At 44.5% G+C, this 144,179-nt stretch overlaps 1 protein-coding gene across 1 annotated transcript; it reads right to left on the reverse strand.

Annotated features, from left to right (window-relative positions):
• Nucleotides 1-35,217: 35,217 nt before the first annotated feature.
• On the reverse strand, nucleotides 35,218-118,104 carry ETFA (electron transfer flavoprotein subunit alpha). The gene is made up of 12 exons (XM_075342647.1): nucleotides 117,989-118,104; nucleotides 117,740-117,889; nucleotides 113,615-113,696; nucleotides 113,390-113,472; nucleotides 111,846-111,945; nucleotides 92,205-92,315; nucleotides 88,024-88,125; nucleotides 75,193-75,261; nucleotides 45,340-45,422; nucleotides 39,667-39,732; nucleotides 37,140-37,220; nucleotides 35,218-35,424 (listed from the first exon to the last, which is right to left on the reverse strand). The coding sequence occupies exons 1-12, from the start codon at nucleotides 118,022-118,024 to the stop codon at nucleotides 35,386-35,388; spliced, it is 1,002 nt and encodes a 333-aa protein (XP_075198762.1). The 5' UTR covers nucleotides 118,025-118,104; the 3' UTR covers nucleotides 35,218-35,385.
• Nucleotides 118,105-144,179: the final 26,075 nt, after the last annotated feature.

Below are 144,179 nucleotides of genomic sequence, written 5' to 3' on the forward strand. Positions count from 1 at the left end.
TGCTTACTCCATCCCTAGGATTTTCTATTAGGGTTTTTTTCACTGTGTGTTTTTTTGGGCACTAACATTGTCTTTTGGAATAGAGAGGTTGCACAACATGGTTTTTGGGGCCAAACTACGTTGAGCAGGTGTGCCATTTCATCCATATAGGGTGCCAACCTTCACGGTAAGTCAGGGACAACTTAGGAATATTTAGTTTTCATTTATCCCACCCCAACATTGTCCCTTTAGATATATGCATTCCTCTTTTGTTTTTATTCTATATACATTGGGGGAAATAAGTATTGAACATGTCACCAATTTTCTATGAAAATATATTTTTAAAATACAGGCAAAGACATCAAACCATAATTGTCTATAAATTTAAGTTTTGTAATAATGAGAATTGACGCAGGGAAAAGTATTCAACACTAGAGTTGAGCGCGGTTCGCGGTTTGAGGTTCTACAGTTCTAGGCTCGAGTGATTTTGGGGCCTGTTCTAGATCGAACTAGAACTCGAGCTTTTTGCAAAAGCTCGATAGTTCTAGAAACGTTCGAGAACGGTTCTAGCAGCAAAAAAACAGCTAATTCCTAGCTGGCTTTCCGCTGTAAGGGTATGTGCGCACGTTGCTTTTTACCTGCTTTTTACCTGCTTTTTTGCTGCTTTTTCTTCTGCGCTGTTTAATGCCAAAATAGATGTGTTCTTCTATTCAAGCAAAGTCTATGGGAATTTGGGTTTCTTGTTCACACTATGTTGTTCAAAATGCTGCCTTTTTGTGGCAGAACTTTGGTCAAAAACTCAGCTTTTCAAAGAAGCAACATGTCAATTGTTTTTGCCATTTGGGTTTTGCACTGCAAAGCTGAGTTTTTGACCAAAGTTCTGCCACAAAAAGGCTGCATTTTGAACAACATAGTGTGAACAAGAAACCCAAATTCCCATAGACTTTGCTTGAATAGAAGAACACATCCATTTTGGCATTAAACAGCGCAGAAGAAAAAGCAGCAAAAAAGCAGGTAAAAAGCAGGTAAAAAGCAACATGCGCACATACCCTAATAGTGTAAGTCACTCTGTGACTCACACTATTATGACATTTCAGTGTATAGTGTGCGTGAACAGCGCCTTCAGATCACTGCTGTTTGTATAATGGCGATCGCCATTTTTTTTTTTTTTTCCTTGTCTTCCTTCCCTAAGCGCGCGCGTCTTGTGGGGCGGGCCAGCATGTCAGCCAATCCCAGACACACACACAGCTAAGTGGACTTTTAGCCAGAGAAGCAACGGCATGTGTGATAGGATGTCCATGTCACATGTCCCTGCATTATAAAACCGGACATTTTCCTCCAGCACGCCATTATCTGCCTTCTGCATCCTTGGTGTCAGACATCACTGGCGCAGCTCCGTCCTGAGTCCTATCAGAGTCAAAGTTGTGGTCCAGGATTCAGTTGTTGACGTGCTTCCAGTACTTTGTCTCTGGCCAGGAAGACGCAACGTAACCTCGTCGTCAGTAGCATCCTCCTCCACCTCCTCTGCTGACCTCATCGACTGGCTGACTTTGGTTTGACAGTAAGTGTTGTCTCCAACCTCATCAATAACCCTGTGTGTTTTCATTCCCCTCGTCCTGAGTCCTCCGAGACAACCTCTTCCTGCCCTGACCCAATAGTAAAGTTGTTCTTCCAATCAGGTATCTGTGCTCCTCATCATGTTCCCCATTGTCTCCACCAGGAGGATTTACTATTTGGAAATGAGGGTGTAGATTAGGCTCAGCACCTTCTTCATCGGGGCCTGGATCCCAGTCACAAAGCTTCAGGCTATCTGCGCAGATCATTTCCCCTGTCTCATGGAACTCACTACCTCAACACGTTAGATTATCTGCTACACACGCAAGCTTCAAACTGAATCTGAAAACTCATCTGTTCAGAAATGACTATAACCTTCAATGACACCACCACCATACGTACTTGACGCTCAACCTAAACAACTCCTACTGTCTCCTCCCAAAAATCCTTTAGAATGTAATCCCGCAAGGGCAGGGCCCTCTTCCCTCTGTACCAGTCTGTCTATAGTTACTTGTATATGTATACCCCCTTCTCATGTACAGCACCATGGAATCAATGGTGCTCTATAAATCAATAATGATAAAAATAATAATAACTTCCTTGTCTGTACTCATTGCAGCTTTGGAGCAGACCTCTGATTCCCAGGCTATAGTGCGACTGAACAGCTATGCAAACTCAACCATCTCTGTCACCCCATACTCAGCAGGGCTGGTGGAAACTTGAGAGCTGTTAGGAAGCAAGTGCGATTGGATTGACACCACAGAGGAATGGAGTATTTGGGATCTTGAAATTGGGGTGGAGGAGAGGCCACTTTATGGAGCAATTCAGATCCATTGAAGCAGCTGCTGATTTGGCCTCATCTACATTTGTTAGCGATGGTCGTGTCCATGAAAAAAGGGATCATATCAGATTATCCATGGGAAGAAGTACACCTGTTCTTTTGGATGTTATTTGTTGTTACAAAACGGTGACGCCTTAAACGCAAGCAGCCTGCTGCGGTTTCAGTTGCGCCCAGGCATCAGCTGCCATTTAGGCCTGTGCCTCAGGTTGTCCAGCTGGCTGCTTTCTCCTCCACGTGTAAGTGTGGAGAGGCAGCTAGTGCGCATGCGTGTGACGAATTACCCCAGCCGCAGCCTAACTCCAGTGTTTCACCTAGTGAGTATGCTCAGCCTGACTGTGCCATTCCTGAGGCTCAGTCTTCATTTCGGGCTACAGCGCATGCTCCCACACTTAGTGCGAAAAGCCTTTTTGCACAGGTACTTGCACTCCGTGACGGGTCTAAGTCCTGTGTTGTGCATAGACACCATGCTAAAGCTGATAGTCTTTTTTCAGAGACTGTATTTCATGCAACTGACTATGGTCAGGCACTTACTGCATCAGAAACTAGGTCCGGTAATGAACTCTTTGGCCCTGCCCGTGATGTGGGGGGCCCATTTAGACCACAGGGCATCAGGTGTCCTGACGATGTGGCCAGGCCACTCCCAAATGGCTTGCAGAGGCCCGCCCCTATGACTTGTCACCTCATTATTGATGGTCAGACGATGACTGGTGAGGTGTTTGGGTCATGACAGCCATGAGGTCATCATTGAAGTTGCGGTTCCAAATAGGACGCTAGTTATGCCACTCATGACGTGTCACTCTGCTTTTGTCTCCAGGAGGTGCATTGTGGTCCACCCTGGTTTTGGGCGGACCCAGGTTATAGAAGGTGCTGGAGACAACAAGGAGGTGCGCAGTCTTCTATTATGCTCCGAAAGAGCACACCTCCATGTGTTGAACCCATTGTGGCTTTAGGCCAGAGGTAGGCAGGGATAGGGCGTTGATGCAGGCCGCCACCACAGTTGGTAACGCAGAACGGTTAAGACCAGCTCCTGTCCTACAAGTCCTGCTTGTGCAGCCCAGTGGCATTAACAGGCCTGCTGCTGCTGATGCGCCTGCTGTTCACAGGTGTGGCCCCAATGCACACGGTCAGCGTACTGAATGGCCCCTGTGATGTTAACAGGGAGTTCCTGGGCTGGGTGGGCGTGTGGACCCTGTGACGCTAACAGGGCTCCCAGTCTCAAGATCCGAGTGGCGTCTAACTTGGTTCAGGCTACTATTAGTTTCATAGCCACACAGCTCTGTATCCTCCACCGAACCTTCCAGTTGCCAACCTCTCCTTTTCCATCTGGGAGCACGGTGGACACTGACTGCTGATGGGGATATATACCTTTATCTTTCTTTTCTTATTAATTTTCGTTATATAGCGGTAACATAGTATATACCACCTTATCCAAATCTGCCAGTCCCACCGTAACAGATGGTGTTTCTTCATCAAATGTTACTTTTGCTTAACCACCAAACCCACGGACCAAAACTTTTTTCCCCTTTCCAACACACCTGTTCCCCTTTTCACCCGCATCTGTCCTTTTTCAACTCATTTTGTATATGACCAAAAGTGCAACTCTGCAGGGACACCGTACTCAATGGCATCTCAGCACAACAGCCACCCCTCGGTCCCTCAGATGTGGACAAGTAAAAGACCATTTCCTCCTATCCATGACAAACCATTGAGATTCACTCTGTGCAGCACTGGTGTTTAGTGGAAAAGCAGATCGAAGATTGCGTAACACCTTCTGAAGATACTCCTGTACACGTGCGTCCCTTTATATGGCAGGAATTATTTCGACAAATTTTGTCTTGTACCGGGGATCTAACAGTGTGGCAACCCAGTAGTTAGCATTACTTCGAATTCCTACAATCCGAGGGTCATGTTGTAGGTAGTGCAGCAAGAAGACGCTCATGTGTCTTGTGCATCCAGGAGGACCAAGTCCTTGGTGTGTTGGTGGCAGAGAGGTGAGAATCGTGCCTCCTTCCTCTGCCCTCTCCCCCCAACCTCGCACAACCGAAATGTGAGCAAGCTCTCACTCATCTGCTGAGTCTTCCATGCCCATCGCAAGTTCGTCCTCCATTTCTTCATGGCTCCTGCACCTTCCTCAACAATTTTTGCTGATACTATGTGCCCTTGTTAATCCCTATCCCCCACCATAACTGCTGCCTAGGTGCCGCTTACCGTATGGACCTTCTAGATCTTATTATCCCTTCTGCATATGACTCCTCCTGTACTTCCTCACCTTCCTCTTGGACCAATACCTGACTCCGAATAATGCTTACAGTGTGCTCCATCATGTAGGTGACCAGAATTGTCACGCTGAGAATGGCATTGCCAGTGCTAAACATCTTCGTCGACATTTGGAAACTGTGTAGAAGGGTGCATAGGTCCTTGATCTGACACCACTCCAGCAGCGTGATCTGCACCACCTCTAGATCAAGTTAGCCCAGGGTATACGTCATACCGTATTTCAGCAGGGCTCTGTGGTGCTGCCACAAACGCTGCAACATGTGCAGATTACAATTCCTGCGTGTCGGAACATCGCATTTCCGGCGTTTAACTGCCAGACCCTAAGACTTCCGGAGCGATGAAAGTTGTTGAGCTGCTGGGTGCGAAGGATGAAAGTGACCACATAGCAGCGTGCCCGCTGCACAAGGCCATGTAGGCCGGGATGGTATTTTAAAAATTGCTGGAGAATCAGATTCAACACGTGAGCCATACAAGGCCCGTGTGTCACATTGCCCTGACGAAGGGCCGCAGACAGGTTTGCATCATTGCCGCACACGGCTTTTAAGTCACCAACGTAGTCCACTCAATCAATTTGTACTCTGGTCCCAATGGGAAGACACCACACCCTTTTTTAGGCCCCTCCTGTCTGCAGACCACTGCCAGACAAAGCTATGAACCTCTTGTTACTGTTACTGTTACCCCCAGTTCAGTTTTATGAGTTTGTGTGCTTGTTACCTGACTACGTTTCCTGCTTGCTGTTTATGTACCTCGTTGGCCGATCCGCATTTCACCTCTGCTTGTTTTCTCATTAAGTCCTGGCCATCCCATTCTGTTCCTCTTCCTCAATTAATGTTTTTGAACCTGCATGACTACTATTCTCTGGAACTGCAGCCTTCCACAGGTATTGATCAACGTGGGCCCTGTGTAATTCCAAATCACTGTATAGGGGTTAAAGGGTTTCAGGGTTCTGGGTGTCCAGCTTGGTGAGTGGCTTGCCTCTAGCCTATCCTTTACAGCCCATCTGAGTGTGTCGATCCAGGCAGGCGTTACACCGTGCCCTCTGCAGAATGCCATGTAGGCAGGGATAGTGTTTTAAAAATTGCTGGACAACCAGGTTCAACACGTGAGCCATACAAGGCACGTGTGTCACATTGCCCTGAAGAAGGGTCGCAGACTGGTTTGCATCATTGTCGCACCCGACCTTCCCTGACTGCTGGTTGACTGTAGACAACCATTGATGAAACTCGGTCTCACTCTCCAGAGCTAACCGTCCACAATTCCTCAGCGGTGTCTCACATTTCCCCTACATTTCAAAGTAAACATTTGACCGCATGATGGCCTTGAGCTCTGCTGCCAGCATAGTAAGGAGGTGTGTGGGATTCCTTGGGCGCAGTTACAAGGAAGGGTGGCCTGACCACACAGGGTTTGGGCCGAGGTGGAGGACCCACACGAGGTTGAGGAGGCAGAAGCAGTGGAGGAACTTGTACATACAGAGGCAGGATTGACACACAAGTCGTGGGGACGGCAAGACTTGTACAGCAAACCCTTCTCCATCTCTCACCATAGTTACCCAGTGCCCAGTCAGCAACATGTAACTCCCCTGTCCATGCTTACTGGTCCAAGTATCTGTGTTGAAATGCACCCTGTCACACACAGAGTTTCTCAAGGAATCGGTGAGGTTGTGTGGGACCTACTGTGGTAGCGCGGGCACGCCTTTCTTGGAGAAGGAGTGACGACTGGCCATCGGCTCTTGGGGCACTGCAATGGGCATAAGGTCTCGAAAATCCTCGGTCTCAAAAGGGTGTAAAGGCAGCCTTTCTGTTGCCAACAAGTTGCAGATGATGAAACTCAACCTCTTAGGCATGTCATGCCCTTCGAAAATCATGTAAAACATAGCGAGGGGACTCCAACCACAGTCTCCCTCGTTTCCACTAATTGGGCCACACACCCCCCACTTGACTGGCATCAGTTGACCCCCATTTTCAAGATGAAAAAGATGCTTTGCATGAAGCACTCTCAAAAATACGCGTGCCTTTGCCGTCCCCTGGCTGACCCAGGGGAAGAAAAGTCCTCTGAAAGCCATGACTTGTTCATCTTGGATCTTTTTCAAAAGCGAGGGGACTCCAACCACAGTCTCCCTCGTTTCCACTAATTGGGCCACACACACCCCACTTGACTGGCATCAGTTGACCCCCATTTTCAAGATGAAAAAGATGCTTTGCATGAAGCACTCTAAAAAATACGCGTGCCTTTGCCGTCCCCTGGCTGAGCCAGGGGAAGAAAAGTCCTCTGAGAGCCATGACTTGTTCATCTTGGTTCTTTTAGAAACACAGCGAGGGGACTCCAACCACAGTCTCCCTTGTTTCCACTAATTGGGCCACACACACCCCACTTGACCGGCATCAGTTGACCCCCATTTTCAAGATGAAAAAGATGCTTTGCATGAAGCACTCTCAAAAATACGCGTGCCTTTGCCGTCCCCTGGCTGAGCCAGGGGAAGAAAAGTCCTCTGAGAGCCATGACTTGTTCATCTTGGTTCTTTTAGAAACACAGCGAGGGGACTCCAACCACAGTCTCCCTCGTTTCCACTAATTGGGCCACACACACCCCACTTGACTGGCATCAGTTGACCCCCATTTTCAAGATGAAAAAGATGCTTTGCATGAAGCATTCTCAAAAATACGCGTGCCTTTGCCGTCCCCTGGCTGAGCCAGGGGAAGAAAAGTCCTCTGAGAGCCATGACTTGTTCATCTTGGTTCTTTTAGAAACACAGCGAGGGGACTCCAACCACAGTCTCCCTCGTTTCCACTAATTGGGCCATACACACCCCACTTGACTGGCATCAGTTGACCCCCATTTTCAAGATGAAAAAGATGCTTTGCATGAAGCACTCTCAAAAATACGCGTGCCTTTGCCGTCCCCTGGCTGAGCCAGGGGAAGAAAAGTCCTCTGAGAGCCATGACTTGTTCATCTTGGTTCTTTTAGAAACACAGCGAGGGGACTCCAACCACAGTCTCCCTCGTTTCCACTAATTGGGCCATACACACCCCACTTGACTGGCATCAGTTGACCCCCATTTTCAAGATGAAAAAGATGCTTTGCATGAAGCACTCTCAAAAATACGCGTGCCTTTGCCGTCCCCTGGCTGACCCAGGGGAAGAAAAGTCCTCTGAAAGCCATGACTTGTTCATCTTGGATCTTTTTTCAAAAGCGAGGGGACTCCAACCACAGTCTCCCTCGTTTCCACTAATTGGGCCACACACACCCCACTTGACTGGCATCAGTTGACCCCCATTTTCAAGATGAAAAAGATGCTTTGCATGAAGCACTCTCAAAAATACGCGTGCCTTTGCCGTCCCCTGGCTGAGCCAGGGGAAGAAAAGTCCTCTGAGAGCCATGACTTGTTCATCTTGGTTCTTTTAGAAACACAGCGAGGGGACTCCAACCACAGTCTCCCTCGTTTCCACTAATTGGGCCACACAACTCCACTTGACTGGCATCAGTTGACCCCCATTTTCAAGATGAAAAAGATGCTTTGCATGAAGCACTCTCAAAAATACGCGTGCCTTTGCCGTCCCCTGGCTGAGCCAGGGGAAGAAAAGTCCTCTGAGAGCCATGTCCACATTGTCAGTGGACAGACGCGTGTGCTTATCTGCCAGCAGACCCCCAGCAGCACTGAAGACAGGTTACGAGAGAACGCAGGCTGCAGGACACGACAAGATCCCCAAGGCATACGTGGCAAGCTCAGGCAATTTATCCAGATTGGAAGCCTAAAATGAGCAGGGCTCAAGTTGCACAGTAATGGCATCGACGTTTCCTTGCATATACTCATATATCTGTGTGTCCTCCTCTTTTTCCTTGTCCAGCTGTTTTGTTTTCGCATGAGTATATGTCCTTGTCACTTTCCCATGTGTTTGTGTTGTGTTGTGAGTTGTTTGTCACCTTTTTGACACCTTTGAGGGTGTTTTCTAGGTGTTTTTATGTGTTTGTGATTGCCTGCCATTGTTTCCTATGCAGTTCGAGTTCGGTTCGTCGAACGTTCGACGAGCCGAACTCGAACGGGACCTCCGTTCGGCGAACTGACCTCGAGCCGAATCGGGACCGGTTCGCTCATCTCTATTCAACACATGAAGAGGTAAAAGATAAAATGGAAAGTCATGATACCAGCTGAAATCTATCAGTAATTTAGAAAGCAATCCTACCACTTAGTAAAAAATATCAGGTGGTTGAACTGTTGGCCTATAAAAAGGTCCAACAAAGTAAGGAGAGTCCAGCTCTTCAGGTGAGAAAGACTTCAGGTTTATTTCAACATGCAGGCAAAACAGATAGCATGACCAGCGTTTCAGGTGAAAAGAATCACCCTTAATCATGATTAATTTCGGGACTCTCCTATAAAAAGGTGTCTCATTTGCAAGGAGCCACACAAGAAACCTCTCATGACTGGTAAAACCAGGAAGCAGTCTTAAGATCGTATCAACCTTATTGTTGCTAAACAAAAACTGATGGCATCGGACAGAAATTCTAAACTACTGGAGGTTCCAGTAACCACTGTTGGGGCCATAATCTGGAAGTGGAAAGAACATAATTTCACCATAAACTGGCCACAACCAGATGCTCTCCACACAATTTCAGAAAGAGGAGTGAAAAGAATTATCAGAAGAGTTGTCCAAGAGCCAAGAAACACCTGTGGAGAGCTACAGAGAGACCTGGAATCAGCAGGCACAATTATTTCAAAGAAAACATTAAGTAATGCACTCAACCTCCATGGCCTGTATGCACTCTCGTCACGTAAGACTATTACTGAGTAAAAAGCACGTTCAAGCATGTTTAAAGTTTGCTCAACAACATTTACACAAGCCTGCAAAATACTGGAAGAATATAGTCTGGTCAGATGAGACCAAAATTGAACTCTTAGGATGCCATAATAGAAACCATATTTGGAGGCCAAAAGGCACTGCATATCACACCATAAACACTATATCAACAGTGACGTTTGGAGGTGGGAACATCACGATGTGCGGCTGTTTTTCAGCATACAGAACTGACAGACTTCATATTACTGAAGGAAGGATGAATGGACAAATATACCTAAACATTCTTAACAAAAATCTGCTAACAGGATTATGAAGATGAACCAAGGGTGGACATTTCAGCAAGACAATGATCCCAAACACACATCCAAGGAAACTCTCAATTGGTTTCAGAGAATAAAAATGCTAGAATGTCGCAGCCAATCACCTGACCTGAATACGATAGAAAATGTATGGAAGGAACTAAAGCCCAGAGTTCATAGGAGCCCACCGAACCATCAGGATTTGAAGAGTGAGTGTGTAGAAAATTAGGCCAATATCACACTCGAACCATGCATGTGACTAGTTTCTCCATACAGGAGGCGTCTTGAAGCTGTCATCAACAATAAAGGCTTTTGTATGAAGTATTTAATACATTTAAGCAAGCTTGTTCAATACTTTTTCCCTGTGTCATTTCTCATTACTACATTTATAAACATCTATGGTTGGCTTGCGTTGCCTGGATGGCTTGTTACCCACATCTGTTGAGAAATTCATGTCAATAGCACCTTTAGAAATATATTTATTTAGAAAACTAATCACTTATTCAATACTTATTTCACCCACTGTACAGTTATAATATTTAGATATGCTACATACTTAAAAATAAAAGCTGAATATGCCATTAGGTAAAATCAGCAAAAAATACTTGGGTCAGCAGAATTTTTTTTTATTATATAAATGTATACCACTTGATGTAAGGGAAAAAAAGTGTTTTAGTTTCCATTCCTAACCATTCTGTATATTAAATTGCTTTGTTCAGTCATAGAAGTGAACAATAAAATTGACTATAACCGTACCCATCACATGATTTATACTACAAGGAATGCCTGCTTGACCAGGTCCAGTGTTTGTGTCTCATCAGTGATAAGCGGGCTTTACACGCTACGATATGTCAAAAGATATGTCGTCGGGGTCACGTCATTAGTGACACACATCCGGCGCCGTTTGACATATCGTAGCGTGTGTCAGCTACGACCATCTGTTAATGAGCAAAAATACTCACCTTATCGTTGCTCGTTGACACGTCGCTCATTTTCTAAAAATCGCATGTTCTTCTGTGTGCCGGTTGTTCGTCGTTCCCGATGCAGCAGACATCGCTACATGTGACACCCCAGGAACGCTGAACTGCAGCTTACCTGCGGCCGCTGGCAATGCGGAAGGAAGGAGGTGGGCGGGATGTTTACGTCCCGCTCACCTCCACCCCTCCGCTTCTATTGGCTGGCCGCTGTGTGACATCGCTGTGACGCCGAACGTCCCTCCCCCTTCAGGAAGTGGATGTTCGCTGGCCACAGCGAGGTCGTTTGGAAGGTAAGTGCGTGTGACGGGGGTTTACGACTTTGTGCGACACGGGCAACTAATTGCCCATATCGCACAAATGATGGGAGCGGTGCGATCGCAAATGCGATCGCACGAGAAATTGCTACGTGTAAAGCAGGCTATACAGTTTCTGAACCACCAATGCAGGAGTGAACCAAGCCTGGAAACCTGCACATAGCTGCTGCAGCTCACAACTGAGAAGTGATTACACTTGTATCTTGTCTACGCAATGCTCTAAACTAAATACAGCAGCAGCATTGATCTGATAGTTGGTACATAATTTTGAGGATATGTGCCTATGAATTTCACTTGCGTTTTTGATGCTGTGCCAAAACCTGGGTTTTTGAGTGCAAGCAAAGTGGAAGAGATTAATAGAAATCTCATGCCCACTGAGCTTTTTTACACTGCATAAACTCACCAGCGGTGCTTTTTGCCAATCCGCAGCACGCGAGTTTCTCTTGTGGGAATGCAGAGTTTTCTGTGCAGAATTTCCCTATAGATTTGCATTAGATGGAGAAAATTTACAGAAAAAACACATGCATTTTAGTCTATTTTTGCCTCAGAAACGCATCAGAAACGCATGTAATCTGCACCTAACAATGTTAAAACCAGGAAGTTTCAAAAACAAAAGCAGCTGTATTTACGGCATGACACCAAACAGAGACAAAAAACGCAAGTAAACTAATGGAACACAAACAAAAGGATATAGTAACACTGTAAGCGTCAAGACATATGCAAACATAGAATATATGAAATTTAAACTGCATTAATGCTATATAAAATATACCTAGAAAAATGAAGGTTCTTAGTGCAAAATTAGCCCTGTCTTGCATGCCCATGAACTGCAGCAAAGTAACCTTTCTTCTGATGAGACTTTATACTAGTGTCATGCCTCTGCTAGACTAAAAGTCTACAACTATATGGGCAGAAAAAAACAAAAAGCCAGCACTAAATGTGCACTTCAGCACTGTAAATTCCAAACTGTACTTATTATAAAAATTTTGAGATTTTTGGCAAAAAATTGCAATTTCTTGAGCTACCCCGCCACGTCACGGCAAATCTCATTTGGGGCAGTCCTACACTAAAATATTTTTATAAAATGTGCCATACGGCCTTACATATGAATAGTAGAACTGCTCTTAGCAGCACTCACCTGGTCTATTTCAATCCCGTATCCATGACTGAGTCAGACTGAGACTGAGACAGGTCCAAGCAAATGCTGCATAAAGTGCTGCTAAGAGTAGTTCTACTATTTCATATGTGAGGCCGTTTGGCACATTTTATAAAAATATTTTAGTGTTAGGACTGCCCCAAATGAGATTTGCCGTGGAGTGGCGGGGTGGCTCAAGAAATTGCAATTTGTTTGCCAAAAATCTCAAATTTATAATAAGTACAGTTGGAATTTTTAGTGCTGTAGTGCACATTTAGTGCTGGCTTTTTTGTTTTAACTATATGGGCAGATATGATCTGTCACTAACTAAAACCACCCTGTTGCTGATGGGCAGATTAGTTAGAACAGGAGGCTGCCTACACCTCAGATACAGTGCCTTGCGAACGTATTCCATTTCAATATGATCGCTTGCACAGTGCTTCTTGTGATGTTTAAAGTTTTGAAAATCTTTTTTTAACCAAATCTAGCTTTAAACTTTTCCACAACAGCATCACGGACCTGCCTGTTGTGTTCCTTGGTCTTCATGATGCTATCTGCGCTTTAAACAGAACACTGAGACTATCACAGAGCAGGTGCATTTATACGGAGACTTGATTACACACAGGTGGATTATATTTATCATCATCATCAGTCATTTAGGACAACATTGGATCATTCAGAGATCCTCAATGAACGTCTGGAGTGAGTTTGCTGCACTGAAAGTAAAGGGGACGAATAATATTGCACGCCCCAATTTTCAGTTTTTTTATTTTTTAAAAAAGTTTAAAATATGCAATACATTTCGTTCAACTTCACAATTGTGTCCCACTTGTTGTTGATTCATCACCATAAAATTTAAATTATCTTTGTTTGAAGCCTGAAATGTGGGAAAAGGTTGAAAAAAATCAAGGGGGACGAATGCTTTTGCAAGGCACTATATATATACTGCAAAAAACTACATCTCCAGATATAGCAAGTGTGAGCAGGTGCTAGCTGCTAAAACTACACAAAGCCCAAACAAAAGGCTGTAGCAGCACTCTGTAAGGGCCAAGAAATATGCCAACATAGAATATATGAAATTTAAACTGCGTTAATGCTATATGCTATATAAAATATAATTAGAACAATGAAGATCCTTAGTGCAAGATTTGCATACATGTATGCTCAAGAACCCTCATTGTTCTAAATATATTTTATAAAGCATTAATGCAATTTAAATTTAATGTATTCTATGTTTGCATATATCTTGACGCTTACAGAATGCTGCTATAGCCTATTATTTGTGTAGTTTTAGCAGCTAGCGCCCGTTTTTTTGCAGTATATATTTTGAGGTGTAGACAGCCTCCTATTCTGTGGTGTCCGCCCATCAGCCACAGGGTGATATTAATTAATGACAGATCATATCTGCCCATATAGCTGTAGACTTTCCAGTCCAGCAGAGGCATGACACTAGTATAGGGTCCCATATGGTAATTATGTTCAGCAATGAAGTGCGGGGGGGGGGGGGGAAGGTATCGGCTCAGCATGAGCCCACACCAAAGGCAGGGACATGACTGATAACATAAATATGTCATGTGTCGTGATGGGGTTAAAGGGAATTTGTCAGCAGGTTTTTTCAATATAATCTAAGAGTAGCATGATATAGGGCAAGAAAGTTTGATTCCAGAGATGTATCACTTACTGGACTACTTGGTGTTGTGTCAATGGAATACCTGTTTTGTCTGATGAATACAACACAGTCTAGTAAGTGACACATCCCTGGAATCAGGCTCCCTTGCCCCATATTATGCTGCTTTCGGATTATTTTTTGACAAATTCACTTTTAAGCATTATAATACACAGCCATCTTTTCTTATAACTGCCTTGTGTTGATCAGGGGCATAATGACCGTGGTCGCACAGGTCGCCACTGCGACCGGGCCCGCAGGGTTATAGGGGCCCGGCAGCCGCTCTGCAGAGCCGGCTCCTCTCTGTAAGTGTAGTGGCCGACTACCAGGGGGCCGGCCTGTGAGTCAGGGGGGCCCGGTGTCAGCAGGGGGCAGAGGGGCCCCTGATCTGGAGAGGCCCACCAGGCGTTTCTGAACTGTGGCAGAGCAGAAGTGCTCCTGCCCAGAAGACGGAATCCATCCTGCCAGGACCTGCGATGATGTCATGCCCATGTGACTGTGTGGGAGGAGACACAGGTTTGCCGACAGAAAGCACCAGAAGATATCGATTCCTGAAGGAGATTGGGACACATGATGACTGGTAATAAGAAAAGAGGGGACATGAGAGGGAGGGGGGATGCAGGGTGAGTGCATATGAGGGCTGCAGACTGTGACGGAAGGATGTGAAGGGATGCAGAGTTTGAGAAAGGGGTAAGTTGGGATACAGGCAGGGTGAGATATGTGGGGCAGGGTGTGTGACATATGGGGGTGTAGTTTATGTGATATGGGTGGTGCAGGCTGTATGGGGAGCAGGGTGTGTGAAGTATGGGGGCAGGGGCGTAACTACCGTGGTCAGAAGGAGAAGAGAGGTACTTGTTTTTTTTTATTTTGCTGGCTGCATGACACATGGAGGCCCTGGGGGGGGGAGGCTGGCTGCATGACACATGGAGGCCCTGGGGGGGGGGGGCTGGCTGCATGATACATGGAGGCCATGGGGGGGGCTAGCTGCATGATACATGGAGGTCTGTGCGACTGCATAATAAACATGAAGGACACCTTATACATGGACAAGGGGTGCATTATACCTGGAGGAGTATGGGGCTGCATAATACAATATGAAGATTTATGGGGCTGCATTATAATATATATAGGACTATGGGGGCTACATTACAATACAGTGGTACCTTGCTTAACGAGAACAATCCGTTCTGGGACTGTGCTTGTTAATCAAGTTACTCGTTCAGCAGAGCAAGGTTTCCCATAGGAAATCATTGCAATGCAGATAATTCGTTCCACAACTTGTTAAATGTCCCATCCTGGTCCCCTATTCTATCATTCCACACAGGCACAAACACGCACAAACACACATGCACACGCACATATTATATGCTCACCTTACCTTCCGTTCCATCGCTGGTCTCCTGGGACCTGCTGTTCTCCGGTGCGGGCCGTGTATCGGGCAACCATAACGACGAGGGCGGAACTTCCTCTGCCAGAGCGCTGACGTCAAAGGCAGAGCCGCTTGCCTCTGATTGGCCAGCGCGATGCCTTTGAGTAGCGGCGACAGGAACCAGGAAGTTCCTGCTTCGTTGCTATGGATGCTGATGCCTGGAGTGGAGCGGAGCGGCGCACTACAGGACCCAGGAGACTGGCGATGAAACGGAAGGTACACATATTATATGCTCACCTTACCTTCTGTTCCACCGCCGGCCTCATGGTACTAGTAGTTCGCCGCGAGGACGTTGTGATGTATCCGGGAACTACAAGAACCATGAGGCCGGCGATGGAACGGAAGAAGGTAAGGTGAGCATAATACTGTATGTGTGCGCGTGCGTGTGTGTTTGTGCGTACATGTGTGTGTTTGTGTGGACTGCAAGTGCGGGTTAGAGCGCGGTGGATTTACGAAACCGGAAGTGTGTGCAGTGAGGATTTCGCTCGTACAGCAAAGCTTTCTCGTAAAGCGGGTTACAAATTTACAGAAAGCTTTGCTTGTTAAGCGAAATTCTCGTTAAGTGGGTTACTCGTTAAGCGAGGTTCCACTGTATATGGAGGACTATGGAGGCTACCTTATACATGGACTAAGGGGGTGCATTATAAAACATGGAGGACTATGGGGCTGCATTCTAATATATGAAGGGTTATGTGGGACCCTTTATACTATATGGAAGGCAATGTGGGAGCCATTATAGTATTTGGAGAACTTTCCCATGCTCTGCTGTACATCTTCTCTCAGCAGCCAGCTTTCCCATTCTCTGATATGGGAAAGCTGGGTGCTGAGGGAAAGATGTATGGCAGAGCATGGGAAAGCTGGGTGCCGAGGACAAGATGGATATCAGATCATGGGAAACCTGGGTGTTGAGGGTAAGAGCCAAGTGTCAGCGTCATTGTCCCGTACCCTAAGTGTCGATGTATGTGGAGGGGGGCCCCGGTTCAAATTTTGCACCAGGGCCCATCAAACTCTAATTATGCCACTGGTGTTGATCCTTTAATAATCGAACTCAACCTTTATGAATAACTTGATAACTGTGAGTTACTAGTGAGGGTATAACCACTGTCAGCGCCAATTTGTTTGTGAGATTACAGACACATCCCAGCTGGTAACACCCATTTACCAATTTATTTATGCATTTCTATTAAAAAAAAGGGTAAAAAGCTGACAATTTTAATATCCGCTTTGCACAAAGAAAGTTTATGGCAAAATACAGTACAAAAGTGGAAAAACTTTTAATCAATCTGATCCACGTGGAGAAGAACCTTCCAACACAGAATAGACCTTGTTTGTAGATTTGAAAGTGTCAATAACTAAGACATTTTTTCCCCTTGTTAAGCTCTAAGAAACGAGGCTCCAAGATTATTATATAAAAAATACAAGCATTTACTAAAACTGATCTCTCGCTGTCCTGTTTAATAAACACTTAACCCCTAGTATTAGTAAATAACTGTTTAAAGGAATCTGTCAGCAGGTTTTTAATTTGTAATCTAAAAAGCAGCATGATGTAGGAGCTGAGACCCTGATTACAGCGATGTATTACTTACTACAGGTGCATCTCAATAAATTAGAATATCCTCAAAAAGTTAATTTTTTTCAGTAATTCAATGCAAAAAGGGAAACGCATATATTATATAGAGTCATTACACACAGAGTGCTCTATTTCAAGTGTTTATTTCTGTTAATGTTGATGATTATGGCTTACAGCCAATGAAAACCCAAAAGTCATTATCTCAGAAAATTAGAATATTATAAAAGATCAACTGAAAAAAAAATATTTTAAACTCAGAAATGTTGGCGCCAACTCAAACATCTGTATACTTCATGCACTCAATCCTTGGTCGGGGCTTCTTTTGCATGAATTATTGCATCAGTGCGGCGTGGCATGGAGGCGATCAGCCTGTGGCACTGCTGAGGTGTTATGGAAGCCCAGGTTGCTTTGATAGCAGCCTTCAGCTCATCTGCATTGTTAGGTTTGGTGTCTCTCATCTTCCTCTTGACAACATCCATAGATTCTTTATGAGGTTTAGGTCAGGTGAGTTTGCTGGTCAATCAAGCAGTGATACTGTGGTTAGTAAACCAGGTATTGGTACTTTTGGCAGTGTGGACAGGTGCCAAGTTCTGCTGGAAAATGAAATTTCCATCTCCAAAAAGCATGTCGGCGGAGGTAAGCATGAAGTGCTCTATAATTTCCTGGTAGATGGCTGCGCTGACTGTGGTCTTGATAAAACACAGTGGACCTACAGCAGCTGATGACATTGCTCCCCAAACCATTACTGATTGTAGAAACTTCACACTAGAGCTCAAGCAGCTTGGATTGTGGCCTCTCCACTCTTCCTCCAGACTCTGGGGCCTTGATTTCCAAATCAAATGCAAAATTTACTTTCATCTGAAAACAACACCTTCGACCACTGAGCAACAGTCCAGTTCTTTTTTTCCTTGGCTCAGGTAAGACACTTCTGGCATTGTCTATTGGTTATGAGAGGCTTGACACATGGAATGTGACAGTTGTAGCCCATGTCCTGGATACGTCTGTGTGTTATGGCTCTTGAAGCACTGACTCCAGCAGCAGTCCACTCCTTGTGAATCTCCCCCAAATTTTTGAATGGCCTTTTCATAACAATCGTATCAAGGCTACGGTTATGCTGGTTGCTTGTGCACCTTTTTCTACTACACTTTTTCCTTTCACTCAACCTTCCATTAATATGCTTGGATACAGCACTCTGTGAACAGCCAGCTTCTTTAGCAATGACCTTTTGTGGCTTACCCTCCTTGTGGAGTGTGTCAATGACTGCCTTCTGGACATATGTCAAGTCAGCAGTCTTCCCCATGATTGTGTAGCCTACTGAACCAGACTAAGGACCATTTTAAATGCTTAGGAAGCCTTTGCAGGTGTTTTGTGGCAATTATTCTAATTTTCTGAGATAATGACTTTTGGGTTTTCATCGGCTGTAAGCCATAATCCGCAACATTAACAGAAATAAACACTTGAAATGGATCACTCTGTGTAATGACTTTATATAATATATGCGTTTCACTTTTTGTATTGAATTACTGAAATAAATTAACTTTTTGATGATATTCTAATTTCTTGAGATGCACTTGTAGCCTGTTTGTTGCTTTTTTTAATAAAATCAGTGTTTTATCAGCAATAGATCATCACTACAAGACTAGGTGTCTCATGCCTCAGCTGCTCCTGTGCAATCTCTCCCCCACAACTGATTAGAAGCTTTCTGTCACAGAAAACTGCCAATCAGTGTGAGGAGCATGGCTGCACAGGGTTCAGCAAAGTGAGTACTGCTGTATCTGCAGCAGAGAAAACAGTGATTGCATAAAAATGACAACATAAAAAACAGAATCTGAGGACAGAATGCTACAGGGGTGAAAAAAAATATCAAGTATGCCTTTCTTACCAGGCTGTGTCTGCTTTTGTTTACTTAATGGTTAGGTGATAAACTAAAACTTTTATCATTGCTTGGACCACAATGTCATGCACACCTCACTGTCCATGTACAATCTCTAGAGAGCTTGGTGTGGGTGGGACAGAACTCTAATTTGTGTCAGAACAGCTGAACCCAGTAATGTAAGTGATACGGTATTGGATTCATAGTCTTTGCCTACATCATGCTGTTCTGAGATGAGGTAGCAAAACCTGCTGACAGGATCCCTTTAAGAACTGAAATAATTTGGACAAATGTGAGTGACATCTTGTGGTTAGACTGTTATTAGGCCTTGTGCCCACAGGGTGTTTTTATAGCGTTTTTTCTAGCGTTTTTCATTGCTTTTTTTAATCAATAAAAGCAAGGAAAAAGCATCCCAGCAAAGTCTATGAGAATCGGGACTTGCTGTGCCCACGTTGCTTCTTTTTCAGTTGCTTTTTTTCTTGCTGAAAAAAGAAGCAACATGTCAATTGTTTTAGCGTTTTTTCCTGCTTTTTTCCCCAATTGACTTCAATGTAGTAGGGAAAAAACGCATGTGTAATGCCCACGTTACTTTATACTTTATGCCTTTGGGTGTTTTTAGGGAGAAAAGAAAGCTATGGCTATGTTGATTCCTTCATAGAAGAATGCCACATAGCCAGTGTATGCAGCTTTTTCCTTATCTCCCATTGTTTACCGCGACACCTCTGCAGAGACCCCCGCTGACGTCACAAGGTAAAGCGTTCATCCCAGCGGGGGATCTCCAGGAAATCCCACAGTAATCCTCCTGTATGAATTGTATTCACCTTGTGACATCCCCGAACTTGTACAGCGAAAAGTCGCTGTAAACAATGCAGGGACCCCCGCTGACGTCACAAGGTAAAGAGTTCATCCCAGCGGGGATCTCCAGGAATGCGGGGGGCATTGCTCGGTAATCCCCCTGCATGAATTGTATTCACCTTGTGACATCCCCGAACTTCCCTGCAGGGATGTGTCGCGGTAAACAATGCAGGGACCCCCGCTGACGTCACAAGGTGAATAGTTTATCCCAGCGGGAGATCTCCAGGAAAGCCCCTGGTAATTCTCCGGCATGAATTGTATTCACCTCCTGACATCCCCGGACTTACCTGCAAAGAGATGTCGCGGTAAAACACCTCAAGAATACTGAATGCCTGGTGCACAGCCTATGCCACATGAATGCAGGGAACCCCCGCTGATGTCAAGGTGAACCCCGAAAAACCCCGGTGATCCTCCTGCATGAACTGTGTTCACCTTATGCCGTGCACCAGGCATTCAGTATTCTTGCGGTGTTTTACACACCACTCTACAGGAAGGTCCCGGGATGTCACAAGGTGAATACAGTTCATGTAGGAGGATCACCGGCTTTTCCTGGAGATCCGCCGCTGGGATGAACTCTGCACCTTACTCACCTCTCTGCAGTCTCCCGGGTCACGTCCGATGGGCTCCAGGACCTTCCGGTAAGCAGCTGATTGTTTACGTCCAGCGGTGAAAAGCCTGCCGGCTTTTTAACAAGCAGATGATGAATCAGCTGACCTTAAACGATCAGATGATGCTATCAGGTGACAGCGTCAGCTACTTACCAGAGGGTCCTGGAGCCCATGGGACTTTTAAACAATCAGCTGATGTGTAATCTGATTCAGGTCCTTGAACCTGTGTCAGGTTCAAAGACCTGAATCCAATATCATCTGATCAGAAGGCAAACCGGTCAGATGATGTGTCATCATCTGATCAGTTTGCATTCTGATCAGATGATATTGGATCCGGATTGGACATCGCGGAACCCTCGACCCAGGACTACAGCGAAGGGGGGTTCTCTAGTTCAATAAAGATGGAGTCACTAATTGTGTTGTGTTTTATTTCTAATAAAAAATATTTTTCTCTGTGTTGTGTTTTTTATTATCTTTACTAGAAATTCATGGTGGCTATGTCTAATATTGGCGTGACACCATAAATTTCAGGCTTAGGGCCAGCTGATAATACAAAGCTGGCCCTAATCCCATTATTACCCAGCGAGCCACCCGATACCAGGGCCACTGGAAGACTTGGATACAGCGCCAGAAGATGGCGCTTCCTATGAACGCGCCATTTTCTGGGGTGGCTCTGGACTGCAATTTGCAGCAGGGGGGGCCAGATAGCTTGGGACACCCTGTGCTGCGGATTCCAGTCCCCACCTGCCTAGTTGTACCTGGCTGGACACATAAATTGGGTGAAGCCCACGACGGTTTTTATATTTTTAATTATTTTATGAAATTCATGAAATGATTTAAAAGAAGGGCTTCCCTATATTTTTGGTTCCCAGCTGGGTACAAATAGGCAGCTGCGGGTTGGGGGTTGGGGGCAGCCCGTACCTGCCTGCTGTACCTGGCTGGCATACAAAAATATGGCGAAAACCATGTTGATTTTTTGGTTTTATTTTTTTTTTTAAATGTATTAAAAAAAAATAAAAAAAACAAACATAACCCAAAAGGGTTAGGGGTAAAGAAAAAAAATGCGTAGGCTCCAGCTGCATTTTCTATTGCTAGCTAAGGGTAACCCAAACAGCTACTAGCTGCTAACCCTTACTGCTTGGTGTTACCTTCACTGACAATGGAAAATCCAGGGAAGCCCTTTTTCCTTGAGTTTTTTTTCCAAAAATCTAAAAAAAAAAAATGACGTGGGCTTCGCCCAATTTTTGTGTCCAGCCAGGTACAACCAGACAGCTAGGGACTGGAATCCTCAGCGCAGAGTGGCCCAAGCTTTCTGGGACCCCTGCTGCGTATTGCAGTCTGCAGCTGCCCCAGAAAATGGTGCTTTCATAGAAGTGCCATCTTTTGGCCCTGTATCCAACTCTCCCAGCGGACCTGGTGCACGCTGGGTAATAAGGGGTTAATACCAGCTTTGTTTTACCAGCTGGTATTAAGTCCGAGATTCTTAATGTCAGGCCAAGTTTGACCCGGCCATTAAGAATCTCCAATAAAGGGTTAAAAAAAGACACTACACAGAAAAAAATACTTTATTAGAAATAAATACACAGACACACTTAGGGACTCCATCTTTATTACTCCCTCTCACCCCTCCTCGATCCTGGTCTTCTGTCACCGAACTAGCTCTGCTACATCAGAAAGCACGGGGGAGGAAGAACGCTTCTGCTCCTCGTGCTGTCTAATCACTCAATGAGTGAGCAGAGACTGCGGGTTGGTAAGCGGTGACAGCACCGCTGCCACTGTTGCCATAGTAACCTAATGAGCGAGTTACTATAGCAACAGTGATCTCTGAGTACCTGATTCCGGGCGCCGCTATTCACCAGCATGAGCTGGTGAATACCGGCGCTGGTAAACAATCTAATGGATCATCATTTTCCTGTCACTTTTATTCCAAAATGGAGATTGAGGAAAATGGGTTGAAGAAGGAAATGATATCAGAACACGTTTTTTTTTCATATCCAACTTTAATGAGCTGAAACAAGCATTCAATAGTAACAAAACAAGCATGAAAAGAAGCATGAAAAAAACAAGGAAAAAAAGCATGAAAGCATGAAAAAAAGCATGAAAAGAAGCATGAAAAAAACCATGAAAAGAAGCAAGAAAAAAAGCATGAAAGCATGAAAAAAAGCATGAAAGCATGAAAAGAAGCACAGAAAAAAGCAGCTTTTTTTTGTGCTGAAAAAAAAGCACCGTGGGCTATGTGCATACTTTGCGTCGAGGTAGTTGCAGTTCAAAACGCATCCTCTGGCAGAAATGTTTTTTGCCAAAGTTGCTTTTGACCACGAAAATGTGATAAATACGCGTGCGTATTTACCGCGTTTTGGGTGCTTTTTACATGCTTTTCCATTGCATAAAGGACAGATGCATTTTGATTACAAATACACTACTAAATAAAGTTTTAACATACAAACACTATGAAAACAGGAAAATGAAATGAAAACAAATAATTATTTAAATCATAACAAAAATAGTTATGTTTAATATAATTATAGCGGTTTTATACTATTGATGGCTAAAATAAGAATAAATTAATATTTTTCATTAATTTAATTGTCGGACTGTGTGTGTGTAAAGGGACATATCATTCCATTATTTTGATGTCATAAACGCATGTTTTCTGCAGCTAAAAAGTAGGTAAAACGCTGGAATTTTGATATTTCTTGCTTTTTACAACTTCTCATTGACTTCAATGTTCGCAAAACGCAGCCCAAATAGCAAAAACAATTGACATGATACTTCTATAAACGCTGAGTTTTTGCTAAAAATATGCAAATTAAACGCAGCGTTTTGAACAGCAAAGTGCGCACAAGAAATCCCCATTTCCCATAGACTTTGCTTAAAAATCAAAAGGCATGCATTTTGGCATGAAAACGCTGCAGTTCAAAACGCAGCTGAAACGCAGGTAAAAACGCAAAGTGCGCACATAGCCTAATACTTGTGAGGTTACACACAACTTCACCTAAGGCCCGTTTCACACGTCAGTGAAAAACACAGACGTTTTTCACTGGCGTGTAAAACACGCACATGTCCCTGCGTGTGCCGAAAATCACGGCACACGTGGGTTGTCTAAGTGCAATCCGGGCTCCGTTCTCCGTGGCCCGTGATTGCACTTAGAGATTCACTCACCTGCGCCCGCTCCCGCTGTCCATGGTGCTGATCGCTCCCGCGGTGCAGCATCCGGCCGGCGCTGACCTCCGCAGCAGCTGCTTCCGGGTCGGCTGTGTCGTGCATAATGAATATGCGCGACAGTAATCACCCGGCACAGAAGCAGCAGGGAGAACGGGCTGCAGAGGACATTGCTGGACGCCGGGTGAGTTAAAATGTTTTTTATTTTAAAAGCACGTTTTTTTCTGGCACGTGTTTCACGGACCACACCACTGCGTGGTCCGTGGGACATCAGTGATGCCAGAAAAAAATTGACATGTCTCCGTGCGGTAATCACGCACACGCGGGTACGCTGCACAGAGACACGTGCAGTGACAAATCACTGACGTGTGAGCAGACCCATTCATTATAATGGGTCTGTGTATGTCAGTGATTCTGGTACGTTTAAAAAAAAGCACAAACGTACCAGAATCACTGACGTGTGAAAGGGGCCTTATACATATTCCGTATGTCCTCACAATGAAAGAAAGGTTTATGGCAAGAAGATTACACAATTAAAACAGCTATTTAGACCTCTGTGACGATGCATCATCTGGCCATTTGCTGGGTTGAACGATTCTTAAAGGGTACATGTCATGGCCTTTTTTTTTAATAATATATAAAGCTGAATGAGTGTGTGTATTAGGGTGACCGCAAAAAATCGATGTCGGAATTTTGTCCGTCTGGACCCCACAAAACGATTCCCCTTTCCAGATATTGAGATAGCCAAAATTTGAGCTCGATCAAATGACGTTAACCTATGCCGCTCGTTGCTCAAAGTTTGAAAAAATCCAAATTTTTGGCCAAAAAGCTGACATATGGAGCCATAACTCCAGAACAGTAAATAATAAAAACACGCTTAATATCTCAAAAGAAAGCTAATGTTGTTCTTCAAAATTTATATTTTAAACATAATTGTTGTTATTTTAAGTCAAACTGAGTTACAACAGCTTTTAGCCCCAAGAACGTGACCTGGTACCACTAGGAGCATACTTCGTATATTTTGTTATTAAGTGATAAATTTTGGGGTTTTTTGGTATATTTTTGAGTTTAAAGTAGAAATATAACAAAAAAACAAGTAATACTGATAAGTCTAATGACATTTTTTATTTTAAAATATAAAAATGACGTATATAATACATACAAAACAGACACAGAAAAGATACAGAATAACACAATGGATAATTTCATGTTTAAAATCTCTTTAACGCCCCTTGCAAATAAAACTTTCATCCTCTTGCTCTCAGATGGTCCTGGATCTTCTGCAGCTTCTTCAGGGATGTCCATTTCCTCCAAGCTCTAAGTTCCTGGTAGATGCTGTCCTCTTCAGTATCTTCTTCTTCTTTTCCTTCTTCGAGCTTGTCTTCATCGTCCGTCTCTAAGAAGCAACAAAAGAAAGAGAAAAAAAACAAACTATAAAAACTTGTCGTTTTAGCAGAATAGTAATAATAAGTACTAAATTACCTACTTCTAATTATCAATAGGTATTATTTTAAGAAAATAAACTCAATCATAAAGATGCCAAATGATGTTCTCATGTACAATTTTCTTTCAATTATAATGAAACTATTTTATTATTTGTTTATCAACTTTTTAGAATAATAATAAAATAAACTCACCAATATCAAAAGTTTCTTCTTGGATTTGTTGGTTCATTTTTGCAAGTTCCTTTTGCGCCTTGATTTCTTCAGCTCGAGACAACTTGAGATCCACTCCAGCCATGGAACCTGGGCGGCCCTTGTGCCTTTGTTTCACGAGAAACGCCTTATCTTCTTCCGATTTAATCAGAGCCAAGGCATCTTGTTGAGCAATATCAAAGAGATCATTCAACTTTTCAACAAACTGTTTAAATTTGTTCTTGGCCGTTTCCGATGTTTTCTTCCGGTCTTTTTGAAGACTTCTCCACTCGGCGTGAAGTTTTTCCAGCTTAGTAATTGCATCTTGCTCATGTTTAGTCGGGATTCGAGCTTTCCCCCAAAAAATGAACACTTCTCGTATGGTCAGTTTTGCTGATTCTCTTACAGTTAATTTCACAGTACGTAAATTATAAAATAAAGAACATAAGACTTGACGATTTGAGGGTAGTTTACAACCGGTGATCTGGTGAATGGGATAGCCCACAAGAAATATTTTACCCTTGTTCCGGCTTTGTACACCTGATGTGAATGCCATTTCAGAGTCCAATAAGTAAATAACAGTTAACTATAAAAAAGAAACAAAATATATTACAAACTTTAATTTCAATAAAATATTTTCAAATATCTTTTAAAATAATACTATAATAGCTATAAAAACAATAACACACACACTTGGAAAATTTTTAAAAAACGTTAAAATATCTTCACTGGATAATTGTTCAATCTAACCAGCTCAAAGGTACTTTAGAAACTAAACTGAATAAATTAAAGGTCGGTTGTACGCTGAAGTAAAATCACCATCCCTAAAATAGAAATTACATGCACCCTGTGTGTAACATATAAATTTTGAAGAACAACATTAGCTTTCTTTTGAGATATTAAGCGTGTTTTTATTATTTACCGTTCTGGAGTTATGGCTCCATATGTCAGCTTTTTGGCCAAAATTTTGGATTTTTTCAAACTTTGAGCAGCGAGCGGCACGGGTTAACGTCATTTGATCGAGCTCAAATTTTGGCTATCTCAATATCTGGACAGGGGAATCGTTTTATGGGGTCCAGACGAACAAGATTCCGACATTTTTTCCCACCCCCTATGAGACCCGGTCACCACTGTGTATGTATGTATGTCCGGGATTGGCATCTGCACCGTCACAGCTACAGCCACAAAATTTTGTGCAAACTCACACGTCTGGACCCCGAGAGCGTCATAGGCTATGTTGTGAGGCAAAATTTTAACCCCGCGCGTTCCAATTTACCAATCAATTTTGCCCCTATCTACATAATGGGGAAAAAGTGAAACGAAAAGTGTATCCGCACCGTCGCATTTACAATCATAAAATTGTGCACAGGCACCTCATGTGACCCAGGGAACGTTGTAGACTATGTTTTGACAGGAAAATGTAACCCCGTGCTTTACAGTTACTCTCCAAAAAACATGCCTTCATTAAAGTAAATGTAACCTGGGACTACAGGTTATTAGTAGGAGCTGTGATTGGTTGCTATAGGAAAAAAAGACATTCATAATATAAGAAGCTTATATGTGAGGTAATAAGATGTCGGTGGGGAGACGGATAGAAAGAGACAGACAGACAGGGATAGAGACAGAGACAAACGGTGAAAGAGACAGCCGGTGAAAAAGACAGACAGAGACAGATGGGGAAAGAGACAGACCTGGAAAGAGACAGATGGAGAAAGACAGACAGACATGCAGACAGGGACAGAGACAGGCAGACAGGGAAGGAGGAGACAGCCAGAGAGACAGACAAAGAGAGATGGGGAAAGACACAGACCTTGATAGAGACAGACGGGGAAAGAGACAGAGAAATAGAGACAGACAAAGACAGGCAGACAGAAAGAGACAGACAGGAAAAGACACAGACAAAGATGGGGAGACAGACCTGGGAAAGAGACAGACCTGGAAAGAGACAGATGGGGAAGGAAACAGAGATAGAGACAGACAAAGAAAGAGACAGAAAGAGACAGACAGGGAAAGAGACAGACGGGGAAAGAAACAGATGGGGAAAGAGGCAGACGGAGCACATTACTTGGCCAATTTAGTTAAATCTGTGTGGAATATCTGTGGTGTTGAAATATATGTTGTGAAACGCTTCTATTAGCTTAGTTTTTGCCTTTTAATAATTACATGTCTATCTATTTGTTTTGTGGTTTTTATGTGCAGAATAAATTTTTGTTAATACATCCTAGTTTGTTAACAACAGTTATTAACCCGGGCGAAGCCGGGTAGTACAGCTAGTATATATATATATATATATATATATATATACCGTATATATATATAATGTGTGTGTATCTATATTTCACTTTTTCCCCATTATGAAGATAGGGGCAAAATCGATTGGTAAATTGGAACACACGGGGTTAAAATTTCGCCTCACAACATAGCCTATGACGCTCTCGGGGTCCAGACATGTGAGTGTGCAAAATTTTGTGGCTGTAGCTGTGACGGTGCAGATGCCAATCCCGGACATACATACACACATACATACATACACACATTCAGCTTTATATATTAGATATACTAGAAGGTGGCCCGATTGTAACGCATCGGGTATTCTAGAATTTATTGTGTAGTTAATGTATGATTTTTGTTGTATATATAGATGTTGTTGTGTGTAGTTACCAAGTATTTGTGTAGAGCGCTGTAAATGTTCTGGGTGTTGTCTGAGTGTGGGGGTGTGTGAGAGCGGTGTTGTTAGTGTGTTGCGTTGTGTGTGTCTGCAGCATTGTGTGTGTGGTGCTGTGTGTGATGCGCGGTTTGTGTGGGTGTGTGTTTTGGGGAGGTATGTTTTGTGCAGTGTGTATGTGTTAGAGGAGTAGTCCTGGGGAGAGAGGAGTATAATAGGAGGAGTAGTCCTGGGGGGAGAGGTAAAAATAGGAGGAGTAGTCCTAGGGAGAGAGGAGTATAATAGGAGGAGTAGTCTTGGGGAGAGAGGAGGATAATAGGAGTAGTAGTCTTGGGGATAGAGGAGGATAATAGGAGGAGTAGTCTTGGGGAGAGAGGAGGATAATAGGAGGAGTAGTCTTGGGGAGAGAGGAGGATAATAGGAGGAGTAGTCTTGGGGAGAGAAGAGGATAATAGGAGGAGTAGTCCTGGTGGGAGAGGAGTATAATAGGAGGAGTAGTCCTGGAGGTGAGGAGTATAATAGGAGTAGTCCCGGGGACGTGGCCAAGCGGCCACAGTGTGCAGGAGGCGTGGCCGAGCGGGCAATTACGTGCTGGGGCGTGGGGTGTGTGTGGGGGGCGTGGCCAAGAAGCCAATGCATGTGGGGGGTGTGGCTGAGCGGACACAGTGTGCGGGGGCGTGGTCAAGCAGGCACAGTGTGCGGGGGGCATGGCCGAGCGGGCACAGTGTGCGAGGGGTATATATATTATATATATATACATATATATATATACACACACACACACACAGTACAGCCCAACCAACAGTTTGGACACACCTTCTCATTCAAAGAGTTTTCTTGATTTTCATGACTCTGAAAATTGTAGATTTACATTGAAGGCATCAAAGCTATTAATTAACACATGTGGAATGAAATACTTAACAAAAAAGTGTGAAACAACTGAAAATATGACTTATATTCTAGGTTCTTCAAAGTAGCCACCTCTTGCTTTGATTACTGCTTTGCACACTATTGGCATTCTCTTGATGAGCTTCAAGAGGTAGTCACCAGAAATGGTTTTCCAACAGTCTTGAAGGAGTTCCCAGAAATGCTTAGCACTTGTTGGCCCTTTTGCCTTCACTCTGCAGTCCAGCTCACCCCAAACCATCTCAATTGTGTTCAGGTCTGGCACAGATTTCCACTGGTCCTTGTGTTCTTTAGCCCAAACAAGTCTTTTCTGCTTGTTGCCTGTCCTTAGCAGTGGTTTCCTAGCAGCTATTTTACCATGAAGGCCTGCTGCACAAAGTCTCCTTTTAACAGTTGTTCTAGGGATGTGTCTGCTGCTAGAACTCTGTGTGGCATTGACCTGGTCTCTAATATGAGCTGCTGTTAACCTGCGATTTCTGAAGGCTGGTGACTCGGATAAACTTATCCTCCGCAGCAGAGGTGACTCTTGGTCTTCCTTTCCTGGGGCGGTCCTCATCTGAGTCAGTTTCTTTGTAGCGTTTGATGGTTTTTGCCACTGCACTTTGGGACACTTTCAAAGTTTTCCCAATTTTTCAGACTGACTGGCCTTCATTTCTTAAAGTAATGATAGCCACTCATTTTTCTTTACTTAGAATTTGTATTATGGCAAGAAAAAAGCAGCTAACAGTCTATTCAGTAGTACTATCAGCTGTGTATCCACCAGACTTCTGCACAACACAACTGATGGTCCAAACCCCATTTATAAGGCAAGAAATCCCACTTATTAAACCTGAAAGGGCACACCTGTGAAGTGAAAACTATTTCCGGTGACTATGTCTTGAAGCGCATCAAGAGAATGCCAAGAGTGAGCAAAGCAGTAATCAAAGCAAAAGATGGCTACTTTGAAGAACCTAGAATATAAGACATATTTTCAGTTGTTTCACACTTTTTTGTTAAGTATTTCATTCAACATGTGTTAATTCATAGTTTTGATGCCTTCAATGTGAATCTACAATTTTCAGAGTCATGAAAATAAAGAAAACTCTTTGAATGAGAAGGTGTGTCCAAATAATTGGTACGTACTGTAATATATATATATATATATATATATATATATATATATATATACACACACATATAAAAAGCCTTTAATGCGTTTTAAATGATACAGTGTGCAGCACTAATATGATTTAAAAAAAATCCATGTATTTTTCTAAAAAAGAAAAGAAAAAAAAAGACTTTATATGCTTAGGTGAATGCAGTAAATACCTTGAATTTCAGTCAGAGAGGCGGCGCTTTTGCTGGGATCAGGCACTGACACTCAACTTCAGGCATGATTCTCTTTTAACTTAGTCAGCCCCCCCATTTCTAATCCTGTAAGTAAGTAGAACTAAACACAAAATTCCTTTATTAAAAAGAAAAGAAAAAAAAACAACCTCTTTCTCCCATTTATTAACCATCAAAACACCCAGGTCCGATGTAATCTACACAATGACGTCCCATGATGATCCCGGCTCTGCTACATAGTGAAGTCACAGGGCACAGGTACATTAGAGAACATAACAGCCCACTGCAGCTTCAGGTAGACACTGACCGAGCCACAGCTGAGAGTGGTGACGTCACGGAGTTTACCTATGGTCACAGCTGGGTGGCTCCCACCATACTCTACCTGTGACTTTTGTAAACTCACCTCAGGTGAACTCATGGAGTTCAATGAGACCTGCATCTCCGGGCAGAAAATCATGTTTTTTTTCTTTGCTAAGCGATGCAGATTTGGTGGTGTAGATGCTAGACTGTAAGGGCTCCATCCAGGTATGAGTGATTTCTGTCACGTGATAGGGCATATTAGAAATGCAGCCCATACAGTCTAATATTTACAGAGGCCAGGCAGCGGACAGGGGCAGGAGTAGGTAGCAAAACCCGACCCACATATTAGGTATTCGGCAGCTGCTGCCAATCAAAAAGCTGTACATTTCTGTAACTTTACTTGCCTGTATTTTAAAAACTATCCACCCAATCTGACAACTACAGGTATCTAGAGAAGCAGCCTGATAGTGCCAGTATAGCACTGGCTTTCAGTTCTATAGGAAAATCCTGGTGATTAGTGCGCTCCAAAGATTTCTCCTGCTATGGAGGGCATTCTTACTGGCCTGTAATTCCCTGGATCCTCCTTTTTCCCCTTATGTAGATAGGAACCACATTTGCCCTTTTCTAATCTAGAGGGACCACTCCTGTTTCCCATGACTTATTGAAGATTATGGCAAGTGGTACTATTATTTCCTCAGCTATCTCTTTCAGGACTCTAGGGTGTAAATCATCTGGACCTAGGGACTTGGTTTCTTTTAACTTGGGTAAGTGTTCTACTATCAGTCCTTTGTTTATTGTCAACTTGGACTCCTCCTGACCATCCCTTCTATCATGATTATTGTTGATGCTTGCGTTAGTGTTTTGGGAGAAGAGAGATAAATACGAATTTAGTAGCTCCACCTGCTGTTTCACTTTGTTAACTTTCACTTTTTTGATGCTGCAGAACTCCTATGGTCTCCTTCACTTTTCTTTTGCTTTTAACATACCACCAAAAATCCTTTTACATTTTACGTATTAGTTCCGTATAATAAGGATTTCCTTACGGAAGATTTCCCATCCTTCGTGTGCATTTTTGTGCTTAAGAATTATGAGCCATGCAATTCTACAACCCTTGCCTTTAAGCCCTTGAAATCTGCATTTTGTCAGGTTTTCCTGCTATTCCAAAGCCAAATTTAAGGCCAGCATGATCGCTGAGTTCCAGTGTCCCTGCTACCCTTAGGCCGGCGTCACACGGGACGATATATCGCGCGATCATACCCGCCCCCGTCGTTTGTGCGTCACAGGCAATTAGTTGCCCGTGGCGCACAAAGTTGTTAACCCCGTCACACGCACTTACCTCCCAAACGACCTCGCTGTGGGCAGCGAACATCCTCTTCCTGAAGGGGGAGGGACATTTGGCGTCACAGGGACGTCACACAGCCGCCGGCCAATAGTAGCAGAGTGGCGGAGATGAGCGAGACGTAACATCCCAACCCACCTCTTTTCTTCTGCATTGTCAGCGGGACGCAGGTAAGCTGTGTTCGTCGTTCCCGGGGTGTCACACGGAGCGATGTGTGCTGCCTCGGGAACGATGAACAACCGGAGCACAGAAGGAGGACCGACATTTTGAAAATGAACGACGTGTCAACGAGCAACGATAAGGTGAGTATTTTTGCTCGTTCACAGTCGTTCGGAGGTGTCACACGGTACGACATCTCTAACGATGCCGGATGTGCGTCATGAATTCCGTGACCCCGCCGACATATCGCACGATATATCGTACCGTGTAACGCCGACATTAGTCTCTTAATCATATTCTCTTTGTTGGTTAGGACTAGGTCCAAGATGGCTGTTCCCCTCGTAATTTCTTCTACCACCTGGGAGATGAAGTTATCTTCAAGGGAGGATAAAAATTGTATGGGGTCTTTACTAGAGTTGAGCGGACTGCAAATAATCCGGGTCTGGCGGATCCGCGACAGGTTGACAAAGAAGTCCGGATCCAATCCGGAATCTGGCCCCATATATGTTGAGGGGAGGGGAGGGGAGGGGAGGGGGGAGAAAAGAAAAAAAAAAAAAACGGATCCGGATCGTGCATCCGGAATCCCGCGTCCGGGTCTGACTCTGCTCTGCCGCGCAAACCGTGCGGATCCGGATTTTGCCGATCTGGGTCCGCTCAACACTAGTCTTTACTCTTACCTGTGAGGGTTTCCCCTTGAATGTCTGGGTAGTTGAAATCTCCCATGATGACTATTTCATGTTTGAGAACGTGGCCATTTGGTGTGAAAAAAATCTAATCCAATCCATATCCTCTGTTTGACCCAGTGGTCTAAAAATAAATGCCTATTCTGATGTCCTTCCCATTGTTTTCTCCCCCAAATATCTTCTAATAGATTCTCTGAAACTTTAATTTCTGTGATGTGTTGTTTTTTTTTAACATACAATAGAACTCAAACTCTTTAATTAGTTCTATTCTTTTTGAATAAGTTGTATCCTTCCATCTGTATGCTCTAATCGTGCATGTCACTCCACCAGGTTTCTGTGATACCGATGACATAATATTCCTTCTGTATTACTAGCTCTAGATCTCGTTTGTTTCCCATGATATGTGCGTTTGTGTGAAAACATTTTAGTTTGTGCTCTGTTGCTCCCCTTTTCTTACATTCCTTCTGAGTATTCTGTCCTCTTTACCACATCTAGCATCCTTGTTTAGTATGTCCTTTAGCTGCATGTTGACTCTCTTTTTCTTTCCATCCCTCTTCTAGTTTAAAGCCCTACTGATTAGTGTGGCAAGTCTTCTGGCAAATGTGAGTTTCCCAGGTTTTGTGAGGTGTAACCCATCTCCTGCGAGGAGTTCATCGAAGAGTTAATTGACCCGTTAGTCTAAAAATCTGAATACTTGCTGTCTGCACCGCCATCTTAGCCAGCTCTTCACTTCTAGTATCCTATTCCATCTCCTGATGCCATGACCATCATCTGGTAGGATTGATGAGAAAACTACCTGCACATCCAGTTTCTTCCCCAGATTTTGAAAGTCTTTGCAGAGAGTCGGTAGGTCATTTTGTGCAGTGTTTTGTCTACATGTATCAATATGAATGGGTAGTCATCCTTGGAATGGAGGAGGTTTTGTATCACGTCGGTCGCATTTTTGCTCCTGGGATAAATCTGGCCTGCAGACAGCGGCCTCTGTGCTTCTTAGCAGGGAGTCGCCCATAACTACCACTCTTCATTTCTTTATGGGCACACTATTTTTTGATGCTCCTGAGTGTTTCTGGGCGACTTTGATTTTGTTTTTTGTTGGAATCGTCTTGTCTAGAGTTGTGCCATTTTCATTCTTCTGCATGATGGTTTGATAACTGTTTCTTAGATGTGTGGGTGGTGATTATCTTGTCCAGTAGATCCATGAGCATGTAGCATGTGTTGCAGCTCACCATGTGGGTTTTCACCTCTTCCATATTGCTGTTAAATTCACATTTATGTTTCTGTGTGTGTTTTTTTTTTTTTTTACTTTACCTATGTATCCGCCGTCCCAGTGTTGGGTGTACAAATTAGAAATATGCAGATGAACTTCTTGGGGCGCCAATTCAGGGTGCTGCTAGCTGGGATAGTTGGGTCTGAATGCCCCAAAGCCAGCAGAAGGGTAGACTGTTACTTGTAAAATCTTGTGTCTTTGCTGGGAATGTACTACAGTGGTACCTTGCTTAACGAGAACAATCCGTTCTGGGACTGTGCTTGTTAATCAAGGTACTCGTTCAGCAGAGCAAGATTTCCCATAGGAAATCATTGCAATGCTGACGATCCGTTCCACAACTTCTAAAATGTCCCATCCTGGTCCCCTATTCTATCCACACAAACTCACACACGCACATATTATATGCTCACCTTACCTTCCGTTCCATCGCCGGTCTGCTGGGACTTGCTGTTCTCTGGTACGGGGCCGGGCTGTGTAACGCGTTACCATAACGACGAGGCAGGAAGTTCCCGGCCAGAGCGCTGACGTCAAAGGCAGAGCCGCTTGCCTCTGATTGGCCAGCGCTCTGCCTTTCATTAGCGATGACAGGAAGTTCCTCCCTGGTCGCTATGGATGCAGATACACAGCGTGGACTGGAGCGCAGCGGCGCACTACAGCACCCAGGAGGCCGGCGATTAAACGAAAGGTAAACATATTATGTTATATTATATGCTCACCTTACCTTCCGTTCCATCGCATGTCTCCTGGGTCTTGTAGTTCGCCGCAAGGACGTCGCGATGTACCCGGGAACTACAAGAACCATGAGACCGGCGGTGGAACGGAAGGGAAGGTGAGCATAAAACTGTATGTGTGTGCGTGCGTGTGTGTGTTTATGTGTGTTTGTGCGTACATATGTGTGTTTGTGTGGACTGCAAGTGCGAGTCAGGGTGTGGTGGATGGACGAAACCGGAAGTGTATGCGGTGAGAATTTCGCTCGCACAGTAAAAAATTTACAGAAAGCTTTGCTTGTTAAGCGAAATTCTCGTTAAGAGGGTTACTCGTTATGCGAGGTACCACTGTATATGCTATTAACTTTTGGTGAACCAATAAAGTCTTACTGGAGTGTGGAAACGTTAGTGTTCTCCGTGTAGTGTTCTGCCCACGGGGAAAGAGTACAGGCGTTCAGTGAGAGGAGTCCTTGTCCGTGCGGTCTTTGAAGACAGCAAGGGCAGCAAACAAGAGCACCTACTGACCCTCGTGTCTCCACCAACTCCTGCTTGGAGAGTGTCATTCTAGCCCACAGCAGCTAGTTTTAGGTTCATGTATGTTATTACTTGCTATATATGCAGTTCTTAAAAATACAAAATTCAGGTTAACCAAAGGCGAACCTATTGGGAAATTCAATTTAATACATAAAACAGTTATAGGAGAAAATCAGAAAGATAAGCCTGGATTCCGTTCATAGCTATTTATAACCCTCATATGGAATGGCTATACCAAAAAGTCATACATTGGGATTACTAACAAGTTCCTGACTATACTAGAGGATATCACTAATTGTATTAATATGATAATGGTACATGGCAGTTTAATTAAAAAAACAAAAAAAACACATTACTCAGACAGCTTAAATGTTAGCATTGGTTTAATAAAGTTGTGATACGTCATATATTTAATCGCTGCCAATAAAAAAGTATAAGAATTTTATACACAGTGTTCTGTGATGTCATGTGCGTATTTATGTAAAGAATTAAGTACAAATTTCCTAGGAGCAGCAGCTATTCCATTGGACAGACTATTTTTTCTTCAGCAATTCGGTCATTTCTGGGACTGCCTACAAAAAAAAACAACAAAAAACAAAAACATACATAGTTAATGAGAATAAATGATCCCAAAATGCAAGTCATATGGTCTTGTCAAACATCTGAGTTTGGAACATGGCAGACCCTGTGTTTGGGGGAAAGGTCTCTGTCTCTATATGATGCTGCTCGCAGATGGGGTAGCAAAACCTGCTGACCGTTTCCCTTTAAAAAGTTAGGACCGCTAAATCACCACAAAATTGCTAAAATGCATTTGGTCACGTAGGACAAAAACTCTGGTTATATAGAGGTATTCTGATTCTGCTCACCTCCACATTAGAAGACGAGTGAGGTTGGGGATAACACGTATACAGATGTCTGCCAGGTTGTGTGAGTGATCAGCAACGTTTGTGTACTTGTCATTCTAATGACTAGACAGGTGTATAATATGTGACGATTGCCCAGCAGATATCTAGAGAAGTCACCAGTCTGGCTTACCTCTCCATGTGGAAGCGAGTCGAGCCAGAATAAGACTTTAAGAGGTACAATTACCAAATGATCAAATGTAGGTCATATTTATAAATTCTTAGGGACAATTAGGTTTACCATTCCACATACTTTGATAGATGTCAACTAGTTGCATGATCTAACCTTTACTTCAGCCACATGTGTAATTACGAGTATTGTGTAGAAGTGTGGTTCTCAATGAAAAGCCTCTGATGAAGGCAAATCTTCAATTATTTACAATATCTATGTTTCCATCGGGTGGAACTAATGGGCTCCTACAAAATTCATTGAGGAAATAGTCTACATGTTGTACACTTTAAGTGACTGTGGCTTGGACCTTGCCAGCAGGCGACAGTTCAGGAGCAGCATTAAGCACTGGCACTGCCACCTGCTTCTCCCTGTAGAGCACAGATAGATGCATAAGTCAGGCAATGGCCTAACCTGGGAGCAATGTCAAGAAGCTAGTCAAATATTGCCGATGTCAATACAACCAGTTTGTGTATATAATAAGCTATGTACTCGGGTAGTTATAAAAGATAAAATATTTTCTTAGGACCTTTACACCGGTGAGACATCACTTTTTTTCTCAAAGGGTGCTAGTGGTTTAATTTTACGTAAACTAAAATTGCTCTTTAAAAATTGGTCTTTAACTTTGTCTGTGATATGTTAGCACAAAAGGTTGCATGATCCACTAGAATTGTGAAAAAATGTGGGCAAAAAACCCAAAAACAAACAGATGTGCACAAAATTACTACGGGAGGGAGAAATGGAGTATATTTGCACAAAAAATTGCAACTTTTTCTTTTTTTAAAAAAAATAAAATAAAATTAGCAGTTGATAAAGAAAAAAAATTAAAACATTAAAACAGACAGAAAAAAAAAAAGGCGTAAAATAAAGAAAGGTGAAAATCGAAAAAAAAAAACCACCAAAAGCTACATTAAACATGAGAAAAGGTGCAAATGCCATCATCAATTGGGCCCTATGTTTACATGATGGATTTTATGTGCAAAAAAACCCTCAAAAACTGAAAAATGACCTGACGCTCCATTTTTTTCCCAACACAGCTTTAAATCAGTCCTGAAATATATCTTAGTTGTTTGAACAAGGAGGCACATTTGCAATTTACATCTATAGGAGACAAACTTCACATGGATTTTGGCGTAGAACATGAACTATAATCTGTATGGGGTCATACCCTAATTAAACCAATTAAAGACCCTCTATGTGCAAAAACATAGTTTACCTTAAATAAATCAGCCACCAACCCATAATCTGACACCTGGAATATTGGGGCCTCTGGATCTTTGTTTATGGCAACAATGGTCTGAAAGCATAAAAACAAATGAGAGATTCCAATTTAAGAGAAAAGTGATAATGTAAAGCAAGGTCGAGGTTTCAGAGGTGGAAACGACATCTACCGTATTTTAAGAATAGAGATCCCCGATTCCCACGCCCCCCCCCCCAAGCTTTGTACAGTGCCCGCTGTCAGTGGAATGGTAGGAGTGCATATATACACTCAACCCAAACACAAAATACCTCCCCAGAATTTAATGCTGGCAAAGCTCAATTTTTACATATCTATGGAGGTATATTAAATAAACTATGGATATTGGTCCTCCTACTAATACTTAAAGGGGTTCTCTGAGAAATGTAATAAAAAGTACACACATTTAAGTAAACATTCTTCTAAATACCTTTATTTAGCACAAAAGGTATGCTTTATCTACTGCACTCAGTCAAGATTTGTAAAAAACTGTGCAGCCCATCCTAGATGTCAGAGGACATGCTGCATGAAGCATGAGACAAGACGCACTAAAATGGTTAGGCTGACAGCTGGATGTTCATTCTCAGTCAGCTAAATTAAGGTGTTTATCTTATCCTTTAGTCTTCTCTGCTCAGTTTCCAAACAAAATGGGAGAGAAAAGGCGCAATAGGGTCTTACCCGATATATTGCTCAGTTTCCAAACAGGTTGACTGAACAGAGGAATGCAAGTTCACGATGCCTGACAGGATGCTGCACTGACATGACCTCTGTCTCCAGCAGATGTTCTTTACTGCGTCCCAGAAATCTAGGATGGGTTATGATTGATACCAGTTGCCATCTTTAAACTCCTGAGAGTGCAGGAGATAAAGCATACCTTTTTGCAAAATGAGTAATATTTAAATTTGTTTTATTTAATTAAATTTCTCAGAAAACCCCTTTAAGGATTAGCAAGAGGTTCTTGCCCCTCCCAGACTGGCAAAAGATAGAGCTAATTGCTGGAGATGGATAGCGAAAGTACGAATAACTGTCTAGTTTCATTCCTACTTCGCACGCTAAGCCCACATCTTTCCCTGCAGATGAAGGCTGTATCATTCAGCCTTCATCTGCCTTTAACAGCTGTGCGTGAAAAGGAACTCCGCTCATAGCTTGTGTTAACATCTGACAGCGGCATTTAACACCCGCTGGCAGAGGGGCGCCCTCTTCTGAGCCCTCATCGGCATGCCCGTGACGCGATTGCGGGACACTGATTAGTTGTCATGATAGCAATGGGTGAGCCCCTTGTCTATCATCACAATACTCCTGTGAAATTCTGCCTCTTGTCGGCGTTCATGAGACTGCGATTTCTTCTATATGCAGCAAAGCTACATAATTGCTGTATATAGAAGAAGTGATCAGACTATTGAAGGTTCAAGTCCCCTAAAGAGAGTATTAAATACAGTAGAAAGTTGAAAAAAAAAGGTTTTTAGAAAAAAAATGAAAAAAAAATTCTAAACGTTCAAATCACGCCTATTTTACCACATTAAAAATTCAAAGATAAAAAATACACAAAAAACAAGTCCAATCTATCAAAATATAAAAAAAATGTATCTGATCGGTATATAGGCTAACTAAAAAAAAAAAAAATTAAAACCGCCAGTGAGTTGCAGTTTTTCAGCTACCCCAACAATTGAGCGAAATTTTATCAGGCAATCAAAACATGCAAGTCAAAATAATATCAATAACAACAGCTCAGGTGCAAAAAACAAACCCTCATACGACCCTAGATCCCAAAAAACGAAAACGTTACACCTCTCTTTCTTCACTACTTAAATAAAACAAAAACTATAAATTCAAATATAAAAGATTTTGACCTGTGTACATGTATTTAAATAAACCTAGGGCTTCACTTTACAGAGGTTGTCCACTACCCCTTCTTAAATACTATATTCTTACCTTGTAAAATAAAAATAAGAAACTGTACTCACCTCCTGCATGAGCGACTGGCACCAAATCTACCAGGACTCGCGTGGCATTGTTATAACATGTGAGCACTGCAGCCAATCAGCAGCCATTAATGGGATGCTTTGCTCACACTTGTTGGGAAGAAAGTGTAAAGAACTGCAGCCCATCAGCGACTGTTGATTGTTATGCCTCGCGAGCAGTGCAGCCAATATCACTGGAGCCCTGGGAAGCCCGACGCTGACATCACTGGAGCCCTGGGAGACCCGACGCTGACATCACTGGAGCCCTGGGAGACCCGACACTGACATCACTGGAGCCCTGGGAGACCCGACGCTGACATCACTGGAGCCCTGGGAGACCTCATCACTGGAATGACGCTGGTATTTGTGAAGAGGTTTTCAGAGTTGTGGACAACCACTTTAGAGTGGTTACTATAGCTAACCCATGTTTTAGAATAATTCAGTAAAATATTGGCGATGACAGAATGGAACAAATATACGAGGTAGAACCAATAAGTAATTGTAAAATGTCACTACATCTTGTGATGCACCGTAAATTAATTTACCTTACTGTCTTTCATTCCAGCCAAGTGTTGGATGGCTCCAGAGATCCCAACAGCAATATACAGTTCCTAAAAGTACAAAGAACCCATTCACTACTAATGATATCATCATAACTGATACAATCTGCCATTATTAAAGGGAACCTGTCAGGTCCCATATGCCTTCTAACCTAGCAGCAGAGACATGTGTGGGCTAAAAATCCCTGCCTATCCATCCCCTGTCTAATAATATTGTGGAAAAGCAAAGTACAGTGATACCTCGCTTAACGAGTAACCCAGTTAACGAGAATTTCGCTTAACAAGCAAAGCTTTCTGTAAATTTGTAACTCTGTTTACGAGAAAGCTATGCTGTACGAGCAAAATACTCACCGCACACACTTCCGGTTCCGTACTTTCACCGCACTCGCATCCACACAAACGCACACAAGCATGTACAAACACACATAAACACACACACAAACAAACACACACACATAACAGTATTATGCTCATCTTACCTTCCGTTTCATCGCCGTTCTCATGGTACTTGTAGTCCGCCGGTACATCGCGGCGAACTGCAAGATCCAGGAGGCCGGCGATGGAACGATAGGTAAGGTGAGCATAATGTGTACCTTCCGTTCCATCGCCGGCCTCCTGGGTCCTGTAGTTCGCCGGTATAGGCTGTGCATCGGCAACCATTAGCGACGAAGCAGGAACTTCCTCGGTCACCGCTACTCAAAGGCAGCGCGCTGACCAATCAGAGGCAAGCGACTCCTGCCTTTGACGTCAGCGCTCTGGGTGCGGAAGTTTCTCCCTCGTCGTGATGGTAATCCGATACATAGCCTGTACTAGCGAACAGCAAGTCCCAGGAGACCGGCGATGCAACGGAAGGTAAGGTGAGCATAATATGTGAGTGTGCGTGCGTGCTTGTGTGTCTTTGTACGTGTTTATGCATGTGTGGAATGACACAATAGGGATCCAGGATGGGACATTTAACAAGTTGTGGAACGAATTGTCTGCAGTGTATTGTTCTCGTTAACCAAGGTTCCACTGTACAAAAAAAAAAAAAAAAAAGATTTATAACTTACATTTTCCCTGTGGTACTAAGCTCTGGGACTAGTCGCAAGGGTGTTGCTTTGCCCCAACTAGTCTGCCCTCTGCGTACTATGATTTCCATGAGCCGACATCACCGCTGTCTCATGGAAATCTCGCGTGTGCGTGCATCTAATTCTCACAATGGCACTTGGCCTCCTTAGCTTGTCGACTTCACAAGCAAAAGTGTGTTTGAAGCCGGGAATGAGACGTGCAAATGTGTTTTTGGTGCCTTTTTGCCGCGGGTGCGATTTTTGGAGCCAAAAATGCTGCATCTTTGTGGTTAAGATGCAGTGTGTAAACATAGCCTTACAGATGGTTAGGCAGGGAGTTTTATCCCATGCATCCTTGCTGTTCGGATAGAAGGTGTATGGGACCTGACAGGTTCATTTTAACCTTACACAAGTTTTGGATACAAGTATTTATTTCGCTGTCCAGTTGTGCGCGTTTCTTCAGAAGTGTCTTTATTATTTCGCTGTCCAGTTGTGCGCGTTTCTTCAGAAGTGTCTTTATTATTTCGCTGTCCAGTTATTCTATTCTAAGTCCTGTTGTGTATAAATACGTGACTCTTCAGATTTTGTGTTATACCATGCCTGATGAAGAGACCTGAGTAGTCTCGAAAGCTTGCAATTATTACCATCTTTTCAGTTAGCCATTAAAAGGTATCAACCACTGAGAACTCTCTGTTCTTTTAAACAATTTTTTTACAAGTTTTGGATGCATAAAAAGTGAAAATCCTTTGGAATACAAATATATATATATTACTTGACAGTGTTATACAGAACCACATGTGATCCGTAGATAAAGGAGACAAGGAGAGAAGAAGCGTTATAACCACTTTTAGACCATGACTTGTAAAAATTTTAAGCAGACATTTTCTAAAAGCCATTATTGCCTTCCCGCGCTAACAGTTTAATAAATGATAACTCCAACTTTAAAAGGTAAATGATTTCAATAAACTTAGGTTCATCTTATGGCACGGCGCTTAACAATACTGCAAGAAAAAAAAAAAAAAAAAGACATTTTTTTGAAAATTAAAAGTTACCAATACACCTCTACCAAAAAAAAAAAAAAAAAGAAAACCAACAAAAAATAAAAAAACACTCAAAGTGCCGTCCATATGGCATCTCCTTTCTGTATCTTGCCGTCCACTGCTTGTTGTCTAGTAGAACAGTGATGAATGCTTAGACAGATTACATGAAGTGGGAGCAGGTCTTTGTTTTTCTGCTCCTGCTCTCCTGTCAATCAAATTACATGCAGGTACATTAGAGAGACGGGTTGGGGAGGCCAATACATACTGGGGAGTCAAAAGAAGAATTCCAGCTCCTATAGTGCTGGCAGAATACTGATAATTATTAAAATCAGCATAGCTCCAGGACCATTAAAACTGCTTTTGGTGCAAATACCAGTCTAACTTCAGCTTGTGATGTATGAAATGACAAGTACCCTTTAAATAAAAAAATAAAAAAAAATAAAAAAAGTTTAAGGGTATATAGAGTATACAGCATTCGATAAGGTCGCTCATAGTAGTAGATGCAGGCTGTCAGAATTAACAAGCCATGCACACTTCTGCAATCTTTTTAGTATAGACCTATTTGGGCATTAAAAAGTAAAAAGCTATATGACTGAAATCTTTGTTATGAAAATTTGTGCCGTCTGTATCCTTCCCACATTTATCTACCCCATTCTCTACCAATTGGAATGGAAATAACCATGTCAGCATTTATTAATGAATATTCCCACCAGGATATTTTTCTTTAGTCTAATTATATTGAGTGACTAATTTTAAATCGTGAAAAATACAATAAAAAAAAAATGGAAGAAAAAGAAAATCCACCCCCAGAATGCTCATCTGTCACTATAGGTCTTACAATAATGTTACCGGAGTTAACCGGGTAGAATAAAGCATGAAGACACAATAAAAGTTGTATAAAATGGAGCAAGTCATAGGCACGGACCACTTCAGCGCATAAAAGTTTAAGTAGGTGAGAGGAGGAGGATGGATATGGGGTGGGAGTCATTTCTACTTTCTTATTAAGCCCCTTAAAAAGCTCTGGGCTGACAGCCTCTTTCATCCTGAATTATCCAGCTCAGCCTTTAACTGCAGGAGAACAACGTTCGCAAATTGATTTGCAGGTCCTTTGGGGGAGCTCGAAAAAAACATTAAATTGCTGTAAAATATTCATATGTCAGTGCATTTGGCTGAAAGCAGTTGATGTTCTGTTCCCTGGGGGTTAAACATAAAAGCAATTTGGCCGGCATGTTCTGGATCCCCCTTTAATCCGTCTCATTAACTCTTGTACTGACAGAACAGTTTGCGTTCACTTTCACTTAAAGAAAGCCAAGCCGTGAAGTCACCAAAAGCTTCGGCGTGTGGGACATCACTCAAGTGCAGTGGTAATGGTTGGAACATACAATGCCTATTGTCCTCTATTGTTATAGACTTTATTAGAGAAAACAATAGATACTCCAGGTAAAGATTTCAGCACTTACAGAATCTGCACCGGTTTTATTCTTCCATCTTCCATTTTATTCTTCGATCTTACACAATATTCTGGATGCAGTATTCAGTATAGAGATTCATCCAAGGAATCAATAAGCTGAATGATCTAAAGCACTTTCCCCCATCATGCTCACTGTCACATAACAGGTAAGTGTGAGGCCACGAGATGCCAGTCCTGTCAGCATGTAACGGCGCCGATAAGTGACAGACACCAGGAGAGATACTGATGTTGGTTAAAGGGAATCAGTCACCAGGTTTTTAACACCTGGACTGAAAGCAGCATGATGTAGGGGGAAGACCTCGATCCAGTGATGTGTCACTTACCTGGCTATTTTGTGTACTTTTTATAAAATCACTGCAGGAGATCATCACTAGAGGACTAGTAACCTGCTGCCATGTAGTCCTCCATATTGATGAGTTCTGTAAATCCTCCCCATCACTGATTGTCCATAGGCAGAACGTTGCCAAAGAAAGTGGTGTGAATGGGGTTATATAGAGCTCAGCATTTACAGAACTGGTAAGTAATCTTACCAAAGCTGGAGTGAGCAGCCCAGTAATTGATACATTGCTGGAATGAGGGTATCTTCCCCTACTTCATGCTGAGCTCAGAAAGCAAAAACTTGGTGACAAATTCCCTTTAACAATACAATTTCAAAGGGAAACATTACCCCCTTCCCAGAAAATTGGGCAATTTTAAACTGGCCAAAGGAACAGCATTATAGGGAGTGAAGATCTCTAAAGATAACCTGGTAATATGACAGAGATCTTAAAAAAAAAAAAGAGCAACAGTGTGCTGTCCTTATACACATTCTAGAGAGTCATGAGACTAATGGGATTAACCACTTCTCAATCACTATTTTTCCAATCAACTGTAAAAGAATGGCAACTATAGTCCTCTCCATTGAGAGCATCCCAATCCCAGGTCCTCCTCAAAGCAGCAGTGTATGAAGTGGCATGACTATGCCCAACCTCTACCACTCTATTACTGCTTAGAAGACTAAAGGTACCGTCACACTAAGCAACTTACCAGCGATCCCAACAACGATAGGGATCGCTGGTAAGTTGCTAGGAGGTTGCTGGTGAGATGTCACACTGCGACGCTCCAGCGATCCCACCAGCAACCTGACCTGGCAGGGATCGCTGGAGCGTGGCTACACGAGTTGCTGGTGAGCTCACCAGCAACCAGTGACCAGCCCCCAGCGCCGCGTGGAAGATGCTGCGCTTGGTAACTAAGGTAAATATCGGTAACCAAGCCGATATTTACCTTGGTTACCACCGCACGGAGCTACACGTGCAGAGAGCAGGGAGCAGCGCACACTGAGCGCTGGCTCCCTGCTCTCCTAGCTACAGCACACATCGGGTTAATTACCCGATGTGTCCTGCAGCTAAATGTGCACAGAGCAGGGAGCAGCGCACAATGCTTAGTGCTGGCTCCTTGCTCTCCTAGTTACAGCACACATCGGGTTAATTAACCCGATGTGTCCTGCAGCTAGCTACATGTGCACAGAGCAGGAGCCGGCACTGACAGTGAGCGGCGGAGGCTGGTATCGAAGGTAAATATCGGGTAACCAAGGACAGGGCTTCTTGGTTACCCGATGTTTACTGTGGATACCAGCCTCCACAGAAGCCGGCTCCTGCTGCCTGCACATTTAGTTGTTGCTGTCTCGCTGTCACACACAGCGATCTGTGCTTCACAGCGGGACAGCAACAACTAAAAAATGGCCCAGGACATTCAGCAACAACCAACGACCTCACAGCAGGGGCCAGGTTGTTGCTGGATGTCACACACAGCAACATCGCTAGCAACGTCACAAAAGTTGTTCATTAGCAGCGATGTTGATATCGATGTTGCTTAGTGTGACGGGGCCTTTACACAGAAAGCCATCAGTTCCACAGACAATGAATGGAGCAGCAGCGATCATGCACAACCTTGAAACTTCATTCAATCCCAACCACAATGAGGAGGAATGAGGAGATCAGGACCTCTCTTCTCAGAATAGTGAGGATCTCATCATCTATCGTGTTAATACATGATTAATGTCTTATAAGGATACCCCTTTAATAAAAGCTCAGAAGGAAGAACATATGTATGGTATACTTACAGGTGCAACAATTTTCCCAGTCTGTCCGACCTGCATGTCATTAGGCACAAAGCCAGCATCTACAGCTGCACGGGAGGCACCCACTGTACAAGACAAGGAAGGAATTACTTTTAAAGAAATCACATACAAAGATCCATCTCAGCTTTCAATTATTTAAGACATAACATAAGATATCTTTCAGGGGTGTCCCTGGTTTGGCTATTACTAGCACGCTGGGTGATGAAACGCTCGTATGGGGGCACAGATTCAATAAACTCAAAAAGAAGAGCGAAACAGGTATTGGGAGGTGGCTGCCATCGCTGTGTATGACATTGCTTTATTTATTGGTGGTGCTTGGTTTTCCTAAACCCATTCCATGCCTCATATTTTCCTTCTGGGCAGGTAGTATTTAGCACAAATTGTTATACACTTACTACACAGGGATGGTGATTACTCAGGTGCTGAGACAAGGCAATCAGCAGCAGATTTCAGCTGTAACACCCTACTGCAATCACCAGGTCTAAATCTGGCAGCCCATCAGCAATTGTGGGGTTGAAAGGAGTGGTTTTGGAAGCTGGAAAACTCCAGGTTTGCCATGTACGGAACGGTGCAAATGGCAATTGCATTATGGATGTGACCAAAACATTGCATGTACAATTTCTCATATGGGGCTAATAAACACTGTACAGTGGAACCTTAGTCTAAGAATAACTTGGTTTGAGAGCGTTTTGCAAGACAAGCAAAGCTTTTTACAAATTTGTAACTTGGTTTAAGAGCAATGCTTTGCAAGAAGAGCAAATTCCCACCGTGCACACTTCCGGTTCTGTGCTGTCACCGCGCTCTGACCCGCTCTGGAGGTAACTTTCTGTGCATATGTAATGTACACAGTATACCATTGTTTAGTATATACTATATAAGATGTCTATCAATTTGAATTTGTGGATACAGTATTGTACTTTCTTATTGATAACCAGCACATCACATTGCTTATATTGTACCTCATAAACCAACAATTCTATTGTAAGCTAACATGCAGTTTAATTTGCTTTGATTTTTTACTGTACAGTATTGTGTATTAGTGTACTGTAATAATTTTGTATGAATACAGTACATTTTGTATTACTGTAATAAGTTTGTATAAATACAGTAAATATTTTTGGGTTGTGGAATGAATTGTCTGTGTTTCAATTATTTCCTATGGGAATATTCGCTTTGATATAAGAGTAACTTGGTTTAAGAGCACACTCCCGGAACCAATTATGCTTGTAATCCAAAGTTCCACTGTTTAACAAAAATAAAAAAAATGTTTTAAAGTGTCTGCCCATGAAAGGAAAATTTAAATTGTCATGTTAATAAATAATTATGCTAAAACTATGGGAATTTTTTTTTAAACCTATATAAATTCCTATTAAAAAAAAAAATGCATAGCCTTGATCCAAATTATAGACTTGTCAGGATGTTTATCCTACTCAATGAATGCTGTTGGAACAAAAAATGGCAATTTTTCCATTTAAATATCCAGCCTTCCCTCCAAAAATTAATAAAAAGTGCACTACAAAGTTTTAAAACAATGGTACAAATGAAAGCTCTTCCGAACGTGAAGCTAACAACACTTTTGGTGGGTAGAGTGGTCATTTCAGATCTTTAGAAAAAAAAAAAAAAGAAGGCTGTGTGCCAGGATTACTGCTTATGCACAAAGCATAAAAGAAAATTACAAAAATTTTGTTTGACATTAAACAGTCACCAGAAGAATGAAGCCAACTTGACAAATAAAATAAAGATCTAGTCCAAAATTGCTGTATTTTGATTATCCTGGCGCAAAAAGTATCTATTCAAAAAATTATACTAATAAAATTTACATCCTGTCCTAAAAGAGCAAACCCACTAACAACTGCTTTGAAGGAAACTTGTCATCTATTTAATCCAACAGCACAGTCAAGGTATCTCCAGTGTTATGTACATACAGCACGGTCTCAGTGAATCAGCACAATTTCGGTGTTTCCGATGTGATGTGTATACAACAGTCTCGGTGTCTCCAATGTGATTTATATACAGCAGTCTTGAGGTCTCCTATGTGATGTATATACAATAGTCTTTGTCTCCTATGTGATGTATACACAGCAGTCTCGGCGTCTCCTATGTGATTATATACAGCAGTCTCGGCGTCTCCTATGTGATGTAGTTACAGCAGTCTCAAGGTCTCCAATGTGACATACGTGCAGCAGTCTCGGTGTCTCCTATGTGATGTATATACCGCAGTCTCGGTGTCGCCTATGAGATGTTTATACAGCAGGTCTCATACTTCTTGAGTTCTAAAAATATTACATAAGTAGTGATGAATTCACCACTTTCAGGGAACATATATTGAAATATGCACCGATGTTTGCATAAAAACTTACTGCTGCGAGCAGTTCTATACAATTATCGACTGCACTCTCTCTGGACTGACTGACGCAAACATGGAACAGCAGTTGTGACAATCAACATCATTACCAACATCACACATCTTACCAAAGAGAAGCTGTTCCAGCCATCACATTACGGATGAGTTAAACGTTTATCAAATGCAGCAGCTCAATTTTTAAATTTGTTAATTTTGTAAGACCCGCAAATGATAGTATACATTTCCAATAGACCCCAACAGAAAAAAAGGTCCCAACCCTTGTTTAAATAGCCGTTAAAAAAATTATTACAAATTTAGAAAAATATTCAATATTTCCGCATGGAATTTATTAAATTCTAGCCATTATTTAATCAGTACTTTCAATGTTGTAAAAGCAAACAAAAAAAAGGGAAGCATTGTCATTCTTTGGTTGCTGTACCATGCAAAAAAATTTGATAAAAAAAAGGTGAAAAAAAAGTACCAAAACTGCAGTAATAAAAATGTCAGATGTCGCAAAAATAAAAATAAATTAAAAAAAAAAACAAAACAAAAAACACAACAATTTATGGGTGGAATAATAAAAAGGTCTAGGCCTCAGAAAATGGTAACAAGTCGAAATTGTTTTTAGAGAAATCCCTGAATTTTTTTCAACACTATTAAGACGAAAAATTAAAGAAACACCATGTTAATATTGTATTACCATAATCATACTGATTTAAAGAATCATGTTGCCTGGTAATTAGGTAATTTTTCCCCACACAAGACCAGTAAAAACAAAACCCAGAAGATATTGCCTGAATTATGGCACTTTTGCAAATTCAAGGCACCTGGAATATTTTTAGCCATTTTCCGGTACATTTTATGGTAAAATTAATGGTATCATTCAAACTTTCAACTTGCCCAGCAAGAAACTAGTCTGCATATGTTTATATAGAAAGAAAAATAAGAAACTCATAGTTCTTGGAAGAAGGGAAGGAGAAAACAAAAGTGCAAAAATAAAAAATAGCCACAGCAGACAGAGGCTAAATAAACAGTTTAAAAGCTTTTTTATCCCAAAATACTGGCAATGACAGTTACAGCAAATTCTGTAAAAAAAAAAATAACAAAAAACCCCCCAAAACAATAGATGCTTGTACAGCTTAAAAAAAAAAAAAAAAAAAGAGGATGAAGATGTAGCCATATTAGGACTTGCTTTAGTTTCTTAATACAAAATGACAAAAGGTTGGGATTACATGCTGAAAATATACATTTTACACACAAATTAGGGTTAGGACCTGCTTAGATGAGAGCTAGAGGAAATACAGTGGATGAGGACAGAAGCTGAGAGACAATGTAAAATATTGAAATTAAAATATTGGTAAATTTTCAAAAAAAACCTGCTGGCCGACTGACAAACTCTAGAGCGTGCGCAAGTTTCACAAGCGGATACACAATCTTTAATATCATTATGCATGGATGACCACCAAAAGAGTCTACTAATAACTTGCTGGGTAGCTTTGCACAGGGTGACCACTCAAAATGGAATCATGAAATTCCTGCAACAGATTAAATCTCAGGTACAGAGGAAAAAATAAATTTGGACCCTGGAGTAGTGGAAGGAGCCAACAATTGGGCTTAACGGATCTCTGCTTCCAACTTCCTAACTAAAGATACTAAAGAAACCACAATAACCTGAGGAATAATTGAGGAATGGAGGTTGTGGAAGAGAAACAAAATCAAGACTGCGCGACAATACATCAGCCCTGAACGTGATAGAAAAATTGAATCTAGAGAAAAATAGGGACCATGACCGCTGAACAAGGTTCTGGCATAACAGTGCACTGTCAATGGCAATAATTTGATTGGGTATTTCAAACCCAAAAGACCCTATTCATAGTCTCAAAACCAGTGAAGTTTCCTGTAGACCCACAGTCAATGAAAGCAAAAGCCGATGTTTACCGATTTTGGAAAAGTAGTTCCACATTCAGCAGTACTTTACCCGAGGAGTAAGAAGGTACCTAGATGTCTGGGTGACCTCCTTGACAATCACCCAGACTTCGGCTTTTCCTGATGGCCCACATGCTTGAGGGCATGCCAAGCAGTCCTTATGGAAATGTCCAGCGCTGCCACAATAGAGGCAAAGTCCGAGACCACTTTGATATCTCTTCTCAAAGGCCCTTAAGTTGACACCTCCTACCTTCATAGGTTCCACCTCAGGTTACTGGACTGACCCGGGCAAAATGACCAAAACCTTCTGTCGTTCATCACGTTTCTTCCTAATTCTTTGATACATAAAAAATAACCTGAGTTATGGCCTCCCCCAAGGAAAAAGGTGGAGCATGCAGATCCCAAGTGTACTTAAGAGTACCCAAGAGGCCTCTGTAGAACTAGCACCTGAGCACTGAATCATTCCACAGGACTTCAGAAAACCATTGCTGAAACTCAAAACTATAGTCCTCAGCTGTGTGGCTCCCCTATGTCAGGTTCATGATCTTTGCCTTTACCACCTTGACTCTGTCAGGTTCATTATAGATCATCCCTAATGTGTCAAAGAAGGCATCAACAGAAGACTGTTCTGATGCTAATGGAGACAGAAAATGTCCAAACCCGAGGGCCCTCTCACAATAGGGACATGATTATTCCCATCCGCAGGGACACATTCGTTGAAGACCGGGGTGGCAAGGTAAAAAAAATAGTTTACAGCTCTCTCCTGAAACCACTAAACTGGTCTTTCTCCCTCAAACATTTATCATGAATATGCCACCACAGGTTCGGGATAAACCAACTACACATCAAAAGGTTCAAAAGTCATAAATACAGTCAGAAGTTGAGGACTTTGGGACACACCTATAGTACTAGAAAACTAACCCTGCAACTGGGACTGTGAGGATTCTAGCTTCTGGTGTTCCCTGGTCAGATGCTGAACCATCAGGGTCAGATTCACCACCTGAGGACAGTGTATGAACTGGATCCATGGGTGGAGAAAAAAGTATAAGGCCAGTTGTAATGTGACGCTAGTCACTACACAGGCAAGTCTTGAGGCATGGTAGTCCACCGTTCTGGGGTCAGATACCAAGAGAGCACGTCAAGGATTAAGGGGATAGACAAAGGCATAGTCAGGTTAAGGTCCAGAGTCAGAATACGTGGAGGACAGTGGATCAGAAGAAAGGGACAAGGCAAACAGAAGGTCAGATGAGGCCAACAAGCACCACTGAGCAGAATACTATGACTGACAATGTTCAGGGATAAACTGCTCAGCTAAGTAGCTAGGCAAACATAGATAACAGGGAACAAGTGAAGAAACCCAACACCTCCCAGCATCAGATTGGATGACTGAACTGTCACTCATCAAAACTGACAGCTCAGCACACCCTAATTCCATAGTACAGCAAACAGTTACATACCCATTAAATAAATATATCCAAGTAGAGCTTTATTCTACTTACACGGTGCTGTTCTATATAAATACACAATTGGTTGGCTCTTCACAACAAGTTATAGGACCAAAACATTTCCATCTATTTATTTTATGTAAGGGTTTGTGCACATGTGCAATAAGTGCATCAGATCTTTCTGCTGCAAATACTGAAGTATTGGTACTAAAAACGCAGTGTAATGTAAATGAGTTCTTGATGCATTTTTTTCTACATTCATTAAAAAAGTGGGAAAAATTTTGCCAGCACTGAAAGAACTGAAATCATGTACAATTGATACTGCTTCAAATCTGCAAGGAAAAATAAGCACGATGTGCATGAGATTTCTGAAGTCTCATTAACTTTTCTGCTACAGCAAAAAACGGATTTTTGTGTACTCACCGTAAAATCGTTTTCTCTTAGCCATCATTGGGGGACACAGGACCATGGGTGTTATGCTGCCTATCCATAGGAGGACACTAAGTAGATGCAAAAGACATTAGCTCCTCCTCTGCAGTATACACACCCTGGCCGGGCCAGGCAACCTCAGTTTTAGTACACAAGCAGTAGGAGAAAAAAATAGTAAGAACTTATCTCAACGGAGGAACATGTGAAAAAAAAAAAAAAAAAAAAAAGAGTCATAACCAAATAAGGTACTGAGAGAACCAAGGCCCAACAGGGCACCAGGGTGGGTGCTGTGTCCCCCAATGATGGCTAAGAGAAAACAATTTTACGGTGAGTACACAAAAATCCGTTTTTCTCTGACGCATCATTGGGGGACACAGGACCATGGGACGTCCTAAAGCAGTCCATGGGTGGGAAAAATAAAAGAAAGACAACACAACCCAAGGACGAGGAACCAGTCCCAGACTGTCTGGAGCGCCTACTGAGAGAGGTGGTCTACTGCTGTTTGCAGAATTTTCCTACCCAGATTTGCCTCAGCTGAAACCTGGGTATGGACTCTGTAATGCTTTAAAAAAGTATGTAGGCTAGACCAGGTCGCAGCCTTACACACCTGTTCCACTGAAGCCTGATGCCGAATGGCCCACGAAGCGCCAACTGCTCACGTGGAATGAGCCCGCAGCCCACTAGGAATGGGCTTGAGTTGCAAGCGGTAGACTTCCTGGATCGCAGAGTGAATCCAGCGAGCCAGAGTTGCCTTTGAAGCTGCCTGTCCCTTCTTAGGCCCCTCAGGAATGACGAACAAAGAGTCCGTTTTCCTAAAGGGGGCTGTCCTGGATATGTAATATCTGAGAGCTCTGACGAGGTCTAACAAATGCAGAGACCTTTCCACCCTATGAACTGGGTGTGGACAAAAAGAAGGCAGAACAATGTCCTCATTCAAATGAAACGGGGTAGGAACCTTTGGAAGAAAATCCAGAAGGGGGCACAGAACCACCTTGTCCTGGTGAAAGATCAGAAAAGGCTCGCGGCAAGAGAGAGTGCTGCCAGCTCCGAAACCCATCTGATAGACATAATTGCCACCAGGAATGTTACCTTCCAGGACAGAAGAGCAAGGGAGGATTCCTTGAGAGGTTCAAAGGGGGACCTCTAGAGACCGTCCAGAGCGAGATTGAGGTCCCATGGGTCCAGCGGCCGTTTGTACGGGGGAACTAGATGGGAAACGCCCTGGAGGAAGGTCTTGACTTGCGGTTTTTGAGCCAGGTGGCATTGGTAGAAGATTGAGAGCGCTGAGACCTGCCCTTTAAGGGAACTGAGAGCCAACCCCGCTTGCAAGCTAGACTGTAGAAAGCCGAGAATTCTGGGGATGGCCAGAGGCATAGGCTGGACGTTCGTTTCCTTGCACCATGAAAGGAAGATTTTCCACGTACGGTGGTAAATGCGGGATGACGCAGGCTTTTGGGCGCTGATCATGGTGGAGATAACCGCAGAGGAGAATCCCGCTCTTGTTAATACCCAGGTCTCAATGGCCATGCCGTCGGCTTCAGGGCTCTGGAGTTCTAATGGGAAATGGGCCCTTGGGTCAGCAAGTCTGGGATGTCTGGAAGGCGCCACGGTACGTCTGCGAGCATTTGTACTAATTCGGTGTACCAGGCGCGCCTGGGCCAGCCCGGTGCTATCAGTATCACCGGGACTCCCTCTGCCTTGATTTTCCTGATTACCCGCGGCAGCAGGGGTAGAGGAGGAAATATGTAAGGCAGGCGGAAGTGGTGCCAGGAGCAGATTAGAGCACCCGCGCCGATGGATGGCGGGTCGCGTGACCTGGCTATGAACGCGGGTACCTTTGCGTTCAACCTTGAGGCCATTAGATGCACGTCTGGTGTACCCCAGCGAGTGCAGATGTTTAGGAACACTTCTGGGTGGAGAGACCACTCTCCGGCGGCCAGGCCTTGGCAACTTAGAAAGTCTACTGCCCACTTATTTACTCCCGGTATGTGTACCGCTGATATCACTGACCCCGTCGATTCGGCCTAGCTGAGGATCTTGTGGGCCTCGAGATAAGCCGCTTTGCTGCGGGTGCCCCCCTGACGATTGGTATAGGCTACAGCTGTCGCATTGTCTGATTGGACTCGAATCTGACGACCCGCCAGCAGAGGGCAGAACGCCCTGAGCGCGAGGAAGATCGCGCGGATTTCCAGGATGTTTATGGGTAGGGAAGACTCCTGGGGCGTCCAACGCTTTTGAGCAGCGTGGTGCCGGTACACTGCTCCCCAGCCTAGGAGGCTGGCGTCCGTGGTCAGGACCAGCAAGTTCACTGGGAGAAAAGATCTCGCCTTTGATAGGGATGAGGACCGAAGCTACCAGCGGAGAGCATACCTGACTGAAGGCGTCAGGTGAAGATGTTTGTCGAGGGAGAAGGGGCACTTGTCCCGGGCAGCTAGAAGGGCTAGCTGCAGTGAACGGAGGTGCAGTTGAGCAAAGGGTACTGCCTCCATAGCCGCCACCATCCTGCCAAGCACCTTCATGCTGAATCGAATGGAGCGAGACGAAGGACGTAGAAGGCAGTGTACGTCTTGTCGAAGAGCAATCGCCTTGTCCTGAGGGAGATAGATCAAGCCCCGACGGGTGTCCAGAGACATGCCCAGGAAGATGATGGATCGTGATGGGACCGGGGATGATTTGTCTAGATTCAGTAGCCACCCTAAGCGGGATAGGGTGTCCACGGTGATCTGTACGCTGGTTGAGCAGTCGCGGAAGGAGGGGGCCTTGATGAGGAGGTCGTCCAAGTAAGGGAGAACGACTACTCCCCTGGCGTGAAGGACGCTCATGGCGGCCGCCATGACTTTGGTGAAGACCCTTTGTGCGGTGGCAAGGCCGAAGGTTAGGACTACGAATTGAAAATGGGAGTCCTGAACTGCGAAGCGGAGAAACTTTTGGTGATGTGAGGCGATGGGTATGTGCAGGTACGCGTCCTTGATATCTATGGAGGCGAGGAATTCCCCTTCAACCATGGATGCAATAATGGACCTTAGGGACTCCATTCTGAATCTCCGTACGTGCACATGTTTGTTCAGGTGTTTGAGGTCCAGGATGGGTCGAACTGACCCATCCTTTTTGGGGACCACAAAGAGGTTGGAATAAAAACCCCTGATCTTCTCGTCGTCCGGGACAGGTATTATCACTCCTGCTGTTTGGAGCGAGTGGATTGCTGAGAAAAGCGCCTCGCGTCGTTTTCGAGTCTTTGGGGGGTTTGAGAGAAAGAACCGACTCGGGGGTCGGGTCCGAAATTCTATGTGGTAACCGGAAGACACAAGGTCTCGCACCCATTTGTCGTCTGAGGCGGCAGCCCAGATGTGTTGAAAGAGCCGCAGTCGACCTCCTACAATGAGTGTGTCTTCCGGGGCGCCGAAGGACTTATGAGGGAGGAAAACGTCGTGGACGAGTCTCTCTAGTCCTGGACTATTTCGGTCAAGGCTGCCATGACGAAGTGGGTTTCGGGGAGAGCTGAGAAGGTCGGTCCTGGCGTAGTCCGCGGCTAGTGGCGGGGGCAGAGCGGGATGTCGACCAACCAAATGAATTCCGAAAGGAGCGGAACGAGGACTGTGGACGTCTGGTGAAGGTCGTCCTGGACATCAGCTGGGGGAGGGAGGTACTCTTTCCTCCCGTGGCGTTAGAAATGAGCTTGTACAGACGTTCGCCAAACAATCGGTCTGGAAAAAAGAGAAAGCCCGTGAGAGACTTCTTGGAGGCAGAGTCCGCTCGCCATTGTCAGAGCCAGAGAGCTCTACGGATGGCTATGGTATTTGAGGCGGCAAAAGCTGCGCAGGTAGTAGCGTCAATGGAGGCCTGCATCAGGTGCTCCGCCGCAGCGGCAATTTGAGCTGTTACCTCTGTGAAGGTATGAGGGAACTGGGATTCCTCAAGTGAAGTGTTAAGGGATTCTGCCCAGACCGAGATCGCCCCACACAGAGGCAAAGGAGGGCGAGAGGGAGGAACCCGCAGCCTCAAAGGCAGAGCGGGCGAGATGCTCTACCTGTCTGTCTGTCGGGTCCTTGATGGAGGAACCATAGGGTAAAGACAGGAGCGTCTTTGTGGCAAGGCGGGAGACCGGGGGGGGGGGGTCGACAGAGGGCGGATCGGCCCAGCCCTTAGGGGCAGGTGAGGCAAAAGGGTACCGAGACTCCATGAGTTTACGGTTACCGAAGCGCCTGTCTGGCTTCTCTCTTTGCTTTGTGAGGATATCCTGAAACTCTGGGTGATCAGTGAAAACCTTTTGGGGTTTCCTTGCCCTCTTAAAGGAGACCGCATGGTCAGTGGTAGTGGATGGGGGATCCTCCACATGCAGAGTTTGGTTGATTGCTGCTATAAGGGAGTCTATTGCAGTTTGATCATCTGGGGAGGGTGAAACCAAGGAATCATCCTGGTACAAACAGCATTCTCGCTCCGCCAGCTCTTCAGAAGCCGTGGAGCGTGTGGGAGAGCCTGCCCTGTGTGCTCCCGAGGGAGAGCCATGGGGGCCATGAGAGAGTGCTGGAGACACCCGGCCGTGTGCTCTTTTTCTGATCCCTGCAACCGGTGAAGCATGGGCCCGGATTACCTCAGAATGCCCCTCCATAGAGGTATCCTCGGGCTGCGTTCCGTCCAGGGGCCCAGAAGGGTGTGGAGGACGACATTGCATAGCCAGCACCAGGTTCTGTGACAGTTTTTCCATGGATTGGGACATGAACTGTGCCCATTCCGGTGGGCTGGGAGCCCTAGGCTCTGGGCTGACGGTTGCGGCGGTGGTGGCGGGGAGGTCTTGGGGGGCTATAGGGGCACAGGACTCACAGAGAAGAGGTGTGTTTATGTGGTAGCGCAGCGTGGCAGGCAGTGCAGGCTGAATATTAGACTATGCGAGTCTTAGCACTCTTAGAATTCTGCATGTTCCTAATAGGAGTATGCCAGGAGGGGGAGCAATGATATGCAGAGCTACAAGTGAAGCAGTGGGAAGCAAGGATTATATTCGCTTCGGTGTACCTCACCAGAATCAGCCGATGGCCCTGCGTCCTCAGGAAGGAGTAAGCCCGCTCTGTGGAGAACTTTGCGCGCTTTCCTGGGGGGGGGGGCTTAGCGCTAAAAGAGCGCCAAGAAGAAGTCAGTGTGCCCCCCTGCTGTCCCCCGGCCAGGGGGTGTATACTGCAGAGGAGGAGCTAATGTCTTTTGCATCTACTTAGTGTCCTCCTATGGATAGGCAGCATAACACCCATGGTCCTGTGTCCCCCAATGAGGCGTCAGAGAAACATTGCTTTTTTGGCAACAAAATCAAAACAAAAATGCAACGTGTGAACATACCCTAACGTTCAGCGTGGGATACTACACACATTAGGTAACTGGTAACCCCATCATGCAGATATTGATCTGGTAACAGTGGTGCCCCTTAAGGCCGCTCTACACGCTACAATTTATCTGACGATCTCATTAGCGATGTGACACGCCCAAATCGTAGTTACGATTTGCCGAGATCGTTCATAGGTCGTTTATTAGCGGTCACACGTAACGATCTCACAAACGGCGCAACATCGTTCAGCGATATATTGTTTGACCAAGGCGGTTGTATGGATGTTTGTCGTTGGCAGGGTGTCAAACGTACCAATATGTCTGCTGCGTTCCAAACGACGAACAATATTTTGAAACTGAATGATGTGTCAACGATCAACGATTTTCAACCTATTTGCGACCGTTCAGAGTCGCTCGTAGGTCTCACACGCAACAACGTCGCTAACGTGACCCCGACGACATGTCGGCAGATAAATCGTAGCATGTAACACCGCCTTAATACAACTCATCCTAATGTCATGGGTGCTTTACATTCATTTCTATCTGGAATTAGTAGGTAGGTAAATAAATAAAAAATTGTGACCTTTGCTAGTATTTAGTAAATATTTAATCAGGAAGCTAGGGAAAGCACCATCATGTTCAGACTACACATGCATAGATAAGGACATACTGCCCTATTCTGTTAAATGTGGAATCCTTCTCTACAAATCTCCAGAAACTTGCAATTTCCATTCTACTTGTCTGTGAAACTAGTTTAGGGATCTAAGACCCTTTGAACATATCAATGTACAGTACAGACCAAAAGTTTGGACACATCTCATTCAAACAGTTTTCTTTATTTTCAGGACTCTGAAAATTGTAGATTCACATTGAAGGCATCAAAACTATGAATTAACACATGTGGAATGAAATACTTAAACAAGTGTGAAACAAGTGAAAATATGTCATATTCTAGGTTATTCAAAATAGCCACCTTTTGCTTTGATAACTGCTTTGCACACTCTTGGCATTCTCTTGATGAGCTTCAAGAGGTAGTCACCGGAGATGGTTTTCTAACAGTCTTGAAGGAGTTCCCAGAGATGCTTAGCACTTGTTGGCCCTTTTGCCTTCACTCTGCGGTCCAGCTCACCCCAAACCATCTTGATTGGGTTCAGGTCTGGCGACTGTGAAGGCCAGGTCATCTGACGTAGCACCCCATCACTCTCCATCTTAGTCCAATAGCCCTTACACAGCCTGGAGGTGTGTTTGGGGTCATTGTCCTGTTGAAAAATATATCATGGTCCAACTAAAACGCAAACCGGATGGAATAGCATGCCGCTGCAAGATGCTGTGGTAGCCATGCTGGTTCAGCATGCCTTCAATTTTGAACAAATCCCCAACAGTGTCACCAGCAAAGCACCCTCACACCAACACACCTCCTCCTCCATGCTTCACGGTGGGAACCAGGCATGTAGAGTCCATCCGTTCACCTTTTCTGCGTCTCACAAAGACACGGTGGTTGGATCCAAAGATTTCAAATCATACTCATCAGAACAAAGCAAAGATTTCCACTGGTCTAATGTCCATTCCTTGTGTTCTTCAGCCCAAACAAGTCTCTTCTGCTGTTGCCTGTCCTTAACAGTGGTTTCCTAGCAGCTATTTACCATGAAGGCCTGCTGCACAAAGTCTCCTCAGTTGTTCTAGAGATGTGTCTGCTGCTAGAACTCTGTGTGGCATTGACCTGGTCTCTAATCTGAGCTGCTGTTAACCTGCAATTTCTGAGGCTGGTGACTCGGATAAACTTATCCTCCGCAGCAGAGGTGACTTGGTCTTCCTTTCCAGGGGCGGTCCTCATGTGAGCCAGTTTCTTTGTAGCATTTGATGGTTTTTGCCACTGCACTTGGGGACACTTTCAAAGTTTTCCCAATTTTTCAGACTGACTGGCCTTCATTTCTTAAAGTAATGATGGCCACTCATTTTTCTTTGCTTAGAATTTGTATTATGGCAAGAAAAAAGCAGCTAACAGTCTATTCAGTAGGACTATCAGCTGTGTATCCACCAGACTTCTGCACAACACAACTGATGGTCCCAACCCCATTTAAAAGGCAAGAAATCCCACTTATTAAACCTGACAGGGCACACCTGTGAAGTGAAAACCATTTCCGGTGACTACCTCTTGAAGCTAATCAAGAGAATGCCAAGAGTGTGCAAAGCAGTAATCAAAGCAAAAGGTGGCTACTTTGAAGAACCTAAAATATAAGACATATTTTCAGTTGTTTCACACTTTTTTGTTAAGTATTTTATTCCACATATGTTAATTCATAGTTTTAATGCCTTCAATATGAATCTACAATTTTCAAAGTCATGACAAAGAAAACTCTTTGAATGAGAAGGTGTGTCCAAACTTTTGGTCTGTACTGTATATCTATTGTTTATTTTCCTTGAGACAATAAAAGGCATCATAGCTGTATATACATTAATAAACAAAAGTATTCAAAATATTCAAACCCCATTGCAAATTTGGTTTATTAAAAAAAAAATAAAAAAATCTTACAAACTTTATGCTATTTTCAGTAAACCAATAAAATAAGAACACTTTAACCCCTCAGTGACCGGGACAAATTTTTCGATTCTGACATCTGAAAAACTGTAATGTTTCTATATATCCAAGTGATTTTGAGATTGTACTTTATGTTAATGGTAAATTTAGGTTGATAGGTTGTGTGTTTATTTAGAAAAGCATCAGAAATTTGTGAAACAAAATTTGCAATTTTTAAACTTTGTATGATTATCTCTTTAACCCCTTTACCCCGGGCGATTTTTCATTTTTAGTTTTTTGCTCCCCTTTTTCCGAGAGCCGTAACTTTTTTATTTTTCCGTCAATCTGACTATATGAGGGCTTACTTTTTGTAGGAGGAGTGGTCCTTTTGACTAAAACCATTAGTTTTACCATATAGTGTACTGGAAAATGGGAAAAAAAATTCCACGTGTGGTGAAATTGCAAAAAAAGTGCAGTTGCCCGATAGTTTTTGGGATATTATATTTACTGCGTTCACTATATGGTAAAACTGATGTTCAGGTGTGATGCCTCAGGTTGGTATGAGTTTGTAGATACCAAACATGTATAGGTTTACTTTTATCTAAAAGGTAAAAAAAAAAAAAAAAAAAAAAAAAAAAAAAAAAAATCAGAATTTGCCCCCCTAAAAATAAATAAATAAAAAATAGAGCTTGTGTCACCATTTTTGAGACCCGTAGCGTTCTATGGATCTGGGGCTGAGTGATGGCTTATTTTTTGCGTCTTGAGCTGACATTTTTAATTATACCATTTATGTGTAGATGCGCTGTTTTGATTGCCTGTTATTGCATTTTAAAAAAAATGTTTGGAGGGTCAAAAAAACATAATTTTGTAGTTTGGAATTTTTTTTCTCGCCACGTCCTGTACCGATCAGATTATTTGATATTATAATTGGATAGATTGGGCATTTCTGAATACAGCAATACCAAATGTGTATATTTTTAATTTTTTTTAACTATTTTGTTTTTCATTGTGGCAAATGGGGTTGTGATTTGAACTTAGTTTTTTTTTATTTTTAGAAACTTTTTTTTTTTTTACATTTTACTAGTGATACTACTGCTACTCTACTACTTTAGAGATCAGCAGTCTAATCGCTTATGTGTATTTCTGTTGATCAGAGCTCTACAGCTCTGATCAACAAAAATGCACTGTTCCTTTAAGAGCCGTCACTATCGGCTGTTAAAAGAAGTATGTCATGGTTGCGTCAGGAGTCACCACAAGACATCGAGTTACCATAACAACTATCGGCTCCCTGTGATCGGGGAACAGCACTATCCCCACCACAAACATTTAAATTGCGCTGTTACATTTTGACAGCTCGATCTAATTAACAAGCAGGCACAGGTGGAACATGGATTGACCTGCGACTGTTAGCCCCACATCTGCTGTTCAAAAATGAGCAGACATGTGCAGGGATCACCGCCGGCTCACCACAGTAGCCAGCGGTGATTACTGCAACATGACCGATGACGTCAAGAATGTCATCAGTCATAAAGGGGTTAATCCAGATGGTCACAAGACCCAAATTAGTTAATAAATAACATTTGCTGTCTGCTTTACATCAGAACCATCTGAAAAATGTTCTTTTATTTTGTTAGAATGTTAGAAGCTTTAAAATTGTAGCAGTAAGCTTTCATTTTTTCAATTGTTTAAAAGAACAGAGTCCTCAGTGGGTGATACCTTTTAATGGCTAACTGACAAGATGGTAATAATAGCAAGCTTTCGAGACTACTCCGGTCTCTTCATCAGGCTCAGTATAACACAAAATCTGAAAAGTCACATATTTATACACAACAGGACATAACTTGACTTATTTACTGCTACATTCTACTGTATGTGAAGCAGAACTATCAGTAGGGGGGAAGGGGACAAAAAAAGTGTGGCAGTAAATATTGCAGCAGTTCATAGATAAGGATAGTGAAAGTTTTATTGACCTCTGATTGGGGTCTGGTCCAGAGTTGGGATGCCCCCAGATGGTCTGAGGAGCACATTTCTTAATTGATGTAAAAAGACATAAATCCATGTGACACATTCATTCCTGCTCTGAATGTGTCAAAGGTCATCATAAGTTTGTACTCCCATAGTCTCCTGTAACTCTGGGATTTGAAGTTTCCTTTCAATACCAGCAATTTCATGTCCATGATGCTATGGTCTGGGTTACAAAAATGTTTGTCCACACGTAGATCTATTCCTTTTTTCTCTAATTGTGTGGCGATGAGAATTCATCCTTGTCCTGAGCTGTTGTCCGGTCTCCCCTACATACAGACCCCAAGTTGGACATTTGGTACATATAATTAAGTATACCACATTGGTTGTGGTGCAGCTGAAGGTACCTGGGATCTTGTAGTCCTGATATGATCTGGGAATCTTTATCTTGTCCGTTGTCAATATAAATGGGAAGGTCTTACATTTTTTTCTGGTTGCAGGGCAATGTTCCTGTTGTGGAGAGAATAGGGAGTTTCTGACAATGATGCTTCTTAGATTCGGGGGCTGCCTAAAACACAGAAGTGGGGGGTCTGGAAAAATAGATTTTAATCAGGCATCTTTTTGCAGTAATGGTTGTAGTTTCCGTGCAGCTGCTCTTAACACATCCAGATGTGGATTGTAGGTGATTACAAGAGGTACCCGGTTGTTTTCTTCTTTAGTTTTATAATGTAGGAGACAGTGTAGTTTCTTGATATTCTGGTGGCTCTTGCAATCTGGTTTTCAATTGTTCTTGGTTTGTAGCCTTGATTCAAAAAGGTCTTTCTGAGGCCCTCAAGGTGATTGTCTATCTGTAGTGTTGGAACACATCCGATTGTTCCTGATGGCCTGACTGTACATAAGAGTTTGTGTTTTGGATGAAAACTGTCCCATTTCAGGTATGTTGGACGGTCAATTGGCTTCTGGTACAGGGATGTCTCCATTTCATTGTTCCGTAGTTTGATGATGGTGTCCAAAAAGTTGATTTCAGTGCAGGAGTAGTTGAGTGTTAAGTTGAAGGTGGGATAAAACTGATTAAAGTATTCATGAATTATCTCTACTGGCTAATACAGTACAAAGATATATTTTACCTGTATCATTTTTTCAAAGAATTTTACAAAACCTAATTTTTTAGGGACCAATATATTACGATTTCAAGTGACTTGGAAGGACCTACGCTACAGTTCAAAAGTTTGGAATCACCCAGACAATTTTGTCTTTTCCATGAAAAATCATATTTTTATTTATCAAATGCATTGCATAATGAATAGAAAAATATAGTCCAGATGTTTACTAGGTTAGAAGAAGGGAATTTTGTTTACTTACCGTAAATTCCTTTTCTTCTAGCTCCAATTGGGAGACCCAGACAATTGGGTGTATAGGCTATGCCTCCGGAGGCCGCACAAAGTATTACACTAAAAGTGTAACGCCCCTCCCCTTCTGCCTATACACCCCCCGTGCTCCCACGGGCTCCTCAGTTTTGGTGCAAAAGCAAGAAGGAGGAAAAAAAATTATAAACTGGTTTAAAGTAACTTCAATCCGAAGGAATATCGGAGAACTAAAACCATTCAACATGAACAACATGTGTACACAAAAAAACAGGGGCGGGTGCTGGGTCTCCCAATTGGAGCTAGAAGAAAAGGAATTTACGGTAAGTAAACAAAATTCCCTTCTTCTTTGTCGCTCCATTGGGAGACCCAGACAATTGGGACGTCCAAAAGCAGTCCCTGGGTGGGTAAAATAATACCTCGTAATAGAGCCGTCAAACGGCCCCTTCCTACAGGTGGGCAACCTAGGCTGGCATCCGCCGAAGCATAGGTATGCACCTGATAGTGTTTCGTGAAAGTGTGCAGGCTCGACCAGGTAGCCGCCTGACACACCTGCTGAGCCGTAGCCTGGTGCCTCAAAGCCCAGGACGCGCCCACGGCTCTGGTAGAATGGGCTTTCAGCCCTGAGGGAACCGGAAACCCAGCAGAACGGTAAGCTTCGAGAATTGGCTCCTTGATCCACCGAGCCAGGGTTGATTTGGAAGCCTGTGACCCTTTACGCTGGCCAGCGACAAGGACAAAGAGTGCATCCGAGCGGCGCAGGGGCGCCGTACGAGAAATGTAGAGTCTGAGTGCTCTCACCAGATCTAACAAGTGCAAATCCTTTTCACATTGGTGAACTGGATGAGGACAAAAAGAAGGTAAGGAGATATCCTGATTGAGATGAAAGGGGGATACCCCCTTAGGGAGAAATTCCGGAACCGGACGCAGAACCACCTTGTCCTGGTGAAACACCAGGAAAGGGGCTTTGCACGACAACGCTGCTAGCTCAGACACTCTCCGAAGAGAGGTGACTGCTTTAGGAAAAACCACCTTCTGTGAAAGGCGTGAGAGAGAAATATCCCTCATTGGCTCGAATGGTGGTTTCTGAAGAACCATCAGCACCCTGTTCAGATCCCAGGGTTCTAACGGCCGCTTGTAAGGAGGAACGATGTGACAAACCCCCTGCAGGAACGTGCGTACCTGTGGAAGTCTAGCTAGGCGCTTCTGGAAAAACAGAGCGCTTAGACTTGTCCCTTAAGGGAGCCGAGCGACAAACCCTTTTCCAGTCCAGATTGAAGGAAGGACAGAAAAGTGGGCAAGGCAAAAGGCCAGGGAGAAAAACCCTGAGCAGAGCACCACGACAGGAAAATTTTCCACGTCCTGTGGTAGATCTTGGCGGACGTTGGTTTGCTAGCCTGTCTCATAGTGGCAATGACCTCTTGAGATAATCCTGAAGACGCTAGGATCCAGGACTCAATGGCCACACAGTCAGGTTGAGGGCCGCAGAATTCAGATGTAAAAACGGCCCTTGAGACAGCAAGTCTGGTCGGTCTGGTAGTGCCCACGGTTGGCCGACCGTGAGATGCCACAGATCCGGGTACCACGACCTCCTCGGCCAGTCTGGAGCGACGAGGATGACGCGGCGGCAGTCGGCCCTGATCTTGCGTAACACCCTGGGCAACAGTGCCAGCGGAGGAAACACATAAGGGAGCTGAAACTGCGACCAACCCTGAACTAAGGCGTCTGCCGCCCTAGCTCTGGGATCTTGAGACCGTGCCATGAACGTCGGTACCTTGTTGTTGTGCCGGGACGCCATGAGGCCGACGTCCGGCACCCCCCAGCGGCAACAGATCTCCTGAAACACGTCCGGGTGAAGGGACCATTGCCCTGCGTCCATGCCCTGGCGACTGAGATAATCTGCTTCCCAGTTTTCCACGCCTGGGATGTGAACTGCAGAGATGGTGGAGGCCGTGGCTTCCACCCACATCAAAATCCGCCGGACTTCCTGGAAGGCTTGCAGACTGCGTGTGCCGCCTTGGTGGTTGATGTATGCCACTGCTGTGGAATTGTCCGACTGAATTTGGATCTGTTTGCCTTCCAGCCACTGCTGGAACGCTTTCAGGGCAAGATACACTGCCCGTAATTCCAGAACATTGATCTGAAGTGAGGACTCTTGCTGGGTCCACGTACCCTGAGCCCTGTGGTGGAGAAAAACCGCTCCCCACCCTGACAGACTCGCGTCCGTCGTGACCACCTCCCAGGATGGGGGTAGGAAGGATTTCCCCTTCGATAATGAAGTGGGAAGAAGCCACCATCGAAGGGAAGCTTTGGTCGCCTGAGAGAGGGAGACGTTCCTGTCGAGGGACGTCGGTTTCCTGTCCCATTTGCGTAGGATGTCCCATTGAAGAGGACGCAGGTGAAACTGCGCGAAAGGGACTGCCTCCATTGCTGCCACCATCTTCCCCAGGAAGTGCATGAGGCGCCTCAAGGGGTGTGCGTGACCTTGAAGGAGAGATTGCACCCCTTTCTGTAGTGAACGCTGCTTGATCAGCGGAAGCTTCACTATCGCTGAGAGGGTATGAAACTCCATGCCAAGATATGTCAGCGATTGGGCCGGTGTCAGATTTGACTTTGGAAAATTGATGATCCACCCGAAACTCTGGAGAGTGTCCAGAGTAGCGTCGAGGCTGTGTTGGCATGCCTCTTGAGAGGGTGCCTTGATCAGCAGATCGTCCAAGTAAGGGATCACCGAGTGACCCTGAGCGTGGAGGACCGCTACTACAGTAGCCATAACCGTGGTGAAAACCCGTGGGGCTGTTGCCAGGCCGAACGGCAGTGCCACGAACTGCAGGTGTTCGCTTCCTATGGCGAAGCGCAAGAAGCGCTGGTGCTCTGGAGCAATCGGTACGTGGAGATAAGCATCTCTGATATCGATTGATGCAAGGAAATCTCCTTGGGACATTGAGGCGATGACGGAGCGGAGGGATTCCATCCGGAACCGCCTGGTCTTTACGTGTTTGTTGAGCAGTTTCAGGTCCAGGACAGGACGGAAAGACCCGTCCTTCTTTGGGACCACGAACAGGTTGGAGTAAAAACCGTGACCCTGTTGCTGAAGAGGAACAGGGACCACCACTCCTTCTGCCTTCAGAGTGCCCAGCGCCTGCAGAAGAGCCTCGGCTCGCTCGGGAGGCGGGGATGACCTGAAGAATCGAGTCGGGGGACGAGAGGTGAACTCTATCTTGTACCCGTGAGACAGAATGTCTCTCACCCAACGGTCTTTTATCCGTGGCAGCCAGGTGTCGCAAAAGCGGGAAAGCCTGCCACCGACCGAGTATGCGGATTGAGGAGGCCGAAAGTCATGAGGAAGCTGCTTTGGTAGCGGCACCCCCGGTGGTCTTTTTAGGACGTGACTTAGACCGCCATGAATCAGAGTTCCTTTGATCTTTCTGAGGCCTTTTGGACGAGGAGAATTGGGACCTGCCCGCGCCCCGAAAGGACCGAAACCTCGACTGCCCCCTCCTCTGTTGGGGTATGTTCGGTTTGGGCTGGGGTAAGGATGTATCCTTCCCCTTGGATTGTTTGATGATTTCATCCAAACGCTCGCCAAACAATCGGTCGCCAGAAATTGGCAAACTGGTTAAGCGCTTTTTGGAAGCAGAATCTGCCTTCCATTCCCGTAGCCAGAAGGCCCTGCGGAGTACCACCGAATTGGCGGATGCAACCGCCGTACGGCTCGCAGAGTCCAGGACAGCATTAATAGCGTAAGCCGCAAATGCCGACGTCTGAGTGGTTATGGACGCCACCTGCGGCGCGGACGTGCGCGTGGCTGCGTCAATTTTCGCTTGAGCTGCTGTGATAGCTTGTAGCGCCCATACGGCTGCGAATGCTGGGGCAAAAGAAGCGCCGATAGCTTCATAGATGGATTTCAACCAGAGCTCCATCTGCCTGTCAGTGGCATCTTTGAGTGAAGCCCCATCTTCCACTGCAAGTATGGATCTAGCCGCCAGTCTGGAGATTGGAGGATCCACTTTGGGACACTGAGTCCAACCTTTGACCACGTCAGGGGGAAAGAGATAACGTGAATCCTTAAGGCGCTTAGAAAAAACGCTTATCTGGACAATCATGGTGATTCTGGACTGCCTCTCTGAAATCAGAGTGGTCCAGAAACATACTCGGTGTACGCTTGGGAAACCTGAAACGGAATTTCTCCTGCTGAGAAGCCGACTCCTCCACCGGAGGAGCTGAGGGAGAAATATCCAACATTTGATTGATGGACGCAATAAGATCGTTCACTATGGCGTCACCATCAGGAGTATCAAGGTTGAGAGCGGCCTCAGGATCAGAATCCTGATCAGCTGTCTCCGCATCATCCACCAGAGATTCCCCCCGCGGAGACCCTGAACAATATGAAGATGTCGAGGGAATTGCCAAGCGAGCTCGCTTAGTCGGTCTGGGGCTGGGGTCTGTGTCAGAGCCCTCAGCCAGGTATCTATGAGAATCCCCGGGGGGACATTGTTGGTCCAACTGAGGGGGGCCAGGGAACAATGATTCAACAGTGTCCCTGTGCTGAGATACCGGTCTGGACTGCAAGGCTTCTAGTATCTTAGCCATAGTCTCAGAGAGTTTATCCGTAAAGACTGCAAACTCCGTCCCTGTCACCTGGATAGTGTTAGCAGGTGGTTCCCCCTGGGCCCCCCCTAGCAGAGGCTCCAGCTGAGTAAGTGCAGCAGGGGCCGAGCAGTGCCCACAGTGAGGGTCAGTGGAACCTGCCGGTAGTGGCGTCGTACATGCGGCGCAGGCAGCATAGTAATCCTGTGTTTTGGCACCCCTGCCTTTTGTGGGCGCCATGCTATTGTCTTCCCTGAGCACACAATAGGGTATATAGCCAGAAATCAACTGTGCACCATACAGTGTAAATAAACATATAATTTATAATTACACTTCTGCACAATGGGGCTAGCACCACAGGTGCTGCTTACCACCCGCTTAAGCGGTTGTGAGGCCACCAGAATCCCTGCCTGGGTCTCCCAGAAAATGTCCCCCTCTGCAGCGTCCGAGGAGCTGACAGGAATGGCTGCCGGCGTCCTGAGGAGAGGAGGGAGCCGTGGGCGTGACCCAGAAAGTGCGGGAACTGGAGCCCCACTGTGCACAGTGAGGAGGGTGGAGTATGCAAAGCATGCTCCAGCCCTCATTGCTGCTCGTCCCGAACAGCGTCCCGCCCTTCCCCTGCCTGTCAGGGCTGGGGGTGGGAGGAAAAGAGACTAGGCCGCAGAAGCCGGGGACTCGAGTAATAAACGCGGCCGCCGTAAAAGCGCGGCCGCGCGGAAGTCCCCGGCGCACTACAAGTCCCAGCCGCGCCTCAGTGTTAAACATGGCAGCGGCGGTCAGCGCGGTCGTCCCCAAACACAAACACACTCAGCGACGCTGAGTGTGTAATGGCACATTTAACCCGGTCAGCGCCGCGGTCCCCGGTGCACTAGCACACCCAGCAATGCTGGAGTGTTGCTGTGCGCGGTCCCCACGGGGACACAGAGTACCTCCAAGTAGCAGGGCCATGTCCCTGAACGATACCCGGCTCCTATCCAGCAGGCTCCGCATGAGTTGTGGATGAAGCACGGTCTCAGTGCCTGGAGACCGATAGGATCCCACTTCACCCAGAGTAATTCCCAAAAATTGTCATATGCTTCACGATATATATGTAGATACAGCCCAGCACTAATGTAAATTGTGGTAACAATTAAAATATAACCTTTATTGGTTCATAGTTAAAAATATTAAACCACACAACACATACGGTTGTAGAACAACCAAGTAAAAATGGAGCAAATGTAAAACGCTCCTAATATCACCATGGAAGGACAAACCTCACACTGGGGGGGAGGATAGAGTAACCTCCCACCACGGTGATAGAGAAACAAACAACCCCAACCAGGTTGTAAAAATTACTGAATTATACACACAAGACAGTATAGTCCAAAAGACAAAATTCTAAAGATGTATGAAGAAAAATTATTTTAGTTGTCCAATATATAGAGGGGGGGGCCAAACACAACAGCCTCACAATGCCCCTCAATTGGCAACCATCTGACCTGATGTGCTCCTAGACCTCCCAACGCGTTTCATAATATGCTTATTCCTCAGGGGACTATGGTCAAAAGAGAGCTGCAAATAATAAACACAAGGGTCCGGTTGCTATTCAAGTACAGTGTATAGCAAAAAGGACGTATAAAGCAAAAAGCAACGTATTTACCTTCAGTTAGACAGACTTCCAGCATATTATGTCTGGGCCTTGGCATACAGCACCAGACTTTCAAAACTCCCACCCTTAAATATCCTGTGAGTGTGCAGAGGAACGCCCTCCCAATCACAATGAGGCTAATAATAATTATCTACCACATGTATGAAGGTGTTCCTTTACTCGACCCCCTCGCATTTCTCTGACCAAGCAGAGGACTTACGTAGCCGTTTCAGGGAAAGGGGTTATCCCGATCAGGTCCTTTCCCAAGCATTTCAGACGGCACTATCAAGAGATAGGACAAGTCTATTAGTTCCCTCATTAAAGAAGGAAGGGACAATGGATGGGAAGTTCCGCTTTATCACCACTTTCAATAACTGCTCCATGGAAGTACGTAAGATTCTTGAGCGACACTGGGCCATCCTGAAAATGGATTTGGATATTGGTGATGTAGTGGGAACTCTTCCAAAATGTACCTATCGGCGAGGTCGCTCCATTGGTGATAGAGTCGTACACAGCCACTTTGTACGTCCCAAAGAAATCAGTTGGTTACACTCGGACATCAAAGGATGTTACAAATGCAGTGGCTGTGTCGCTTGCCCGCATATTCAGACTGGTAAAAGCTTCTCGAGCTCCGTAACAGGAGAAATTTTTCAGATCAGAGAGTTTATAAACTGTCGCTCGAGAGGCGTAATATATAAGGCAAGATGTAGCTGCGGTCTAGAATATGTGGGCAAAACAAGCAGAGAGTTCAGGAGGCGTGTTGGAGAACACCTTCGGGATATAGCCAATAAAAGAGACTGTCTGAAGGTAAATACGTTGCTTTTTGCTTTATACGTCCTTTTTGCTATACACTGTACTTGAATAGCAACCTGACCCTTGTGTTTATTATTTGCAGCTCTCTTTTGACCATAGTCCCCTGAGGAATAAGCATATTATGAAACGCGTTGGGAGGTCTAGGAGCACATCAGGTCAGATGGTTGCCAATTGAGGGGCATTGTGAGGCTGTTGTGTTTGGCCCCCCCCTCTATATATTGGACAACTAAAATAATTTTTCTTCATACATCTTTAGAATTTTGTCTTTTGGACTATACTGTCTTGTGTGTATAATTCAGTAATTTTTACAACCTGGTTGGGGTTGTTTGTTTCTCTATCACCGTGGTGGGAGGTTACTCTATCCTCCCCCCCAGTGTGAGGTTTGTCCTTCCATGGTGATATTAGGAGCGTTTTACATTTGCTCCATTTTTACTTGGTTGTTCTACAACCGTATGTGTTGTGTGGTTTAATATTTTTAACTATGAACCAATAAAGGTTATATTTTAATTGTTACCACAATTTACATTAGTGCTGGGCTGTATCTACACTTCACCCAGAGCCCTAAGGGGGATGGGGAAGGAAAAACAGCATGTGGGCTCCAGCCTCCGTACCCGCAATGGATACCTCAACCTTAACAACACCGCCGACAAGAGTGAGGTGAGAAGGGAGCATGCTGGGGGCCCTATATGGGCCCACTTTTCTTCCATCCGACATAGTCAGCAGCTGCTGCTGACTAATCTGTGGAGCTGTGCTGTGCATGTCTGCCTCCTTCGCACAAAGCAAAAAACTGAGGAGCCCGTGGGAGCACGGGGGGTGTATAGGCAGAAGGGGAGGGGCGTTACACTTTTAGTGTAATACTTTGTGCGGCCTCCGGAGGCATAGCCTATACACCCAATTGTCTGGGTCTCCCAATGGAGCGACAAAGAAATAATGATTTTTACTTGAAATAATAATATTCTCCTTCAAACTTTGCTTTCGTCAAAGAATGCTCCCTTTGCAGCAATTCCAGCTTTGCAGACCTTTGGCATTCTAGCTGTTAATTTCCTGAGTTAATCTGGAGATATTTCACCCCATGCTTCCAGAAGCCCCTCCCACAAATTGAATTGGCTTGATGGGCACTTTTTGCATACCATACGGTCAAGCTGCTCCCACAACAGCTCAATAGGGTTGAGATCTGGTGACTGGGCTGGCCACTCCATTACAAATAGAATACCAGCTGCCTGCTTCTTCCCTAAATAGTTCATGCATAATTTGGAGGTGTGTTTTGGGTCATTGTCCTTTTGTAGGATAAAATTAGCTCCAATCAAGTGCTGTTCACAGGATACAACATGGCGTTGCAAAATGGAGTGATAGCCTTCCTTATTCAAAATCCCTTTTACATTGTACAAATCTCTCACTTTACCAGCACCAAAGGAACCTCAGACCAGCACAGTACCTCCACCATGCATAACAGATGGTGTCAGGCACTCTTCTAGCATCTTTTGAGTAGTTCTGCACTCACAAACATTCTTCTGTGTGATCCAAACACCTCAAACTTCAATTCATCTGTCCATAACATTTTTTTCCTATGTTCCTCTGTCCAATGTCTGTGTTCTTTTGCCCAAATTAATCTTTTCCTTTTATTAGCCAGTCTCAGATATGGTTTTTTCTTTGCCACTGTACCCTGAAGGCCAGCCTCCCGGAGTCGCCTCTTCACTGTAGACATTGACACTGGCGTTTTGCGGGTACTATTTAATGAAGCTGCCAGTTGAGGACCTGTGAGGTGTCGATTTCTCAAACTAGAGACTCTAATGTACTTGTCTTGTTGCTCAGTTGTGCAGCGAGGCCTTCCGCTTCTCTTTCTACTCTGGTTAGAGCCCGTTTGTGCTCTCCTCTAAAGGGATTAGTAAACACCGTTTGTAGGAAATCTTCAGTTTCTTGGCAATTTCTCGCATGGAATATCCTTCATTTTTAAGAACAAAAATAGACTGTCAAGTTTCACATGAAAGTTCTCACTTTTTCTGGCCATTTTGAGAGTTTAATGGAACCAACAAATGTAATGCTCCAGATTCTGAACTAGGCCAAAGAAAGGTCAGTTTTATAGCTTCTCTATTCAGCAAAAACTGTTTTCAGCTGTGCTAACATACTTACACAAAGGTTTTCAAGGGATTTCTAAACATCCATTAGCCTTCGAACACAGTTAGCAAATACAATAAACACAATGCACCATTAGAACACTGGAGTGGTGGTTGTTGGAAATGGGCATCTATACCCCTATGTAGATATTGCATTCAAAACCAGATGCTTGAAGCTAGAATAGTCATTTACCACATTAGCAATGTGTAGAGTGTATTTCTGTTTAATTTAATGTTAGCTTCATTGAAAAAAATGTGCTTTTCTTTCAAAAATAAGGAAATATCTAAGTGACCCTACACTTTTGAACTGTAGTGTATAGATTGGAAAATCCCCCAAATGAATACCATTTTAAAAACAGGACCTCTCGACATATTTACAACTGCTGTCAGCTAGTTTATTAACCCTTCAGCTGCTTTTCAGGAATTAATGCAAAGTGACATGACAAGAAAGAAAAATGTTATTTTCACCACCTAAGTGTTGCTAACTTGAAAGGTCACCGTAGCCGGCAGACTTTAAAGGCCGTTATTTGACCATCAATTACTATGGCAACCATCAGGACTATACAATCATGATCTCAGGACGCCAAAGAGGTTAAAGAGGAAGCCCCCTCCAACTGTTAACCATCTAAATGGCGTAGTCACTAACACCAGCATTTAAGGGGTTAAGCAGCCATGGTTGGAACCAAAAAGGGATGCAGCAGGGTGTCACCCATCAGGGGATGCTATTCACTTATATCTCAAGTCAGTTAAGTTGTATTGGTGATCACTAAAGGGTTAAAGGTTTATATAATGCCACACAACTAATATAAAACAAGTGGTTTCTCCAAATTCAAACACAAAATGTCGGTTTCAATGACCTGCAGTCTCAAAATTATTCAACCCTTTAAGGACAAGTGCCTGTAGTCCTCAATAGAGCTTCTTTAGCAGCTAACAAGATGTATAGCCAGCCCCCAGCTTCAGGCATCTTTCCTGAGTAATCTTAACTTATTTCTTATTACTCATGGGCAATGGCCTCTACTTTACTAACAATCTTGTGTTGCCAAAAGAATGGTCCAAAAAGTTACATGATGAGATAATAAAGGCCTTGCACAAAGAAAAAAAAATAGCAAAGACATTGGATGTTCCTACAGAAACAGAGGAAAGTTAACAAGGTTAAAAAGCGACACTGGCTACACTATCTGGACAATGCAGACAGAGGAAGCCATTAAAAACTATTCAGATTTTAAATTTTTTTTGAACACCGGTGCTTCACTGACTAAAAGCAATACATGTAATCTTCCATATGGTACGATTGTGTTTTATTTTTTCCTAAATTGTACTAAAAGATTTGTTGCTGAATAAACATCCATGTTTGTGCATACTTTAGACCGTTGTCCTAGTGATTGTAACTAGAAAATAAACATTTAATGAAATCTTGTCATGTCCAAGACTAATTGCATATTACCCAACTGGAGCTCTATGAGGAAATGCTTTTTACTTTATATTCAAAAACAGTTGTGTGCAATTTACCTACCAAGATAAAAATATCAGTTGCCTGGACCTGTGCAAGAATGTGGTCAGATTAATCCCTTTTGTCATATACAGTGTATTGAAAAAGTATTCATTCCTTTGAACTTTTCCACATTTTTTCACATTACATCCAAAACTGTGATAAATCAACACAGAGAACTAATTGTGAACTTGAAAGGAAATGATACATGGCTTTCTAAATATTTTAAAAATATAAATCTGAATATTGTGACTTGCATTTGTATTCAGCCCCCTTAAGTTAGTACTTTGTAGGACCACCTTTCACTGCAAGTCTTTTGGGTTATGTCTCTCCAGCTTAGCACATCTGGAGACTGACATTTTTGCCCATTCTTCTTTGCAAAATGTAGATCAGTGAGATTGGATGGAGGCGTCTGTGAACAGTAGTTTTCAAGTCTTGTCACAGATTCTCAATGGGATTTAGATCTGGACTGTGACTGGGTCATTCACACACATGAATATGCTTTGATCTAAACTATTCTATTGTAGCTCTGGCAGTGTGTTTGGGGTCATTATCCTGTTGGAAGGTGAACCTACGACCCGGTCTAAAGTCTTTGTAACCTCTAACAGATTTTCCTATGGGACTGCCCTATATTTAGCTTCATCCATCTTCCTATCAGCTTTGACTAACTTCGCTGTCCTTGCTAGAACAATGGTGGACGTCCATATCTTGGTAGACTGCAGTTGTGTCATACTCCCTCCATTACTAGATGATGGATTGAACAGTGCTCCATGAAATATTCAGAGCTTGGGCTATTTTTTTATATGCTAACACTGCTTAACTCTTCTCCACAACTTTATCCCTGACCTGTCTGGTGTGTTCCTTGGTTTTAATGATGCTGTTTGATCCCTAATGTTCTCAAACCAACCTCTGAGGCCTTGACAGAACAGTTGTAGTTATACGGAAAAAAAAAATTTACACAAAAGGTGGACTCTATTAATTATGTGACTTCTGGAAGCAATTGGTCACTCCTAATGATTGTATTTAGAGGTATCAAGTCTACAGCGGGCTGAATACAAATGCACGTCACAATTTTCAGATTTATATATTTAAAAAAACACGTATTTTTTACTTTACATGTCACAAATACTTGCTACTTAGTGTTGGTATATCACATAAAATTCCAATAAAATATATTTAGGACTGTGGGTGTAACGTGAAACATTTTTGAAAAGTTAATATGATGAAGGTATGAGGAAGCCAAGATTTGGCGATACCTATAGAGATTGAAATACGACCCTGTGAGCAACAGAACAACTACTTCATCTATAGCCCTATCTACTAGATTGGTATTTATTCATTCACTATCGGTATTCTCCATGTGTACTTTGATGCAATGTTATTTTTTTGATACTTTATGCTTGGATTCCATGTGATTCATTATTTTGATCATAGACCGTGATCTTCCCTGTACACATCGATTTGTGCAGGCTTTTAACTTATTGTAATTAGTGTTTTTGTGTACATCTACGGATTCTTCTTATAAAATCTTTAAAAAATTGCTGATTTTATTTTACTTCCTTGGGATGTGCTTTTTTCAAACATAGTTCTCATTTTCGCTTTTCTTAATTCTGGAGAGAATAAGTCACTTAGGATTTTATTTATGGATCTGTCTACAGGGGGGATGAATAGAAATGCACGTCAATATTTTCAGATTTATATTTGTAAAATAATTAGAAAATCATGTATTATTTCCTTTACACCACAAATACTTGTTACTTAGTGGTGGTGCATCACATAGAATCCCAATAAAATAAATTCAAGTTTGTGGTAGTAATGTGAAAAAAAAAGTGGAAAAGCTCACGGGGTGTGAATACTTTTTGTTTAAAACCCCCCCCCCACCCCAAAAAAGAAAAACTTACCGGCAGCATGCAGCTGATCTGCCAGATCATACAGTAGTTTAAAGTTCTCGCCATTCTTCAGACCTCGACCTAGGATTGAGAATAAAGGGTTTTCTCATAAAGATAAAATAGTTACAATTGGAAAGTCCTTGTAAAAATAAATAACTTTGCAATTTACCTCCTAAAATTTCTCTCCTTTCTTAACTATGGAGGAATTTTTCATTTAATTTTATACCTCGTTGCATAGTTTGCTGGCCACCTCTGCAGTGTATCAAAGGTGAACAGACTGCTAGGCAAGGCACGCATGTTTGCAAGCTCTTTGAAGCTGGGCAACATCACTAAAGTCATAATTTATATAAAGTGAAAGCTGCACACCAAAATTCAGAAAAATATGAATACGCATAACAGCTCTATGATACATAAAGATCTGAAAAATACAAATTAGCCAGTGACTTGTACCCTTCCAAAGCCACCTGTGCCAGCAGCATGGAAAAGCGCACAGTTTGGGCCAGTTGCTCAGCCATACCGCCAGCCTCAACTATCAATCATAAGGAGTGAACCTTTCCCATGATGGAAGACGATGGAGAGGGGAGTGGTGTGCACCTGAGAAAAAAAAACTAGTATAACCCTTTAAAAATGCAAACCATATGCTAGTTATGTTTATCATTTCCATGTACCGTATAGCCATTAAAGGGAACCTGTCACCAGACTTGGTGACCATAAGCTGCGGCCACCACCAAAGAACTCTTATATACAACATTCCAGAATACTGTATATAAGAGTTCAGGCCGCTGTGTAGAGCGTAAAAAATACCTTTATTATACTTGTGACGACACAGACTTTTTCAATGTGTGTCGTGGGTTAAATTTCTTACATTAGCCAGACATATTGTTCTCCTATGTGTTAACTCATGCTTGCTAAACTATTGTTTCTGTCAGACCCTTCTGAGCATTCATTGTAATGTAGTTGTGTATTGCTAATCTAATGTAAATTACCTCAGTGGCCATTGTCTAGTCTGTGTATTGCAGACTACATGTAAATATCCTCAGTCTTTCTGTCCACATCATTTAAATGAACATTATCCATGCAGCTTGAAATTCATCCAATAGGAGAAGCAACCTTGTACAACCAATCCGATAAGGGCACAGTATATCCTAAGGGAAGGCGCGGGCTATGAAAAGGGACTTCTTGGAGTCACCAGTTGTTGATGGATGTTGCATGATCCAGTCTAAGCTCTTAGGAGGTGGCTAGGGGATCAGAACCAGGATGCCTTGTGGACTCGGTCTAGGGACTTAGGCTCCGACTAGAGGATCACTTGGCTACATGGCTTCAATCTAGGGAATCCAATCCCGATTGGAGACCGTACCACAGTCTAGGGATTTCGACTCCGGCTGCCAGGATTATATCACATCATCATACCAGAGATTACTTAAGGAAGAAACCCAGGTTGGGACAATTTGGTCACATGGCTACAGACTTTGCAGACCTCAGCCAGCTTCCTAAATCTGGCTTATTCCATTCTCGGTGGGCGCCCGCCAAAAGCAGGGTGCTCCTGGATTGGAGTAAGTAGCCCTGGAAGCTCTGAGGCACGGACATTCTAAATCCCTGGTGAGCCAGCGGAATGGTGAGAAACTGTTGCCTGTTACATTTGTATGTTTTGCTGGTTATGTGCTGGATATTATCCAATAACACTTGCCCACAAGTAATAGTCAACATAGTATAGCAATATGGGTATTGAGATATTGCAATAAATAGCTCTTAAAACATAACTTGCCGCTTGACACAGAACGCACATGCTGATGTGAGACAGGAGTGCCCAGGACTATTTGCAGTTTCTATGGCTGTATAAAGCAGCAGAAGCCTTACTAATAACTCCCCTGATGAGTAAACAAATACGAAACGCGTCGGGAGTAAGGGAATACAAGGAAAATTATCTGCAAATTATGTATTGCTAAAGGGATGGTTATTTAATCCCACATGAAACTGCTTCCTGAGAAAGACGGACAGGGGATGACAGTGAATATGGAAAGTCAACCCTGATGCAAAAAAAGAGAATTTTGTTTACTTACCGTAAATTCTTTTTCTTATAGTTCCGACATGGGAGACCCAGACCATGGGTGTATAGCTTCTGCCTCCGGAGGACACACAAAGTACTACACTAAAAAGTGTAGCTCCTCCCTCCGAGCATATACACCCCCTGGATGACCACATCTAGCCAGTTTAGTGCAAAAGCTGAAGGAGGACATCCACCCACAAGTAGAGATAGAGTAAAACCCGGAATAACCGGAACCTCTGTCTACAACAACAGCCGGTGAAAACACACGGAACAAGAACTGCCAACAGGCAACAGGGAGGGTGCTGGGTCTCCCATGTCGGAACTATAAGAAAAAGAATTTACGGTAAGTAAACAAAATTCTCTTTTTCTTCATCGTTCCTTATGGGAGACCCAGACCATGGGACGTCTCAAAGCAGTCCATGGGTGGGAAATAAATAGAAACTGAGAAGTAGGCAAAACCTAACTTCACAAATGGGCGACAGCCGCCTGAAGGATGCGTCTGCCCAAGCTCGCATCTACCGAAGCATGAGCATGCACTTGGTAGTGCTTCGAAAAGGTGTGCAGACTAGACCAAGTGGCAGCCTGACATACCTGCTGAGCCGTAGCCTGGTGCCTGAAAGCCCAAGAGGCACCGACAGCTCTGGTCGAGTGCGCCCTAATCCCCGGCGGGGGGGGCACCTGAGAACATTGGTAGGCATCGGATATGGCCGACCTAATCCAACGAGCTAGGGTCGGTTTAAAAGCCGAGAGACCCTTGCGCTGACCTGTGGTCAGCACAAAAAGAGAGGTGCACCGCCTAAGGGCAGTGGTGCGTGACACATAGATCCGGAGCGCCTGCACCAGATCGAAAGTATGCAACGCTTTCTCAAAGCGATGCACAGGGGCCGGACAAAGGAAAGGAAATGAAATGTCCTGGTTAAGGTGGAAAGGAGACACCACCTTAGGAAGAAAGTCCGGAGTCGGACGGAGAACCACCTTGTCTTGGTGAAAAACCAAAAAGGGTGACTCCGAAGAGAGCGCAGCCAAATCAGAGACTCTCCTGAGAGAAGTTATGGCCACCAGAAAGACCACTTTCTGTGAAAGTCGAAACAAAGAAACTTCCCTAAGAGGCTCAAAGGGGGGTTTCTGTAAGGCCGTGAGGACCAAGTTGAGGTCCCAGGGATCCAGAGGCCGCCGGTAAGGCGGAATGATGTGAGATGCGCCTTGCATGAAGGTGCGCACCTGGGCCAGTCGGGCGATACGCCGCTGGAACAACACTGACAGAGCCGAGACCTGTCCCTTGAAGGAATTGAGGGATAGTCCTAGCTGCAGATCGGACTGTAGAAAGGACAGGATGGTCGGCAAGGAAAACGGCCAAGGAGCATGGCCGGAAGAGCGACACCAGGACAGGAAAATTCTCCAAGTCCTGTGGTAAATCCTGGCCGAGGAAGACTTCCGAGCCTGAGTCATAGTGGAGATGACCTCGGAAGGAATGCCTGAAGCCGTCAGGATCCATGACTCAAGAGCCACGCCGTCAATCTGAGAGCCGCAGAATTCTGCGGAAAAACGGACCTTGTGAGAGAAGGTCTGGGCGGTCCGGGAGATGCCACGGCACCTCTACGGACAGACGGAGCAGGTCTGGGTACCAAGCTCGCCTGGGCCAGTCTGGAGCAATGATTATGGCCCGACGGCCCTCCATTCTGATCTTGCGCAGGACTCTGGGCAAGAGAGCTAGAGGGGGAAACACGTAGGCCAGACGGAACTGGGACCAATCCTGAACCAGCGCGTCCGCCGCCAAGGCCTGAGGATCGTGGGAGCGAGCCACGTAAACCGGGACCTTGTTGTTGTGCCGGAATGCCATTAGATCCACTTCCGGAGTGGCCCACTTGCGGCAGATTGACCGGAACACTGCCGGATGCAGGGCCCACTCGCCGCTGTCCACGGTTTGACGGCTGAGATAATCTGCCTCCCAGTTTTCTACGCCTGGGATGTGGACTGCGGATATGGTGGACTTGGAGTCCTCCGTCCACTGAAGGATACGTTGAACTTCCAACATTGCCAGGCGGCTGCGTGTCCCGCCTTGGTGACTGATGTAGGCAACTGCTGTCGCGTTGTCTGACTGGACTCGAATGTGCTTGCCCGCCAACAGGTGGTGAAAGGCTACGAGAGCTAGGAGCACAGCTCTGATTTCCAGCACATTGATCGAGAGGGCTGATTCGGACGGAGTCCAAGTGCCCTGTGCTCGGTGGTGGAGAAACACTGCTCCCCAGCCGGATAGACTGGCGTCCGTGGTGAGAATCACCCAGGACGGGGCCAGAAAGGAGCGTCCCTGGGACAGAGAGAGGGGCCGAAGCCACCACTGAAGAGAGCTCCTGGTCTGTGGCGACAGAGCCACTAGCCTGTGCAAGGAAGAGGTCCGCTTGTCCCAACAGCGGAGGATGTCCAGCTGCAGGGGACGCAGATGGAACTGGGCAAAGGGAACCGCTTCCATTGACGCCACTATCTGACCCAGCACCTGCATGAGGTGCCTGATGGAATGACGGCGGGGCCTCAGCAGAGAGCGTACCGCCAGATGAAGGGACTGCTAATTGACTAAGGGCAGCTTCACAAGTGCCGGCAGAGTCTCGAATTGCATCCCTAGGTACGTAAGTTCCTGGGTCGGGGTCAGAGTGGACTTGGGCAGATTGACAAGCCACCCGAATTGAACAAGCGTGGCGAGAGTGAGCGAGACACTCCGCTGACAGTCTGCACTGGATGAAGCCTTGACTAGAAGGTCGTCCAGGTAAGGAATCACTGCCAACCCCTGGAGGTGCAGAACCGCAACCACTGCTGCCATGACCTTGGTGAATACACGAGGGGCCGTGGCTAACCCGAAGGGGAGAGCCACGAATTGGAAATGTTCCTCTCCGATTGCAAAACGTAGCCATCGCTGGTGTGAAACTGCAATTGGCACATGCAGATAGGCATCTCTGATGTCGATGGATGCTAGAAAATCTCCCTGGGTCATTGAGGCAATGACCGATCGCAGAGATTCCATGCGAAAGTGCCGCACCTGAACATGCTTGTTGAGAAGCTTGAGATCCAGGATGGGCCGGAAGGAACCGTCCTTCTTGGGGACTAGGAAGAGGTTTGAGTAGAAACCTCTGCACCGTTCCCGGGCGGGAACCGGTACAATTACTCCGTTGGCCTGCAGGGAAGCCACGGCCTGAGAGAAGGCGGCGGCTTTGGAGCAGGGGGGAGTGGACAGAAAATTCTTTCCTGTAGCCGTGGGAGATGATATCCCGCACCCACTGATCGGAGACGTGTTTGAACCACACGTCGCCAAAGTGGGAGAGCCTGCCACTGACCAAGGACGTTGCTGGCGCAGCCAGATAGTCAAGAGGAGGCTGCCTTAATGGCAGCGGCTCCTCCGCTCTTCTGAGGACGCGGCTTCGTGCGCCAGCTGGGTTTTCGATCCTTGGCTGAGTTAGTGGACGAGGCTGAGGGCTTAGAGGATGACCAGTTAGAGGAACGAAAGGAACGAAACCTCGACTAGTTCCTGCCCTGGACAGGTTTCCTGGTTTTAGTTTGTGGCAAGGAAGTACTCTTCCCGCCAGTAGCTTCCCTAATAATTTCATCCAGTTGTTCACCAAACAGCCGGGACCCAGCAAAGGGGAGCCCAGCAAGGTACTTCTTAGAAGAAGCGTCTGCTTTCCACTCTCGAAGCCACAAGATCCTGCGGATCGCGAGGGAATTAGCGGAAGCCACCGCCGTGCGGTGAGAAGCCTCCAGAATGGCAGACATGGCATAGGATGAAAAAGCCGAAGCCTGGGAAGTTAAGGCAACCATTTCGGGCATAGAGTCCCTGGTGAGGGAATGCATCTCCTCCAGAGAAGCAGAGACGGCTTTAAGAGCCCACACCGCTGCAAAAGACGGGGAGAACGAGGCCCCTGCTGCCTCATATACAGATTTGGCCAGAAGGTCAACCTGGCGGTCAGTGGGATCCTTAAGTGAGGTGCCATCGGCCACAGATACAACTGTCCGGGCTGAGATTCTAGACACCGGAGGATCTACCTTTGGGGAATGAGCCCACTCCTTGACCACCTCTGGTGGAAAGGGAAAACGTTCATCAGAACTACGCTTTGGGAAGCGTTTGTCAGGACAGGCCCTGGGCTTGGTCACAGTGGCCTGAAAACTGGAGTGGTTAAAAAAACCATACTCCTTGCTCTCTTAGGTGAGGTAAACTGGTGTTTTTCTACCAGAGAGGCTTGTTCCTCTGACACTGGTGGATTGAGGTCCAGTACGGAATTAATGGACGCAATCAAGTCACTAACATCCGCATCCCCTTCAGATAAATCAATGGGGTACATAGAGGTAGCGTCCGAGCCCACAGTAAAGGCATCCTCCTCGCCCTGCACTTCAGCTCGTGAATCAGAGCCGTGGGACGAGGAAGGAGAAGAGTCCCTGCGTCTCCGTTTAGGAGGACGGGGTCCGGGAACAGATGAAAAATCCTCTGTGAGCTCTGCAGAGCGAGTCGGAGCAGCAGAGGCGCCCTGAGAAGGGGGCTGATGCATGGTCAGCAGAGTCCGGGACAGCTGTCCCATGGAGTCGGCAAAGGACTGGGAGATAGCTTTAGAAAACGATGCTACCCAAGCCGGGGGTTCAGCCACCGGGGCTGGAGCAGCCGGAGGAACCCCTGGGGAGACTCCAGGCTGAGGCACCACCATGTTAGAGCAGGCATCACAATGTGGATATGTGCTCGGTTCAGGCAGTATGAGCTGACATGCAGTGCATATAGAGTAAAGCCTTGCAGCCTTGCTCCTAGTGAGAGACATGCTGCTGAGGTGGAGGTTCTGCAGTAAAGAACACACTCCTTCAGAATGACCCCCAGAGAGTACAAGAAAGTCCACAACCAGAGGTTGTGGCCGTTTTGTGTGCCCTCCGGATTCCACAGCTTGGACCCCCAGACAGATGCAGAGCTGCAGCAGCCAGCGCCGATCAGTGTGTGAACGCTGATAAAATGGCGCCGGAATGAGGAGGGGGGGCGGGGGATTAGTCCAAGAGCGGGAACCGGAGGGCCAAGGGGATATACAGGGGAGGGAAACATCTCCTCAGAGAGGAGTGTCCTCCCCTCTGCTGAACGGCCGGTGGGCGGCGCCGCACTGTCCCTCTGCATGACTGACATGCAGGGGCAGTGAAACCGAAAGTAGGCCGCAGCCGAAGCCGGGGCCTAAATTTTACAATGCGGCCGGCGAGCAGGCACCCTCGGCGAGGTTCTCAGGAGAAAACCAGAGAACCGGCCGGAAATCACAGCACAGTGACATAACACACTCTCCCCACAATAAATGCACAAGGGACCCTTCAATAACGTCTCAATACTTAGCTTATGAGACGCAGGGCCAGGTCCCTGAGGGGTGAGCGCTCTGTCCGGCAGGGTCCTGAAAGGGCTGCGGATGGAGACCGATCTCCTGCAAAGCAGTGAGAACCATGATGGCTCCCACTTCAAGCCAGAGCCCGAGGGATGGTGAAGGAGCGCGGCATGTAAGGCTCCAGCCTTGTAAATCAACCTTAACAGCACCGCCGACACAGTGGGGTGTGAAGGGACATGCCGGGAGTCCAGTTTGGACCCGCTTTTCTTCCAACTCTTTGAAATCAAAAATCAAAAATCAGATGAGAATGCATGTGTGTGTGACCTCCTGAACACAAAGCATTGAACTGGCTAGATGTGGTCATCCAGGGGGTGTATATGCTCGGAGGGAGGAGCTACACTTTTTAGTGTAGTACTTTGTGTGTCCTCCGGAAGCAGAAGCTATACACCCATGGTCTGGGTCTCCCATAAGGAACGATGAAGAAAGTCTACGTTGGGAGCGGTTCCTGTATCCATACTGGGTGAGATCTTTCTATGTTATATGTGAGCAGATGGTGTTATATACTATTGATACTTGCTTAAACCATATTGTCTCACTTGAAGTCACCAAGTGATATTGCTACTTATATTCTCACCTTTTTTTTTATCCCCGTACTACAATCCTTAGCATATCCAGAGGGGCGGTTCCCCTTGGACTGGCGTTTGGAAGTGTTTGAGTGCTACTATCAGCTTATGCTGTATTAGAGGCCTCTGGGGATTAAGGTCTATAACTGTGCCTCACAAGAGTTTTGGTCTTGTTTGAGCTTTGAGAGCCAATTCTCTTGTGTTTTTCTATTTTTGTATGTGTGGTTTTATGGGACTAATGGCCTTTTAATTTATTCTAGTAAAAGTTAAGTTTTAAGAGTTATTTATTGCAATATCTCTCAATACCCATAATGCTGTACTATATTATGTGCTATGTGCCATTAATTGTTTGGGGATCCAATAAAGTCTTAATATTGTGATTCCCTCACCCTGTGTTGTCTGAGTAGTGTTCCGCCCACGGTTAAGGAGGTCGGCGTTCAGTTGAGATGAGCCCTGGGCCATGCTGTCTTTCTAAAGGCGGCCTGATCAGCGGACGAGAGCACCCACTGACCCCCATGTCTCCACAATACTCACCTTCGGGGGCGGTCCCGTCCCATGGGTGTCGTTGCTCTCCGGTCCTTTGCTTCCTCTCTGCTGCGATATTGGTCATCCTTCTATCCACACAGGCTGGCATTGCGGTCCAGCATAGGCTCACTTCGATAAGCCCTGCTAAGGGCAGATCAAAGTACTGTAATGTGCAGTCACGAGGAAAGCTTAGAGACCGTCCGCGCATGCGCACTGCAATACTTTGATCTCCCTGAGCACGGCAGATAAAAGTGCATCTGCGCAGGACCTCAATGCCGGCCTGTGTGGATGAAGAGGGACACGTTATGCACACGGGCCTCAGAAGAAGAAGAAGGACGGAGATCACCAAAGAGAGGAGGCGCCGGTCAGGAGAGCAGCGACATCCATCGGACCAGACTGCCCCTTAGGTGAGTATTATAAGGCTATGTGCGCACTAGACCGTTTTTCCCGCGGATTTACCCGCGGATTTGCCCCGGAAATTTCTTGAGAAATGTCTGCAATCTTTGTGCAGACATTTCCCATGAAATTCAATGAGAAAAAAAAATAGCTGTGCGCACTGTGCGGATTTTTCTCAAGAAAATTTCTTGAGAAAATTTTCTCGAGAAACTTTCTTGAGAAAATGTGCATGTCCATTAATTTCCGCAGGTACCGGGGGTATTCCGGGGGTATTCCGCAGGTAGCAATGATGTGCGGTATACCACCGGAATAGCCGCGATTTACCTGCGGTAATGCCCATCGCTGCCTGCGGTTTTGCAGGAAGCGATGTCATTATGCCAGGAAGAGGAGCAGAGTAAACACACGTCGCACTCCCTGGACGCCGCACAGAAGCACTTCCGTGCGACCTCCAGGTGCCCGTGCAGTGTGTGTCCTGCTCCGGCCTCGCGGCTGCCTGCACTGCAGGGTGTCAGTGTGTGCCCGCAGTGTCAGCAGCCTGTCACGCTGCAGCGCAGGCAGACACGGACATCCTGCAGTGCTGGGAGCCGCGGGGATGACGATCGCTGCTGTCAGGAGGTGAGATCATTACCTGCTGTGACGATCTCCTGCCTCCTGACGTCAGCGCTGTCTATGCCCGTCTCGCGAGCGGCCCAAGACTGTCACTAGCGGTGACGTCACGGGCTCTCGCGATAAGTCAGTGACAGCGCTGACGTCAGCAGTACAGGAGATGATCACAGAAGGTAATGATCTCATCTATGCTCCTGATGGCAGCGCTCGTCATCCCCTGCAGTGACCTGAGCTGACCTATTGATGTTAGCTCAGGTCACTGCATTGCTCTCCCAGCCAATGGGGAACATTCTGTTCTTCATTGACTGGGACAGTGACTATGGTATGGATCGCCGTGCCCCCCCCCCCCTTATTGGATTACGCCGGACGTGGAATTGATTGTGCTCTTTTCAATAAATTGGTTAAAGAGGGAATGTTTTGGGGAGTGTTTTTTCAAATAAAACTTTTTTTGTTGTCTATTTTTTAATTATTACTGACTGGGTTGGTGATGTCGGGTATCTGATAGACGCCTGACCTCACCAACCCCAGGGCTTGATGCCAGGTGACATTACACAACTGGCATCAACCCCATATATTACCCCGTTTGCCAACGCACCAGGGCGCGGGATGAGCTGGGGCAAAGCGCCAGGATTGGCACGTCTAATGGATGCGCCACTTCTGGGGCGGCTGCGGCCTGCTATTTTTAGGCTGGGGAGTGTCCAATAACAGTGGACCTCCCTAGTCTGAGAATATCAGACCCCAGCTGTCCGCTTTACCTTGGCTGGTGATCCAATATGGGGGGGACCCCACGTTTTTTGTTTTAAATTATTTATATAATTTAAAATAACAGCGTGGGGTGCCCTCTGTTTTGGATTATCAGCCAAGGTGAAGCTGCCAGCGGTGGTCTGCAGGCTGCAGCCGTCTGCTTTACCCTAGCTGGCTACAAAAAATGGGGGGACCTCACGTCATTTTTTTTTAATTATTTATTTATTTTATGGCTAAATACAAGGCTAAGCACCCTTTAGGCTACTTTCACACATCCGGCTTTAGCTCTGCGGCTCAATCCGGCTGTGCAAGCTATGCAACGGATGCGGTGAAAACACTGCATCCTTTGCATAGGTTTTTCCTTTGCGGCCAGTCCGGTTTTTGCCGCTTGTGGCATGCTACTGAGCATGCGCAGTGGCAAAAACCGCATGCGGCGGCCGGATGCGGTTATTGCCGCATTGCGCCGCATCCGGCTGCCATAGGCATGTATTGAAAAATGTGCCGCATCGGCCGAATGCGGCGCAATGCGGTTTTTTTTGCCGCACGAAAAAACGTGCCAGGCAACGTTCCATCCGGCCGCCGCATTGGCTACATCTGCCGCATGCGGCAAAAAACGGACGGAACGCAAGGCCATGCGGCACAATGCGGCACTAATTAAAGTCTATGCAGGAAAATCGCAACCGGCAGCAAAAAAAAACGGTTGCGATTTTCATGCAAAGTGCCGGATTGTGCCGCATTCCAGAAAGCGGAGGTGTGAAAGCAGCCTAAGTGCCACATGAAAGTCACTAAAGGGTGCCAGCTTAGAAAATGCAGGGAGGTGGAACATTATATAGGTTTTTCTCATCTATCTATCTATCTATCTATCCCTCTATCTATCTATCTATCTATCTATCCCTCTATCTATCTATCTATCTATCTATCCCTCTATCTATCTATCCCTGTATCTATCTATCTATCTATCTATCTATCTATCTATCCCTCTATCTATCCATCTATCCCTCTATCTATCTATCTATCTATCTATCTATCCCTCTATCTATCTATCTATCCCTCTATCTATCTATCTATCTATCTATCTATCCCTCTATCTATCTATCTATCCCTCCCTCTATCTATCTATCTATCTATCTATCCCTCTATCTATCTATCCCTCTATCTATCTATCTATCTATCTATCTATCCCTCTATCTATCCATCTATCCCTCTATCTATCTATCTATCTATCTATCCATCTATCCCTCTATCTATCTATCTATCTATCTATCTATCTATCCCTCTATCTATCTATCTATTCATCTATCTATCCCTCTATCTATCTATTCATCTATCCATCTTTCCCTCTATCCATTATCTGTCTATCGATTATCTTTATTATTTATTGCAGGGACAAACCTGCGGTAAATCCGCGGTAAATCCGCGGCAAATTCGCGGCAAATTCGCGGCAAATCCGCGGCAAATCCGCGGCAAAAACGCATGCGGATTTGGTGCGGATTTTTTCCGCAGGTCCGGAAATCTTTCACTGGCAGAAGTTTCTCAAGAAATTTTCTTGAGAAACTTCACATTTCTAGTGCGCACATAGCCTAAAAGTATTTTTACGTTCTACACAGCGGCCTGGGCTCTTATATACTGCATTTCAGAATGCTATAAATAAGGACTCACTGATGGTGACCGCAGCTCATAAGGGAAAAACCTAGTGAGTTTCCCTTTAAAGACTCAGTAATGATTTTCTCAGCATTACAGATGAGCAGATCAATTTGTGGGACTCTGATCCAGCAGTCAGGTCAGTGATACCTGACAGACATGACGCCCGCTAATTTCTTACCTTCTGGCTTCCCTGGTGCATTATTTCATTTCACACGGCTGGCGTTACATCATCTATGTGACATTATGCAAGTACCACTGACCTGGGTGTTGGATCAATCTGCTCATCTCTACTCAGCATGATAAAAGGCCCCATACTGTGATTGTGGTATATCTGGTGGGTTTGGTCCAGAAGCCCCATAAACTGATAGCCTTAGGAGTTCTATGTGCACATATTCAGCCATTTTTGTTTAACTGCAGAATGTTAACAGGAAAAAATGAAGTGTAAAATACACACTTTTTTATGCATTGAGTGTATTGTTTGATGCATATTTTTTTCTATTCATTTGAAATATGAAAGAAAAGAAAAAAAAACACTTTGGTGGTTAAAATCCCCAAGAAAAAAAATAAGTAGTGTGTGCATGAGACTTCAGAAATGTAATTTATTCTTCTGGTATTGTAAAAAACAGCATGTGCACAAAGCCCTAATGGGAAATGGTGACCGCTCAGTCAGACAGCAAATAGAGTAAAGAAATAGGGGATGTAGGTAGTCGTGCAATGTTCTGCTTTCCAATCTACCTTTTTCAAGAGCAGCAATATCCCAAACACCGGATTGGTAAAGTAATAATACCCTTTTCTCTACTGTGCTTTCTAAAACTGCTATATTCAGTAATGTGACAAAGTCCAAATCTTTTAAACTGGGATTTCGAAGCAACAAATATTCCACCAACTAAAATATTCTGCATACATGTTACACCATCTTCTGTAAACTTACCTCCAGAAACCACAACCTTTGCACTGGTCAGCTCTGGACGATCGCTCTTTGTCAAGCTCTGCTGTAACCACTCAGATTTCCCAACTGGTGCAGGAGGACTTACTACAATATTGAAAAAAAGGACAGTTTTGTTTTATATTTTTATGGCATACGAGTGTTAGGATTTATTCCCAGTCCAATCTTCTAGAATCATTTTTAATGCTGAAATTCTGATCCAACCCAGGTGCCCTATATTGAACAGATTGATCAGAACAGGGGCCCTAAAGTATCCGGTGGTCATGAAGTGTTAGAGTAAGTTCACACAGTGAGTTTTTCGTGGCGTTTTTGCGCAGTTTTCGGGTGCGTTTTTGCTTAGAAAACTGCATGACTTTGCTTCCCCAGCAAAGTCTATGAGTTTTCATTTTTTCTGTCTGCACACAGCGGTTTTTTTCAGCTGCGTTTTTGTGGTGCCACAAAAACGCAGCATGTCAATTATTCCCGCGTTTTTCACTGCACTTTTCATCCATTGAGTGCAATGGGATGTTGAAAGACGCAATGAGAAACGCAAATAGCTGCATTTTGGTGCGTTTCTAAGACCAAAAACGCAGCTATAAACGCAGGGAGGTGGGTAGTAAAGTGACATGTACAGGAAGAGGATTCCTTCTGTCAGTAAACACAGAAGCGTGAATCCTCCCGGTACCATACCGCGTCCACCTCCAGTCCTGTGCATGTATGCTGCCGTGCAGCGCCATGTTCGGGCGGGAGGTGTAAGCGGCTGTGAAAACAAAAGTGAGCAGTAGAAAAAAAAAAAAAAAAAGTCATACTCACCTGTCTGCAGGGTCCCGGTGCCATGCCCGCTCCCATCTCCTCTCACGGTATCGCCGCTCCAGCTGTGTGCAGACGGCCGGGACACCTCCGATAGATGCAGGACCTGGCGATGGATCACCTGATGCAGTCACCTGACGCATCAGCTGATCGTAAGTATCGCGGTGACGCGAGCGCCCGGCCGGTTTAACCTGTCAGCGGATGCGTCAGGAGACTTCATCCCTGATTACCGGCAGCTGCTGCAGCGATCGGACGGGATCAGACTCGCTCCAGGAGCTGCCGGTAATCAGCACATAAGTGAGTATTTTTTTTTTTTGCACCGATGCATCTGATGATTGTATAAACGACTTTTATACAATCAGCTGATGTGTGATGTGATTCAGGCACTTGATCCTGACACATCATCTGATAGCTTTGCCTTCCAGCAAACCGATCAGATGATATTGGATCCGGATTGGACGGCGCGGGACCCTGACCCAGGATTACTACGGAGGGGGGTTTATTTCAATAAAGATGGAGTCACTAATTGTGTTGCGTTTTATTTCTAATAAAAATATTTTTCTGTGTGTTGTGGTTTTTTTTTTTATCTTTACTAGAAATTCATGGTGGCCATGTGTAATATCGGCGTGACACCATGAATTTTCGGGCTTAGGGCCAGCTGATAATATACAGCTAGCCCTAACCCCATTATTACCCAGCGAGCCACCCGGCATCAGGGCAGCTGGAAGAGTTGGATACAGCACCAGAAGATGGCGCTTCTATGAAAGCGCCATTTTCTGGGGTGGCTGCGGGACTGCAATTCACAGTGGGGCTGCCCAGAAAGCATGGGCACCCTGCACTGTGGATTCCAATCCCCAGCTGCCTAGTTGTACCCGGCTGGACACAAAAATTGGGCGAAGCCCACGTCAATTTTTTTTTAAAAATTATTTCATGAAATTCATGAAATATAAAAAAAAAAAAAAAAAAAAAAAGGGCTTCCCTATATTTTTGGTTCCCAGCCGGGTACAAATAGGCAGCTGGGGGTTGGGGGCAGCCTGTACCTGCCTGCTGTACCCGGCTAGCATACAAAAATATGGCGAAGCCCACGTCATTTTTTTGAGGGGCAAAAAACTCCTGCATTCAGTCCTGGATGGAGGATGCTGAGCCTTGTAGTTCTGCAGCTGCTGTCTGCTCTCCTGCATACACTATTGGATGGAGGATGCTGAGCCTTGTAGTTCTGCAGCTGTCTGCTCTATTGCATACACTAGTGGAGAATGAAGAACATATTGAAGAAGGAAATGACATCAGACCTTTTTTTTTTTTTCAACAATCTTTAATGGCATTGTTTACTGATAAAAACCGCATAAAGACGCAGTGAGCAAAAACGCAGCAAAACGCAGCAAAAAAACGCACCAAATCGCGGCAAAACGCGTGCGTTTTTTGACGCGGGTGCGTTTTTTGCCGCACAAAAACACACAAAAACGCAGCGTCAAAAAAACGCAGTGTGTGAACCTAGCCTTAGGGAGCATGTGTGGCCGCTGTTCTGGTAACAGAGGAGCTAGACAGTTAATGAAGCAGTGATTGCACATGCTCACTTAACACTTCATTGCTACAGAGGACTCCTGCCCCCATTCTCCAAATCAGTGGCAGTCTATTTTGTGGATAGGTGGTAAATGTTGTTTATGGGGTACTCTCCTTAAACATGGATGAATGGAGCAAGATAGGTGGAGGACTACTGTGCTGAAAAGAACACACAGCTTATGAGGAAGTGGGATTCAATTGTTTTTATTGATTTTGCAAGTTAAAATAGGGAGGCATGAGTTGGGATGGCATGGGGTAACAGGAGGGAGAAAAAAATGGCCATGGTTATATATGGTTAACCAGCAGTGGGAGGGGGTGAAAGGGGGGGGGGGACGACAAGGCAGTTTACAAACAGAGATCAGAGTTCAGAGTGGTTTTTACACTTTACTAACAGTTCTGTCAATTAGGTGAGTTTTTTGCAGTTACAATACATATATTAAATGTGTTTGGATATATAATGGCATACGTTAGGTTTTTAGTCCTAGTCATCAATGGTTTCTTTGTTGTGTGAATGTTTAAGAGCTTATGAGGAAGGGTAATGGCATCGCCAGGACAGAATTATATCCACTGAAAGTAAACAATAGAGATCCAGAATGAACGATAGGAAGCAACAACTTTAAAAAGGGTACTCTGGGGAGGTAAACAAATATTCTAATGTCCATGCCTTCATAAATTATAAAGATAATATGAATAGTGCAGTTTGTACCCCTGGCAATACCTGCAATTTAATGTGATGGTGGATCTGCTCCTCAGTGCTCCCCCTCTCTTCTGGGACGTCATGTCACAGATCAGGGGGTGTGGCCTCTTCCTGGCTGCTAGTCACAGCCAGCCCCCTGATAACATCTCCTTCACTGCAGACCAAGGTCAGGGAGCATAGTTGCGGAGTGGAGAGCGAAGGGGGAGGGCAAGCAGAGGCTAAATAGACTGCTGCTTGAGAGAGGCTGGCCATGCCCTCACATCTAGGACTGCATGGAAGATGTTGTCAGGGGGTAGGCTAATAGTAGAATTCGGGAGCAGGCCACGCCCCCTGATCTGTGAGGTGACTGAGGAGGGTGGGGGAGCGCCAAGGAGTTGCAGATACCGTCAAGGTTACAAATTGCACTATACATGTTGTTCTCTTTATAGTTTATGAAGGCATGGCTATTAGAATATTTTTATCATCATCCCCGGAGTACCCCTTTAATTATCTCTGCTATAATAAGTTGCAGAAACTGTAACACTCCTATACGAAAGCCTCAAAGAAAATGTTTTTATTACAAATAATATGATCATTGCTTTTTAACCAGCGTCTCAAGCAGTTAATTCTGCTAAAGTGTTTGCTTCTTTTCTAGTGAAATGTAAAAGCTATGCAATCCTTTGACAAGGAAAAAATATTTTTACTAATGATAACCTGGAGCTCAAAGTTTGCACTTGCAATATACGAGGTTTATGAGAGCACAGTGATGGCAGACCTCAGGACATTAGACCATGGGAACTAATCAGAGTCACACAATTAGATTTTGGGGACACCAATGAGGTGACAGAGAACATTATCCCTCTGTGTAAATGTTCTAATGCTGCTTTTTTATTGACTGCGGCTCCTAAGAGGTTAGAGGTTTGGGATGTGAGTTGACACTTGGTACTAAAGGCATAGGATCTGGTAAGTTATATGTACACTGCAGAGCTGAAAGGGGAGATTAGGCCTTTTGATTTGTAAAGGGATATTCTTCAGATAAGGGATTTCATTTTATTTCTCATTCCTCTGTACGTGCTAAAATCATGAAATGCTAGAACATTAGAAGATGGCAATACCTACAGACAGGAGCAGAGATACTTACTATTGTCTAGACTTGCACTGCCTCCTGAGCTTGCAGCCACTTCAAATGACGTGCCTCTGACGGTGAGCACCTTCACGGCTTCTTCACACTTCACAGTGCACAAGGCATTTCCTACAAAATGTCACCATTAACACATTTATATATTACAGCTTCTTGTTTAGGTGCACCTTACAGATAAAGGGTGTTACCTACAGACTGTAACAATACTTTATGTACGAGACGCTTATTTTCCAAGCATGCAACTAATGAAGATCAATAGATGTGGGAAATAGAATTGCATGGAGGTCCGTTTCTAGACACGCAGCAACCATTAGTGTCACAGCTGGAAAAAAATGGATAAAAGCCATGTACCCAGAGCCACAGCTGGCAGAGAAGGAAGTTGCCAATGCACAAACAGCTGGTGGTGGATGCGGTGGTTAGACCCCCGGATCACTAAGAGGACTGGTGGCATCTTCACCAAACAGACGTGACTCTGTTCATGGCACAAGCTGCACAACCACATCTGCTCATTCCCTAGAGAAGAAGATCATTTGGAAAGCGGTCGAGGGTAATCTTCAGGTTTCCATCAAATAGTAAAGCTTGCTGCCCTGTTTCTTTCGGTCTTTGGACCATACGGGACATTATGATATGTATACACACTGGTAGCATACATCTACTATAGCATTAAGGTTGGGAGGACGCTTTCTCTTACTTTAAGAGATTACAGAGCACACAACCCACTTCTCTCCCACACTGGAGTGACAGCCATTTGTGTGACAGCTGCACCAGGCAGCCCAGAGCTTTCCTCCTGGGACAGTGTTATGTCCTCCCTCGGAGATTTCTCATCCCAAGGACACGGATTGTATGTTGTTGTGACGAGCTCTCCGAACAGCAGGATGTATAAATATTTAACAGGACATGTGGGGGGAGGGCACTTGATATTACTTGGTGATGGGGATGTACAGATGGGGTGAATTCGATAACTATATCTTTTTCCAAGCATGAAATGACAGGTCATATCTAAGCAGGAGTATACATATGGTGAGGTAGTTACCGGACATGTAAATAATGGAAACTACCACTTTATATTGCACAGGCAGCATTAGACATTATTGTGGATGAAAGGCAGATGCACACTGTATGTCTGGAGCATCATAGTTTTCTCATCTCATAAAATTATGGCATATCACCATGAGCCCACCGTTCCTTATAATAAAGGGGCGGCAGAACTTCATCCCTCTCGTTTTTTTCTGTACAGCAATGCCCCAGCCATCAGGTTGTGCGGAGAACTAAATAGAGATGTGCTGCAGTTCCCCAACAGCTGGAAGGCTCAGAAAACAAAGATCTGCTACACCAGCTCTCACCTTCATTCTCAAGACTGCTGGGAGCTATAAAAGCCAAACAATACATATTCCCCACCAACAGTATGCGACCAATCCGGATCCTATAGAAATAGTCACAATAGTATGCTACAAAATCTGACAATATAGGCTCAAACATCTTGGGCCACAATCAAGACTGCCATTGTGCTCAGCCGTCTTGATAAAGGGTGCACTGGAAGATAGAGTATGTGCCAAATATCTCATTAGACACATGCTCCTTGTGTATTTTAACAGTGAGATAGAATATCCAAAATAAAATCCAGAAAAATCACATTGTTTAAATTAAATATTTCTCTCTGCAAAATGCAAATAAATTAAGTATTCGATCCCCTACCAACAATTAAGAAGAGTTCTGGCTCCTACAGACCAGTTAGATGCTCCTAATCAGCTCATTACCTCCATTAACAATAGCGGTCTTAAATTGTCACATGTATAAAAGACTTCTGTCTACAGACTCAGTCAGTCAGACTCTAATCTCTACAGCATGGGCAAAATCAAAGAGCTTTCTAAGGATTTCAGGGGCAAGATCATAGACCTGCACAAGGCTGGAATGGGCTACAAAAGCATAAGTAAAGGCCCCGTCACACTAAGCAACATCGCTAGCAACATCGCTGCTAACGAACAACTTTTGTGACGTTGCTGGTGATGTTGCTGTGTGTGACATCCAGCAACAACCTGGCCCCTGCTGTGAGGTCGTTGGTTGTTGCTGAATGTCTTGGGCCATTTTTTAGTTGTTGCTGTCCTGCTGTGAAGCACAGATCGCTGTGTGTGACAGCGAGACAGCAACAACTAAATGTGCAGGCAGCAGGAGCCGGCTTCTGCAGTGGCTGGTAACCAATGTAAACATCGGGTAACCAAGAAGCCCTGTCCTTGGTTACCCGATATTTACCTTTGATACCAGCCTCCCCCGCTCTCACTGCCTGTGCTGCCGGCTCCTGCTCTGTGCACATGTAGCTAGCTGCAGGACACATCGGGTTAATTAACCTGATGTGTGCTGTAAGTAGGAGAGCAGGGAGCCAGCGCTAAGCATTGTGCGCTGCTCCCTGCTCTGTGCACATGTAGCTGCAGCACACATCAGGTAATTAACCCCATGTGTGCTGTAAGTAGGAGAGCAGGGAGCCAGCGCTCAGTGTGCGCTGCTCCCTGCTCTGTGCACATTTAGCTGCAGCATACATCGGGTAATTAACCCGATGTGTGCTGTAGCTAGGAGAGCAAGGAGCCAGCGCTCAGTGTGCGCTGCTCCCTGCTCTCTGCACGTGTAGCTCCGTGCAGTGGTAACCAAGGTAAATATCGGGTTGGTTACCCGATATTTACCTTAGTTACCAAGCGCAGCATCTTCCACGCGGCGCTGGGGGCTGGTCACTGGTTGCTGGTGAGCTCACCAGCAACTTGTGTAGCCACGCTCCAGCGATCCCTGCCAGGTCAGGTTGCTGGTGGGATCGCTGGAGCGTCGCAGTGTGACAGCTCACCAGCAACCTCCTAGCAACTTACCAGCGATCCCTATCGTTGTTGGGATCGCTGGTAAGTTGCTTAGTGTGACGGTACCTTAAGGGTACCGTCTCACTAAACGACGTACCAGCGATTCCGACCACGATGTGACCTGGTCAGGATCGCTGGTGCGTCGCTACATGGTCGCTGGTGAGCTGTCAATCAGGCAGATCTCACCAGCGACCAGCCACCAGCGACTAGTGGAAACGATGCTGCGCTTAGTAAGAAAAAGGTAAATATCGGGTAACTGAGCAAAATGTTTTGCTTGGTTACCCGATATTTACCCTGGTTACCAGCGCACACCGCTTAGCGCTGGCTCTCTGCACTCATAGCCAGGGTACACATCGGTTACTAAGCAAAGCGCTTTGCTTAGTTACCCTATGTGTACTCTGGTTATGAGTGCAGGGAGCCGGCACTGGCAGCTTGAGAGCGGAGTACGCTAGTAACCAAGGTAAATATCAGGTAACCAATCAAAGCGCTTCGCTTAGTTATCCGACATGTACTCTGGCTACGAGTGCAGGGAGCAGGGAGCCAGCACTGGCAGCCTGAGAGCGGCGTACGCTAGTAACCAAGGTAAATATCGGGTAACCAAGCAAAGTGCTTCGCTTAGTTACCCGATGTGTACCTTGGTTACCAGCGTCCGCAGCTTCCAGACGCTGGCTCCCTGCTCCCTGCACATTCAGATCGTTGCTCTCTCGCTGTCAAACATAGAGGTGTGTGCTTCACAGCGGGAGAGCAACGAGCAAAAAAATGAACCAGCACTGTCTGTAACGATCAGCGATTTCACAGCAGGGGCCAGGTCGCTGCTTAGTGTCACACACAGCGAGATCGCTGATGAGGTCACTGGTACGTCACAAAACCTGTGACTTAGCAGCGATCTCGCTATGTGAGAAGTACCCCTAAGACGGAGGGTTGAGAAGGAGACAACTGTCGGTACAATAGTAAGAAAATGGAAGAAATACAAAATGAGTGTCAATGGACATCGATCTGGAGCACCAAGCAAAATCTCACCTCATGGGGTATCCAAGATCATGACGAAGGTGAGAGAATAGCCTAAAATTACATGGCGAGATGTTGTTAATAATCTCAGGGCAGCTGGGATCACTGTCACCAAGAAAAGCATTGGTAACACATTATACCATAATGGATTAAAATCCTGCAGTGCCCGCAATGTCCCACTGCTCAAGAAGGCACATGTGCAGGCACATCGGAAGTTTGCCAATGAACACCTGGATGATACTGAGAGTGATTGGGAGAAGGTGCTGTGGTCAGATGAGACAAAAATTGAGCTCTTTGGCCTGAACTCAACTCGCCATGTTTGGAGGAAAAGAAATGCTGCCTACGACCCAAAGAACACCATCCCTACTGTCAAGCATGGCGGTGAAAACATTATGTTTGGGGGTGTTTTTCTGCTAAGGGCACGGGACTACTTCACACTACATCAATGGGACAATGGATGGAGCCATGTACTGTAAAATCCTGAGTGAAAACCTCCTTCCCTCCACCAGAACATTAAAAATGGGTTGTGGCTGGGTCTTCCAGCACAACAATGACCCAAAACATACAGCCAAGGCAACAAAGGAGTGGCTGAAAAAGAAGCTCATTAAGGCTATGGAGCAGCCTTGCCAGTCTCCATGGAGGGAGCTGAAGCTCTGAGTTGCCAAGTGACAGCCTCAAATTCTTAATGACTTAGAGATGATCTGCAAAGAGGAGTGGACCAAAATTCCTCCTGACATCTGTGCAAACCTCATCATCAACTACAAAAAACGTCTGACTGCTGGCTTGCCAACAAGGGTTTTACCACAAAGTATTAAGTCTTGTTTGCCAGAGGGATTAAATAATTATTTCTCTGTATAAATTATATAAATTTATTTCCATTTTGCAATGTGATTTTCTGGATTTTATTTTGGATATTCTCTGACTGTTAAAATTAACCTACCCTTAAAATTATAGACTGTTCATGTTTTTGTCAGTGGGCAACCTTACAGAATCAGCATGGGATCAAATAATATTTTCCTTCTCTGTATAATCATTAAAATCTTTCCAGCCAATCAGAAGTGACTGGGACAACTTCCCTATGTCTCGCCAGGTCAGACGTGGTTCACATGATAATGTTAATTATTAAGTTATATGAGTGAACAGTGATCATTACAGATATAGGGAAATCCGCCAAACCATGTGAACGACATACAGTTGGATGGAAAGAATTCAGACCCCTTTAAATATTTCACCGTTTCATTGCATCCTTTTGGTAAATTCAAAAAAAGTTCTTTTTCTCATTAATGTACACTCTGCACCCCATCTTGACAGAAAAAAAAAAAATGTAGACATTTTTGCAAATTTATTAAACTAGAAAAACTGAAATATCACATGGTCATAAGTATTCAGACCCTTTGCTCAGACACTCATATTTAAGTCACATGCTGTCCATTTCCTTGTGATCCTCCTTGATATGGTTCTACTCCTTCATTGGAGTCCAGCTGTGTTTAATTAAACTGATAGGACTTGATTTGGAAAGGCACACACCTGTCCATATAAGGCTGCTTTCACACCTCCGGCTTTTACTATGCGGCACAATCCGGCACTTTGCAGGAAAAGCGCAACCGGTTTTTTTTTGCTGCCGGTTGCGTTTTTCCTGCATAGACTTTAATTAGTGCCGCATGGCCTTGCATTCGGTCCGTTTTTGACGCATGCGGCAAATTTAGCCGATGCGGCGGCCGGATGGAACGTTGCCTGGCACGTTTTTTTTGTGCGGCAAAAAAAAACGCATTGCGCTGCATCCGGCCGATGCGGCGCTTTTCTCAATGCATCCCTATGGATGCCGGATGCGGCAAAAACCGCATCTGGCCGCCGCATGCGGTTATTGCCACTGCGCATGCTCAGTAGCGTGCTGCAAGCGACAAAAAACAGACGGGCCGCATGTAAAAAACTTATGCAAAGGATGCGGTGTTTTCACCGCATCCGTTGCATAGGTTTCACAGCCGGATTGAGCCGCACGGCTCAAACCGGATGTGTGAAAGCAGCCTAAGGCTATGTCCGCACGTTGCTTTTTACCTGCTTTTTTGCTGCTTTTTCAACTGCAGCGTTTAATGCCAAAATGGTTGTGTTCTGCTTTTCAAGCAAAGTCTATGGGAATTTGGGTTTCTTGTCCGCACTATGCAGTTCAAACTGCAGCCAAGAAACCCAAATTCCCATAGACTTTGCTTGAAAAGCAGAACACAACCATTTTGGCATTAAACGCTGCAGTTGAAAAAGCAGCAAAAAAGCAACGTGCGGACATAGCCTCAGACATCACAGCTCACAGTGCATGTCAGACCAAATGAAAATCATGAGGTCAAAAGGAAATGCCCAAGGAGCTCAGAGACAGAATTGTGGCAAGGCACAAAAGAATTTCTGCAGTACTCAAGGTTCCTAAAAGCACAGCGGCCTCCATAATCCTTAAATGGAAGAAGTTTGGGACCATCAGAACTCTTCCTAGACCTTGCTGTCCAGCACAACTGAGCAATCGTGGGACAAGAGCCTTGGTGAGAGGTAAAGAGGAACCTCAAAATCACTGTGGCTGAGCTCCAGAGATGCAGTAGGGAAATGGGAGAACGTTCCACAAAGTCAACTCCACCAGTCAGGCCTTTATGGCAGAGTGGCCCGACAAAAGTATCTCCTCAGTGCAAGACATATGAAAACCTACATAGAGTTTGCAAAAAAAAAACAAAAACAAAACACATGAATGATTCCCAGACTATGAGAAATAAGATTCTCTGGTCTGATGAGATGAAGATAGGATGTCTTGGTGATAATTCTAAGTGGTATGTGTGGAGAAAACCAGGCACTGTTCATCACCTGCTCAATACAATCCCAACAATGAAACATGGTGGTAGCAGCATTATGCTATGGGGGTGTTTTTCAGCTGCAGGGACAGGACGAATGGTTGCAATTGAAGGAAAAAAGAATGCGGCCAAGTACAGAGATATCCTGGAAGAAAACCTCTTCCAGAGGGCTCTGGACCTCAGACAATGTCCCCAAGTATACAGCTAAAATAACAAAAGGAGTAGCTTCAGAACAATTCTGTGACCATTCTTGACTGGCCCAGCCAGAGCCCTGACCTAAACCCAATTGAGCATCTCTGGAGAGTCCTGAAAATGGCTGTCCATCAACGTTCACCATCCAACCTGACGGAACTAGAGAGGATCTGCAAGGAAGAATGGCAGAGGATCCCCAAATCCAGGTGTGAAAAACTTGTTGCATCATTCCCAAGAAGACTCATGGCTATACTAGCTCAAAAGGTGCTTCTACTCAATACTGAGCAAAGGGTCTGAATACTTATGACCATGTGATATTTCAGTTTTTCGTGTATAATAAATTTGCAACAATTTCTACATTTCTGGGTTTTTTTCTGTCAAGATGAGGTACAGAGTGTACATTAATGAGAAAATAAATGAGCTTTTTTGAATTTACTAAACCTATTCTGGATACTGAAGTAGATATTTTGCCAAAACCAAATTCTTACTACTTTTATATAAAATCGTATAATTTTATTAATATCAAATTCACGTACATAACACACAATTAAAAGCAAGATGAAACTAGAGGAAGGATTATCTATCCCTATCACTATTCCTTCCTCACTACGGGGGTCGGCGTCCTAATGTAAAGACGCCCCCGTTCAAACGACGGCTATCCCTGGGTTTTGCCCTCCCTAATGGAAACCGTGATCCCTCTCAGATGGAAACAACCCCTACAGTAGTAACACCACAGTGAGGAAGAGGTGCTCAGTCCACAGTGGCTAATTTGTCTGTATCACCACTCAGATGAGTAGGGATACGGGTCATAGGGAAGTCGTCAGATGTTCCATATGTCTATGTGCTCAACTAAGGGTATAGATGAGTCAAACTTCTACATAGGTCAATGTGCTCAGTTAGAGGTAGACAGATGAGTCACACTTAATGAGAAACCAAGAAATGCCCAATAGGAGGTAAGTAACATTTCTTATAGAACTCAATTCAAGAAATGCCCGACGCGTTTCGCCCTTGTCAATATCAGGGGCTCATCAGGGGCTTTTCAACAATTTCTTGAGAGAATTTTCCGTCTTTGGACAGATCTGTGACAAATACAATGAGATAAAACCCACATTAATTATAAGTCCAAGGATCCAATTAGATAGCAAATGTAGGTGTACATCAAAACACCGATACTAACCAATAATCGCTGATTGCCACTTCAAAGAAATATAGGGGGACAACCGTGCTGTCTGTATGGCTGATTTATCATAGAATGTGTCAGGATTACTTTTTCACCTATATGGGTAGACACACTATAAGTAAATTCATCTTCAGATAACAGCCCCATATCCAGGGTTAGGAACCATTATTAAAAGAACAATACCTTTCTGATTAATAATTCCTGAGTTACTCATAACCCACTGGAGTTGGGGTCCTAGTAAATACTGTCAATAAAGGAACAGACAACAAATTGCTCCACAGTTATGGTAATAGAGGACAGATGAGGCAGCCAGATTTAGATACATAATTTCATACTCCATCTCTATGTGATATTGCATGGTCCAGTGTGGGCATCTATAACCAGTCTAGGTAATATGTTCACATGAATCTATAAAAATAGCCTCCCAGAGTGTCAAATAACTCCCATCGGGGGGACCTATTGGGAGAAAAAGTGAAAAGGAACAATATTCAGCCCCAAAGACAATTCAAAGCAGCTTGATAATTATCAAACCACCATAGGGAAATACCTCAGGTTCATCCACAGGACTGAGTGCGTTTTGAACAATCAATCACGTATTCTTGGCAATATACCCGGATATACAGCCTCCAACAGTAAAGGAGAGGGTACATACACTCCAAGTCCTATATATACCGAAACAAATACATTTGTAGTCATATATAGTATGGAGCTTACCCTTCTCACTTATCCCATCAACAATTGCAGTACACAAGCCACATACCTGGTTGCTATCCCACAATGGGGCAGGGGGTAACCACAGGGATCCACAGCAACCAGTATCTACAGTGCAAAAAATACACAATACTAATGAAGCCACCTGAGTCTGATATTGCTCACCGGAAGGTTTGTAAGGGTCCTACCTTAGGGAGGTCTGTGTGGGAGATACCAGGTATGTCGTCCAGCGGTCGCTAACCTCACCAAACATACTGGGCTATTTAAAGCCACTTTTGGCGCCAGTCTGTGATAAACCGGAAATGACGTTACGCATACTCGCGTCATCATCCCAACGTGCTTTCCAGCCGTTCTCGTCACTTCCGGTCACATGATCGGGGGATGTGCACCTCTGAATGAGAACCCCGGAACCAGCAAACTAGGTTCCTAGTTGTTAATTTGCGCACGAAGTATTCGCGCATGCGCAATGAAGCTATTATCATGTTTACATAGATAGATGCCAACGTTTAATGGTGGATAGCTATAGAACCGCCGGGTCCGCACCAAACCGGTATATGGTTTAATTGGTCAGGATATATGTGCTAGGACAACAGCAGTGTACCACTGAAACGGAGTTACACACGCATATCTTCCATGATTGTGCAGAGTTACCAGGTCCCATTAATTATCATACTATTGGGACATTATTAAGTCTGACCAAGGGGAGCTAAATATAATAATTTAGCCTCAATATGTCAATAATTGGATCGTTGGGCATAGTCAATATAAGGTGGAAGGGGAAAGGGGGGGAGGAGGAGTTCTCCTGGGAGAACACATAGAGATATTATGTATGTAAATTGCGATACGGTATAAAGAAACAGCAATATATGATACTGTAACTGAGGACCCGTCTCCAATATTGCGGGTCTATTCACTTAAAGGGGAGGTCCACTACAGACACAATTTTCCCAAATATGATTGCTGGATCCAATTGCTATTGGATGAAGGGCGTGAAACTAATTGTTTCATTTAGGCCATCAGGATGCATAGAGGCCATCCAGAAGATCCACCTTGCCTCTCTTTGTAATAGGAGGACATCCCAGTCTCCTTTCCTCTCAGGTTCTGGTACCGTTTCGATGGATTTGAAACAAGCACCCTCCATTTTGCCTGCATGTTGGTGATTCATATGGCGTGCTATTGGTGTGTCACGTAAATTGCGAACATCTCCAAGGTGTTCGCCAATATGTACCCTGAGCTGCCTTTTGGTTTTGCCAATATAATTTTTTGGACAACCACAACTAAATAGATAGATGACTCCTTGGGTCCTACAGCTGGCGAAATTTCTATTTTGGTACGTTCTTCCTGTTGTGACGCTCTGAAATGTGTTTGATGGAGAAATATATTTGCAAAACTTGCAAGCTCCGCACCGAAATGTGCCATTCTCACGCGTCCTAAGCCACGCACTCCCGGATGTCCCGGGGGACACATAATGGCTTCTCACCACATGATCCCTCAAGTTACGGCCTCTGCGGAAAGTCACCGATGGATAGGGGAGGATACTGTCTTTTATGTCTGGATCCTGTTTAAGAATACCCCAGTACTTCCTGAGGATTTTCATTACTTGACTATTTTGATCGTCATAAGTGCCTACTAACCTCGTTGTCCCTTTGTTTGCTTCCCTAGTCTTACAGTTTAGTAGTTCATGTCTATCTTTCGCCACTGCAGAATTGAAGGCCCTGTGAATGACCTTTTTAGGATAGCCCCTATCGAGGAATCTTTTTGTCAGTTGATCAGCCTGTCTCCCAAACTCCTGATCGTCAGAGCAATTCCTACGTATACGTAGGAATTGACCCTTGGGGATACCCCTTTTTAAACTAACAGGGTGATGACTGTCCCATTGGAGAAAGTTGTTGGTAGCACTAGGTTTCCTATACAAAGTTGTCTGCAGTGTACCGTCCACATCCTTTTTGATGAAAATGTCAAGAAACGCGATCCTGTCAATTCCGATCTCATAAGTGAATTTTAATCCAATTTGATTAATGTTGAGTTCTTCTACAAATTCCTTAAAGGATTGAGCTGTTCCATCCCAGATAACCAGTATGTCATCAATATACCTACCCCAGAAGTAAATCTGGGAGCAGTGGTTATCCCCATCGTCTTTAAAAACGACGGTGTTCTCCCACCAGCCCAGGAGCAAGTTGGCATAGGTGGGGGCACATGGGTTCCCCATTGCTGTGCCCCTGAGCTGATGGTAGAACTTGGAATTGAACAGAAACACGTTTCTGGTGAGGATAAAGTACAAGAGCTCTCCGATGAACCTATTATGGGCCTCCATTTGATTCCCACGCATACTCAAAAAATAGTTGACAGCCTCCATCCCTTTATCATGAGGAATACTTGTGTAAAGGGACTCCACATCTATGGAAGTGAGTATCATGTTTTCCTCTAAGGTGATGTCTTCTATTTTTGCCAGTAAGTCCAGGGTATCACGTATGTAGGACGGTAAGGTGGTAACGAAAGATGAGTATCTGGTCTACATAGGTACTACTGTTCTGAGTAGTAGTAGTAGTAGTAGCTCCCCTTGGTCAAACTTAATAATGTCCCAATAGTATGATAATTAATGGGACCTGGTAACTCTGCACAATCATGGAAGATATGAGTGTGTAACTCCGTTTCAGTGGTACACTGCTGTTGTCCTAGCACATATATCCTGACCAATTAAACCATATACCGGTTTGGTGCGGACCCGGCGGTTCTATAGCTATCCACCATTAAACGTTGGCATCTATGTAAACATGATAATAGCTTCATTGCGCATGCGCGAATACTTCGTGCGCAAATTAACAACTAGGAACCTAGCTTGCTGGTTCCGGGGTTCTCATTCAGAGGTGCACATCCCCCGATCATGTGACCGGAAGTGACGAGAACGGCTGGAAAGCACGTTGGGATGATGACGCGAGTATGTGCAACGTCATATCCGGTTTATCACAGACTGGCGCCAAAAGTGGCTTTAAATAGCCCAGTATGTTTGGTGAGGTTAGCGACCGCTGGACGCCGTACCTGGTATCTCCCACACAGACCTCCCTAAGGTAGGACCCTTACAAACCTTCCGGTGAGCAATATCAGATTCAGGTGGCTTCATTAGTATTGTGTATTTTTTGCACTGTAGATACTGGTTGCTGTGCATCCCTGTGGTTACCCCCTGCCCCATTGTGGGATAGCAACCAGGTATGTGGCTTGTGTACTGCAATTGTTGATGGGATAAGTGAGAAGGGTAAGCTCCATACTATATATGACTACAAATGTATTTGTTTCGGTATATATAGGACTTGGAGTGTATGTACCCCCTCCTTTACTGTTGGAGGCTGTATATCCGGGTATATTGCCAAGAATACGTGATTGATTGTTCAAAACACACTCAGTCCTGTGGATGAACCTGAGGTATTTCCCCATGGTGGTTTGATAATTATAATCAAGCTGCTTTGAATTGTCTTTGGGGCTGAATATTGTTCCTTTTCACTTTTTCTCCCAATAGGTCCCCCCGATGGGAGTTATTTGACACTCTGGGAGGCTATTTTTATAGATTCATGTGAACATATTGCATGGTCCAGTGTGGGCATCTATAACCAGTCTAGGTAATATCACATAGAGATGGAGTATGAAATTATGAATCTAAATCTGGCCGCCTCATCTGTCCTCTATTACCATAACTGTGGAGCAATTTGTTGTCTGTTCCTTTATTGACAGTATTTACTAGGACCCCAACTCCAGTGGGTTATGAGTAACTCAGGAATTATTAATCAGAAAGGTATTGTTCTTTTAATAATGGTTCCTAACCCTGGAAATGGGGCTGTTATCTGAAGATGAATTTACTTATAGTGTGTCTACCCATATAGGTGAAAAAGTCATCCTGACACATTCTATGATAAATCAGCCATACAGACAGCACGGTTGTCCCCCTATATTTCTTTGAAGTAGCAATCAGCGATTATTGGTTAGTATCGGTGTTTTGATGTACACCTCCATTTGCTATCTAATTGGATCCTTGGACTTATAATTAATGTGGGTTTTATCTCATTGTATTTGTCACAGATCTGTCCAAAGACGGAAAATTCTCTCAAGAAATTGTTGAAAAGTCCCTGATGAGCCCCTGATATTGACAAGGGCGAAACGCGTCGGGCATTTCTTGAATTGAGTTCTATAAGAAATGTTACTTACCTCCTATTGGGCATTTCTTGGTTTCTCATTAAGTGTGACTCATCTGTCTACCTCTAACTGAGCACATTGACCTATGTAGAAGTTTGACTCATCTATACCCTTAGTTGAGCACATAGACATATGGAACATCTGACGACTTCCCTATGCCCCGTATCCCTACTCATCTGAGTGGTGATACAGACAAATTAGCCACTGCGGACTGAGCACCTCTTCCTCACTGTGGTGTTACTACTGTAGGGGTTGTTTCCATCTGAGAGGGATCACGGTTTCCATTAGGGAGGGCAAAACCCAGGGATAGCCGTCGTTTGAACGGGGGCGTCTTCACATTAGGACGCCGACCCCCGTAGTGAGGAAGGAATAGTGATAGGGATAGATAATCCTTCCTCTAGTTTCATCTTGCTTTTAATTGTGTGTTATGTACGTGAATTTGATATTAATAAAATTATACGATTTTATATAAAAGTATAAGTCCCCTTACCTGGCAGCCAGACTGGCTTGCAAAGTCTCCTTAAGGATAATAGTGTTCCCCCGTGGAATTTTAGGGGCATTGCAGCTATAAGTCCCCTTACCTGGCAGCCAGACTGGCTTGCAAAGTCTCCTTAAGGAGAATAGTGTTCCCCCGTGGTCCCCACATAGCTTTCTCATGAGCCAGATCAGACACCCCCATACTTTGCACTGACGAGGGGCAAGCACCCCGAAACACCGTGTCTGCAAATTGGGATTCTGATCTGGCTTATATATCCTGAGTCATATTGCAAAGGATTGTCGAAAATCCACTTGTGACTTTTAGGATCGCTACTTCCAATAGGTGGCGCTGTGCTAGAGTTTGTCTCCTTTACTGGAGAGACAATTTGTATATAAAAGTAGTAAGAATTTGCTTTTTTGAATTTACCAAATGGCTGCATTTAGTGGTCATAAATGGCTGCACATCCAGTTGGAAGACTGTCTCAAGTGGGATACCACAGGGCTCTGTCCTGCGCCCCGTGTTGTTCAACATCTTTATCAATGATTTAGATGAAGGTATTAAAGGTAAACTGATTAAATTTGCTGATGACACAAAGCTAGGAGGAATAGCTAACACTAGAGAAGAGAGAGAGAGGATTCAACAAGATCTAAACAAGCTGAAAAAATGGGCAGCAACTAATAGAATTTTTTTTAACAGGGAGAAATGCAAAGTCATACATCTTGGCAAGAATAATGAAAAGAGCATATACATCATGGGAGGAATAGAGCTATCCAAAAGCATGTGTAAAAAATACTTAGGTATACTAATAGATCACAGACTGAACATGAGTCAACAGTGTGACGCAGCAGCAAAAAAAGGCAAATACCATTCTAGGATGTATTAACAGAAGCATACAGTCTAGATAGTCTAGATCACGTGAAGTCATTATCCCCCTTTACTCCTCTTTGGTCAGACCTCATCTGGAATATTGTTTCCAGTTCTGAGCACCATATTTTAAAAAGGACATCAACAAACTGGAGCAAGTTCAGAGAAGAGTGACCAGAATGGTGACTGGTCTGCAAACCATGTCCTACGAGGAACGGTTACAGGATTTAGGATTGTTTAGCTTGCAAAAGAGAAGACTGAGAGGAGACCTAATAACTGTCTACAAATATCTTAAAGGCTGTCACACTGTAGAGGGATCAGTTTTATTCTCATTTTCACAAGGAAAGACTAGAAGCAATGGGATGAAACTGATGGGGAAAGAGACACAGATTAGATATTAGAAAAAACATTTTGACAGTGAGGGTGATCAACGAGTGGAACAGGCTCCCACAAGAGGTGGTGAATTCTCCTTCAATGGAAGTCTTTAAAAAGAGGTTGGACGGACATCTGTCTAGGATGATTTAGTGAATCCTGCTTTGAGCAGGAGGTTGGATCAGATGACCCAGGAGGTCCATTCCAACTCTAATATTCTATGATAAACAAAGAGTGAAAAATTTAAAAGGGGTCTGAATACTTTTCGTACCCACTGTATTCCAACACCACATGATGAACATCCCTTTTCATTGCAGGTTATTGTCTTTTTTAGCAGGAATAACAGAATTTCACGCTTGGTGTTGATGATCAAAGTTTCTGAATATTATTACTGGTCTACAACAACACAAGCCACATAAACTGGACAAGTCAACACCCTGGCATAATACTGCTTTTATACATTCCCTAATCACCATCATTATTATTATTATTTGATATTGAAGTTCCCCTAATTCCCATAGGCTCATGTGTTATTGTAGCGGCAACAGGGCAATGAAGAGGTTTTTAATTGCCTTTGAAGTTTTGTAAAAAGGTGTGGGGACCTGGAGGGTGAATAAGATCAGTTGGGGTAGCCAAGTTCTAGAATAAGGCTATGTGTCCACGGGAGAATGTAGCTGCAGATTTTTCGGCATCAAAATCCGCAGCTTTCCCGCAAAATCCGCACCTCTTCAAAGGTGCGGATTTGCCGCGGATTTTTTTTTTTCCCCCCCAATTTTAAAGCCAAAATCCGGATGAAAATCCGCAACAATAATTGACATGTTGCAGATTTTTCCGGATCAAAATCCGCACGAAATCCGCTGCGGAAAAAACCGCAGCGTGGGCACAGCATTTCCAAAATGCCATAGAAATGGCTGAGAAGTGCCTGAGCTGCAGATTTTAGGGAAATCTGCGGCTTTTCCGCGAGAAATCCGCGCATTTTCCGCAGCGTGGGCACATAGCCTAAAGGAGAAACTCAGGAGAAATCTTGGGAGACAGTTGTCAGAGAAGCAGACAAAAGAAGTGCAAAGAAGGAAGACTTAGGAGGACTGGAAATTACATGTGGGGAAGCAGCGGGAGGGGAAAAAAAAAAAAAAACAGATATGAATGGATATGCTGGACGCAGCATGCCCTCTCCTGCGGGGCCGCGAGAGCTGGCAGTTGTCCGTGCCCATGATCAGGGTTTGGGGAGCTACGGACTTTCTCTCTGTCCCCCCTGCGGAGACACACTGCAGGTCAGTTTTTGCTGTGGGGAAAAAACAAGCACAGTGGGCACGAGATTTCTATAAATCCCATCCACTGTGGTTGTACCGTACAACACAGCGTTTTGAATGCAGTAAAAACATGTTTTGTCCATAACGCTGTGAACACTGATCATGGGCACGTCGCCTAACTGGGCAGCAGATTGGGGAATGGATTTGATGGTTGTAAGAGTGTTAGAAGTGACGCCCTCAAGAAAGAGGTTGCACTAGTCTAGGAGAGAGGTGATGTGGGTATGCATTAGCTATACAGTTTACAATATCCCTCTGAATATTTAATATTTGCTTTACCATAAAGCTGGAAGGAGAGTATTACAATATTGGAAGAAAGGCCATCTATAAACTTAATTGTATTTCCATGTTATGAATTTGAGATTTTCAAAAGAAATTATATGTTTATTCTAGAACAATGACCAAAACCATACAAAACAAAAAACAACTTTTCACCATTGTAACTTAAGGCCGCTTTACACGCTGCAATCTCGCTAGCGAGCGTACCCGCCCCCATCGTTTGTGCGTCACGGGCAAATCGCTGCCCGTGGCGCACAAAATCGCGCGGACCCATCACACTACTTACCTGCCTAGTGACGTCGCTGTGACCGGCGAACCGCCTCCTTTCTAAGGGGGCAGTTCATTCGGCGTCACAGCAACGTCACTAAGCGGCCACCCAATCAAAGCGGAGGGGCGGAGATGAGCAGGACGAACATCCCGCCCACCTCCTTCCTTCCTCATTGCCGGTGGCCGCAGGTAAGGTGATGTTCCTCGTTCCTGCGGTGTCACACATAGTGATGTGTGCTGCCGCAGGAACGACGAACTACATCATACCTGCAGCAGCAACGATAATTGGGAATAGGGGGCCATGTCACCGATTTTGCAACGATTCAAAATCGCTCATAGGTGTCACAGGCAATGACATCGCTAACGCGGCCGGATGTGCGCCACAAATTCCGTGACCCCAACGACATCGCTTTAGCGATGTCGTAGCGTTTAAAGCGGTCTTAACAATGCATCAGAGACACTAATAGAAAGTAATGTGGTTATAGAATCATTTACAGGTATAATGCATCTTGTAGTAAGGCATATATTCAATACTTTACACTTTACTTACAGAATGAACCTCAATAAATGAAGGTATTTTGCATATGCTCTGCTCAAAAAAAATGAAGGGAACATTTGCAGGTCACAGTATAATCTCAAGTCTATCAATCTGTCCAGTTTAGGCTGCTTTCACACATCCGTTTTTTGCAGTGCTGCACAATCCGGCTCAAAAACCTATGCAACGGATGCGGCGAAAAAAACGGATCCGTTGCATAAGTATTTCCATGCGGCCCGTCCGTTTTTTGATGGATGCGGCTTGAAGCCCACTGCCACGTCACGCCGAACCTCTGAGTGGGTCCCTATTCTAAACCTTATAGTGCGGCACTAAGCACTGACCACTGCTGCAGAATGGCAACAAAGAACCTCATGTTCTATTATTTCATTTTTTGCCTAGCGGCTTTAGATCATTGTATATTTGGGATGTGCGATCCATGTCTTTTTCTCCATAGTTTGTTATATAACAGTCTATACCTCTGCTTTTTGCGTGGATCTGCACTCCCCGCATTGGGCACAGGTGATATTAATTAGCAGGAGACTGCTAGAGGGGTCAGCCTTTTAATTGCACACAGTTCACATACAGGAGTCTGTGGAGGGTGAGTGCTCAGCTCCTGTCACACGGTGCTAGTGCTGTGTGGTGGTTTTGTGTCAGTGGGGCCTGGAGCCATGGGGGCTTCGCCTTGCAGCATGGGCGCTGTTAGGCACCAGGTCGCCTGCCCTGCTGGTGCTTTGTCGCTGTGGCGGTGGTTAGTGCACAGTGCCACACTATAAGGTTTAGATTAGGGACCCACTCAGAGGTTCGCCATGACGTGGCAGTGGGCTTAATACACTCTGATCAGAATGGTAACAAAGAACCTCATGTTCTATTTAATTTTTTGCCTAACAGCTTTAGATCGTTTTATTTTTTGGGATGCGCGATCCATGTATTTTTTTCTTTTTAGTGTGTTAAAGCATAAATATAACTGCATGTGGAATTACTAGCCTAAAAAAGGTGATCCAAGCCTAAAACAGGGTCCGCTTTCAGCAAAACAGCAGCGTTCTAGCTCACAGGCTAAGGGCTCAGTCAAGCGTAGTATACGGGCATGTGTTGTCTGTGTGCACTATAGAAAACATACAGAGCACACGTACCCATTGGAGCTAGTGTACATGGGCTAATGTTCTCCGTGCAAAAAAACAAAAACACACACAACATGCACCATTCTGGTATGATTTACAGACCAGATTAGTTCATGTAGATAACGACTAGCCAGAGTTGTAGAGCAGCCATTTGACCCAGACCTAAGTTCGATGTTGTAGTCTGAGGGGTTGCCCAGGCTTTTCAAAAAAGTCTGGAATCGGTCTATGTGATCCTTTGTGCAGCAGATTCTGTAAAGCTAGGGTCACACGTAGCGACGCAGCAGCGATCACGACTGACGACCTGACCTTATCAGGATCGCTGCTGCGTCGTTACATGGTCGCTGGTGAGCTGTCAAACAGGCAGATCTCACCAGCGACCAGCCCCCAGCGACGCGTGGAAGCAATGCTGCGCTTGGTAACTAAAGTAAATATCGGGTAGCCAAGCAAAATGCTTCGCTGGTTACCCGATATTTACCTTGGTTACCATCGCACACCGTTTAGCGCTGGCTCCCTGCACTCCTAGCCAGAGTACACATCAGGTAAAAAAGCCAACCTTTGCTTATTTACCCGATGTGTACTCTGGCTACGCGTGCAGGGAGCCGGCACTGGCAGCCTGAGAGCGGCGGACGCTAGTAACTAAGGTAAATATCGGGTAACCAGCGAAGCACTTCGCTTGGTTACCCGATGTTTACAGTGGTTACAGCTTACCGCAGCTGCCAGACGGCTGCCGGCTCCCTGCTCGCTTCAGTTAGTCGCTCTCTCGCTGTCACACACAGCGATGTGTGCTTCACAGCGGGAGAGCAACGTCCAAAACATGAAGCAGGACATTCAGCAACGACCGGCGACCTCACAGCAGGGGCCAGGTCGTTGCTGGATGTCACACACAGCGACAGCACGTCGTTGCTACGTCACAGAAAATGGTGACTTAGCAGCGCCGTCGTTATGTGTGACACCACCTTAAGGATTCTCCGGGTGACGAGACTGAGCGGTCATGTGACCATAAATGTGTGACTTGCCTACTCCTAGCCACATCCTGACTAGCCAGGCGCAGCCTCGCTCAATTTGCTTTTATACAAAGCCTAGACAACCCCTTTAAGACTCACATACGTAAATTCTGCTAAACCAAACAGACAATGAATAGCAGCACCATTCCCAGAAAAAGTAATAAAGCTTATTTTCAGATTCTGATCAGTTCCATTAAGATGATCACATTTTCATATACACTTTTTTTTTTTTTTAACAGACTTATATTACGCTGGTACCACATTTTTTTGCTCATTACTTTTTTTTCCCCAGAAATGTAGATTAATTCAAAACAATATTACCATTGACCTAAATGACGACACTGAATGAACTGATAAAGATGGCTATCATTTGGCATCTTTGAAAAGATTAGTCACGATTATATACTGCAAACACTGTGTAGACTGGGCTGAAAAACCACACACAACATAATAAGAGAGATGCGTAGATTTCTTACCAGCATATATGGTCCTTACAAATGTGTCAGGGGACTTAATGTCAATTACATCCGACACTGGGGCGACGTCAAGCTTTGCGGCTACTCTGGGCAGGAGACTCTGCAAGGAATCCAGGGTAAAAGACATTATTACATTTCTGCAATCAGTTATAAAAGGTGTATGTTAAACGTTTCTCCTGCTCCTGTGAACCCAAATAAACATAGTCTGACTTACATTTTTCTATTGTCCCACGTCTATAGCTCCTTTTAGTCAGAACCTGCAATCATACTGACTACCGTCTGAGATGTGGATGCATTGGTACAATGGAGAAAAATGCAGTGAAGGTGGACCTTGCCTTTAAAGGGAATCAGTCAGCAGGTTTTTGCTACCTTATCTGAGAGCAGCATGATGTAGGTAAAGAGACTCTGAATCTAATGATGTATCACTTAAGGGTGCTTTACACGAGACGATCTATCGTGCGATGCATCGTCGGGGTCACGGTTTTTGTGACACACATCCGGCATCGCTTGCGACGTCGGGCTGTGTGACACCTCCGAGCGACGCAGTATCGCTCACAAATCGTGAGTCGTGTAGTTGTCGCTTGGTTTCATAATCTCATTTAATTAAAATGGCGCCGGTTGCTCATCGTTCCCGAGGTAGCACACGCCGCTCCGTGTGACACCCCGAGAACGATGAACAGCAACTTACCTCCGTCCTGCGGCACCCGCCGGCTATGCGGAAGGAAGGAGGTGGGAGGGATGTTTACGTCCCGCTCATCTCCGCGCCCCTCCGCTTCTATTGGCCGGCTGCTGTGTGACGTCGCTGTGACGCCAAACGCCCCTCCCCCTTCAGGAAGAGGATGCTCGCCGCCCACAGCGACGTCGCACAGCAGGTAAGTGCGTGTGACGGGGGTTAATGACTTTATGCGCCATGGGCAACTAATTGCCTGTGACGCACAAACGACGGGGGCGGGTACGATCGATCGTAAAATTGCACGATAGATCGTACCGTGTAAAGCAGGCTGTAGTTTAATGGCTGCAGCTGTTCTGATATACTCAGAGGTTTTAGATTTAGCAAAGCAGCAGAGCTGAAAGCTTTCCCCGCCTACATCAGGCTCTCTAAAAGACTGAGCATTGACAGTGAGGTCTCTATCACAGGCGGCGGGGGTGTGCCGGGCAACATGGCACTAATCGCCAAGTGATAAAGCCTTTAGTTTAAGTTAACAACAGCACAGAGCCTGATGAGAGGCATACTTGATTTTTGTATTTTAACCCCTACAGCATGCTGTCCTCAGATTACATAGAAAAAAACCTGCTGATAAATTCCCTATAAGATTTATGTGTATAATAACACATACATTGCTATTTGAGCATACTTCCCATCAGGTTTTTTAATCCTCCGCCTGATCATCATGATGAAAATATACGTTATTGTGCCACAGCAGACAGCCACCCTTGAAGGACATTTATGCCAAGGGCAGATGGTGACTATTGTTATACAGAAAGACAAATTAACCTGGGCTGTGCATCTATATGCTACACACACAAGCAAACAGGCCACTCACTTTTCCAAAGGCGGATGCTCCGGCACAGATGTGAGTGAAACTAAACTGCTTCTGGGCTTCCAAGATCAAGGGAGTCAGTTCCTCTGAAAATAAAAGAATTAAAATCAGATGATTGCAATTTACAGGTCGCAGTGAAAAACAGACGTCTGAGATAGCATAACCAAAAGGGAAGAAATGTGACAAACAAGTGTGGCATCTCCGGGGATAAAAATGAAAACTCCAGACCTGGCAGAAAACCCTTATATGCTTCATGCTGAGCAACAAACAGCTTAGAAACTCCTTCAACTTTGGCCAATTGCTCTGCTACCTGCAAATGTAACCAGAAAACAATTAAGAATAAATAACGATAAATAAGACCATTATTAAGAAATAAAGCAGCGGGCAAACATTGCATGACAGTCTGCATGTCTCAAAAGAGAAAATTCCAATTCATGGCATTTAGTTCTGTATATAGTACATTATTCAAGAGCCCAATGTGTAACTTTTGTAATATAGTAACCTCCTGTTAAAGGGGTTGTTCTGGACATGAAGACATTTGTCTGGGATTCTACTGTAGAATGTACTGTTTCTGCACTCCCTGTGCTCGTCATATGCATACTTGCAATAAAGTAACAGCCACATTTTCTTCCACTTCTGCCATTAGTCTCAATTGAGAGAAGCAGAAGATAAACAAGTCAACGTCTGATGGCAAGTATGTAAGTCAATCATGTTACGATCAGTGAGGGTGCAGATACAACAGAATCCGAACAGTAAATATGTTGCACAGTGTCAGAATCTGAACAGTGAGTATATTACACAGCGTCAGAATCCGAACAGTGAGTATATTACACAGCGTCAGAATCCAAACAGTGAGTATATTACACAACGTCAGAATCCAAACAGTGAGTATATTACACAGCGTCAGAATCCGAACAGTGAGTATATTATACAACGTCAGAATCCAAACAGTGAGTATATTACACAGCGTCAGAATCCGAACAGTGAGTATATTACACAGCGTCAGAATCCGAACAGTGAGTATATTACACAGCGTCAGAATCCAAACAGTGAGTATATTACACAGCGTCAGAATCCGAACAGTGAGTATATTACACAGCGTCAGAATCCAAACAGTGAGTATATTACACAGCGTCAGAATCCGAACAGTGAGTATATTACACAACGTCAGAATCCAAACAGTGAGTATATTACACAACGTCAGAATCCAAACAGTGAGTATATTACACAACGTCAGAATCCAAACAGTGAGTATATTACACAGCGTCAGAATCCAAACAGTGAGTATATTACACAGCGTCAGAATCCGAACAGTGAGTATATTACACAGCGTCAGAATCCAAAACAGTGAGTATATTACACAGCGTCAGAATCCAAACAGTGAGTATATTACACAGCGTCAGAATCCAAACAGTGAGTATATTACACAACGTCAGAATCCAAACAGTGAGTATATTACACAACGTCAGAATCCAAACAGTGAGTATATTACACAACGTCAGAATCCAAACAGTGAGTATATTACACAACGTCAGAATCCAAACAGTGAGTATATTACACAACGTCAGAATCCAAACAGTGAGTATATTACACAGCGTCAGAATCCAAACAGTGAGTATATTACACAGCGTCAGAATCCAAACAGTGAGTATATTACACAGTGTCAGAATCCCAACAGTGAGTATATTACACAACGTCAGAATCCAAACAGTGAGTATATTACACAGCACCAGAATCTGAACAGTGAGTATATTACACAATGTGAGAATTCTGTGTTTCAGAACCTCACAAATTTTATACATGTCCGAGACAAACTGCTTTACGGGAATCTGTCACCAGGTTTTAGGTATTTAATCTGAAATAGCATGATGTGGGGGATGAGACCCGGTTTTCAGAGATGTATTACTTGCTAGTCTGCTTACTGTCATTTTAATACAATCATTGTTTTTTTTGCTGCAGATCTAGGAGTGCTCTATATAACCCCACCCACACCAAAGATTGGCAACTTTCTGTGTAGACTGTGCATTGGCAGAAAGTTCCTAATTAGTGGCAGGGTTTCACAGATCAGTTGACTAGCAGGCACAAGACAGTGTAGTGATCTACTTATAAAACTGTGACACATCGCTGGATTCAGGCTCTCAGCCCCTACATCATGGTCCTCTCAGAATGCATAACAAAAAACAGCTGTCAGATTCCCTTTAAGTATAGATGATAAATGTTTTTCCAGATCCAGAAATCCCTAACGATTGCTGAAAATCAAAAGTAAAAAGCACTCAGTTTAAGCTTGGTACATGCAGAACAATATATGAAAGTCTGTGGGTTTGCACAGCAATCTGTACTAGTTGAAGCATATGCTAAGTGCTTCTGCCCCTTGGTTTGAGCATTCAGTGGGTGTCTCAGGACCCCAACCTCCACTAATCAACAGAACTTAACAGGAGCAACATATCTTCACATATAACTAAATCTTGCATTACATATGTCCAATAAAATCTAATGGATCAAGTATTTTACAATTAAAGCTGATGGCTACTTTATGTATAATCTTTACAAACGAGCTGGATAGGCGAACATAGCCAAACTACTAATATGTACTCAACGTTTTTTCGGACCATTTAGTCACACAACCAGTTAAAGCCTTCTCCCCACAATACTCCTATCCAGAAAATGGCTGACGATGATCGCACAATACAATAAGAGACTATTCTAGAAGACCAAGACTTCAGCAAGCACAGATAGTAGCATGACTGAATACTTTCTTCTGCATTTGTAAAAGTTCTTGGACATCAAGGACATGAGTGCATGTGCAGTGATTTAAAGTGAACCCGTCATGTGCAATATGCACCCAGAACCACGAGGAGTTCCTAATCCCTGCCTATCAGTCCCAGTCTATAGTAGCATAGATAAAGAGATCTGTAGAAAAAGTATTTCTAAAGATCCCATATGATATGCTAATGAGCGCAGGAACTAGTCGCTAGGGCGTTAGTTCCCTTGGCTAGTTAGCCCCCTTAGAATGCAAGCATGCCTCGGTGGGCTTGCCAACATGCTAATGAATGCACAGCGGACTAGGATGGTCATGCTCACATCTGCTGCCATCGTGTCCGACTCCTGGATTTCAGCTCAGTGCGCATGATCCCAGACTTGGTCATGAACACTACACGAGTTTGAAGCCTGGATGTGTACACCAGGCTTCATAGTGCGCATGACCGAAAGTCCGGGATCATGTGTGCTGAGCCGAAATCCAGGAGTTCGCAGCAGAGAGGTGAGTGTGACCGTCCTCTGACACTGAGCATTCATTAGCATGTTTGCACGCACGCCCACAGAGGCATGCTTACATGCTAAGGGGGCCAACTACCTTGCGACTAGTCACTGCGCTCATTAGCATATCATATGGGATCTTTAGAAATACTTTTCTAAAGATCTCTTTATCTATGCTACTAGATGTTGGGACTGCTAGGCAGAGATTATAAATATGCACTGACAGGTTCCCTTTAATGGATGTCTTATCACATGTCTTATCTACAAGCTGCCTGCTATCAGGGAAGATGGCTTTTTTAACAGATGCAGAATATCCAGAGCGTATATTGGTAAATTGTCTATTTCCCCTTTTCAGCTCATTTGTAAAAAAAATATACAAAAAAGATGAGTCTAAATAAAAGGCTTCTTCAGCACACCAGGGGATGAGTAGAGGCAATGACATCACCCTCCCACATACCTGCCAGGATGTGTACACTATCTGCAGGCATCAAGCATGTGTACCATATATTGACCTTTTCAGAGAGGAAAAGGACAGGAATTCTAGTGCCACCGATTGTAAGAAGAAAACCTAAAAGTCAATATTTTATATATATATATATATATATATATATATATAAATATAATCAATATTGACTCCAAGTCAGAGTTTTTGGTTTGGCTTCTTATCCCATTTACAGACCTGTGTTTTGTGGTGTTTACCATTCATCAGTGTAGAGCAGGAGAGTGCTGGTTTTCTTGGGAGACAACTGTGACAGGGGACATAAGGGTAGTTTCTACTTTTGGACAGCCATGTTGGAGTTCGGAGACCTATAAGCCATGCAATGCTCCCCTGAGAATTTTAATATGCAAATTGTCTCAAGAGAGGAAGAGGACTGGTACTGTAGTGGCACCTATAGGAGGTCCTCCAGATCTATTCCACTCTCAAGAGGCTATTTATGTAGATTGCGAAAGAAGCATCGCATGGCCTATAAGTCTCCTTACACTGGTTAGGCAATCTCCAGAAGGAGAACCTCTGCCATTTCTCCACGTGTATTATCTGTGGCTCTGCTGTCAGAAGCAGATGGGTCAGGTCCACACGTCAGTGACTGCAGATCTTACCTTGGAGCAGTCAGTCCCGGCCACCAGGCAGCTCACATCCCCTCCCAGCTTCCTGGCGGCAGTTATTGCACTGAGGGTAACAGGTGTCACCTGCTGTGTGTCATGTTCAGCAATAACCAGAGTACTCAGCAACCTGCGCAGGGAGGGAGACTAACAAGAGAAAACCATTAGGAAGCAACGCACTGTACACCAAACTCTACACACAGCAGTGTCTGGGCACGTCTCCCTCCAGACCCAGCCGGTACTCACCCCCCGCTGTGTGCACGTACTCAGCGCCCTGTACATGCCGGCCTGACAGTCAGACACAGAGGTGACCGGGACAGTGACGTGGAAAGCTCAGGACGGACACTACGAGGCGCACGACAATGACGTCACATCGCGCTGAGAGCACTGAGAATGCCATCATCTGATTGGACACCACTAGCAATGGTGTAATGATTGATGAGCAGCTGACGGGTAGGAGGCGGGGTGTAAGGGTCACGTGAGCAGACGAGTGCGTGTGTGTCAAGAGCGTGAGAGTCTGTACACGTGCTGCCTTGTGTGTGTGTGCTGCAATTTGTGTGTGCAGCTTTGTGTAAACGTGCTTGTGTGTGAGCAGATGGGCTTTCGTGTGTGTGTGTATATAAGGCTATATGCGCATGCTGCAGTTTAAACTGCACCTTGTCACAGAGCCTGGAAATGTAAAAAAAAAAGCCTGGAATGACGGCGCATTTTTGGTAATGTGTTTTTAAAGGAGAAACAAAATATAATAGGATTGGATAATTGATAGAATTAACAGAGTAGCTTCAAAGGGGGAGCTACCTTGACCAGCTGGTTTTTTGTTTTTGTTTTTTGGGGGAGGGGTAAAAAATGATGTGGGATCCCCCATTTTTCATATCCAGCACAGGAACAGCAGCAGCTGCAGGCTGCAGCCCTCAGCTGTCTGCTGTACCTTGGCTGGTTATAAAAAATAGAGGAAACGTGCGTACAGCAAATTTGAATTCTCATAGACTTTGCTGCGCATGTAGCCTAATCGTGCTGCTATGCGTGTTTTTCAGCTACAGCAGGGTATACGTCCATATTCTTTTCCTCTTGTGTTTTCTTTAGCTTATGGCCAGTGTAAGCATGTTCTTATAAATTGAATATATACCAACTCATGCTCCGGCTCATTTTTTTTTGTTTCCATGCATGTAGATGTGCTGCCGTAAGTGCATGTTTAGACGTGCTGCCGTGTATGTAGACGAGCTGCGTTGTGTGTGTCTGTGTATATGTTGTGCTTGTTTGTGTGTGTGTGTGTGTAGACATGCTGCCTTATGTGTGTGTTTGGGTATATGTGGTGCTTGTTTGTGTGTTTGATGTGCTGCTGTGTGTATGTAGACATGCTGCCGTGTGTGTGTGTGTAGACGTGCTGCCTTATGTGTGTGTGTATATATGTGTATAGACATGCAGTTGTGTGTGTATAGATGTGCTGCTGCTGTATGTGTAGACGTGCCGCCTTATGTGTGTGTTTGGGTATATGTGGTGCTTGTTTGTGTGTGTAGATGTGCTGCCGTGTGTGTGTGTGTAGATGTGCCGCCTTATGTGTGTGTATATATGTGTATAGACATGCTGTTGTGTGTGTATAGATGTGCTGCTGCTGTATGTGTAGACGTGCTGCCTTATGTGTGTGTGTATGTGTGTGTGTGTGTGTGTGTGTATGTGTCGCAAGAAAAAAGTTTTTTTTCAGCTCACCCCACTGATTATTCCAACTGGCTCCAGAATCCAGGCTGGTGCAGGGAGATAAGCCCTGTGTTCAGGAGTGCAAGGCAACAGAACTGTGGACATTTCTTTTCCTGTCCAGCAACATGTCCAAGAGATTTGTGTAGATTAAAACTTCATTTTATTAGAACATATTAAAACTAACAATCGTTAGAAGGATATCCAGGCATAAAAGAAGGCGTCTTATTGTTATACATATGAGAGCATGTTCCACATTGCTTCTTGCCGCATTTAAAGGAGCTGCATGCAGGTAACCAATTTTTTTACTGAACTGCATGTATGGCGTGGATGTGAAACGGCCATACCAGAATTTTTCAGGTACATTAATTCCAATGCATTTAATCTGAGATTTGTTTCTAATAGTCAGCATGAATCCATCTCCTTCTTAGACCTTACCCTCATTGGTGATCCAGTTAATGGACGGGTCGACTCTGAGCTTTACAGGAAAACTATAGCAGGAAATTCTCTCCTTTACGCGACAAGTAATCATCCCGAACACATAGTGAAGAATATACCCACAGGGGAATACATTAGGGCAAGGAGATCCTGTAGTACTGAGGCAGCTTACAACAGGGAATATTGTTATTTAATGGAATTTTATGGAATTTAATGCATGATACGAAGTATTTTCTTATGGGTTAAATTGATTGTGGATATTCACTTGTTGCAATGTTCGGGTTTGTTATTCTGCTGATCTGATTAAGTGAACCTGTGCATCTCTGACCGGATGCTGCGATCCTGGGAGTGACTGTTTTTTTTTTTATATACAGTCAGGGCCAGAAATATTTGGACAGTGACACAAGTTTTGTTATTTTAGCTGTTTACAAAAGCATGTTCAGAAATACAATTATATATATAATATGGGCTGAAAGTGCACACTCCCAGCTGCAATATGAGAGTTTTTACATCCAAATCGGAGAAAGGGTTTAGGAATCATAGCTCTGTAATACATAGCCTTCTCTTTTTCAAGGGACCAAAAGTAATTGGACAAGGGACTCTAAGGGCTGCAATTAACTCTGAAGGCGTCTCCCTCGTTAACCTGTAATCAATGAAGTAGTTAAAAGGTCTGGGGTTGATTACAGGTGTGTGGTTTTGCATTTGGAAGCTGTTGCTGTGACCAGACAACATGCGGTCTAAGGAACTCTCAATTGAGGTGAAGCAGAACATCCTGAGGCTGAAAAAAAAGAACAAATCCATCAGAGAGATAACAGACATGCTTGGAGTAGCAAAATCAACAGTCGGGTACATTCTGAGAAAAAAGGAATTGACTAGTGAGCTTGGGAACTCAAAAAGGCCTGGGCGTCCACGGATGACAACAGTGGTGGATGATCGCCGCATACTTTCTTTGGTGAAGAAGAACCCGTTCACAACATCAACTGAAGTCCAGAACACTCTCAGTGAAGTAGGCGTATCTGTCTCTAAGTCAACAGTAAAGAGAAGACTCCATGAAAGTAAATACAAAGGGTTCACATCTAGATGCATCAATTCAAAAAATAGACAGGCCAGAGTTAAATTTGCTGAAAAACACCTCATGAAGCCAGCTCAGATCTGGAAAAGTATTCTATGGACAGATGAGACAAAGATCAACCTGTACCAGAATGATGGGAAGAAAAAAGTTTGGAGAAGAAAGGGAACGGCACATGATCCAAGGCACACCACATCCTCTGTAAAACATGGTGGAGGCAACGTGATGGCATGGGCATGCATGGCTTTCAATGGCACTGGGTCACTTGCGTTTATTGATGACATAACAGCAGACAAGAGTAACCGGATGAATTCTGAAGTGTACCGGGATATACTTTCAGCCCAGATTCAGCCAAATGCCGCAAAGTTGATCGGACGGCGCTTCATAGTACAGATGGACAATGACCCCAAGCATACAGCCAAAGCTACCCAGGAGTTCATGAGTGCAAAAAAGTGGAACATTCTGCAATGGCCAAGTCAATCACCAGATCTTAACCCAATTGAGCATGCATTTCACTTGCTCAAATCCAGACTTAAGACGGAAAGACCCACAAACAAGCAAGACCTGAAGGCTGCAGCTGTAAAGGCCTGGCAAAGCATTAAGAAGGAGGAAACCCAGCATTTGGTGATGTCCATGGGTTCCAGACTTAAGGCAGTGATTGCCTCCAAAAGATTCGCAACAAAATATTGAAAATAAAAATATTTTGTTTGGGTTTGGTTTATTTGTCCAATTACTTTTGACCTCCTAAAATGTGGAGTGTTTGTAAAGAAATGTGTACAATTCCTACAATTTCTATCAGATATTTTTGTTCAAACCTTCAAATTAAACGTTACAATCTGCACTTGAATTCTGTTGTAGAGGTTTCATTTCAAATCCAATGTGGTGGCATGCAGAGCCCAACTCGCGAAAATTGTGTCACTGTCCAAATATTTCTGGACCTAACTGTATATTATGTGTTTCATTTGGACAGCATATGTCTATGACTAAGGGCCCAATGGGCCTGAAACGCATAAGACGCCTTCTTTTATGCCTGGATATCCTTCTAACGATTGTTAGTTTTAATATGTTCTAATAAAATGAAGTTTTAATCTACACAAGTCTCTTGGATGTGTTGCTGGACAGGAAAAGAAATTTCCACAGTTCTGTTGCTTATGTGTATAGACGTCAGTGTGTGTGTGTGTGTGTGTGTGTAGACGGGCTGCCATGTGTGTGTGTTGTGACGTAGCGACCACCAACGTGGTAAATGGTCGCTATATGTCACAGTGGAGAAGGTATCTGCGATATCTAGATGAAAAAGGTTGCTATGGGACTTGTAGTCCACAAAGGCTTCTTGCTACACATAAGGGTCAGGTTCCCTTTAATAATCCCAAGGTGCTCTGCAGGGCTGAGATTCACAGACCTCCACCTGTGGGTGTGGCTCGAGGGGTTAACCCTTTCACGACCGGCCGATTTTTCGCTTTCAGTTTTTTTTTTTCGCCATTCTTTTTCTGAGAGACGTAACTTTTTTATTTTTCAGTCAATATGGTCATGTGAGGGCTCATTTTTTGCGGAACGAGCTGTACTTTTAAATGAAACCATCAGTTTTACCATATTGTGTACTAGAAAATGGCAAAAAAATTCCAAATGCTGAAAAATTGCAAAAAAAGTGCGATAGCACTATGGTTTTTGAGATTTTATTTACTGTGTTCACTATATGGTAAAACTGATGTGTGGGTGTGATGCCTCAGGTCAGTGCGAGTTCGTAGACACCAAACATGTATAGGTTTACTTTTATATAAGGGGTTAAAAAAAATTGGAAGTTTGTCCGAAAAAAGTGGCGCACGTTTTACGCCATATTCCGTGACCCGTAGCGTTCTCATTTTTCGGGATCTTAGGCTCAATGATGGCTTATTTTTTGCGTCTCGAGCTGACGTTTTTAACGGTACCATTTTTGCGCAGATGCTACGTTTTGATCGCCTCTTATTGCATTTTGCGCAAAAGTTGTGGCGACAAAAAAACGTCGTTTTGGCGTTTGGAATTTTTTTGCCGCTACGCCGTTTACTGATCAGATTAATTGATTTTATATTTTGATAGATCGGGCGTTTCTGAACGCGGCGATACCAAATGTGTGTATATTTTTTATTTTTTTAACCCTTTAATTTTCAATGGGGCGAATGGGGGGTGATTTGAACTTTTAGGTTTTTTTGTTTTTTTTTTTAATTTTTTAAAACTTATTTTTTTACTTTTTTTTTTTTATTTTACTAGTCCCCCTAGGGGGCTATTGCGATCAGCATTCCGATCGCTCTGCAGTATCTGCTGATCACAGCTGGAAGGCTGTAAACAGCAGATACGCTGTCTTTCTCTTTTGCTGTGCCCCGGGCACAGCGAAAGTGAAACCAATTCATGTGTAGTACAGGAGTCATCACATGACCCTGTACTACCATGACAACTATCGGGAGTCACGTGATCGCGTCACGTGACTTCCGGTTTCGGCGGTAAGTAAAACTTTACCGCGATTGCGCTTATAATGGCGCTGTCATGTATTGACAGCGCCATATAAGGGGTTAATCGGCACGAGCAGATAACGATTCTGCTCGTGCCTAGCAGGCACACATCTCAGCTGTGAAAATCAGCTGAGATGTGTGCCGATCGCGGCATGCTGCCGCCGGAGGACCGCGGGCAGTAAGATTATGTCATTTAGGACGTAATTTTACGGCCCGCGGTCGTTAAGGGGTTAAAGCAATCCAGTCTCAGAACCTGGGAGGAATGTGTCTAGGGCAGTCTAGATAGAGACTAGCTCTAGACTTCCAGCGTGTGTGCTGGGAGAGAGTGAGAGCAGAGCCGAGAGCTCTGCATGGAGCAACTTGTGTGGAGGCTGAGCACAGGGCTCCCATATTAAGTCTGAGCCGAGACTGAGGTGAGTGCAGCCAGACCAGGGCTGTAGGGCCGAACCTCTCCTGGAGGAGACATAGACCCGTGGTCTGCAGAGGGCCCTGGGGCCGAGAAGGAACCTCAGCTAGAGATGTCTGCTACCAGGTGCCAGAGAGTGAGGAAAGTGGTTAAACGTCCACTATGAACTTGTAATAGAGTCTGCTCTGTAAGCTGCAGAGCAGGAAGCCTGGAAAAGCTCCAGGCCTGCGTGGAGCGATTATAAGTCTGTGGACCCTCCTGGAACAGCCGATCGGGGCATCGTAAGACCGTCTCCTACGGCAAGGGGTGCCTGTGTGACGGGGACCCGTATGGACGGTGCATAACCCGGCTGTGTTCCGGGTGAATTTACATGTACAGCGAGGACAATAAAGCTGTTTGGATTGGACTATTTGAGTCACTGCGTCTTTGTAGTCTTGGAGGACCCCCACCCCGCTACAGTGTGTAGACGTGCTGGTGTGTGTGTATAGATGTGCTGACAACAAGGGGGAGAAAATCCAGCTCACCTGCCATCAAAGTCCATGCTTTCCTCCAGAGTGCACGAGTCCTGCCGATCAGTCCATACCGGTATGTGTGGCAAAGAGTGAATAGAAAAAAGTGGGCTCAGCACTGATATAAAAATATATAAAAAAACTTTTTATTGGAATCCGGTTAAGGCCTCTGCCACACTCACGTGAATTTCACGCACGTGCCGAGAGACACGTATTTTCCCTGCGTGTTGTGTGCAGGTAAGTACGTGTCTCTGGTACGTGCGTGACACGTGTGTTCTACGTGTGCTATCCGCGATAGCACACGTAGAATCAGTAATTATTATACTCACCTGGTCCTTCCTGACGTCCGCGGTGCTGTCCGTGGTGCTGATCCTCGGTCTCCAGCCCTCCCGTCTCCCCGCTGCTGCTGCTGCCAGGCAGTGAAGTGAATATTCAATGAGAATAATGAGCGGCGGTCGGCAGCAAGAGGCAGCAGCGGCAGAGACAGGAGGGCTGGAGAAGGTGAGTTAATGTTTTTTTTTTTTTTCACTGACATGTGTGTTTTCTCCGGCGCGTGTCACACGGGACCGCATCCACACTACACCCGTGTGGTGCGGGTGCGGGCCGTGTAACACCCGTGCTGCCGGAGAAAACACTGACATGTCAGCGCTTTGAAAATCGCACACACGTACAAACGCACACGGACACACGTTCCGTGTGGTTTTACGTGTGTGTGCCTGCTACAATAGGGTAGCATTGGTTAAAGTGTCTCCGTGCCGCCGGTACGTGTAAAAAATGACAAACACGTGCCGGCAGCACGGATGTGTGGCACAGGCCTAAAACATAGTCTGGGAACACGTTGTACACAATGAAGAGCAGGAAAAACTTTACGCGTTTCGGACAGGCTAATAATTTAAAACCAAAAAGTGTCCTAGGTCATAAGCATAGATGTGCTGACGTGTGTGTGTGTGTAGACTTGCTGCCTTATGTGTGTGTGTGTGTGTGTGTGTGTGTGTGTGTGTGTGTGTATATATATATATATATATATATATATATATATATATATATATATAGATAGACGTGCTGCCGTGTGTTTGTGTAGACGTGCTGCCTTATGTGTGTGCGTGTGTAGACGTGCTACTTTATGTGTTTGTGTGTAGATGTGATGCCTTGTGTGTGGATGTGCTACTGTGTGTGTTTGTGTAGACGTATTGTCTTATGTGTATAGATGTGCTGTCGTGTGTGTGTGTGTGTGTGTGTGTGTGTAAATTTGGTGCCTTATGTGTATAGACGTGCTGCCCTGTGTGTGAACGTGCTGCCCTGTGTGTGGACGTGCTGCCCTGTGTGTGGACGTGCTGCCCTGTGTGTGGACGTGCTGTCCAGTGTGTGGACGTGCTGCCCTGTGTGTGGACGTGCTGCCCTGTGTGTGGACGTGCTGCCCTGTGTGTGGACGTGCTGCCCTGTGTGTGGACGTGCTGCCCTGTGTGTGGACGTGCTGCCCTGTGTGTGGACGTGCTGTCCAGTGTGTGGACGTGCTGCCCTGTGTGTGGACGTGCTGCCCTGTGTGTGGACGTGCTGCCCTGTGTGTGGACGTGCTGCCCTGTGTGTGGACGTGCTGCCCTGTGTGTGGACGTGCTGTCCAGTGTGTGGACGTGCTGCCCTGTGTGTGGACGTGCTGCCCTGTGTGTGGACGTGCTGCCCTGTGTGTGGACGTGCTGCCCTGTGTGTGGACGTGCTGCCCTGTGTGTGGACGTGCTGCCCTGTGTATGTTTGTGTAAATTTGCTGCCTTATGTGGGTAGTCACTCATTGTACTATATAAAATACTTCATATTTGTTACCAGGAGGAAGAAGGCAAAACTTCTACCTCCAATGATCTCTAAGTAATTTGCATGTGACAAAAAAAATGAAATTTTACAATTATGGCACATTGTATTATGACAAGATAGCATGTTTATTCTAGTACTAAGACATACACAGCCACAACTCAAGTTTCAGTAGTAAAATTATCCTAAGTACTTTTAATAAAAACCTCCATTTTTTTTATACAACATCAAGATCTCTGTATTCATACCAATATAATAGACTATCACTACAACATGCAAGTGTTTGGCCTAACAAGTGCGACCCCCATCTATTGCTACGATGAAGGGGTCACTGCTTTCATGGCTCCTTAGGCCCACGTGCACACGATGAGTATTTGGTGAGGTTTTTACCTCTGTATTTGTAAGTCAAAATCAGGAGTGGAACAATCAGAGGAAATGTATAATAGAAACACGTCACCACTGCTGGATTTATCACCCACTCCTAGTGTTGCCTACAAATACTGAGGTAAAAACCTCACCAAATACTGAGCGTGTGCACGTGGTCTGACATTTTTTCCCTATTTCTGAGCTAGCTGCCAAAGATGGTTGTAGGGGAAATGGAGGCCATTCAAGAAATGTAATGTAATTCTTTTCTAATCTTTTTGTCCTATAAGGCTGTGTATCCACGATGTCATTTGTGAGTTTTTGACAGCAAAGTGGATGGGATCTATAGAAATCTCTTGCTATTTGTGCTTCTTTTTCACTCCCCGTAAACTGACCTGCGGTGCGTGTTAAGGCCCCGTTCCACGCAGCGACGTATCTAACGATATATCGACGGGGTCACGGATTCCACGACGCAAATCCGGCATCGTTAGCGACGTCGTTGCGTGTGACAGCAAGTAGCGACTGTTATCGATGGAAAATACCAAATCGTCCATCGTTGACACGTCGTTCCTTTTCAAAAAATCGTTGATTGTTGAGCTCGCAGGTTGTTCGTTGTTCCCGAGGCAGCACACATCGCTACGTGTGACATCTCAGTAATGACAAACAACAGCTTACCTGCGGCCGCTGGCAATGTGGAAGGAAGGAGGTGGGCGGGATGTTACGTCCCACTCATCTTCGCCCCTCCGCTTCTATTGGGCGGCCGCTTAGTGACGCCGCACGAACCGTCCCACTTAGAAAGGAGGCGGTTCGCCGGCAAGAGCGACGTCGCTCAGCAGGTAAGTCCATGTGACGGGTCCGAGCGATGTTGTGCGCCACGGGCAGCGATTTGCTCGTGACGCACAACCGACGGAGGTGGGTGCTTTCACCAGCGATATCACTAGCGATATCGCTGCGTGTAAAGCCCCCTTTACTAATCCACGACATGTCAGCTTCTCTTGCGGTATGCTGAGTTTTATGTGCAGATTTTTCCCATAGACTTGCATCAGTTGCAGAAAATCCGCAGGTTAAAACCGCACATGTTTTAGTGCATTTCCACTGCAGAAATACACAGAAAATGCATGGAATCTGCACATGAATGTATCAATAAAGTCTTGTCACAGCTAAATACCTGGAAGATTTAAAAAAAAAAAAAAAAAAAAAAAAAAAAAAAGGAGCTTAACCCCTTCACCCCAGGGAAAATTAACATTTTTCGTGTTCATTTTTGCCTCCCCTTCTTCCAAGAGCCATAACTTTTTTCTTTTTCCATCAATATAGCCGTATGAGGGTCTTTTTTGCGGGGCGAGTTGTATTTCTGAATGACACCATTCATTCTGCCCCATATTGTACTGGAAAATGGGAAAAATCCAAGTGCAGAAAAATTGCAAAAATAAAAAAAAGGGCAGTTGCACAATTTTTTTTTGTTTTATTTATTTACCGTGTCCACTGTATGACAAAACTGACCTGGCATTATGATTCCCCGGGTCGGGATGAGTTCGTAGATAGATAAAAGTAAAACTATATATGTTTGTTAAGTGGAGAAAAAAAAAATATAAGAAAATAAATAAATAAATTGCTCTTTGTCACCACTATCCGTGACTCATATTGTTCTCATTTGTTGGGATCTGGGGTTCAGTTATGGCTTATTTTTTTATGTCTTGAGCTGGCGCTTTTAATTATTCAAGAAAAGGGTTGCCCAGCACCATCCGATCTGACTTTTTAATCGACGTCAGACTTCTTCATTTCATAAGAATTAACTGTTATTGTGCATATATAAAATCATGCTTAAAAACACATGTCTGGTCTTACGCATTTCAAGCTCCTAAGAGCTCTTACTCACTACTCAGGAGCTGGCCTGTTTGCTCGTGCACTGACCACTATTAATGGTCTTGGAATGGGTGAGCTGAATCCCCCCTCTTTTTCCTGCTTTTAATTATACCATTTTTGGTTAGATGCAATGTTTTGATCGCCTGTTGTTGCATTTTAATGTAATGTTTTGGCGACTATAAAGCCGTTATTCTGATGTTTTGAGGTTTTTTTCTCACTACACCCTTTACCGATCAGATTAATTGATTTTATATTTGGATAGATCGTGCATTTCTGATTTTTTATTTTCAATGGGGCAAAAGGGGGGGGTAATTTGAACTTTTAGGTCTTTCTTGTTTTTTTTCTTTTTTTTTTTAATGTTCACATTATTGATTTTACTATTTCCCGTAAGGGACTTGAAGCCCACACTATACAATTGCTTGTGCTTTTCAGCATCCCTATGAACAGTAGAAATGCTGATCTCCTGTGAGTGCTAGCGCTCTGCTTGCATTCACAGGAGCTTCATCATGACAGCGACAGGGTTTATCAGCTGATCCCCTGCTGTCATGACAACCCATCTGCACCCCATGATTGCGAGGAATGGCGCAATCTCTGCCATCGTGTGTTTGATCGTGCTGTCAGATTTTGACAGTGCAGTCTAACTAGTTAACAGGCAACTGTTAGCTGCAAGTGTTGGCTGATCAGGTCAGCTGACTGGAGCAGGGAATAGTGTGGGCCCACATTAAAGTGAAAGACACGACCAATACACTCAGGTGACCCCGGCCATAAGGGAAGACTTGTCAATCATGCTATCAGCTGTATTGTTTCAGAGTGAAACATACATATTTGCAATAACAGAGTCCGTGGCTTCTCGTGATTCCCTTTAAAATAACACCCCATCCCAAAAAAACATCGTAGGTTGCAAACATATTGGGTCTCATTGTTCACTATGTGCCTATATTATACTGTCCCCATACTAGAGTGTCACACTTCCGGTGTCTCGGCACCGCTCTGTACCCACTGATCCGGTCTCAGTGCCCCAGGACCGCTCCGTACCCACTAATCCGGTCTCGGTGTCCCGGCACCGTTCCGTACCCACTGATCCGGTCTCGGTGTCCCGGCACCACTCCGTACCCACTGATCCGGTCTTGGTGTCCCAGCGCCGCTCCGTACCCACTGATCCGGTCTCTGTGTCGCGGCACCGCTCCGTACCCATTGATCCGGTCCCTGTGTCGCGGCGCTGCTCCGTACCCACTGATCCGGTCCATGTGCTCACCGATCGCAGCCGCTGCTCCCGCCCCTGCTCCCCTGCGTCCCCCGTGCTCCCTGCTCGGCGGTAACCTCCGGCTTGCTGCGACTCGGGACTTTGCCCCCGGTTCCTCGGCGCCCTGTCCCCGGCCTCCTGTGCTTGCCTCTGGCTCCCGGGCTTCACGCATGCGCGTTAGGGCACGTGCGCGCTCAGTCACCTTGGCTTATAGGGCCAGCATCCCTGGAACAGGATGTGGCTGATTGCAGGTGCAGGGTATAAAAGACTTCCTGTTACTTACGGGCGGTGCTTGTTCAACAAGTTCTCTCAGCTAGTATGGCCCCACTCACACTTGCGCTATTTTGACGCAAACGGAATCCGTCAGTAATGTAGTACAGTTCATTTATTTACAGTGGAAGCGCGACACCATGTGGACACAAGCGGGTACTGCATGACACACTCACGCGGCATATTAACGCGCTTCCACTGTAAATAAATGAACTGTACTACATTACTGACGGATTCCGTTTGCGTCAAAATAGCGCAAGTGTGAGTGGGACCTATCTTGTGATAGTGTTCAAGCCCTTTGTGTTCGGTCATTAACACTAAAACTACTGAGGTAGTCATTTTGACTACTTTGCACCATGTATTTCTATATAGGTGTCACGAGTCCAGTAGTTCTAGTGTTAACCCTGTCTCTGTCCTCAGAACCTGTCGCCCGGGTTGCCTCAGCTGGTCCAGCTCCCTGGACATTCCCGGTGTCCGTTTGCAGTGGATCTCTCCATCGTCCCCCTGCTTCACTTCGCCACCGGTTCTGGATTCCATCTGAAGTGTCCAGTCCGCCCTCGTCACTGGTCTCGGACTCCGCCTGCGGCCCTCACCCGGCTCCGGTCATCCGTTCCGATTCCCTCCAGACTTTCCGAGGACGCTCCTGGTATCCCACCTGTGTTCCGGCCACTGTGCATCTAGGCCCTCTGGGGTGGTCGCCAGACAGTCCCTGTATAGGGGTTTGCTCCTGGTGGCCTCCCTGGGGGAGTCCGGTGCACGGCCCAGTGGGTCCACTCCTGGACTGATACGTAACATAGAGACACAGCAGTGCCACTTTGCAAATATTCCACGCTGCAGGGCCTAAACATGACATTTACAAGGGATCGTTTTAGTGATGTGTCGTTCGTGAACCGTCCAAGACAATAAGCTGTCTCTCTGCTGTGAACAACAGGAGCCAGCACCTCAATGAGAGGCACTATATTCTCTCAATGGCTCTCACTGGGCGTAAAATTTTGGTGTTCAACAGATGAAACCTCACCTACCCAGCGCAAATCCCACTCACTTGTCAATGTAATTGACTGTAAATGGGCGAGGTTTTGGTCACAAGTGGGTGGGGGGTTTGACCACGTTAACATCATCTTAAATATATGTTTGCCAGTTGAATACATACTAAATAGGGATCAATTTAGGATCTGGATCTTTTTGGTGAGTGGAAGGAAGGGAGCCAGATCACCAAAAAGATCACCAAAAAGAGCCAGACTGCCCATCACTAGATTGTTCATACTGTGGTGGTGCCCACCACATGCTGATGCCCATAGAGTAGCTACTACTACAGAAGTACCCATCCCCACTTTCAATCTAATACAACTATTTTCCATTGTCTTCATGTAGATGTCTGTGGTACTGACTAAAACTGACATTTGACAACATCCATTTGCCTGTATCTGTCTCTTATTGTGCCTGTCAGTATTTTTAAAAGAAAAAAAAATGAGCCAGAGCATGAGTTGGTACACATGCAACCTATAAGTGCTTGTTCACACTGGCCACAAGACAAAGAAAACCCAAGATGAAAATAATATGGACATTTTATCTATAGTGCTTCCCATGGCTGTGTGGCCATAGTTGGGACCCAGTCACTCTCTGCCCTTATTCAGATTGATGTCTGTTGACATATGGTAAAGTTTTAACATTAGAGAGTGTAGGTGCCGTCCCAAATGAGTGCACCTTGTCGCGGTGGGATGGTTTTGCGCTTTTTTGATCAAAAATAGTGTTTACTAAGTACCCTATGTTTATTTATATGGACTATGCTTTTATTTAGTTATAGCAGGATATACGTCTATTATTATTATTATTATTATTATTTATTATTATAGCGCCATTTATTCCATGGCGCTTTACAAGTGAAAGAGGGTATACGTACAACAATCATTAACAGTACAAGACAGACTGGTATAGGAGGAGAGAGGACCCTGCCCGCGAGGGCTCACAGTCTACAGGGAATGGGTGATGGTACAATAGGTGAGGACAGAGCTGGTTGCGCAGTGGTCTACTGGGCTGAGGGCTATTGTAGGTTGTAGGCTTGTTGGAAGAGGTGGGTCTTGAGGTTCCTCTTATATTATTTGCATCTTGGGTTTTCTTTACCTTACGCAGTGTGAACATGCGCTTATATCTTGCATGTATACCAACTCATGCTCTGGCTCATATTTTTTTATTTTTAATTGTTGTCTTTTGTACTCAGTACAAATAGGGTATGGCCCCCTTCTCACTGAGCTGGACATTTCATCTTTTGATTCCCATGGCTAGGTGTCCATAGTCGGGACCCAATCACTCTCTGCCCTTATTCAGAGTGAGGTCCGTTTTGACACATGGAAAGAATAGTGTTTCTCTAGGTGAAAGATTTACTGTAAGTTCAAAAAGGATTGTGGGCATTTGTTTATGTACTGCTCTCCTAGGATCCCTCCACAAAGTTTTAATTGGGTTAAAGTCTAGACTTTGACTGGGCCTTTCCAACATTGATTCCCTTCTTTTACAGCCATCCTGATGTAGATTTGCTGCTGTGCATGGCCCAGTTTTGGGAAAGCTTTATGCTATGTGCGCACTTTGCAGTTCAATTCTGCAGTGAAAAAGTCACTGCGTGTGCGTCTCAGAACGCAGCTGAAAAAGCTGCGTTCTGAGACGCATTCGGCAGAGCGCAAAGTGCGGACATTCTTGGGGAGAATTCATGCATTCTGGATGCTTTCTCTGCCATAGACAGAGTGGGAAAAGCATCCAGAACGCACGTTTTTCACAGTATGCACCCACTCGGCTCTGCAGCATCCCCATAGACTTGCAGCAGAGCCGAGTGGGACCGCACTGTCACTGTCATGGCTGGCTGCGGGACATTGCAGCGTGATCAGAATAAACTCGGATGAACTTCACCTGACTTCATTGTGATCCCGTGGCTCTGTGTTTGTGCCACGGCTTGATTTGCGGTCACACGTGAAGGACTCACCTGTGATCGCAAATCCCCTGAGTGACTGCAGTGATCCGCGCGATCAGCTGTGCTTTCAGTCAGGTTATTCGCAGTCACAGCTGCAGTCCTCCACGTGAGAGCGGTGAGAGTATCCTCAGTGACAGCACAGCTGATCGCGCAACTCACTTCACTTGCTGCATGGAGCTCACAGGAGCAGTGGTGTTCTAGTGCCGCTCCTGTCAGCTTCCGATGTAGCAGAGCTGCAAGCGACGTGGGACTTTGCGTGGACTATGTCGGACTTGGAGGTGTTGTTGAGGGATTAATAAAGTGGTGAAAGAGGGTGTTTTTTTGTCTTTCATTACAAATAAAGAATTCTTTGGATGTGTGTGTTTATTTACTTTAACTTACAGGTTAATCATGGAAGGTATCTCGGGGAGACGCCTGCCATGATTAACCTAGGACTTAGTGGCAGCTATGGGCTGCTGCCATTAACTCCTTATTACCCCGTTTGCCACCGCACCAGGGCAAGTCGGGATGAGCCGGTAAAGTTCGGGACTTTCGCATCTAATGGATGCGGGAATTCCGGGTGGCTGCTGGCTGATATTGTTAGGCTGGGGAGCTCCCCATAACGTGGAGCTCCCCATCCTGAAAATACCAGCCTCCAGCTGTATGGCTTTAGCCTGGCTGGTATCCAAATGGGGGGGAACCGCACGTCGTTTTTTTACCATTTATTTATTTATTTTTTTACTGCTCGATATAGACACGCCCACCGGCGGATGTGATTGGTTGTAGTGAGACAGCTGTCACTCAACATGGGGGCGTGTCTGACTGCAACCAATCATAGGCGCCGGTGGGCGGGGAAAGCAGGGCATACGTGATGGATTAATGAGCGGCCGGCTTTTTCAAAAGAGAAGCCGCCACAGTATGAACGCCATGCAGTGCCGCGCCAGTGATCGTGGATCGGTGAGTATGAGAGAGGGGGGGGGGAGAGGGACATGACATGGACAGAGAGAGAGATAGAGGCATAGAGAGAGAGAGACAGACCGACCGAGAGAGACCGAAAGACCTGCCTTTATGTTAAAAAAAACATGTGGCTCGCAATAATAATGCAATGCAAGCGCACTGCTTCACATTTTGGCAGCGATTTTCTACAACTCATTGATTTCAATGGGTGTAGAACGCAGCCAAAATGGCAAAAACAATTGACCTCCTGCTTCTTTGAACGCATGGTTTTTGCCACAAAATATGCAAATTAAACGCTGTGTTTGGAAACGCAAAGTGGGGACAAGAAATTCACATTTTCCATAGACTTTGCTGGAAAATCAAAACGCATGCATTTTGGCATGAAAACGTGCAGTTCAAAACGGACCTAAAAAGCAGCTGAAAAGCAGGTGGAAACGGAAAGTGCGCACATAGCCTTAGCGTTTGGATTGATGGATTTGACGCTAGAGTACTTAGGTATACACAAGAGTTTGTAATCGTCTCAATGACTGCAAGATGCCGTAGGTACTGTGGCTACAAAATAGGCTCAAATCTCAGTGTTTGACAGTTTCAATGAGGTGTTTGTGCTGGTATGTTGTGTTTTGGTTTTCCCCAAACGTAGCACAGGACATTATGTTTACGTTGATTTAATTTGTGCAAACAATATTGTACTAGAAGTCTTGTGGTTTGTTCGGATGCAGCTTTCCAGTTTTATCTGTGCTGCCATGTTCTTTTTATAAAGATGCTTTTTTCCTACCCTTAAAAACGTGCCAGAATTGTTAAGTCTTTTTCTAATGGTATTGTCATGAACTTGAACATTTTACATGTGAAGGCCTTTAGTGTCTGAGCTGTAGCTCTTGTTTTTTTTTGCAATTTCTCTGAGCATTTAATTGTGTGATTATGGGATGTCCACAACTCAGAAGATGGACAACTGTCTGGAATGTTTTCCATTTCTCATAATCCTTTCCAGTTTCATGGGCAAAAACAATTTTGCTTCTCTGAAATGATTGATGATGTCCTTTCTCCTTGGCATTATGCTAACACAAGTCTGCATGCTCCAGCCTAACAAACTGCCAAAACTTCTACATTAATAGAGGTGGTCATATTTCTGATGAACCCAGCACTTACCGGCTACTTATCCTCTTAAATCCTATGTAATCAGAGAGGGTGTACTTTCATTTTTACACACTGCTTCTCCATTTTGGCCTATATTTTCTTAAATAACAACATGACGTAATTTGCAATGTGTTATTGTTCATCTGACGTTGTATTTACCTAATTTTAAGACCTTCTAAGGACCAGCTTTTTTATTAGGTCAAGATACAGTACATAAACACATAGAATTCAAAGAAGGGTATACTTAGTTATTCTCATGACTGTATATCAAATAGAATAAGTCTCAAAATATCTGTGAAGTTGGTGCAGGTAAATTATCTATTTGTTTTTATGCCTATCTAATGCCTCAATAACCCCTCTATTCTCCCTAGTAAGCATTAGTAAATTAGGGTTGTGAAATAGAATACTTTTGAGCAAGTATATGGATTTCAAGATTCATTGGTTTTATATTGTAACATGTGGTGGGGGGCAAATATATTATCATGTAATTCTGTTATGGGATCATGGAGTGCAGATGGGGTCGAGGATTAAACCCATTATGAAATTAAAGCAGATGGGAACTCCTATTGTCAGCAGTAAGAAGAGATTCCAAACCATCTGTATGGACAATACCAGTGCTTGACATACATAATAGCGATGTGCATGTTACCATTTAATGCATTACTTATATCAGGATGAACTGATGTACACAAGGAATGTGATTTACAACACTCTTAAAAAAGGGTTGAAAGCAGAATTGTTACGTCTGTTTACTATGTTGCCTATATTTTATAATTTAGCCTACTTCTTATTTTTCACTGGATAAGGCTAGAATTTTACATCTAATTTTTGTGGCAGTGTTCCAAACCGGGGTGAAATTTGCGTTGATTTCTGTATCATAAATTGATTGAAATTTGTAGAGCTGGTCAATCTCCACTGTGGAAATTCCCAGTAGTGTGTGGATGATATTTCTTAAAATAAGTGGCGGACACAGACAGAAGAAGGACCCTATGCAAGAACAGTAAATAGGCCCTTTACAGTCCAATAATGTGTCTGTGATAGCAGCTTCTTTCTGCTTTGGGAATGGAAGATGCGCCCCTTACATCTTGTGTCCCTGTGCAGCTAAACAGGTTGCACCAACGAATTGTGCGATCCTGCTTTAAAATGTCAGACAATGTACTGCTACTGCAATATACAGTGGGTCTTATGTCTGGAAAATATGTGCTAAATATCCTCTGATTATGTGCTCATGTGTACATACACTAAACGGATCAAACACAAACTTTAATTTTTTATTAATTTGTTTCTACAATGTTTTGTCTTTGCTTTTTTATTGACCGCTGTTCTATTGATTACCTATCCATAATATAGGCAATCAATATCAAATTGGTGGTTATTCGACACTCATTACCAATCATATATTTGCAGCTTCTACCCAGATGTAAACAGTGTACAGAGTCAGAACAGCAAAGCTCCGATTAAAGCGATATACTGGCTCTAGGATGCTGAATGTAAAGGCCACGTCACACTAAGCAACATCGCTAGCAATATCGCTGCTAACGAACAACTTTTGTGACGTAGCAGCGATGTTGCTAGTGATGTCGCTGTGTGTGACATCCAGCAACAACCTGGCCCCTGCTGTGAGGTCGCCGGTTGTTGCTGAATGTCCTGGACCATTTTTTAGTTGTTGCTCTCCCGCTGTGAAGCACAGATCGCTGTGTGTGACAGCGAGACAGCAACAACTAAATGTGCAGGCAGCAGGAGCCGGCTTCTGCGGACGCTGGTAACCACGGTAAACATCGGGTAACCAAGAAGCCCTTACCTTGGTTACCCGATATTTACCTTCGTTACTAAGCGCAGCATCGCTTCCACGCGGCGCTGCTGGCTGGAGGCTGGTCACTGGTTGCTGGTGAGATCTGCCTGTGTGACAGCTCACCAGCAACTCGTGTAGCAACGCTCCAGCGATCCCTGCCAGGTCAGGTTGCTGGTGGGATTGCTGGAGCGTCTCAGTGTGACATCTCACCAGCGACCTCCTAGCAACTTACCAGCGATCCCTATCAGGTTGGATCGTTGTTGGGATCGCTGGTAAGTTGTTTAGTGTGACTGGGCCTTAAGCATAGCTTTTGTTTAGAGATTGGATGTTTGATTTCAGAAATATGTGGCAGTAAAGTTCCAGCAATGCACTGCTATTTAATTGACATATGCAACAGGGGTGGGAAGGGAATATGTGGGTCGGTTCTTTAATACTTACAAATGATACTGCGCATGCGCCGTAATTAACGTCTATGACGGCGACAGGTGGAGGAAGGCCAGGCAGGCAGACAGGGACGGGAATAGATAGTAAGACCTGACCCACATATTCCCTTCCTGTTGCACCTGTCAATCAAATAACAATGCATTTGCTTTACTTGCAAATATTTCTGCAATAAAACATCCAATCTCTGAACACAAGCTATGCTTACATTCAGCATCCTAGCACCAGTATAGCACTGGCTTTACTTTATATATGAAAATCCTGCTGGTTGGTTCCCTTTAAACAGTAAATAAAAAAAAAATTTTTTTTTGTTCTGCATAATTTGGTTACTGTCAATCAAATAGCAGTGCATTGCTGGAAGTTTACTTGCACATAATTCCAAATAAAACATCCAATCTGTGAAGAAAATCCTGCTGGTTGGTTCCCTTTAATCGGAGCGTTGCTGTTCTGACTCTGTACACTGTTCACATCTGGGTAGAAGCTGCAAATATATGATCGGCAATGAGTGTCGAATAACCACCAATTTGATATTGATTGCCTATATTATGGATAGGTAATCAATATATAAATCCTGGAAAAAAGGAAAATAAATAACTTCTAGGCTAATTGAGGCCATGTTTACTCCAGTCTGTGACTGGGGATGCACATTCTCATGCTCAGCTGAGTAACAGGCTATTTAAAGGGGATCAAGTTTACAAAAAACAACAACAGTTAATCGGCTTGCAGTTGCAGATAAGTGTTGTGCAGCAAATCAGTGTTTCTTTACATCTTACAGCCTAACAATGCTCGCTGAATTAGGGCAAACGCTTCTGTAAATCTCTCATTATAAGGCAGATCGCTTCTGTTTACCCTGATTAGATCATTAATGAACAGATTGTTATCATTATTGGATCTTGACAGCTTATGTGCTGCGTCTTTTGAGATCAAGAAATGTAATTTACTGACTATACCATGAGTATGATTAGGCCTGGAAGGATTAGTGGTTCTGTATCTTGGGGGGAAATAATATTTCTGCTTGTCATTCTATAAACCAGCCCATGCGGTCCTCGGCCAGAGTGCTGTTACTGTAAAGGCTGACTTTCATCACAATAGTGTCATGGAGGCCTCTGTGCTTTGGTTTAGGGGTTGGGTGGCAAAGCAGCTTGTAATAGAATAGTCCTCTCTGTGCTGCTCCCAGGGATTATCAGATAGCTAATTATGGACAGATTGTCATTAATGTGATTATGGATTGAATATTAACCCTTGCTCAAAATTGATCTGGACAATCTTAGTTTTCTGCTAGTGGTTAATTAGATTGACACAATTGCGGACAGCTTGCATAGGACTTTAGCCGATAATTGTTTGATCTCTATATCTTTCTGCATTGTACCTCAAAGTTTAATCTGACATACAAATCTAAACAAGCACACTTCAAAGGAGAAACTAATACATACTTGTGCCATTGTTTTAGATTCTTTGAATGAACCCCTTTCTTGGAAGGATCAACATAATAAATGTTCCTGTACATTTATCAAATACTGGGCTCTGTTATATGGATCAACCAGCAACTGAGAGGTTACAGAGCTCGGGGCTTGTCTGGAAGGATGCCTTTACCATGTGAATTCATTATTTCTTCCTTTTAAAAGCACAGAAAAAAAACATCATATAAAATATTCACATGTGGAAAACATTGTAACTGTCAGAATGACATTTATTATTGATGCATCCATTAAGGATCTTACTCTGTCCAATAAATGCACAAATGTGACAAAAGTTGAAATACAAATGCACATTATAAAGGGAGCTGATCCAAGCCGATAAACCCGGAAAATAAAAAATATGATTGAATATTCTGTAAAATGCCTTAATATTCATATTATGAGGGATTATTATGTTTCCTTTACTTTGTTATTCCATTATTTATTCAATAAAAGATACTTTATACAGATGTCATGATTTCCTTCAGACTAGACGATTTCTCTTATGGACAAAACCTACGAAGATCTCTGCAATAAAATTTAGTTTGAGATTTTTATCGAGGACAGTCTCCAATTATCATGTAGTGTGTATAGTGTTGGCTATCCCTGGTAATCCGTCTCTGTTCATGTCTGTGCTGTGCCAACTTAGGTCATTGCAGGATACCAGGTTTGGTATGGGTTCCCCTTTAATAAGATATGTCGGGATAATTAGCTTTCCATCACTATGAAGGCAGGAATAGCACTATGCACTTTTCCATTCATGTTGTTAAAATTGTCAACATTATGGAGCATTTGAAAGAATTGCTGAACACAAAAGTGAACTTAACTTTACTTTTATTACAGATGTCAGTTATGGATTCTTAGTTTATTGATCTCTAGCATGAATTGGTAGTTCATACAGCTGGTGAAATAAGTATTGAACACGTTAAACATTTTATAAGTAAATATATTTTTAAAGGTGCTATTGACATGAATTTCTCACTAGATGTCAATCCATAGATGTCCATAAATTAAGTTATGTGTAATAATGAGTAATGATACATGATAAAGAATTGAACACATGAAGAAAGAGAGGTGAAAAGAGCCATGGAAAGTCATGACATCAGCTTAAATCTATCAGTTATTAGAAAGCAATCCTGCCATTTAGTGAAAAATAATATCAGTTGGTTCAACTGATGGCCTATAAAAAGTCTCATTACCAAGGTGCCACACAAGAAACATCTTATGATGTGTAAAACCAGCGCGCTGTCTCAACACCTCCATAACCTTATTGTTGCAAAACATACTGATGGCATTGGTTACTTATGGCATTTCTAAACTACTAAAGGTTCCAGTGAGGACTGTTAGAGTCATAATCCGTCCGTGCCTTTAACCCCTTAAATGGCACTGTCAATATGTGACAGCGCCATTATAATCACAATCGCGCTAAAACTTTATTTACAGGCCGATATCGGAAGCCACGTGACGTGATCAAGTGGATCCGGTGGTTGTCATGGTAGCACAGGGTCATGTGATGACTCCTGTAGCTCACATGAGTCAGGTCCTGTAAGAAACAGCCGAGTTCTGGCTGTTACAAGAGATGATCATTTCTCCCAGTATGAGCGGTGCTGCTTTGATCAGGAGAAATTAATGAGCAATCTGACAGCTGATCCCTATAGCCCCCTAGATGGACTAGTAAAATAAAAAAAAGTTTAAAAAGGTTTTCAAAAATGAAAAAAATAAAAAAAATCTAAAAAGTTCAAGTCGCCCCCTTTTACCCCATTGAAAATGAAAGGGTTAAAAAAATAAAACATATACATACATTTGGTATCGCCGCGTTCAGAAATGTCCGATCTATCAAAATATAAAATCAATTAATCTGATCGGTAAATGGTGTAGTGGCAAAAAAATTCTAAACGTCAAAATTACGTGTTTTTTTTAGTCGCCACAAATTTTGTGCAAAGTTTATTAACAGGCGATCAAAAAGTAGCATCCGCGCAAAAATAGTGCCGTTAAAAACATCAGCTCGAGACGCAAAAAATAAGCTGTGACTGAGCCATAGATCTTGAAAAATGAGAATGGTACGGGTCCGAAAAATGGCGCAAAACGTACGCCACTTTTTTAGGACAAACCAGAGTTTTTTAAACCCCTTAGATAAAAGTAAACCTATTCATGTTTAGTGTCTACGAACTTGCACCAATCTGAGGCATTGCACTGACACATTACTTTTACCATATAGTGAACACAGTGAATACAATATATCGAAAACAATAGTGCAATCACACTTTATTTCCGCATTTGGAATTTTTTTTGCCATTTTCCAGTACACTATGTGGTAAAACTCATGGTTTCAATTAAAAGTACAACTCGTCCCACAAACAACAAGCCCTCATATGACCATATTGACTAAAAAAAAGTAAAGTTATGTCTCTCGGAAGAAGAATGGCGGAAAAAAAATGGAAAGCGCAAAATCGGCCGGTCGTGAAGGGGTTAAAGCAGTTCCTCAGGCCATGGTTATCTTTGGGCAGGCACTGTAAGATGCTGAATAGTCATGGGTGAACCAGAACTGTAAAGTTTGGGGTCTGTTCCTGACACCTAGTGTCCGTGCATGGACCCCGAACACAGACTTCTCAGGAAAGTCTGTGTTACTGTTTGGGTTCAGACACCCCAGATAAAAAAAAAATTAAAAAGGAAATGATACGAGGATTAAACCAGGACAATTATATTTAATTTCCACGTTGCTGTCCTCAGGGTCACCCCAGGAAGTCCCGAGCAAGTGGGAAAGGAAACATTTCAGTAACTCGGGTCAGATGTAGAGTACTGCCCACCTGTAGAAGTAGCCGTCCATGGTTCTATTGGGACTTCTGGGAAGCAATTGACTCCAATAGGACCGGTCCTGGTGTGACGTAACATAGACTTGGGAGAACGAGTCGGCACAGAGACAGTGGTAAAGGAACTCTGTCTGGTGGTGAAATGAATCCCTGTGGGAGAAGACACGGTTAGAGCCATGTGGGGCTCTATGAATTTACCAGCTGCCACTGAGGTGTTACAAGGAGAGAAAGACAGTCCAATAGTAGCCAGAGAGATGTACAGGAGGGAGCAGTCTGCAGGAAAATGTGAAAGGAAACTAAACCGTAACAAGTCTGTAACGTTGAAGCTATGTGACCGCAGTGAATGTGTTCCACAGAAACTGTGAGTTCTTCAGTAAAGAAATGTTAAACGTTATCTTGGACTCGAGTCTGAATTAACCCTAGAAAAGTGGGGTTGTGGTATCTATTATTGTACTGTGGAGGTGACAGGGGTGCAGCCCAGAAGAGAAGTGCTGCATGGAAGCAGGTGCTGCCTTCTGCCCACGACTACAGCCCCCTCCCACCCCCACATCAAACAGCCTAGTTAGCAGGATAAACTTATAGTGCAGGAAGACGGGGATAATCTGACCCCTGGCGCAGATGATGTGGCGCCGTATTCAAACATAATGTTACTGAGATCTAAGATGGTGGACCGTAGCGTGGACCCAAAGTTGGCAGAGGGTGACCGGAGGAAAAGTATCCCTGACCTTCGTGGGTGGAGGTGGTGCCCAAGGCTGCGAAAACATACCCAGTAGAGGAGTGGCAGCCATGCATACGGGAGGCACTGAAGAAAAGGTCTGGCCTGGGTTGGGAGGATCCCACCAAAAAAAGAGTCCGGTGGAAGATGAATATCCCGCCCAGTGAAGGAGGTGCCTGTGAGCGAGGGGCACGGCAGCCGAAGAGACGCTTGCTGGTGAGTGAGTTCCAGCATGATTGAGAGGTGTGGCTGTTGGCGTGGTTGGAGAGACAGACGAATGACACGACAGGGAGGCAGGCCCTGCAACGCAGGAAGTGTAAGTCACCCAGCGAGACGGCGCCATTTTGTGAGATACAGTGTGGAGTAGGAGAGAGACCGCATGTGATGGTGCGTACTGGTGTTCCAGATGCACTATAGGATGTGATCCATCTGATCACCCCGGAAGCAGCGACTGGTGAGCATCTGCGGCGGCCACCAGGAACGGAGGTGGAGCAGCCAGTGTACATCACCTGGGGCAACACCCTGCACCCAGCCCTGGGCCGGGTCTGCAGCAAGCTGACGATCCAGTGCTGGACCAGAATGATGGCTGTGGAAGAGCTGAGTGAAGCGGAGCAAGCAACGGCTGTCCCCATGCCTGGTCAAGTCTCTGAAGAGGAGAAGAAAGCCACGGCGGACTTCCGTGATAGCCTCACTCTGGAGATCGCGGACGTGGTGTCGTAGGAGGAAGATTCAAACCTGTTGGAGGTAGGCCTAGTTATGCCCTGCCCTCAGTCAAGCACCCCACCATCTGTAGGGCCATAACCTCAGTACTCCCGGGGAAGAGGGATGCCACTGGGCCCCATGTATTCGTTTCGCAGGGATAGCCCACTGACACCCCCAGCAAAGCCATTGGTTAGTGAACCCTGGCGGGTGCAGATGAAAGTGAAAATGGTTAATTTATGTATATTTATATGAAATGTTGTTTATGCGTGTGAAATGTTATTTATGTGTGTACTCCCTGATGCACCGTTTGCCAGCCCACCACTAGGTGTCACCAGTTCTTTAGCTTAGGGGAGAGCTTAGGGCTGAGGTGACGTGGCAGGGCTGAAGGAGTTAAAAGGGAAGGAGGCCGACCCATGGTTCTAGTCAAAGTGAGTAGAGAGCAGTAGCTGTACCTGTAGGAGTTGTAGTGCGAGAAGCCATGTGAGAATTAGGCCAGTACTTCAGGGTCATCCCAGGAAGTCCAGATTAAATGGAAAAAGAAACTCTTCAGTAGCTGGGGTCATATGTAGAGCGCTGCTCGTCTGCAGAAGTAGCCATCCTTGGCTCTTGTGGACTTCTGGGAAGCGACTGACTCCCATTGGACTGGTCTTGGTGTAATGTAACATAGACCTGGGCAAACAGGTCGGCATAGAGACATTGGTGAAGGCACTCTGTCCAGTGGTGAAATGAATCACTGTGGGAGGGGACTCGATTAGAGCCATGTCCCATCGCCCAACGACTCCAATTCAAAACATTAACCATGACATACAAAGCCATCCACAACCTGTCTCCTCCTTACATCTGTGACCTAGTCTCCCGGTACCTACCTGCACACAACCTCAGATCCTCACAAGATCTCCTTCTCTACTCCTCTCTTATCTCCTCTTCCCACAATCGCGTACAAGATTTCTCCCATGTCTCCCCCATACTCTGGAACGCTCTGCCTCAACATATCACTCTCCCCTACCATGGAAAGCTTCAAGAGGAACCTCAAGAACCATCTCTTCCAACAAGCCTACAACCTACAATAACCCTCAGTCCAGTACACCACTGCACAACCAGCTCTGTCCTCACCTATTGTACCATCACCCATTCCCTGTAGACTGTGAGCCCTCACGGTAGGGTCCTTTCTCCTCCTATACCAGTCTGTTTTGTATTGTTAATGATTGTTGTACGTATACCCTCTTTCACTTGTAAAGCGCCATGGAATAAATGGTGCTATAATAATTAATAATAATAATAATAATGTTTGACTATATGAATTGATTGTCTGCCACTGTGGTGCTACAAGGAGAGAAAGACAGTCCTATGTT

Source organism: Anomaloglossus baeobatrachus, chromosome 4 (genome assembly GCF_048569485.1).
Source record: "Anomaloglossus baeobatrachus isolate aAnoBae1 chromosome 4, aAnoBae1.hap1, whole genome shotgun sequence".
In the NCBI taxonomy this organism is placed as follows: domain Eukaryota; kingdom Metazoa; phylum Chordata; class Amphibia; order Anura; family Aromobatidae; genus Anomaloglossus; species Anomaloglossus baeobatrachus.

What these genes read in the sequence shown, in the direction of transcription:
- ETFA (XM_075342647.1), bottom strand. Translation starts at nt 118,024, where the DNA reads ATGTACAGGGCGCTGAGTACGTGCACACAGCGGGGG. An exon ending in TGTAAGGACCATATATGCTG is followed by an intron (nt 92,316 to 111,845) that starts GTAAGAAATCTA and finishes GACATTTTGTAG; the next exon opens with GAAATGCCTTGTGCACTGTG. An exon ending in AGATCAGCTGCATGCTGCCG is followed by an intron (nt 45,423 to 75,192) that starts GTAAGTTTTTCT and finishes TGTCTTGTACAG; the next exon opens with TGGGTGCCTCCCGTGCAGCT.